The sequence below is a fragment of the Chenopodium quinoa genome, unplaced genomic scaffold (assembly GCF_001683475.1).
Source record: "Chenopodium quinoa cultivar QQ74 unplaced genomic scaffold, ASM168347v1, whole genome shotgun sequence".
Classification (NCBI taxonomy): domain Eukaryota; kingdom Viridiplantae; phylum Streptophyta; class Magnoliopsida; order Caryophyllales; family Amaranthaceae; genus Chenopodium; species Chenopodium quinoa.
In genome coordinates, this window is record NW_018743574.1 from 8177636 (window position 1) to 8315703 (window position 138068).

The 138068-nt window shown below is 34.6% G+C and overlaps 21 protein-coding genes and 1 pseudogene across 24 annotated transcripts; 13 read left to right on the forward strand and 9 right to left on the reverse strand.

Annotated features, from left to right (window-relative positions):
* The first annotated feature begins 4297 nt into the window (after positions 1–4297).
* LOC110682503 (putative glucose-6-phosphate 1-epimerase) lies at positions 4298–7864 on the forward strand. The gene is made up of 10 exons (XM_021858845.1): positions 4298–4549; positions 4699–4820; positions 4988–5105; positions 5208–5259; positions 5726–5863; positions 6092–6190; positions 6537–6634; positions 7084–7191; positions 7272–7353; positions 7584–7864. The coding sequence occupies exons 1-10, from the start codon at positions 4476–4478 to the stop codon at positions 7647–7649; spliced, it is 957 nt and encodes a 318-aa protein (XP_021714537.1). The 5' UTR covers positions 4298–4475; the 3' UTR covers positions 7650–7864.
* Positions 7865–7944: 80 nt separating this feature from the next.
* Positions 7945–10266, reverse strand: LOC110682504 (syntaxin-112-like). Its single transcript, XM_021858846.1, has 2 exons — positions 9537–10266; positions 7945–9204 (listed from the first exon to the last, which is right to left on the reverse strand). The coding sequence occupies exon 2, from the start codon at positions 9176–9178 to the stop codon at positions 8270–8272; it is 909 nt and encodes a 302-aa protein (XP_021714538.1). The 5' UTR covers positions 9179–9204; positions 9537–10266; the 3' UTR covers positions 7945–8269.
* A 208-nt stretch (positions 10267–10474) lies between these two features.
* LOC110682506 (phosphopantetheine adenylyltransferase) lies at positions 10475–14070 on the reverse strand. The gene is made up of 6 exons (XM_021858847.1): positions 13513–14070; positions 12522–12593; positions 11705–11764; positions 11313–11407; positions 10835–10904; positions 10475–10708 (listed from the first exon to the last, which is right to left on the reverse strand). Exons 1-6 carry the CDS (start codon positions 13654–13656, stop codon positions 10601–10603), a joined length of 549 nt encoding a protein of 182 aa, XP_021714539.1. The 5' UTR covers positions 13657–14070; the 3' UTR covers positions 10475–10600.
* Positions 14071–17157: 3087 nt separating this feature from the next.
* On the reverse strand, positions 17158–19038 carry LOC110682507 (peroxidase 27-like). The gene is made up of 4 exons (XM_021858848.1): positions 18751–19038; positions 18393–18578; positions 18124–18289; positions 17158–18018 (listed from the first exon to the last, which is right to left on the reverse strand). The coding sequence occupies exons 1-4, from the start codon at positions 18958–18960 to the stop codon at positions 17612–17614; spliced, it is 969 nt and encodes a 322-aa protein (XP_021714540.1). The 5' UTR covers positions 18961–19038; the 3' UTR covers positions 17158–17611.
* Positions 19039–23037: 3999 nt separating this feature from the next.
* LOC110682508 (transmembrane protein 53-like) lies at positions 23038–26611 on the reverse strand. Its single transcript, XM_021858849.1, is given in 5 exon segments — positions 23038–23242; positions 23244–23466; positions 23555–23754; positions 25043–25145; positions 25864–26611. Coding segments are annotated over 5 exon segments (1266 nt in total). The 5' UTR covers positions 26472–26611; the 3' UTR covers positions 23038–23110.
* An 851-nt stretch (positions 26612–27462) lies between these two features.
* Positions 27463–31221, reverse strand: LOC110681724 (transcription factor bHLH18-like). The gene is made up of 4 exons (XM_021857852.1): positions 30685–31221; positions 29865–30293; positions 28251–28697; positions 27463–27809 (listed from the first exon to the last, which is right to left on the reverse strand). Exons 1-4 carry the CDS (start codon positions 30715–30717, stop codon positions 27726–27728), a joined length of 993 nt encoding a protein of 330 aa, XP_021713544.1. The 5' UTR covers positions 30718–31221; the 3' UTR covers positions 27463–27725.
* A 1621-nt stretch (positions 31222–32842) lies between these two features.
* LOC110682510 (probable E3 ubiquitin-protein ligase BAH1-like 1) lies at positions 32843–36446 on the reverse strand. The gene is made up of 7 exons (XM_021858852.1): positions 36248–36446; positions 35198–35356; positions 34633–34883; positions 34099–34356; positions 33648–33785; positions 33276–33334; positions 32843–33199 (listed from the first exon to the last, which is right to left on the reverse strand). Exons 2-7 carry the CDS (start codon positions 35349–35351, stop codon positions 33100–33102), a joined length of 960 nt encoding a protein of 319 aa, XP_021714544.1. The 5' UTR covers positions 35352–35356; positions 36248–36446; the 3' UTR covers positions 32843–33099.
* Positions 36447–37123: 677 nt separating this feature from the next.
* LOC110682509 (pheophytinase, chloroplastic-like) lies at positions 37124–40989 on the forward strand. Of its 2 annotated transcripts, none has more exons than XM_021858851.1 (7): positions 37124–37554; positions 37690–37794; positions 39066–39204; positions 39685–39855; positions 39983–40220; positions 40317–40408; positions 40624–40989. In XM_021858851.1, exons 1-7 carry the CDS (start codon positions 37440–37442, stop codon positions 40910–40912), a joined length of 1149 nt encoding a protein of 382 aa, XP_021714543.1. In that variant the 5' UTR covers positions 37124–37439; the 3' UTR covers positions 40913–40989. The 2 variants fall into 2 exon arrangements, with proteins under 2 accessions (XP_021714543.1, XP_021714542.1); XM_021858850.1 differs by having other exon boundaries at positions 37125–37554; positions 37687–37794.
* A 344-nt stretch (positions 40990–41333) lies between these two features.
* Positions 41334–42849, reverse strand: LOC110682603 (ankyrin repeat-containing protein BDA1-like). Its single transcript, XM_021858957.1, has 3 exons — positions 42241–42849; positions 41716–42070; positions 41334–41629 (listed from the first exon to the last, which is right to left on the reverse strand). The coding sequence occupies exons 1-3, from the start codon at positions 42847–42849 to the stop codon at positions 41334–41336; spliced, it is 1260 nt and encodes a 419-aa protein (XP_021714649.1).
* A 722-nt stretch (positions 42850–43571) lies between these two features.
* LOC110682511 (ankyrin repeat-containing protein BDA1-like) lies at positions 43572–46769 on the reverse strand. Its single transcript, XM_021858853.1, has 4 exons — positions 46525–46769; positions 46289–46401; positions 45070–45641; positions 43572–44457 (listed from the first exon to the last, which is right to left on the reverse strand). Exons 3-4 carry the CDS (start codon positions 45637–45639, stop codon positions 43735–43737), a joined length of 1293 nt encoding a protein of 430 aa, XP_021714545.1. The 5' UTR covers positions 45640–45641; positions 46289–46401; positions 46525–46769; the 3' UTR covers positions 43572–43734.
* A 112-nt stretch (positions 46770–46881) lies between these two features.
* LOC110682512 (protein RER1D-like) lies at positions 46882–50485 on the reverse strand. Its single transcript, XM_021858854.1, has 4 exons — positions 50103–50485; positions 48834–49224; positions 47282–47462; positions 46882–47101 (listed from the first exon to the last, which is right to left on the reverse strand). Exons 2-4 carry the CDS (start codon positions 49199–49201, stop codon positions 47045–47047), a joined length of 606 nt encoding a protein of 201 aa, XP_021714546.1. The 5' UTR covers positions 49202–49224; positions 50103–50485; the 3' UTR covers positions 46882–47044.
* Positions 50486–52337: 1852 nt separating this feature from the next.
* Positions 52338–56318, forward strand: LOC110682516 (soluble inorganic pyrophosphatase-like). Of its 2 annotated transcripts, none has more exons than XM_021858857.1 (9): positions 52338–52515; positions 53427–53571; positions 54075–54103; positions 54522–54587; positions 55149–55256; positions 55365–55430; positions 55566–55686; positions 55799–55880; positions 56025–56318. In XM_021858857.1, the coding sequence occupies exons 2-9, from the start codon at positions 53436–53438 to the stop codon at positions 56065–56067; spliced, it is 651 nt and encodes a 216-aa protein (XP_021714549.1). In that variant the 5' UTR covers positions 52338–52515; positions 53427–53435; the 3' UTR covers positions 56068–56318. The 2 variants fall into 2 exon arrangements, with proteins under 2 accessions (XP_021714549.1, XP_021714550.1); XM_021858858.1 differs by lacking the exon at positions 52338–52515 and adding an exon at positions 52587–52653.
* Positions 56319–57081: 763 nt separating this feature from the next.
* LOC110682513 (gamma carbonic anhydrase 1, mitochondrial-like) lies at positions 57082–62098 on the forward strand. The gene is made up of 5 exons (XM_021858855.1): positions 57082–57395; positions 58698–58841; positions 60034–60159; positions 60245–60396; positions 61484–62098. Exons 1-5 carry the CDS (start codon positions 57281–57283, stop codon positions 61763–61765), a joined length of 819 nt encoding a protein of 272 aa, XP_021714547.1. The 5' UTR covers positions 57082–57280; the 3' UTR covers positions 61766–62098.
* Positions 62099–62540: 442 nt separating this feature from the next.
* LOC110682514 (gamma carbonic anhydrase 1, mitochondrial-like) lies at positions 62541–67003 on the forward strand. Its single transcript, XM_021858856.1, has 5 exons — positions 62541–62879; positions 64416–64559; positions 65166–65291; positions 65374–65525; positions 66300–67003. Exons 1-5 carry the CDS (start codon positions 62774–62776, stop codon positions 66552–66554), a joined length of 783 nt encoding a protein of 260 aa, XP_021714548.1. The 5' UTR covers positions 62541–62773; the 3' UTR covers positions 66555–67003.
* Positions 67004–68002: 999 nt separating this feature from the next.
* On the forward strand, positions 68003–71708 carry LOC110682517 (uncharacterized sugar kinase slr0537-like). Of its 2 annotated transcripts, none has more exons than XM_021858859.1 (8): positions 68003–68449; positions 68851–69114; positions 69207–69278; positions 69448–69486; positions 69794–69901; positions 70015–70112; positions 70905–71043; positions 71179–71708. In XM_021858859.1, exons 1-8 carry the CDS (start codon positions 68276–68278, stop codon positions 71425–71427), a joined length of 1143 nt encoding a protein of 380 aa, XP_021714551.1. In that variant the 5' UTR covers positions 68003–68275; the 3' UTR covers positions 71428–71708. The 2 variants fall into 2 exon arrangements, with proteins under 2 accessions (XP_021714551.1, XP_021714552.1); XM_021858860.1 differs by having other exon boundaries at positions 68010–68449; positions 70905–71016; positions 71179–71706.
* Positions 71709–71846: 138 nt separating this feature from the next.
* Positions 71847–77270, forward strand: LOC110682518 (annotated as a pseudogene).
* A 6664-nt stretch (positions 77271–83934) lies between these two features.
* LOC110682519 (auxilin-like protein 1) lies at positions 83935–91941 on the forward strand. Its single transcript, XM_021858862.1, has 7 exons — positions 83935–84843; positions 86161–89566; positions 89655–89744; positions 89818–89883; positions 89978–90067; positions 90923–91099; positions 91563–91941. The coding sequence occupies exons 1-7, from the start codon at positions 84398–84400 to the stop codon at positions 91596–91598; spliced, it is 4311 nt and encodes a 1436-aa protein (XP_021714554.1). The 5' UTR covers positions 83935–84397; the 3' UTR covers positions 91599–91941.
* A 2223-nt stretch (positions 91942–94164) lies between these two features.
* Positions 94165–94587, forward strand: LOC110682604. The gene has a single exon (XM_021858959.1). The coding sequence runs from the start codon at positions 94165–94167 to the stop codon at positions 94585–94587; it is 423 nt and encodes a 140-aa protein (XP_021714651.1).
* A 3723-nt stretch (positions 94588–98310) lies between these two features.
* On the forward strand, positions 98311–102744 carry LOC110682520. The gene is made up of 4 exons (XM_021858863.1): positions 98311–98910; positions 99009–99724; positions 100608–101048; positions 102130–102744. Exons 2-4 carry the CDS (start codon positions 99025–99027, stop codon positions 102318–102320), a joined length of 1332 nt encoding a protein of 443 aa, XP_021714555.1. The 5' UTR covers positions 98311–98910; positions 99009–99024; the 3' UTR covers positions 102321–102744.
* Positions 102745–103581: 837 nt separating this feature from the next.
* On the forward strand, positions 103582–109246 carry LOC110682522 (GTPase Era-like). Its single transcript, XM_021858864.1, has 9 exons — positions 103582–104168; positions 104955–105100; positions 105752–105892; positions 105980–106090; positions 106985–107110; positions 107306–107404; positions 107483–107584; positions 108162–108242; positions 108772–109246. The coding sequence occupies exons 1-9, from the start codon at positions 103823–103825 to the stop codon at positions 108856–108858; spliced, it is 1239 nt and encodes a 412-aa protein (XP_021714556.1). The 5' UTR covers positions 103582–103822; the 3' UTR covers positions 108859–109246.
* Positions 109247–110759: 1513 nt separating this feature from the next.
* LOC110682523 (lipid phosphate phosphatase epsilon 2, chloroplastic-like) lies at positions 110760–118172 on the forward strand. Its single transcript, XM_021858865.1, has 7 exons — positions 110760–111790; positions 111987–112181; positions 112382–112684; positions 114481–114603; positions 117105–117330; positions 117435–117508; positions 117659–118172. The coding sequence occupies exons 4-7, from the start codon at positions 114523–114525 to the stop codon at positions 117893–117895; spliced, it is 618 nt and encodes a 205-aa protein (XP_021714557.1). The 5' UTR covers positions 110760–111790; positions 111987–112181; positions 112382–112684; positions 114481–114522; the 3' UTR covers positions 117896–118172.
* A 7087-nt stretch (positions 118173–125259) lies between these two features.
* LOC110682524 (lipid phosphate phosphatase epsilon 2, chloroplastic-like) lies at positions 125260–132014 on the forward strand. Its single transcript, XM_021858866.1, has 3 exons — positions 125260–131283; positions 131420–131493; positions 131618–132014. The coding sequence occupies exons 1-3, from the start codon at positions 131052–131054 to the stop codon at positions 131843–131845; spliced, it is 534 nt and encodes a 177-aa protein (XP_021714558.1). The 5' UTR covers positions 125260–131051; the 3' UTR covers positions 131846–132014.
* Positions 132015–138068: the final 6054 nt, after the last annotated feature.

A 138068-nucleotide genomic window follows, 5' to 3' on the forward strand; every position in this document is an offset into this window, starting at 1 on the left:
GATAAATTGGTCGTTTAAAGGCAAATTGGATGGTTTCACCGACCCAATGGGACTCCCGGACGGTATTAGGGATCATGGGAAACATTTCGGAAATATTTATTTCTGGGCAAAAAAAAGTCAAAATTTTCAAAATTGAAGGCTAATATTCACGCTTTTTGAGAAATTTTTGAGGATTTAGGCCCGATGTCGAAAAGTCTTGAATTCGAGGAGATAAATATCGGGGTGATATAATGTCGTTTGGAACCATTTATGATCAATATTTGTTGTCATAAATGTTTGTGGTAGGCTTGAATTAATGGAATCGCTGCAAGTTGTAAACCGCTAAATTTGTCATATAAAGGAAAATTGGATGGTTCCACCCACCCAATGGCACTCTCAGACGGTATTAGGGATCATGGGAAACATTTCTGAAATTTTTATTTCAAGGCGAAAAAAAGTCCAAAATTTAAAAATTGAAAGCTAATATCCACGTTTTTGAGAAATTTAGGAAGATTCGGGGCCCGGTGTCGAAAAGTCTTGAAATTTTAGGGGATATATCTCGGGGTCATATAATGCCATTTGGAACAATTTATGATCATTATATGTTGTCATAAATGTTCGTAGTATGCTTGAGTTAATGAAATCCGTGAAAGTTGTAAACCGGTAATTGGCTATTTAAATGAAAATTGGATGGTTCCACCAACCCAATTGGACTCCCGGAGGGAATTAGGGACTATTGTAAACATTTAGGCAATTTTTATTTCCTAGCGAAAAAGGCAAAAAAAATCCAAAATTGAAGACTAATATCAACACTTTTTGAGAAATTTTGGAGGTTTCAGGGTCCGGTGTCGAAAAGTCTTAAAACTCTTAGGGATACATCTTGTGGTCAAATAATGCCGTTTGGAACTATACATGATTATTATTTGTTGTCATAAATGTTTTGTGGTAGGCTTGAAGTAATGAAATGATGCGGGTTGTAAACCGCTAAATTGGACTTTTAAAGGCAAATTGGATGGCTCCACCCACCCAATGGGACTCCCGCACGGTATTAGGTATCATTAGAAACATTTCGGCAATTTATATTTTCGTGCAAAAAAAAGTCAAAAATTTCAAAATTGAAGGCTCATATCCACACTTTTTGAGAAATTTTAGAGGATTCGGGGCCCGGTGTCGAAAATTCTTGAAATTCTAGGGGATACACCTCCGGGTCATATAATGTCGTTTGGAAACATTTACGATCATTATTTGTTGTCATAAAGTTTCGTGGTAGACTTGAATTAATGAAATCGGTGCAAGTTATAAACCGGTAAATTGGTCGTTTAAAGGCAAATTGGATGGTTCCACCCACACAATGGGACTCCCAAACGATATTAGAGATCATGGGAAAGATTTCGATAATTTTTATTTCTGGGCGAAAAAAGTCAAAATTTTCAAAACTTAAGGCTAATATCAACGCTTTTTTGAGAAATTTTGGAGGATTTGGGCCCGGTGTCGAAAAGTCTTGAAATTATAGGGGATACATCTCGGGGTCATATAATGTCGTTGGAACCATATATAATAGTTATTTGTTTTTATAAATGTTCGTGGTAGACTTTAATTAATGAAAACGGTGCAAGTTGTAAACCGGTAAATTGGTCGTTTAAGGGCAAATTGGATGGTTCCACCCACCCAATGGGACTCCCGAACGGTATTAGGGATCATGGGAAAGATTTCGGCAATTTTTATTTCTGGGCGAAAAAAAAGACAAAATTTTCAAAATTGAAGGCTAATATCTACGCTTTTTGAGAAATTTTGGAGGATTCGGGCCCGGTGTCGAAAAGTCTTGAAATTATAGGGGATACATCTCGGGGTCATATAATGCCGTTGGAACCATATATAATCGTTATTTGTTTTTATAAATGTTCATGGTAGGCTTTAAATAATGAAAACGGTGCAAGTTTTAAACCGGTAAATTGGTCGTTTAAAGGCAAATGGGATGGTTCCACCCACCCAATGGGACTCCCGGGCGGTATTAGGGATCATGGGAAACATTTCGGAAATTTTTATTTCTGGGCGAAAAAAGTCAAAATTTTCAAAATTTCTCAAAAGCGTGGATAAAAATTTCCCATGATCATTATATGTTGTCATAAATGTTCGTAGTATGCTTGAGTCAATGAAATCCGTGCAAGTTATAAACCGGTAAGTTGGCTATTTAAATGCAAATTGGATGGTTCCACCAACCCAATTGGACTCTCGGAGGGTATTAGGGACCATTGTAAATATTTAGGCAGTTTTTATTTCCTAGCGAAAAAGGCAAAAAAATCCAAAATTGAAGACTGAAATCCACGCTTTTTGAGAAATTTTGGAGGTTTCGGGTTCCGGTGTCGAAAAGTCTTGAAACTTTTGGGGATACATATCAGGGTTATATAATGCCGTTTGGAACCATATATGATCATTATTTCTTGTCATAAATGTTTGTGGTAGGCTTGAATTAATGAAATCGATGTAGGTTGTAAACCGCTAAATTGGACTTTTAAAGGCAAATTGAATGGCTCAACCCACCCAATGGGACTCCCGGGCGATATTATGGATCATGGGAAACATTTAGGCAATTTATATTTTCGTCCAAAAAAAAGTCAAAAATTTCAAAATTGAAGGCTAATATCCACGTTTTTTGAGAAATTTTGGAGGATTCGGGCCCGGTGTCGAAAAGTCTAGAAATTCTAGGGGATATATCTCGGGGTCATATAATGTCGTTGGAACCATATATAATCGTTATTTGTTTTTATAAATGTTCGTGGTAGGCTTTAATTAATGAAAACGGTGCAAGTTGTAAACTTGTAAATTGGTTGTTTAACGGCAAATTGGATGGTTCCACCCACCCAATGGACCTCCCGGACAGTATTAGGGATCATGGGAAAGATTTGGCAATTTTTATTTCAAGGCGGAAAAAGACAAAATTTTCAAAATTGAAGGCTAATACCCACGCTTTTTGAGAAATTTTTGAGGATTCGGGCCCAGTGTCGAAAAGTCTTGAAATTCTAGGGGATACATCTCGGGGTCATATAATTCCTTTTGGAACCATTTACGATCATTATTTGTTGTCATAAATGTTCGTTGTAGGCTTGAATTAATGAAATCGGTGCAAGTTGTATACCGGTAAATTGGCCATTTAAAGGCAAATTGGATGGTTCCACCCAACCAATAGGACTCCTGGACGGTATTATGGATTATGAGAAATATTTCGACAATTTTTATTTCCGGGCGAAAATAAGTCAAAATTTTAAAAATTGAAGGCTAATATTCACGCTTTTTGAGAAATTTTGGAGGATTCGGGCCCGATGTCGAAAAGTCTTGAAATTCTATGAGATAAATATCGGGGTCATATAATGCCGCTTGGAACCATTTATGATCCTTATTTGTTGTCATAAATGTTCGTAGTAAGCTTGAATTAATGGAATCGGTGCAGGTTGTAAACCGCTAAATTGGTCATTTAAAGGAAAATTGGATGGTTCCACTCACCCAATGGCACTCTCAAACGGTATTAGGGATCATGGGAAACATTTCGGAAATTTTTATTTCCGGGCGAAACAAAGTCAAAAATTTTAAAATTGAAAGGGGATACATCTCGGAGTCATATAATGCCGTTTGGAACAATATATGATCATTATATATTGATATAAATGTTCGTGGTAGGCATGTGTTAATGAAATCGGTGTAAGTTGTAAGCCGATAAATTGGACGTTTAAAGGCAAATTGGATGGTTCCACCCAGCCAATTGGACTCCCGGATGGTAATAGGGATCATGGTAAACATTTTGGCAATTTTTATTTCCTTGTGAAAAAAAGTCAAAAAAATCCAAAATTAAAGGCAATATCCATGCTTTTAGAGAAACTTTGGAGGTTTCGGCCTACTGACTTTTTTACTCCTAACTAAAATTAGTAGAGTATAGTTCATTCTCTTAAATCTCCAACGATGTTATATGTGTTAAGGCCTGTTCACATTTACTGAACAATGAGCTAAAGTACGTGAATAGAACTGAAATGAATATTTTATGAGAGAAGGAAATTAGGAGCTAATTGAAATTGAATTGAACTGAACTAAAATTAACCTGAATTGAATAGACCCTTAGTATAACGAAGTAGTAGATGATACCTTCCACAAATATGGTATATCCGAATCTATATTTGCAAAAGGAGACAAGTTATTATTCATTTATTTGTCCACTCTTAATATCGGACAAGAAGACAAGAAGTAGTTGTGTACTTGTGTGTAAAAAAAAACAGAATATCACCAAAAAAAAAAAAAAAAAAAAAATCATGGTTTAATGAAATCTTAATTATTTTGATTTAATAGTAAAGAAGTAAAGATAACATTAGTTAATTACAGATAATATAATGTCCGAAAAGCAATACAACTGAAAATTGACTCGTGGTCTAAGTGCAGGGGCACACAATATTAAACTCTAAAAAGTAAAATCACATCTGCTCTGCAACACCATAAATTCTTTATCGAAGATGGCATCAATTTCTATGGCAGCTTCATTACCCTCTCTTACCAACCTCAAACTCCATTGTCCCAATTACAATAGGTATTCCTCTTACCTTTCTCTCTCAATTGATCTAATCATTCAATTAAATCAAATAAATGGTCTAATTTAATTGATTGAATCAGCTGAAAATGTTTTAAATTGATGTGAAATTGAGTAGTAATTTCTTTGGGATTTGCATTTTGGTAAAGATTTACAACTGTGAGTATGAGAGCATCAGCAAGTATTGATGGAGCAGCTATTTCCACTCAAGGAATTAAGCTTACTGAAGGATTGGGTAATCTTCCCAAGGTTGTTCTCACTTCTCCTCATGGTAGGTCCACTAATATTGATAACACTAATTTACGCGTGATTTTGTCACTTATTCCGAACTTTATAAAAAAACCCATTTGTTGTTGTTGCTGCTGCTGCTGCTGTGGTAGATTACTAATACTAGTAGTAGAATATTAATACTGTGATTGTTGATGAATGGGGTTGAAGGCAGTGAGGCTGAAGTATACTTGTTTGGAGGTTGTGTGACTTCATGGAAAATTCCAAATGGCAAAGACCTTCTTTTTGTCAGGCCTGATGCTGTGTTCAATGGCCAGAAACCCATCAGGTTCCTCTCTTCTAACCCTTCGCCTCGGCCCGGTGATTTAAGGGTCTTTGAATGGTTAAATGATGTATGATTACTGATATAATGTCTGATTTTGCATGGTAGTGGAGGAATCCCACATTGTTTTCCTCAGTTTGGACCTGGGGAAATACAGCAGGTATGATTGTTATTGCTTCTTCAATGTTTTCCATCATCCCATTCTGAAAAGCATAGATTTAAGTACTGATTTTGATGTTAATTTATGATATGCTATCCCTGATATGTTATTATAACATTTGAAATTTTGGGTTGATAGGGTGATGGACTAAGAAATGAAAATGCTTTCTGTGTAAACTGAACTTCTGGTTTCTGACAGAAATAACTTAGAATGTAGCCTAATAGTTTGGGACTGTCTAAATAGAGATTTTGCCCCTATTTTTGGGGATAAAAGGAGTTGTTGTTATACCTCTTTCTGCATTTTGCTAGTCATCCTCTCATGATATAATGGTATGGACTAACAACTTGTGGGTTATTAATCGAATAATCATGAATAATTAAGAATTCATCTTTGTTGTTGTTGCTTTTGTTTTGTTCTACCATCTACAAACATCTTCATTATGCTGCTTTCATTTATCATTCTGCAGCATGGTTTTGCAAGGAATATGAACTGGTCGGTTGTTGATTCTGAAAGTATCGATGGGAAACCTGTTCTGACTTTAGAACTGAAGGATAATCCTTACAGCCGGGCAATGTGGGATTACAGCTTCCAAGCTTTGTATAAGGTTAGCTGCCTTGCTTTGCTTAGTATTAGGTGAAAGGAAGAATAACAAAATGACTCAAGGATGTTAAAGATTTCTATTTCTTTTTCTATTTTAGATCCCTTTTTTGTATCATGTGTCAATCATACTTCCATTTGAATGATGCTTGTACCTTATTTTAAGTGAAACTTAATCTTCAACGCTGTGATTTCAAGACTAGCTTAACGTTTGTGTTTCTCTTGCATGTTTCAGATCATTTTGGATTCCAATAGCCTTTCAACAGAGTTAACTGTCACTAATACAGACAAAAAGGCCTTCTCTTTTAGCACTGCTTTGCATACATACTTCCGGGTGAGTACCCTGCTCACATTTTGAACAATGAAGTTATTAGTCATAATCAAATTAGTTTGCACTTTCTTCAATGGAAGCTTGAGAGTGGATAAGCTGTAAGCGTAATCTGTATATATTTTGAGCCTTTTAAATGCTGTAAAGTGTTCTGGATAGAATGCTTTTTAATTAAAGGATGATCATAAATTACTAAAATGTTAGTACTTCCTTTTCCAGTAGTCCCTATTATAAATCATCAAAAAGCTATTTTCCATATTCCCAATCATAAGTCTTCCTGCCTTCCAAACTTGTTCTGAAGTGAAAATGAAAACTTCATCAGATATTCAGAACTACCTTGGTTACTGTGCAGGCTTTGATCAACGGGGTGGCGGTTACAGGTCTGAAAGGTTGCAAAACACTCAGCAAAGAATTAGATCCTAAAAATCCTCAAGAGGGTACAGAGGAGAGGTACGTATCATAATCATAAAATGCGAGTGGGTTATCTATTTCAGTTTTAGCTGGAAGATTTTAACGTTTATTCAAGTGGCTGCCAAATAACGTAGACGGTAGACAGCTTGATTGGGGTACATTAATGTTACAATTTTACGCTGGTGCTTATCTTCTCTAATTATTCATCTCTCGACATACATAAGTTTATGCAGTTTTTTTTTTTTTTGGTCATGATTTCCACTCGAAATAGTATTTTGCATAACTGCTTTTAATTATAACGTACTAGGAATGCAGTTTTTTTCTCGGACAGTGGTGGTTTAAAAATGAACAATAGTTTTCAATGCTAAATAGGCCTTTACCATATGTGAAAGTGGAGAAAATATTCCCTTTGAGAATGTCCCAGAAAAGCTTTAGATTGTGCTTTGCATATCTTAGTCACATGGTCAATTGACTTATAATGATTTCAGGGATGTGGTCACATTTCCTGGATTTGTGGACTGTGTATATCTTGATGCACCAAATGAAGTACTCCTCGATAATGGTTTGGGGGATAAAATATCAGTCAAGAATACCAAGTACTTTCTTATCTGAGTTCATCTGTTCAGACTCAACTTCCTGAGTTTGTCATTCCTCACACCTTGTTAAATCTATGCAGTTGGTTAGATGCGGTCTTGTGGAATCCACATCTGCAGATGGAAGCTTGTTACAAAGATTTCGTTTGTGTTGAGAATGCCAAGGTAAATTCTTAATTATTGTAAATGGATGACATATCTGAGCTATATGCTTCAGCTTCTCTCTGTACTTCTGTAGGGTAACTATTTTCATTCATCATATGAACTCTAAAATTGTTTGTTGAGTCAATTTCTGATAAAAAGGATCTACCTATTTGCTACTAGATCATTTCAGAGAGATTTTTAAAGCCCTTATTATACTCAAATCTTTAATTATGGATCATTCTGTCATGCAGATTACAGAACTCCAGCTACAGCCTGAGCAATCTTGGACAGCAACACAGCAACTTAGTGTTGCTTGAGATAGTTTTTGCAGCATCATATTTAAGGAACACGTTTCTCTTGTCAACATCTTAGAAATACTCTTCATGGATTTGGCAGCTTATCATTTGAATAATCAAAATAAATTTTGTATATTGTTCAGCATTCTTCAATAAATATTTTGTATCTAGTTGACTTGTTGTAACATATTCCTGTTCAATGGACAATCTAGCAATTCCAAAATTATATACTGTCACTCTGAGACTAATTGTTTATGTTGAAGCTATTCCTTAACAACTACTGTGAGACTGATTGTTATTCAACTTCATACTCCAGTACCAGATTTTGGCTCACAGAATATGTGGTATATGACGTATAAAGGCTTCAATTCACGCTATAACAAGGTATAAGTTCTGGAAAATGATTGAGTTCGACATAATGAAGTTCAATAATCAGAAACACACGAAGAACTAAAAGCAAGAAACATACTTTTATTAGTGCTATATCATGGAAATTTTTGTATCTAATGAACTAAAAGAATTGACAAACTAGGTAAGTAGCCAACTAAAAGAGCTCAGAAAAGCTCAAAAAAAAAAACCCCATAAACTGCATTTACATTAGCAAATCTAAACCCCAATTAACCTAAACACATGATTTATTCTTATCTCAGAGCAATTAAGGAGATGAAACACACCAACAAGATGATGAATCCTACAGCCCAAACCCAATGCACCCAATTCCTGTTTTTCTTCTTCATCTGCTTAGCATAGTACAGACTGTTAGTCCCTCCACTGATATATTCTCCTGCATTCACCACATTCTGTTCAATGTCATTGATTTGTTCCCCTTGTTTCTCGATCAAAACCGCCATATCGAGAAAAACTTGATGCAGTTTATTCAAGCTCCTTTGTATATCCTTTACAACCTCATATCTTTCCTTTTCCTCCTTGTCTGCCCCTCCCACTCGCCCCTCGAAAACCTCGATTTTCAGACTGCCAGACAGCAATTTCTCCACAGTTTCTTCACTTGGGGCCTCTCCTGTAGCATTATAGTACTTCCTCCTTAGATCATCCCTATGATCATTCATGATTGTTTCCCTTAACCCTGTAAAATCAAATATCATATCCTTGAATTTGATTCTTAACCCATTAGTCACTGCCACCCTAGTACGATCCACAGTGCTTCCTTCACGAAACGAGACCGATACTCTTCGATTGCTTACATTCGAGCTATCGAGAGACTCGAGGCGGGACTTGAGAGACTTAACCTTTCGAAGAATGGCAATGGTGTCGGAATCCATTCGATCTCGAAACCCTCGGAGGAGTTTAGTACTGTGAGTGGTCTTGGATTCTTGATGAAGAGACTCAAGTTCATGAAGAAGATTACTGATTTCCTCCATTTGGGATTTGATTAAATCGATTTCTTTGAAGAAAACAGAGAGATTTTCTTGATCAATTGGATTTAATTCCTTCCATGTTTCTGCATCAGAAAGCTCTGTTTCAAGGTCTGTTTGAATTTGCTTCTTCAAATCAACATAACTTAAGAACGATTTCGTCATCAAATCATTCATTTTCGAAACAATTTCTGAAAATGCACCTGCCAATTCAACACAGAATTATCAGAATCCAACAAAATTCATCAAACTAAAGGAAAAACAGAGCATAATTTTGTGATTATTGAAATAAACAAATACAAACTCAAATGGGTTACTAAATTGTATTCAAATTCTTGATTAAGAATAAATTACAAAAACAAAATGAGAAATTTCATAAAATAAAACCAAGATTCTGATTAACTTCAATAATCAACGTAAATAAGAAAAATAACAACTTAATTGTAGAAAATTACAGAAATTTGAAAAAACCCAAATAACAAATTCTGGAAAAAATTCATAATCGACAACTAATTTGAAAGAAATATATGATTACCTTGCTGAAGATTGAAGAAGAACGCTTTTTTGGTCTATTTTCCTGTGTTCTTCAAGAAGAAAAAAAGGGGTTTTTTTCCTCTCACTAAATTCTTTCTCTCTCAACAAAAATTGGGGAATTTTAATTGTTTTAAGATGAATGAGGATAAGAAGAAGAGAGATAAAAAGGGTTTGGAAATGAAATTTTGGTGAGGGAGAAATGGAGAAAGAAGCTGTTAATGAGGGAGTTGGTTGTATTTGAGAGGGGATTTTTTGAATTTTAAATAGTCAACCGTTAACATTTTCATAACCGCTTACAAATGTTGTGTTTTAAAACGATGACGTTTGATTGTAAAATAAATTGAAACGACAAACACCTTACAAGAATTTAATCCAAGGGTAACAAAATCTTAAAGAAATATAAAATCCTATTTTTTTTTTTTATTTTTTTTACAAATGGAACTAAAAACAAACAAAAAAGACTAAGGGTCTGTTCACATTTACTGAACTGAGCAGAATTAAATTGATTTGAGCGGAACTAAAGTGAACTGAGGTGAAATTAATATTTTATGAGAGAGGGAAATTAAAAGCTGAACTAAACTGAACTGATTGGACCTGAAATAAACTGAACTTATTAGAGCTAAACTGAAGTGAAATTAAGTAAATGTGAACACTAAAAGGTCAAAAAGGAAAACGTCATTGACGAGTCTTAACCACGAGCCAGAGCTACCCATGATCTAGGAACCTTAAAAATCCATTGCCTTCAATTAAAAAATTCTTTTAGTTGTTACTCCGTATACTAATAGAGTATGAGACTAGAGTCGTATAAAACTCGTAAAATTGTAACCTTTTAAGAGTGTGTGTTATAGACCTTATAGCAAGTAGTTCGAAAATGTTTAATTATAAATTGCAACCATTAACTCTTAACAAAATTGTAACAATGGGTAACCACAACGCAAATTGTCACACAAATGTTAATTCTGAGATATTATGTATGCAAATTTCTTGTACACGTGTTATGATGTGTGTATGATTATATGGAGTATATCTTTCACTATGGTGATTCGATATCTAAAAGAAGAAATTTCAGGTTTCTTGCTGAATTCCTAACTTCTCTGCCTCAAGCTTTCTTAAGGTTGTCGAACTCAGCTTATCATCACTTGTTGCATCAGATACTAAATCAACAACTTCAATCTGCAATTAATATATAATGCGAGCTTCAGACCAACACAAGAATATGGAAGCAATTTTTTTTTTGTTTTAAAGGCTCAGCTTACAGAAAACTAAAAATAGAAAATGTTTGCAAGTTAATGATCAAACCTTTAGTTCTGAAAGTCCCTTCTCAGCTCTCTTTCGATTGACTGACAATCCTCCGGTATACGTCTCCTTACTGCCAGGAAAGCAGAAGCATAAATCAGTCAGGTGTGGATTGTGACTGAGAATCGTATAAGTTATGTTTTAATCAGATCATGAAGTCAACACCAATGGCACAAAGTTATCCTTAACAGAATCCAGCAAAAGACGAGCAATTTCAGCAGTTTCAATGCATAGTAAATCTTCCCATCTTTCACAATTTTACAATAATAAGGTAATGGTATACACCAAAAAATGTATTACTCCTATTAGACACTTCACATGAAGTATGTGCCAGAAGAAAAGAGCACAAAAAGAATCTAAACAGCCCAAAAGCTGTCATAACAAGGGGGTATGTGGAAATCAGTGGAATTAATGGGCAGCGCTTAAGAATAAAAAAGACTGCTAGGCTGCTATTTCCTGCACCTAAATCCACATAACATACCTGACTACAATGGCCTCCAAATTTTCATCAGTAATAGAAGGACCATAAGGATCTACAATGGGTTCGACTTGAACAGTTAGCTCTGGTTTGATGGACTGCAGAAAAGAGAATATACAAAATACGATAATTCTGATTAATAATGTGAGAAAATGGAGAATTGTGTAGTCATATGCAAAGAACCAAAGATATAAAACAAATCCAGACGGACTTCTATAGCCAAAAAAGACTCATAAGTTCTATAAAAACAAGATTGAATTTCAAAATGTTATCAAGCATGAGTTTTGCAGAAATTAAGTAGCAACAGTATTAGAATGATGCCACATAGGTTATGAAGATAATTTCTAAGAAATATGAGCCTTAGCCTTTGTACTTGATGATTACAAAATGTGCACCTTAATATAATCTTGCACGTTCTGCATCCTTTTCTCGATAGGTTCTATCAATTCTGCATACTGCAAAAGAATTCAAGATGGGTAGAAATTATCAGTAAAAAATAATTGAAATTCTGTAACCATACTTGATAAATAGAGCATATGGAGTTCTTAGAGTTCAGCTATGTGGACCTTGGGTAGTAATTTTATAAGCAAACATTAGGCTAAAAGAGCATGTAAATATGGAAAATCAAATTCACAAAAACTAACACGAATGAATAACACAGTTTGAACTCAGCGGATAATTTTAAGTCCCACGTCATTAACATGTGTTAGTATGGTGGATGATAAGACAAGGTCGCAACTACATGAGACACTGAAGCTCAGTTATGGCCAAGCACACTCTAAAGCAGCTTTCATTTCAAACTGAACCCAAATAATTCACATCCTATTTCTGTAGCTTTCATTTCACTTGCCTACTACACAATTTATGGTCATTAATTAGAATTATTTTGACAGAAACATTAAGATTTGACAAGCTAATAAAAAAGACAGGACACTCGGTGATTCTCGTTTGTTATTGTTCCCTTCGTCAAGTACTAAGACATGTATGTTATCTGATATCTCCTCATTATAGCCAAGTAAACTTAGATCTTCAAGATAGTAAACTTATAGTGGTTATCCAGATAGTAAACATAATAAATGAGGCAGCAAAAGAAATAATATCAAAATATTTTCAGATGCATGATCAAATCTTCTCACGGATGGCAAAGTAAAAAGAAAGATGAAACAGGCATATACATGTAGCGATTGGGAAGTTTCGGGTGGAGGGATTCACCTGCTTTTTAGCCAGCATAGGGCCATCACAAACTCCAATAACAACACGGTCTGTAGCAAGATCAGCTGCAGCCTAAATTAACAATGCTCTGTCAGGAATGTTTCAGCATCCAAGTCAAATCAATCAGAAACATGTATGTTGTCTAAAAACAAAAAAGGCAGTTTCCAAATGTCTTCCCTAGATCAATAATCATAGCTTTCAAAATGACACATTCTTCCTTAAACACGGCAACCCCATACAACACCATCCCTATAATAGTTTGTCATAATCAGATTAACTGAAAGCTTTAGAAAAGACATTATTTCATATGCAAAACCAAAAAACTGCAGGCCACATCCACGATTATCAACGCCGACACTTGTGTACCTTGACTGTGGTTCAATACTTCTATCCCAGAAGCCATTACTATAAGAATGTCTAGGATATGAGAGCTCTTGCCAGAAGTCCATAAAATTCATCTCAAGCATCAACACTATTAGCATAATAGAACTAAGACATCATAAACATATCTCAGAATCGACCCGAATATAAACTCTAATTAATAATGAGCTTAAATCTCTGTCATGTAATAATGAGCTTAAATCTATCTATGTAATATACAAATATGTAATCCATCTATGTCCTACAGTATACTATCTTAGGAAATTCAGTAAGACAATAATCCAAGCAAATATAAACCCAAATCCAAATTAGTCATTAGATGAGAGTACTACAGAAAAGTCAAAGCCTACAAATTGTTGATCAAATTCATGAACAAAACAAATTCCTAAACAGACTATAATAAGGTAAATGTATAGCAACTTATCCCAGAAATTAATTGTCAAAATTTCCCAAAACAACATCTCCTTTAAAATTGAAACCAAAAATAGCAACTTATCCCAATTGACTTGTAGTTGAACCCTACAACCCAGAATCCTTTAATTACTAATATTAGATAATAAATTGAAGATAAAAAAGAAGAAATTAAGTTAAGGATAGGAAAAAATAGAACCTTGAGAAAAAGACGGTGACCATCGTGCAAACGGTCGAAAGTGCCGCCAAGAACAACACCCGAAAATGAATTTGGAGGAGAGAGATTCGAATTCAAAGGTTGTTGATCATGGCTTTCTTCTTCAATTGGATTAGTTTGTGGCATTGTCAATTTGTTTTCCAAAACCCTAGATTTCTTATTATTATTAGAAATTTCTTGTACAATTTATGAATTTGGAGGAGACAGATTCGAATTCAAAGGATCGTTCGATGTGATGGAAATTGGTTGAATGAGAAGAGAGAGAAAGGTTGGTAAAAATTTTGGTGTTGGAGAGATTTTTACTAGGGTCAGAAACAGAGGGAGTACGATTGTACGACTCTACTTCACTATTTTTTTTTGTTTTTAAAAAAAAAAAAAAAATTACGGTAAGGAAAAAGACCCTGATCGAAACTCAACCATCACGCTTTTTTTATTCCGATATTTACGAGTTAGACACATTAAGAATAGGAGGGAAAGACCGAAAGAGTAAGAAATCCCTACCCTCAAAGTGCTTCTAATGAGGATTGAATCTCCAACATCAAGATTAGAAATTACAATCTTTCCCACTAAATCAAACTTAGTTGTAGACTATGCTTTACTTGTATTTAGGATTTCAATACTACGTACTCCCTAATAAATAAGCATTGCCCCACAAATCCACAATCCATATCATAAACACATTCATTAGACATGCTCATAGAGTCATAGACACATTTCTCAAATTTAATCGAGGATGTTAACAATAGATGTTACCTCAAACCGTCGAGAATGAAATTGAACATTCTTTTCTTCTAATCTCAATAGATTGTTTTTCTTCGCGCTTCCAAGAATCACGTACTGTATTAGTGACAATTTGAGTAATCGAGTTAATAATAACATAGCTCTTTAAGACCTCAATCATTATTAGATTATGATGTTATTTTGAACATTATAACTTAGTAAAATACTTATATAAAAAAAATATATTGGCTTTTGCTATAGTATATCCTTCTACAATATTCTATTTAGAATATACTTCATACTTCAATTCGTATCGTATATCATAACTTTAATGACAAAACATTGTAAATATTAAATAAAGAAATTAGCTAATGACAAAAAATGTACCAAGTGCTTTCCAAAAAAAAAAATGTACGAAGTAGACTTAGGGCATGTTCTGATGTATTAAATTGAGTTGAAATGAACTGAATTGATTTGAGCTGAATTAAATAGAATTGAAATGAATTGTTTACGAGAGAAAGAAATTAAGAACTAAACTGAACCAAACTAAACTGAATTAAAATTAAGCCGAAGAAAACAAACCCATAGTAGTAGTTTAGAGTTTTGAGAAAATATATCATTTCATAAAATTCACTTAAATAATTAGTCATATTATTTGCAAAACACTGAAATACTCTTGAGAATTCCATTGTATGATCTCAAATATTCATGAAAGAATCATTATTTAAAATATAGTTTTAAAAAAACAAAGCTAATGATTCTATATAAATCCAATAATAATAATATAACGATAAATAAAGTAAATCCAAAATATTTCTCCAAAATGTAAGTAACATCTAAAGTAAAAATACATAATTATTCAAAGTTTTGGTTAGAAAAGGAGGAAAATCAAAGACCCAAATTATAAATAAAAAATATAATTAAGGAAGCACCAAGGAGAAAACAGAGTAATGGAAGATGAGGGGCGGCGAGTGGTTGAAGGCGGCGGCGCCACGGTGGCTTGCCGGAAGAAAGGGAAGATTTTGGGGTGTTTTTATTTGGGATTAATAGCTGAAATGTTATGGTAAGATTGCAATTGAAATGGGATAAAATTGAAGGTAAAAATCATGTTAATTAAAAGCTTGGATTGGTTGACAATTGAGGTGCATCTTGTGGTTGGGAAGAACATGATGATGGTGTATGAATTCTTGATTTTTACACGTAGGTGAATCCAATTGAACAGTAACTTTGTAGTTTGAGGCTGGTATATTTGGGGAATATGCATTGACTTGAACTAAGGAATATTGAGTAATTGACCCAACTAATTAGCTTAATTAATGAATAAAAGTTTAGAAATAATATTTTGATTATTTAAAACTAGTGTGTTTGAACCTTAAAATGTCCCAAATTATTGCATTAACGCTATAATTTAAACCCTTATTTGATAAGGAGTATAATTTTTTTTTAAAATAACATGTAATAAGCCGGTCGGGAAAAAAAAATAGAGTAGCATGTAACATGACAATTGCTTAGCGATCAACACTTTAGTAATCAAATTGATGGTGTGAATCAAATTTTGTGCAAATTGTATTTTTAAGCAACTTTAAGAATGCTTCTTAATATATACTTGACCTATTGCAAATAGGCACAAGTTTTAAGGCAGAGTAGAAAAAAAGGTGAAAGACCAAATTGCCCTCCACTCCTACCCTTCCCCTCCACTGACACTTAGAGAGTTAGAGAGTTGAGTTTTGATACTACATCTCAGAGGTCACCACCACAACGCCTACGCCGCACCACAACCACCACTCCTACCCTTCACCCAAACGCTCCTCTTCACTACCAAAACAGCCTATGCCACACCACAAGCACTCCCCTTCACCGCCCCTGTTCAGGCCGCCACCACCATACCCCACCGTGAGTATTTTTTACAGAAATTGAGAGATTGTTGGCTGTGGTTGTTATAGATCGTACATACAACCACCGAAATAAAGACAAGAAAAGAGAAAGAGAAAGGAAATACACATACTCCAACCACCGTCACCCAAGCAACATTTAAGAAACTGAGATCTAAAATCGAGGGTATGAAGGTTGAATTTGGTTGTGTTTGTTTTAGATCTGAATTTGGCGACCAAATTCGACCATCGTAGCCTTGGTAAATTTTGGGTATTTTGATGGCAACGGCGCGGAGGTAAGAGAAAGTGTGTGATTGAAATAAGGTGGAGGACTGGAGGGCATCGCCGGTGAAGAGGAAATATAAGGGCGGTGATAAGGGTGGTGTTTCAAAAAAAAAAAAAAAGTGAGGTGGTGGTTGTGGTGGCTGCCATGGATAAAGTGGAGGAAGGAGAGAGGATATGGTGGTGACTGGTGGTGGAGGAATGAGGGGGAGAGTTGACTGAGGTAAGATAGGAAAAAATAAAGGTTAAAGGGTAAGTGTCCTAGTAGAAATTGTTACGAGGGTAAATAAGTAAAAGTGTAATGTTATATTTGCCATAAAAGGAAACAGGTCAAGTAAAAAGAAATACAGGTCAAGTAATAAAGAACGGAGAAAGTATTATAGATTTAGAAACTTATAAATATCTTGATTTGCTGATATACATAATTTAATTAAAAGTTCACTCCGTTTCTTTCTTCTTAATATCCTAGTGTACGTACTCTTTATTAAATTGACAAGTACAGTAGGGACATTTGATTGGCTCTATATATCATCTAATAATGAGGATAAACAATGCATGTTCAGTTATTACAACTTACATATCCAACAACATGTCTGTAGCATCACTTTGACTTTTCTTCATTCAACTTATTGCAATTTGCAAATCACTTACTTTTGCTCAAAGACTGAAATTTATTACTCTCAATCCTCAATAAGGGAGTCTTTATTAGACCATGTACTTTACATTCTTTAAAACAAACATTGCAAATTACATAAATTAAATAATAATTTTTCATTGATGGAAGAGAGCATCAGTACATAAACATAAACAAAAGCTCAGTAATGGAAATATTATACACTTGCCATTGAAATCAATCTTATGAAAGATTGTCCTGTGTAACAGATAAAATATAAGTGGTTTTGAGCACCACAATATACATCGTTTGTGCCTTTAATTACTTAAACCTCCCCATGACCTAGACATGAATTCTCACTTAAACACTTAGTTTGTGAAATACAAGTATGTTCTCTACCAACACAAAACTTCACATACATACACTTTACGAACCGAAATTGAATTTTATGCCCTATAATTAATTATGTCCCACGCACACTTGTGTAAAATCTTCTTATTTATTCATGCAAATTATATACCCAAATGAACCAATTCAATCAATAAATATGAGGAGAATTTTGTTCCACCGTATGTCACGTGCTTTTGATCATAAATCAGTTAATCTTTGAACAAACTTTCCTTATTTGACCAGCATTACCTGTAAGAACACCAATTCTACCCATATTTACCATGGACACCCCAAAGTCTTTGAAGAAACTTTCTTGGTTACCACCTTTGTGAGCTAATACATAAGCTTTAGTCTCAGCATTGTTGAGTAATGCAGCATCAGATTGAAACAATCCTCTGTTTTTAGACACTTGCGCGTAGTAACCCTCGTCGAATTTCTTGGAACTTCCGGGATCCATTTGTACGAATACATCAGGACCATTTAAGGTACATATCTTTTTTAATGTAGCGACGTAATGGGAATTCATGGATGGATCGACATCACCTTTACCGGTGAAGTTGTAGAGACGGTTTCTGAATGCAGAACAATGACCTATGCCTATTGTGTGCGCGCCTGCACAATTATATATTCAATAAGTTACATATTAGTTACAACTTTGGGTAGTATGTAAGGAGGTAGTAAAAGAAATAAAAAACATTGTTTAATGTGTTTATATACCTGATAAGACAACAAGATCCTTTACACTCAGTCCTTTTCCCCTAAAACTTCTCACCAAAGCGTTTATATTGTCAGTAGGTGGCGGCAAATTAGTTAAAGCATCATTAAGCAAAGAAACAACACCATCTCGTCTTCCTAGCTCAACATTCCATGAAAATCCACCAGTCTACAAAGGTAAATAAGATTAATTTAGTTCCAAATTACAATTAAAAATCGAATAATAATTTAGAGATTTGTTTATTAATTATTTAATATGAAGAGATATACACCTGAACCACGACGTCTCTAGATACCATGGTTATTATATCAGCACATGAAACAACTCCAGGACAATGAATTTCCAAAGCATTCTTGACTCTATCTATGATTTCATATCCTCTAAGAGTTTGATTTGGAATTGCATCTTTCTCAGCTTGGTTTGTAGGAGAATTTAGCAAGACAGAAGCATCACAACCCTATGAATCAAACAAATATAACAATAAGAAAATGATTTGTATGGTTTTTAACTTATAAGTTATAACTGTGTTATATATGAGTACAGAGTCGAGAATAAAAAAATATAATTTGAAAAGAACACAACCTAATTTACGAAACAAAAAAAAAAAGTACAATATTATTATTACTCACCCTAACAAAACAATCATGAAAGAACATTCTCAACAAGGGGCCAGAAAGAGAAGGAGCAACAGCTAGAGTTTGTTTGACAACATTCATTGTTATGGACTCGGCTTGAGGACATGAACGCGAATAGTACCCCACTGCTAGGCCGTTGCCATTAACACTCAATACAAGAGGAAGAAGAAGAGCTAAGAAAAACATAAATTTCGGAGTAGCCATTATCGATTGATCTCTTAATAATTAATTAATAATTAAATAAAATGAAGTAGAGTTGCTAAGATGAGTATTAGAAGGACAATATGAGGTTCATTATATAGTGAATAGTTTACGTACGAATTATGCCGCCACTAATTAACATGTCAAATATTGCCAACCAAGAGGCTGCTGTACGTTGTTCCAATATTGCATGCATCCAAAACCAAAGCCAAACAAAGCCTTTTGTTTGCACGTTTGTAGTTGGTTTTTATTTATTTATTTATTTATTTTTTGGTTGGTGCTAACAATTATTATATAGGTTAAATAAAACTTGACAAATTAAAGTAACACTTTGACTATATCTTAAATAATTACCTAGGCTAGCCTATATAATATGGCTGCTTGACAGCTTGACTACTAATTATTTGCGAGGTAGCTAAGGTTGAATAATCTCTTTTTTTTAATTAATAAAATAAACATTATTCTTAATTTATATAATATGGGACCATATATGGAACATATATACATAATACACTCAAGATGCAAGCATTTACTTAGGTAGTTTGGGCTAGTTGGTGATGGTATACAATAATACAAGTATGTATAATGTACTGTCGTATTGTCTATTAGAAAATGAACATCGGATATTTTAATTATCCTAATTTAATAATAACGAACTTTCGAGGTGTATAGTTATATGAAAAAAACAATGCTTAATTATTATAAAATATATAGTTGTATGAATTGAAGTGTTCCTATAACGTAAGCACCTAATATTTTATGTCTAGTTACAATTGATGTATGTAGGAGTATATATTTATCTCTATATGATATGTATGATTAATTAAGATTTATTTAAATGAAGGTCAACTTGACAAATGACAAGGCACACCATGATTTGATATTTTGATACCAATGGAGCATATAAGTGGATGCATATAATATGGATACCAAGTTTTGGGAATCTCATTTATGTCAGTGCCTTTAATTCAATTCTATCATATTACTCATTTACTCAAACTACCTCCGTCAAATGTTATGTGCAACTTTGAGATATTATTTATGAGATATAAAATATTCCAAAGTTGCACATAACATTAGTATATATAATACAGAACTGTATAGTGTATATAGAACATCAAATTTTTAATATCCCCTAAAAAAAAGGCAATACAATTTAGTTATTGTTCTAATTTAAGAGTAAAAGATTAATTTGTACACCATTTAATTTTTTAAACTAAGTACTGATCTTCTTTAGCCTGTATGAACTGTTGTTCAGATCAATACAACTTTGAATGTTAATATCTTTAATTTTTCTCTAAGTGATGAGGATTGTAAAAATTTTGAAATGTTGAAAGAAAAATAAGATATATTTAGGGTATATTCACATTTACTGAACTGATTGGAGTTGAACTGAAATGAATAGAGATTAAATGAATAATTTATAAGAGAAGAAAATTAGGAGTTGAACTGAACTGATTGGAACTGAACTGAACTTATTAGAGCTGAACTAGACTGATAAGCTGAAGTGAACAGGCCCTTTACATTGCTTCATGTAAGGATCACAATTAAATTGTTTAAAATAAGTAAGACATTAATTACATTGATAGACACATTATTTTGTTATGCTATAGTTTATAAATCATATATATGTTAAAAATCTTGAAATAAATTCATTCAAAAGCATTCTAAAAAACAATAATTATTTTTATGTATTAGTAGAAAATCTAATTTTAAAATAAGACATGCAAATAATGTAAAAATCAAAATAGATCAATAATTAAAGGGTAATGCTATATGCAACCTTATATACTTTCTTTTTATTATTAGTATTAAGTTGAGAATTTATCGACAATTCACAAGTAAATCGATATAATAAATGTTTATTTATTGTCAATTCTTTTCATTTTTAGTTTCTTATATGTAACCCTAAAGACTGCATACGTGTTTTTCCATAATTAAAAACGGAAGCCAGTAGTAATGTAATATTTAACTTTTTAAGTTGATGACTACCTCAAGAAATCGAATAAAATCGAAACACCAATTTAATCATCATATCAGTGAAATGAGACAACATCTAATCATGACTCTATCATACGGCGTATACTATATTAAGTCAAAATGTATTATCGTTAGTTAGGTCTAACAGTCGAATTATTGGTTAAAATTAAGGAATCTTTATGGTTTATACGAATTATTATTTTTACGGTGAATAATTATCGTTAGTTTAGGTCTAATACTATACTCTAATAAGTCTTATCGATGTTGTTTCGGGTGAAAACAATGGGACCTTGCCGAAGGTCCGATGAAGTGGTGAAGACTAGATTCGGTCCAAGAAATGTTGGGCCGAAGGTTTCCTGCACAGTAAACACACGTAAACTAGCCTCGGGGGTGTTGCCGAGGAAGGCCCCTCCGATGCTAAAGTCAGTACAGTGTGTAGAAAGAGAAGACTATGCAAGAGAATTAGTTGCTTGAGGCTTTGCTTGAATGAATGAAAATCAATGTAAAAATGTAATATTGATGGCTTTTATACCTCTTCATACATGGAGAAGTTGGGCCTTAGCCCAATTGGCTTGCCTTGAGGACTGATCTTTGACTTTAGCACAATTGGAGAGATGAACCTTGACCTTGGGATTTTAATTGGATCATTTAATGCCTAAGCCCAATTGGACTAAATTGGACCAAAACAGATGTCATGATATTAATCAACAAACATGACATGTAAACAAACATGGACAAGATGAGATGGGCATGCAAGAGAGAACAACTTAAACTATTATAGTACTCCCTCCGTCCCTAAATTACATTCCTCTTTCTAGCATTTATTCTTCACATAATAGAGAGAAAGATGAATGTAATTTAGGGACGGAGGGAGTAATATTTTATACTACTTCCGTTTCATATTATTTGCAACGATTAGACATGTATCCTCTCTAATTTATGTCAAATCATTGCACATAATATGAAACGGAGGTAGTAATTATTTTTAGGGGCATTGCATTTATTACCAAGCAATGACATTCTAACAAACATGACTTAATCATGCTGCATGGTATGTTGAATGTTCTCTCTTCTACTTATCTTAATCAATCACCATCTTCTACTTTTGTATTTTATTTGATGATATTTTTTAGAAAAATATATGGTTGTATGCAAATGTACTAAAAAAACAAAGGATAAATTAAATAACATGGATATGTGAATATGTGATAAAACATGCCTAGCTAGTTATAATCATGCATGCAATGTGTGTATTGCTATCGTAGGTGACTCCCACTACGCCATAAAAAAATTGTATCCTCTTCTATCTTGTTTCGTTGCTAAATTAGTGTTTCAAATCCTCACTTGACTGTCATTTATATAACGAGGAAAAAAAAGGTTTTGAGTGTTTTTGTTTTATTTGTTGAACGATATTATACATCTTGTTGGGAAGTAAGTATTCGAAATTTCTAACACTAGACTGGATTGCATTACAAAATGCTTATAGATATACCACAAAGAAAGTAATAGTGATGGTTTCCAACTATTGCAATTTGCAAGAATAAAGAGATTTTTATTATTCACAATTAATAACAAGATAATGACTAATCGCAATAAGCCATAAGTACAGTGTTTGGTTTCTGACTTCAACAAAGTTGAAAAAACAAGCAAAACACTTATCAATTACGGAGTAACGGTTAAAAATAAAATAACCGATACATCAAGTATAAAATTAAAATTTCACTCAATAATGCCATTTTATTTCTACAAAATTGAGCTCCTAAATGATCTAGGAAAATTGTTGACCTCATCCACTTCTTATAATCCTTCTGTATTTTATTACTTAATTCACTTTCTTTTTGCTCCCGTAGTTTATGCATATCATATACTCTCTCCTCCCCACTTATACTCATATTTCCTTTTTTTAAACCTCACTTGCATCTTAAAATAAGGAGTAATACTTTAGACTATTTTCTCCCAGAATTCCATGTCCAGAGAAATGGAGCAAATAATAAAATAAAAAGAGTATGTACTACGGAGTAGTAAAATTAAATTTTCACGATGAGAATAGAAAACAACAAACTGGCAACTTATCTAAAACAGTAGTGAAACATATCCTACCGACAAAAAAGACATTTTTTTATTAAATGTAAGACTGCACCTTTAAGAAACAATTAATACGAGTACCATGAAATCATCCTAATGAAGCAATAATGATGGATAAGGAAATGCCTCCACGGCAAAATAAGATGACAATCTCACTCAACAAAACCAAAATCTGCAACAGAAACTTCATCTGTTTATTTGAAATGTGTTTTAAAAAAACTGTTAACCTGAGAGGTATATACATCAGGAAATGCCCTGTAATGATCTACATGAGGCGAAGATCCAAAATTATAGGACCGGACATCTCTTCCCTTCGACTTTTGGTGTTCAATAAAAGATTCTACGGATCGATATGGTATAACCTTATCTGCTGTGCTGTACAGATAAAGCTGTGGACATGGTGGCTGATTTTCTGAAAGATGATGTATGATCTTCATCAATCTCCTATTGAAAAAACAAAATAGAGTATTCATTTAGGGTGATTCAAAGTCATGTAACAAGAGGTATGAAACACGTTAAACAGAATACTTACTGGTTCACAGCAGGCAACTTAAAAAGGAAGGAGAACATTCTCTCCAAAACTGCAAATACTAAAGCCTCAACTATGAGAGGGTCTTTTTCCTGCACGTTTGACTTGTTTTTATCAGTACTTGGTTCTACGTTCTTAACCGATGGAACCATTACAGTATTCCGTTTCTTCAATAGGGCAGCAGTAAAACCAGCTGCCCAAACCTGAAAGATATGTGAGAATATGTGAGTCTATATAGTTCATCCTTCCCATCCATTTTACTTTTCCAAAGTTCGTTTTTCTTATAGGATCTCACTGGAAATAACTCTTCAGCCATGATGTAATATTCTTTCTAAAGAATAAAAATAACAAGAGTAATAGGGAATTACAATGTGAGGGGTGAGCCCCACTTTCTACTTATAACATCTGAAATATTTGGTCATGATGCTTAAAAATCAAAAGAGCAAGAGTGATAGGAATAACAATTTGAGGGGTGAGACTCACTTTATCCCTACCACATACAAAGCACTATGAGTAACACTTCTTAAATATACCATACTTTCCCTGGGAAAAGAGTAATGAAATAGAGCTCCACTTCCATTACCAGTTGAGACAGAAGAGCAAAGTCTCACCTATGGCAGGAACACTTATAGGAGACAATCACTCAAGCCATCAGGGGCACAATCTGTCAACAACAACAAATATAAGTACTTTTAAAGATGGTATAGAAGTCGACCCTAGTGTCCTAGAGACTAGGATAGTGGGAGTATTCCATGTTTATTTTTGAAAAGGAGTATTGTTTCAAGAAAACACGTTAGTGTCACCCTGAATATGCCAGTTTGCAAAGCCATCCAGGATCACTTTGGTCCAAGCTCATATTTATGCCCGACATGGCAGCCTCTGAAATCCATATAAATAGCTTAGCTTCGACAGATACCTGCCTACGTGGCATTGTGGCAATCAACCAGCTGGCCAGTTGAGAGCTACTGTGCAAACCATAAAGTTGTCAGACCATCCTCAGATATCCAAGGCCAAGAAAAGAAGATAAAATGATCACTATCAAAGTCTTAAAATTTTAATGAACTCCAGTTCTCCACAAAGTGCACTTAATTAAAAGCTCTAATTCTTGGCAGGTTCCAGGTAATGCCAAGTCTAAGACACATTGGTGAAAATCCCCTACAAATATCAGCCTTCATTACCTGTTCAATGCAACTTAAAGAGAGTTAAACCTTCAAAAAGTTGTTCATGAACCTCGAATAGTCTTTGATAGCACTATCTAAAATGCTGGCCCAATCCCAATCTAGGGATGCAAAAGTTACCACAACAAGAGAAGAACCTTAAGTCATCCTTATATGCACACCAAACTATTCCGTGGTAGACAGCAAAGACATACTTCAGACCAAAAATTAAAAATAGTTTGCAAATCAAACAACTTTCATCACCTCTAAAATCAATAGATTTGACAACAAAACATCAAGCATCTCATAATAAGCTGAGAAGCAACAAAATTACCTTAGGATTAAGTTCAGGGTCCCCTCCGGAATCAATAATACATCCTTTTATCTTTTCTATAAGGTCTGGCCTATCCTGCAGATGAACAAGAATCGACCCATATCTACAAAAACAACAGAATAACACCAAATCATTATCATCATACATTACTTGTACACATGAAAATGGCCACCATTAGCGATTAAAGCCAGGGAGCTCCCATAACAACCAAAACTTTTGCACCCTTAGTAAAACCCCGTGAAAAAAAAGAGCCCTTGTTGATACAGATAGCCCACCAACTCTATGTCTCATACAAAGATCAAATCACAATCAATTAGCCAATGGCTAGTCAGAATTCACAAATGCACTCTAGAGTCAAGGCACGGTAGTCAAACTAAATCAACAAAACTTATTTAAACCTAAACTAGTTAAACACCATCCTTACCCATGCAATGCACCTAATTCCCAACATCCAAATCATCAAAAATAGCACTCCATCCACTTCAAAGTAACCGCCTTTATAAACTGTGAACACGAATATACTTGGTAAGCGATTGCAACCCCGCATTAGTATTCTAAACAAAAAATTTAGACAGATTCCAATAATTCCATCCTTAACCGTAAAATGCACCTAATGCCAACCATCCAATTTATCAAAAAACACACTCCCTCCACTTCAAAATAACCATCTTTATATAGAATGCACGCAAATTTAAGCAAAGGCAATCATGAATTAGTATTCTAAACTAATAATTTAGAAAATTAACCACAAATCAACAATCAAAGCAAAAATAACACAAACAAATAAAATTGGTAATTAGGAAAATGCAGAATAAACCTACACAAGCCAACCAGTGGTACTGAATGTGTGAAAGATCAAGCGTCGTTCTCGGCCTTGCGCCTTCGACAACCACGAAACGAGCTCATCCGCCAACTCTCGAATCCGATTCTCAACCTTCTTCCCCAAATCAAACCAAAGCACGTCTTTCACAGGAACAACAAATGTAATTGCATCAACCCCTTTTGAAGTATAAATTTCCGCGTATCTCCTCAAATGCTTCGGCGTCGCTCCTAACCACCCTAATATCACCGCCGCAACCTCGGGTTTCCCACCGGCGGCGGGAACTCCGGCGACCGGTGCCGATGCTTTGTGCCAGTGGAAGAAACCGCCATTGTTAAGGTCGGAATTGGGTTGAAATTGTGAATTGGAGGAGGAAGAGGAGAGAGAAAGGAAGAACCCTAATTGGGAAGAATTGGGGAGATTGAAAATGGGGTTTTTGAAGGGATTTGAGGAGAGAGAATTGTGAAATTGAGATTTGAGAGTGGGAGTGAGAGAAAGAGTGTGTGATTTGGGGTTGAATTTTGGGGAAAATTGACGATTTAGATTGAGATAGAAATTGCGATAACTAGGGTTTAGAATTCGTAATGGTGCTTCCATTGATTTCTGCATTTGGTTGAAGATTTTTGGATTTTAATGTTCAAAGCTACAGATTACAGTAGTCTTCTAGTAAGTGAATCAGTTAGCGCTTAGCAGTGTTCCCCGGAACTCTCATACGCTGTAATAGAAAATTAGAAACTCTTACTCCGTTTTGTTTTTTTTTTTTTTTTTTTTTTTTTTTTTTAACCTACTCAAATGTTTAATTTAGGGCTTGTTTGACATCAGTTTTGGTTTTCTGTTTCCTGTTTTTTTTTTTTTTTTTAAAACCAAAAACAGGAAACAAGAAAAAGGTGTTTCCACTTTTCTGTTGTCAGTTTTCAAAATTATCATAATTTTAATAAGTTTATAAAATTTTTGATTCATTATGAGACTCATATCATATACTTTTTAAAAATAAAAAACCAAAAAACAGAAAACCACAGCAATGCCAAACGAACCCTAAGTAATTAATTTAGTTCGGATTTCTTGATTTTCTTTTAAAAAAAAATAATTTGTTCACCTAATTTTCCATCCCTTTAGACAAATTATAATTTGAAGAAAAAATATGTTTAATATTTTTTCTTCCCCTTATTAACTTTTTTTTTTGTAAAAAGGGGTTGAAAATAAATTTAGTATCCGAATTTAGCAAAATTTAATGGGAAAAATAAATTTAAAAACACAAAACCAAATAAATTAGGGTTTTTTAGGAGTTTGTCGAAAAAATACTTCGTTAAAATTTTGGTCTAAACATCGCCTAGTTTATTGTTTTACCAAATTATCGCTGGAGTAAGTTTTTTTTTTTTACTAAATTGTCGTTAAGGGTGTTTTTTTATTTACCAATCTGGTCAATTAAATATAATAACCACATTAACTATTAACTATTACTCTGTAACTAATAAGAAGAATATATAACCATTGAACTATATCTTAATACATGTCTTTAATAGCAAAAAGAAATTATTATATGACAGCATTATATACAGAATTATTGTAATATACATGTTATAACTCCGACATCAATCAGGACCAAAAACTAGATGATTATTTAAATGACAATAATCAAGTGACATAAGCAGATTTTCCTAGAAAAAAAAAGTGACATAAGCTGATCTAGTGATGAGGTTATATAACACGTGTCCCTTCATTTTCATAAAATTGCTAACAAAAAAAAAAACTCCGAAAATAAAACGTGATATACATTAAATTGATGGTCTACCAATTTAATAATTCTACATCCGATAGTAAAATTCGTTATATGCATGGCGCGGTTAATGGCTACTAACGTGGCTAGTTAACCGTCACGGGTTCACGGAGAGTGGTGCATAGAGTTTTAACAAAATCTTTCACATTCTTATTGAAATTCCTCCCAATCTGCATAAATAAAACTTTATTAATTACTTCATCATGTGTTAGTATAAAATATGAAACAACAAAATTCACAACTACTCCGTACTATATTTCTCTAGCTTTTTGTAAGCACATTAGAAGCTAAATTCTACAAACTACAAAGTAATTTGATCTATAAAAAATTCACTAAATCTATATAATTATTAATAAATTAAAGATAAAGTATGCATGTACTGTATATAGAATTAGGTTGTCTAATACCAAAAAAAGTTCTTTCCCCCAAAGTTTAACAACTTTGACGGAAATTGACTTCTTTAATAAAATCCGCAGCATATTTTCATAATATATATATAATGTATATATATAAGGTCTTTTAACAACTTTGATGCTTATTTTTTTGATGTATATATATGAGGTCTTTTATATATATAAGGTTTTTTAATGTAAATGTAATAGTAATGTTACCTGTGCGATTATGGTAATGATGGCCAAGCTCTCAAAGGGTGTAACATTAGAATGTGTAATACATAAATCATGTTTGTACAACTCTGCATATAACTTGGGTAGAATCCATTTTTGCTTTGCACAACACACTTTTAAGAGTAGGGTCTCGCCCAATTTCTTAACTTCAATTTCTGGCAGTGATGAAAGATTGATAGTGTCGTTCTCATCGTTGTTACCATCACCATTATTGGAGTTACAACCACCACTCCCACCGGCACAATTGTCACCCATGGCCGAGGAAGAATCATTATCATTATCGTTATCGACTGTAATTTTACGGGATTTTACCATAACCACCATGGACTCTACAACCTTCTTTTCATCTGCCTTTTCTTCAAGTACCTTCACTTTCTCTTGAAGTTGCTTCACATATTTGATTGTCTCTGTTAACACCGTTGTTTTATCAACCTGTGTCCATAATAACACGTACTAATTAATGATTCACTGTGTAATTAACTATCTATCGCATAAAAATTCTTTAATAACTCAAGAATTAATCTTGTCATATATTATTGTGTCAAAAAATAAAACAATCTTGTCGTGTTTATATGGGTTTTTCAGTGGACGCATATAAGTAATTAATTAAGATGGTAATAGCCTAATAGGACAAGTTGCGCTGACATAAAAAAAGACATGACGCAACATAAGTGCAAGGTAGGCACAACACAAGTTCGTAAGCATCATATATACAGGTCCATGTCACGTTGGCTAGGGCAATACATAAGTCATCTAATATTTCTTATTAATTGCAACAAATGAAATTTTTTATGTATCAAAAATAATCTTTTTGTTACAATTAATAAGAAACGAAGGTAATATTTGGAAATTTCAACACAATACCTATCTAGTGGGCTTGCCCAGCCCACGACCATCTTTACATGCAACTAACACTTCAAACTATAGTACGTAGTAATAAATTAAGACGGTAATAGGACAAGTTGCGCTAACATGAAAAAGACATGACACAATAAATGTGCAGGGTAGGCACAACACAAGCTCGTAAGCAACATATATATTGGTCCATGATACATTGGCTGGGGAAATACATAAATCATCTAACATATCTTATTAATTGCAACAAATAAATTTTTTTAATGTATCACAAATAATTTCTTTATTGCAATTAATAACAAACGAAGGTAATATTTGAAAATTTCAGCACAATACATATCTAGTGCCTTAGTGGGCTTGGCCAACGTGCCCAGCCGGTTGTTGCCCAGCCCACGACCATTTTTACATGCAACTAACACTTCAAAATATACTACAGTAATAAAAATGTACTCATGCACGTATACAGTAACTGTGTTTTCAACTTTATTTTAATGCATCCTAAATACATAAAGAAATTAGAGATTTTAATTGATTGAAAGCCATGTAAAAAAATATACTCCCTCCATTATATATTACTCACAAAAAAAGAATATTTTTATGTCTCACAAATAATACGTGAGTAATATGTAATAGAGGGAGTAAAACAGACGGGGTAAATGTTTTTTTTTTTAAATTTCTCATATATCTTCTTAATAAGGAATTAAGGATTAGAATTTCACTAAAATCACATTAAGAAATACTTACCTTCTTAAGTCCAGGAACAATGGTGGAAAGAGAGATGAACATCTGAGTGATTAATTCACGACGCCTCCTTTCGGCTATAATATGATCTTGTACTTTGTGTGGTAGTCTTTTCCTCTTGGTACCTACACTCACTGCTTCCTTGTTATTTTGTTGATGACTCTCTTGCCCATATACATTAGAGTTTACAATAATGTTATCGACATTATTGTCGTTATCGTTATCGTTATCATTACTGTAAATGTTATTTCCATTTCCACACCTATCGGAAATATGGTGGGTTTCCATGACAGCATTGCAACTAAATTCTCCCTGCGAAGAGGCGGCGGCGGAGTTGCCTGCCGCGTGGGGAGGACAAGGAATGATTGGAAAGTCCTCGCCAAGAGTAGTAGCGACTGTGAGTTGATGCTCCTTAAAGGATGCTTCCATTTCCTACACATAATTGATCTATGCTAAATATTATTGACACTGAATACACAATAATATAACTTCGTTCTTATGTTCAACAAAATGAAACGACCGACAAATTTTTAAACTCTACACAAACATCACGTTTTTAGAAATTGTTGTACAAACTTGAATTGCGTTACTATGTACTTATTAATTAGTAGTTTAGACGTATTAAATATTAACAATAGATAGACGTATAATGCAATTTTTTATGTTCAACCAAATAAAGGACGACCAAAATTTCAAATTCTACACAAACAAGACACATATAGACATTATGGTACATGCTTAAACTATTAGTTAACGGATGTTATTACGTCATCGTATATAGAAAAAATTATGTCCAAAAAATTTGGAGTTAGTATTTTCTTACCAATTCAGTTAGCCATGCTTCCATAGGAGTCATCCCTCAATTTTTTTCTGTTCAAAAAAGAACTAAGAATACTTGAAATAAAGAGTACTACTCCGTAGTTTTTTATTTTTTTGAGGAAAGAGTACTAGTTGATTGTACGAGATTTTTTTGGGGAGAATTAAGACTTGTGCCAACTGCAAAGGTTTTAGAAACTAGACAATAGATATAGTGACGTAGCGAAGATCTCAACCTCAAGTGTTTCTTTCACATTTTCTCTTGATTGGTTGGTGAAGTACGTTATTTTTATTGATAACTCATCATTAAATCAAATTATTCCATCGAATTATAAATCCGTGATTTGTATTCTAAGAAAAATACTCCGGATTACAATAATCATTTGCTTTATATAATAAGTTTTTAATGATATGTAGTCTGCAGTCACTTGACATTATAATTTGGTGTCAATATACAATAAATTAGTCAAATGATATCAGTTCACTTTATAATTAAATTCTCTCACTCTCAAGTCTCAAAAGATAAATTGTATGAAGTATAAGCTAATGATACTACAATATACATCGTATAAATATTACCTCCGTTCCACAAACATTGCACCTTGTAAGGGATATGATGAAATATGATTTGGTAGGAGGAGAGATAAAGGGAAAATAACGTAAATTCTTTGTCCTACAAGGAAATTTTTAATTACTATGGAGTACGTATTTTAATTAAAAGTATATGCACGACACTTTACATGAGTTTTAGTAAGGGTAGATTCAACAAATATAAAAAAAAAAGTTTTTACATGAGTTTTAGTAAGGGTAGATTCAACAAATATACAAAAAAAAGTTTTTAAAAAGAAAAGTGTTGGTTGCAATTAATATAAAACCTCTTTAATCCAAACAAAGCATTTTTTTTTTTTTGGTTTTTTTAAAACAATAAACAAAGCAATGTTACGGAGAGGTGGGTTTTTAGTTCTAACTATTGGTAACAAATATGAAGTACATAGTATTACACATTTAAACCAACACAAACTAATTAACCAAGTGAGTTGAGCTTAATAAACAAATTGATTAACTAAGATTGCAGCAGTATTTGGCAAATTGACATGTATATAAATTATTAAATCACATTAATAAGGTTCTAAACTCATGTTTTGAGCCTTTGAGGCATTTCTGAAACAACAGAACACATGATAGATCCAATGAGAACTACACAAAAATGTCGCTTTCCATTAGGTTTTTCTTTTAAAGTTTATTTTAATTTTTTATAAATATGCATATGGCCATAATTGTTTCCTACTTCCTAATTTTGTTGCAACTAAGTTAAACTTAATTAAATCATTTAATAGTAGTCCCCCCCATCAAAAGGCCATGGGCCTTGAAGTAGTGGATAGTATGCATTCTTGTGTTTGTTATCTTTTTATGTAGCGCCAAAAAAAATATCTCTGTAGATCTCACGTTTTTAATCTGTCTAAGGACAACTAGACAGAAGGTGACAGTAATGTAACAAAAACTAACCTCATAAAATAGATAGAAATCTAAGGTCCAAAAATTTTGGCATAGTTTTTGTATTTCCGTACACTTTTTCCTTGTATAGAATTGTGTTACGAATTTTTTGACATTTTTGCGGACATTAAAAATAATGGTTGATTCGTACATGTAGCTGCCAAATTATGCCTGATTGAGTGGGCTCCTATAAAACAAAACAGAAATTTATACAACGTCCGTAATTAAATTCAAGTACATTAAATTAATGTCTCAATTCATGCTTTTCTTCAATGTAGTGTCTAAAGTTTCTAGCCTCATGCTCATATATATGTGGGCATTCATCATTCGACGTTATAATAATGGAACGTACTCTTTCCGTTTTATGTTGATGCTCATAATTGGAATGTTTTGATCAAAGAGCGTAATAAAACTTTTATTTTAAGCACTCATCAATGTACAAGGAAAAGTATAGTCGTGTGGTCCAATTGACGATCATGTACTTATGAACTCGAAGAAGCTCCAAAACCTAACAACAGGTTGCGAGGATGATAGGTTACATAGGTAGGCACAGTTAAGCATGGGAAGCAGTTTAAAATCAAATCTTATTCCTCCTACAGCAACACCATTTGATCCCAAAACTACACAAGATTCATAAGGTTATTGGTATTGTCTAAAGTATACAAAACATAGATTTATAAGATGCCATGTATATATTTAACCAATTAGGTTAGCTAACAATATTGCATCCACAGTTATAGACATATAGTGTTATGTACCTATGTGAAATGATTATATATACCGTTATTAGTTATTACATTTACAATATTAGTTACAAAATAAACAGAGGATTCTTCGAGCTAATGTTTGCAAAAATCAATTATCTTGACCCAAGACTTCTAACATTTGCACTAGAAAGAAAGTAATTATAACAACAAAGCTCAAACTGTCATGAGAGACCATTCACTTGTGACTGCCAATGTTCCTTCACCAGCCGAAGCCTCTCTACTCTCTCCGACTCAAGCCGCTTTTCCCAATACTCAGGACACCTGCGCGTTAGTATACAGTGAGTTTATATATATACACTTCATTTTCCGACTAGGATGATTGGGACAATAAACATACCTTTTGCTTAACAGAACGTTTAATTCGTCCAAGCGGATGGCATTACCATACACCCTAGCCTGAATAAACATGGAAGATGATCCAAATGATAAGTTTATTAGTGATGCCACTGAAGTTAAGAATCGCCAGTCACTGTTAATTAATTTGCTCATAAAGTTATAGCAATCTATCAATTTAAGTAGTAATGATTATCTATCTGTTTTACTTATTAATATGATTACATGAAAGGTCCAATTTCAATCATTGGTTGATTGACTACCTTAAATAAGGAGTATAATTCCATGAAAGCTAAGCTTACTGCATTTAAAATTTTATGGAATTATGTTTTGTGATTATTTATAGACCCAAATGCACGTTTTCAAAAGTAGTTACCTCTCGACATAGAGGACACTTCTGCTTTGGAGTAGCTGCCTTCAAGCCATCGACTATAGTCACTGAAGCAGCAGAGCAAGCACACATATAGCATAAGATGTGTCCACATCTAAGAGCCACCGCATCAAAGACTATATCCTGTTCATGTTTAACATGTCAATCATAAGAATATAATGTACAACAATGTACAAATGTCCTAGGACAATGCAAATAACTACTACTCTATGCAATTCATACCAACTTTTGTTCTAAATTACAAACCAAAAAACATTTTACAAAGGTATTATAACACAAGAGGATGGTTTATAGATCGAGAGTCTTTCTATATTCAAATTTATTATGGCTTCTGATCATTTGGATTCCAGCAAGAAAACTTAAAAAGTCATAGACACTGGTTTTATTAGCATGCATCCATTATATCTAAGAAAGTTACAAGCTAAGATTGACATACCAAACAAATAGGACAGATTAAATTGACATCGACCCAGAAGGAATCAAAAAGTACACAGTTCATCGACGGAATGTCATTGTTAAACATGAGGGCTAATTCTTCAAACAGCGACGCATCTGGGCTTGTATCTTTGAATTTTCTATCCCTCAAGTTGATCTGGAAAGACATGAGCTCATAGAACCAAGGAGATTGAAGGATCATGATGTGTTTAACCTGGGCACCTGATTTGAATTCCCGGCCTTTTTCACTCTTATGAACCTTAACAAACAACAAATCACTTGTAAGAAAGCAATATATCATGCATGTACTATAACACTACTCCATGGTCAACACTCAATAAAGTCCAGCTACCTAATCGCCTCACTATTAGGCAACTAACATGGGGTGAAATGTTAATACTCTGTACCTTCCAACCCCGAGCCTGACTGAGTATTTCAGACACTTTGCCTCATGTTTGTTGCCTAGTACTAGTTAAATTAAACATTTTCTACTCCATCTTACTAATATGCAAACTGTAACGTATTTAGAATATACCTTGTCATACTTTTTAAGGATTTTCCTAAATGCAATGGCATTAACCATTGCATAAATAAGCAGTTCTTGACCCTCTTTCATCAAAACATGATCTTTTGGCCCATTTCCTGAGCAGTCAAAGCAAGAGTACCTCCAAATGCCCCATGGGCATGACAACGGTGGATCAAGCAATTTCCGAGCCTCTTTGTCAAAACAATCAACCACAGCTGACATTTCGTCAAAGAGTGAAGGGAAAAAAATCCCATCACACACTGCAAGAAAGTGAAGGATTAAGGTAAACAAATTGAAAATAATGCTTCCAGATAAGAATAGGACCAAAACTAGAATTGCTTCCACATATAATAAAGTTAGTCACTTTCATTTTTTTCTGCCTATATCTTAGACATAAATGTGATGCTACTTCTAGTCTTCTACACTAAGAAAGGTGCTCGGGTAAAACAAGTTGCAAAAATACGAGCTGAGTTTTATAAATGATCTAATGATTATACCAAACACCCGTCTAAGCCATCTTATCTTAAACTCGGACTAAATTTAAGCCTTTGATTCTCCCTCCCCTATTACTTACCTGAACAATCAAGAGGACTAACAGCCTCATCCTCTTGAGACATCATATGATTCCTGCACTTGTTAATATTTTTCTTTAGCCTTCTGTATCCAATCCCGGGAAGAGTCTTCCCCAATTGCTTCATGTAATTTTCATAACTCTTGCAAAATTTCATCCTTCCTAATATAAATCCAGCAAACCAAGCAAACAAATTATCAACTTTACTGATAATATAAGCAAAGAAAAGGCGAAAAAACAGGCAACGACTGCTGGATCACTCTAGCAATGACCGAAAACAATTAAACTGAATTTCAAAAACTTGACAAATATATAATAATTCAGGCTGAAATTCATAATAAAATTTCAAAAAGGGTCACTAATCTCTATATATAGTGTACAAACTTGGTCTAAAACAATAAATTAATGAAAATTATACACATTACGCCCAAGTTCATGCTCATGTTATTGGTAAAGCATGTTTTTACTCATCGTTTTTCGCTCTCTCATGAGTCATGACCAAATCACAGTTGAAACCTTGTAAGATTCTTGTGAATATTGTGATGTTCATATACAGGGTCAACGGCTATAAACTGTATCAAATGCTAACTGATTGATCTTGCTTGCATTTTTTTCTTCCATCTTTTTACTCCCTCCGTTTATATTAATTACGGAGTATTGTTTATCGTTTAAGGTTATACACAAGTCGAGTTTTTCTGTACACTAAACCTAAATCGAGATAGTCTAATTGATACAAGATTACAAGGGATACAAAGAATAAAAAATTTTGGAAAAAAAATCAAATCTTTGTTTCCCTTTTCAAATTGAATCAAGTAAATGTCAAACCAAGTGGGAAAAATACGAGAAATTCAGTTCTGAACATGGAATTCGGACTAACCACATTATTTCTTCAATCGAAAAAATCGGAGCTTTAATCTACTTCATTTTTGTGGGGAGAGAGGTTTTATAAATTATTTCTTTAAAAAAATTAATAATTTATAGAATTGAATTGAATGAATGAATGAATGAGTACAAAATTGAATGAATGGAAACGAAATTCAGCAGAAAACTTACAGGTTTTAATTTTGAGAACGAGTCCAATGCCATGGCGGTTTCTCCGGGAACATGTTCTTTCCTATTCTTCCTTCATCTTTTGCTTTAAAATTACTTTCTTTGTATCTGTAATAAATAAAAAAATAAAAAAAAATAAAAATTACTTTCTTTGTTGGCTTCAATCGCTTCACATAGGGCTTGTTCCATTTACTAAATGAGCTAAATTGACTGGTTGAAATTGAACTGAAATGAGTTGTAATGAATATTTTATGAGAGAAGAAAATTAGAAGTTAAACTAATTAGAGCTTAAATGAACTGAAATTAAGCTAAAGTGAACAGACCCATACATTTCACACTATTTTATTACAAGTATTTTGATATTTGTATATGTTAGTTAAAAAATTAAACTAAAAAAAAAAAACTCATGTAGTAATTAGATATGTTAATGATTAAATAAGTGAGGTACTCCCTCAGTTTGTGATGTTCTAAATAATTTGTCCAACATTTTCCATATTTTGTATGGAGTAATTAAGGTATTCCAATTCAGCTTTTTTTATTTTATTTTTTTTATAACACAATTCAATACTTAAATTATAAGGAAAAATTGAAAAAAATAAGGAAATCCTCTACTCTTAAGCATATATTACTAGATGGTTCCCTCAAAAAAAAAATGTTAGATTGTACAATGAGTATTAAGATCCATCACCTATCATTTCCACTTAAATTGACTTGTCCCAAAGTCATTGTTCTCCTCAAGTCAATACTTAAATTATAAGAGAAAAATAAATAAGTAAGGAAATTCCTCTACTTTGAAGCATATGTAGATGTTACATAGTATAAATGTATAATAAATTAATAAGTAAACAAGGTCCATAACCTTGGTTTCTTAGCTCTAACCCAAAGTCTAGACACAAAGGTGAAAAAGGGAGATATTTTGCTGAAAATTGGCAAGGTTTTTTTTAAAAAAAAACAAGTAAAAATTGGCAAGAATTGGTTTACATTTGGCCACGCCTAAAAATTTCCCTCCAACCTCTATCCACATAAATAGTTAATTAAATCCATAAAATTAAATAAAAAAATGCTGCAAATATAAAGTTGAACAAAATATTTCTCCAGCAAAAAGTATACAAATTGAAATAGATTTTACAGAAAAAAAAAAAAAATTGTTTTCTTTAACTAGTTAGTATTATATTCATTGATATCTGGGTTTTCAATGTTGTCTTCTTCATCATGCCTTACATCATCAACTCCTGCATTCAAACTCAATAAACATCAATTAATTCTTCATTCTAGGGGCTTTTCTGCTCCTTTAAGATTCTGTCACCCAGGTATGCTTTTTTTTAATTTTTTTTTCTGCTCTACTTATAAATGTTGATTTTATTATTTGTTTTTTTTATAAAAAAAAAATTATAATTCTTATTTTTTTTTTTTTTTTTTTTTGGGTTGTATTGGGTTTAAAGAAGGGAGCAAATACCAAATTAGTAGGAGGGGTATTGCTTTGAGAGGAATTGTAGCTACTGGAATTACAGCCATGGAGTGGGCTTCCCTTGCTACCAAACCTGTACAAGGTACTCCACTTGTACCCTTTAATTTATACTCTCTCCGTTTCGAAATAATGGTTACACTTTAATTTTTCATCAAAGTAGGAGAATGTTGACAAATAGTGAGAGAATTGAAAAAGGTGTAATCTTGAAAGAAAATACGATACATGTAGCTAAAAGATTGTGTTAAGATATGAGATATCGGAAAATATTGTGTGATATATTTTCCGTAGATATCATTAAAGGAATAATATATTTAGGTTTATTTTATGTTAAGATATGATTTAGTGAATATATCATTAGGATATATGGTATATCTTATGGGAAGATTGTTTCCGATCTTATGAGCTTAGGTTTTGTATAAATATTCAACCTATTGATCAATAATAATCAAGCAATACAAAAAGCTATTCTATTCTCTTATAAATAATTTAACATGGTATCAGAGCCCAGGTTTGTTGGGCCGTTTATAACTGGGTATTTGTCAAGCCACTGGTTAAGGGGTCTCTATTGGATATTCATTCCCAAAGAGGATTTATATTGTACCTTCTGGTGTGCTCTAATTCTAAGGACACTCACAAGTGAGGGGGAGTGTTGGAACCCAATGTGTATCACTTGTGAGTGTCCTACATTGGAGAAAGATGAGAGGTGGTTCCACTTTATAAGGTAGAGGAGTAACTCCTACTATTGCCAATTGGTTTTAGTATGGAAGCTCCAAAACCTTGTTTGTGGACCAAACTCTCCTCCTCCTTATTCGGGTTGCCCAGGCTAATTTGTCAGATTGAGTTGAAGTAATATGTATAAAAAGAGAATGGAAATGCATAAATGTAAATCATATGTTATCATGATCTGAATTATAAGAACATTTGGTAAAAACAATTATATCTCATTAAAGAGATTTAGATGTGTATGGATACTTCTGAATATCCAAATTATTTAAAATCTTGGTTATATGACTTGTAAGTGAACAGATATACCATGATTACCAAGTATTGAAGGTCATATGTTTGTGTGTGCGTGCTTGTATATTGTTTAAGTCTGTCATATATCATAAATTAGTATATGAATTGCCACTTTATTTGTGATTCCAATGAATGCAGCCACTTTGTCACAGAGGCAAGAATATGTAATTGCATTCGATTTTCATGCTACAAATGACATCTTTGCAATTGAATTATAGATTTGGGGTTAAAATTTTCGTTTCTTCTAGTGTTCATTTAGATCAACATTAGTTTTCTTTTTGTTTTTTGGGGTTTGAAAGTGATAAAATGTTTTATGAAGATTCATTGTCTTTCCAGGGCTGGAAATACTGCCATACAAGCCAGAAGGATATAATTTTTGGAATTGGAGAGGTCACAAAATACATTATGTGGAGCAAGGAGAGGGTCCCCCAATTGTTCTTGTACATGGATTTGGTGCCTCGGCATTTCATTGGAGGTTTGTTGTTTGTTTGATCTTAGTGTTTGTGCCATATTAAATTCGAGTTTAATAATAGCTGAAGTCAGTATCTGACACTGCATAATTTGTAAGCTTTGTCCAAAATAAATTTCACAAATTCATCCATCATGAATCTTGTAGTCTTGTAAGCTGTTGATTTGGTGTACACTTGAAGGTTAAAACGTTTTGTGTGTTGTGAGCTTGTGACATATGTTAGCAGGCTCGGGTATTGGTGTCAGACATTGATTCATGTCCAATTGTAAAACTTGGCTATTATTTGATAAATTTCCATGGTTTGGTTTGTCCTTGTCCATGTTGGAGTGTTTAGGATCCGAGGAACACATAAGGTTGTTCCATGAGAACGCTAAAATCTACCAATAGATCAGATATGTGATACATTGTTGAACAAGCTAGAGAGCCCTTGCTTCCATTACGAATGTAACAGCTGTAAGTGTATAAGATCTCTTCTTTCATATGCAGATACAACATACCTGAGTTGGCTAAAAGGTACAAAGTCTATGCAATAGATTTGCTTGGGTTTGGATGGAGTGAGAAAGCCATCATCGACTATGATGCTATTGTTTGGAGAGACCAAGTGGTTGATTTTATCAACGAAATTGTCAAGGAACCTGCTGTTCTGGTAGGGAACAGGTAACTGATGGAAAAATAGTTTTTATCCTTTTAATTCTGAATATAGCTCTTCAGGATCTTTATTCGTAAATCTAAGAGCGCTTCTGATTTCCTATTTCTTATGTTTCCTAACGTGGTCTTTCCACAGCCTTGGAGGCTTTACTGTACTGGCATCAGCGGCTAGTTTGCCTGAAAAAGTTAATGGAGTTGTACTTTTAAACTCTGCTGGCCAGTTTGGAGATCCAAATGCCAAAATTGAAGAATCTGAGGCGAATATCTTGGAGAAGCTTGTAAAGCCTTTCAAAGATATTTTTCAGCGTGTTTTTCTTGGATTTTTATTCTGGCAAGCAAAACAACCAGCTCGTGTAGAATCAGTGCTTAAAAGTGTAAGTTGCTAACCTTGTAAACTCAAAGCAACTTACAAGATTTCAAGCACTCTTTTACTATACTGAAGTAGTCGATTTTGGGTCACTATTGTGTAGGTATACATAAATAGCTCTAACGTGGATGACTACCTCGTGGAGTCCATTACTCAACCAGCATCAGACCCTAAAGCTGGAGAGGTTTATTACAGGTATGCATGCTGCCATGCTTGCTCTGATGCATTCGCTTTCATAATTTTACTGTAATTATTTCATACTTAGTAAGCAACTAAGCATGTACATTAACGGACTATCCAACACCAACCCCCTAATTCTTCTGGCAATCAGACAGTCCAAATAGTTGAGAGCATCACAATCCTTCATTGTGAGCATGAAATTGCTTCTAATTTTGGTCCTTTGGTGATAGATTGATGTCTCGGTTCATGTCAAACCAAAGGAAGTACACACTTGACAGCCTCTTAAGCCAATTGTCTTGCCCGTTATTACTGCTCTGGGGAGACCTCGACCCTTGGGTTGGTCCTACCAAGGCCATGAAGATCAAGGAATTCTATCCTAATACAACAGTTGTAAATCTTCAAGCTGGACATTGCCCTCATGATGAAGTCCCTGAGCTCGTCAACACAGCTTTATTGGATTGGTTGTCGAGTTTAAACCTCGAAAAATCACCGTTGTCAACCCCTGTAAATGTATCATGAAATTTTGATGAGTATATATATATAGTTTGTACATTTGTATCAACTCTTAAGTGTAAGTATACTGTAAATTTTCATTATAATGTTTTATAGAATAGCATTATTAGTCATAAAAAAAGTTATTGCTTTGAACTCCAGAATTTCAAGTCAACTAAGATCATTTGAGGTTCCCTAACCAAATAGGTTATGATGAAATATCAGGATATCCTGCTCACAAGGTCGCAAGGGCATATCTCAAGTAAATTTGGTGAGTTGTTTTTATAAAAAGATCATGTAATTATGAAAACTTTGCAAGTATTACTTCCTGTATTCAAAAGACAAGATTTCGAGAACTGCTTAGTGCAATACTACAATATACAACAAACAGGATGGGTTCCAAACATCTACAATGTAATATGAATAACATTATGATTCCTTGTCTCATTTACAGCACCCCACTGCAACATTCTTGTCGAAATTTTCGAAACATGCCCTTGATATGTTTGAATACTTTATATCTTCGGAGCAAACCACAGCATACAGGGACTGCAGTAGGCAACACAGATGCGAACACATTTGAGAAAACTCTGGCACCCTTGGGTGAAGTAGCAGTTACAGCAACATTAAATGTTATGTAAAGCGCTAAGAGACATATTTGAAGCTCTGTCTGTAAGGGGAATTTCGACGTTAATTTAGCTATCATGTAAGCAGAGACATTAAATCCAATAGAATTGCAAGAAACTAACAAGATAAATGAAGCTAAGTCATGGGTGCCCAAGACAGAAGTCCCGGCAAGATGGCCTTGATTATCCCCTGCCATACACTACCAGGAGGGCTGATACCAACTTGGTATGTTGCTGTTGCTACCAACACAGCTATGACTAGAAGTGCACTTCGAACATCACTTGGTGAATCTCTTCCACTGTGAAATCTGAAATAATCAACGAGATCCTTTGAATGGTCGTTTACTAAAGGATCGTGAGTTGATGAAGTAAAAGTTGTGTCATGGAGGTTAAGATCTTGAGCTTTTAATGCCCCAGCACCCTGAAGTATTTCCTGAATTTCTCTGTCACCGGCTTCACTTGGGAAAATCAACAACAAATCTAGTGCTGTCAAACCACTCTTGTTTACTGCATTCACTTCCAGAGTCCTAGAATTGTTCTCCAGAAGCAAATCCACAGCCTACAATCAAATTTAGAAATTTTCAAGGAAACAATCAATATTTGTTGGGCAGAAATCTATATCTTAACTAGTAAAGGAAAAAAAAAACAGATCATAGTTCAAAGATGGCAGCAACATCATAGTTCAGAATTCCCTGAGTTATCTAAAAACTTCGTAAAGATGACACTTGCCTGTCTTTGCTTCTTCCAGACTGCAAGATGCAGGACGGTATTCCCATGTTCATCCTTTCTATTCAGAATCTCTTCTCTGTCCATTTGCCCGGTCCAATCCAGAAAAACCCGCAAGCTCTCAAGCTGGAAGCTCTTGACAGCAAGATGCAAAGCAGTCTCTTTCTGAACCGTCACATCCTCTATGCACCCTTCACAATTAGATAGCATTTCACTTATTAGGTCAACCCTCCCTCCTAGCACTGCAAGATGTAGAGGTGTTGCGCCTTCTTTGCCTGCAAGACGACATATATTTGAGTCGATTCTGATCATCTCTCTAGCTATCTGTATGTGTCCACATCCAGATGCTAAGTGCATGGGGCTATATCCTTCTGCATTCACCTGCCTATCAAATTCAGGCTTCAGTTCCAGTATTTTCTTTGCAAAATCCAAGTGCCCCGCAGCAGAAGCAAAATGTAAAGGATTCTGAGCACATATAAGTGGGATTTGATGAAGGATAAGGGGATCCCTTGCTAGGAATTGGTGCAATTCCTCAATATCCCCTGTCTGCGCGGTCTGGAACAATCTATCCATCACTGCAGATGAAAACTCCTTAACCATTGCATCAAACATCTACGTTCTTTCATGGAAAGTGATTTGCAACTTAAACTTAGAATGTAATTTCAAACTAATGATAAACGAAACGTACAAGAACACAGAAAAAGTCAAACAATGATGTTAGATAGAATATAATCTATAAATGTGAAAATCTAAGCTGATTCAACCATCTCACAAATACATTGAAACTTTGAACTAGGGAATATATTAGAATATTTATCACTTCAAAAGTCTTAGAATATTTTATATGATTATGGTCATAATCATCGCCATGTCAAAAATTATTTAGTCAGAGTTCAGTTGATAGGTGTAAGAAGCTAATAGGGTTTTTAGCATGACATGATCATAATCTATATTAAATAGCTTAATTAACTAAATTATGTTTTCTGTTCTTTCCAACAAATACGGCTTTGAAAGCTACAATAACTTGTAATATAATTGGAAGAAAGAAGCAACATGATGAGTCCCTGAGCTCGTCAACACAGCTTTATTGGACTGGTTGTCGAGTTTAAACCTCGAAATATCACCGCTGTCTGCACCTGCAAATGTATCCTGAAACTTTGATACAATTATATAGTTTGTACATTTGATCTTTGAAATTTCACGTCAACTAAGATCATTTGATCATACCTAACTTTATAGGTGACGAGACTAATGACAAGATATTTGGATACCCATTTTATTCACAAGGGTATATCTCAAATAAATTTGGTTAGTAGAATTCTGACAAGGTCATGTAATTTAGAAATTACTTCCTGTAAAGAGTACTGAAAAATCAGTTTTTAGAGAGTTTCTCAAGAGTAATCCAATTACAACAAATTAAATGGGTTCCAAAAATATCTACAATGAATTATGAAAAAGATTATGATCCCTATTCTTATAGATTTTCAGCACCCCAATTCAACATTCTCTTCCAAATATGCAACTTATGCGTCTCATACGTTCAAAAACTCTAAATTTTCGGAGCAAACCAAAGCACAGTGGGATTATAGTAGACGTCACAGACGTGAACACAGCTGTAAAAGTTTTGGCGCTTTTGGGTGAAATAGCACTTACAGCAACGTTGAATGTGACGTACAAAGCTAAGAGACATATTTGAAGCTCTGTCTGTAAGGGGAATTTCGCTGTTAATGTAGCTATCGCGTAAAGAGAGACATTAAATCCAATAGCATTGCAGGAAACTAAGATGATATATGAAATTAAGTCATGGGTGCCCAAGACGGAAGTTCCAGCAAGATGGCCTTGACTATCATCCTGCCATACATTACCAGGAGGGCTGATACCAACTTGGTATGTTGCTGTTGCTACCAGCACAGTTATAACTAGAAGTGCACTTCGAACATCACTTGGAGAATCTCTCCCACTATGAAATCTGAAGTACTCAACGAGATCCTCTGAATGGATGTTAACTGAAGGACCGTCAGTTGAGGTGGTAAAAGTTGTGTGGTGGAAGGTAAGTTCTTGAGCTTTTAATGCCCCAGCACCCTGAAGAATTTCCTGAATTTCTCTGTCACCAGCTTCACTTGGGAAAATCAACAATAAATCCCGTGCTGTCAAACCACTATTGTTTATTGCATTCACTTCCAGAGTCCTAGAATTGTTCCTCAGAAGCAAATCCACAGCCTACATTCAATTATTTTGTAAAATTTGAAGGAAACCATCATTATCCTGCTTGACAAAAATCCAAATCTAAACTAGGAGAGAGAGAGAGAGAGAGAGAGAGAGAGAGAGAGAGAGAGAGAGAGAGAGAGAGAGAGAGAGAGAGAGAGAGAGAGGGGAGGGGGGGGGGGGAGATCATCGTTCAACTATAGTATCATAAATATGCACAACAGATGATGACATATATTGCAAACAATAGTGAATTCCCTGAGTTATCAAAACAATTAATTATAGAAAAAAGATATTGAAACATAACCTTGTACCACATTTGGAAATAGCTTTTGATGCAAGAATTATTCTACTGATTTATATTTACTGATTGATATGATTGTTATTAGTTGTAACTGAATTTTACTAATTATAAATGATTTTTGTTGATTCACTATTGTTTTTGTCATATTCAGACAATGCAGTTAGCCATTTCCTGATTTATTACGGATTTAAACAGACCTTTCTTGATTTTATTTAATAAGTTGAAGAAAACGGGTTATAGCCAAGGTCCTTGTTTACTAGTTTTGAATGCAGATATAACATAGTAATAATTCTAACAAAAAACTTCATAAAGATGAGACTTGCCTTTCTTTGCTTCTTCCAGATTGCAAGATGCAGGATGGTATTCCCATGTTCATCCTTTCTATTCAGAATCTCTTCTTTATCCATTTGCCTGGTCCAATCCAACAAAACCTGCAAGCTCTCAAGTTGAAAGCTCTTGACAGCAAGATGCAAAGCAGTGTCTTTCTGAACCGTCACATCTTCTATGCACCCTTCACAATTAGCTAGCATTTCGATAATTAAATCAACCCTCCCTCCCAGCACTGCAAGATGTAGAGGTGTCGTCCCTTCTTTGCCTTCAAGTCGGCAAATATTTGAGTCAATTCTGATCATCTCTCTAGCTATCTGTATGTGTCCACATCCAGATGCTAAGTGCATGGGGCTATAACCTTCTGCATTCACCTGTCTAGCAAATTCAGGCTTCATTTCCAGTATTTTCTCTGCAAAATCCAAGTGCCCAGCAGCAGAAGCAAAATGTAAGGGATTCTGAGCACATATAAGTGGGACTTGATGAAGGATAAGGGGGTTCCTTGCTAGTAGTTGGTGCAATTCTTCAATATCCCCTGTCTGAGCGGCATGGAACAATCTATCCATTGCTGCAGAGGAAAACTCATCAGCCATTACACCAAACATCTAGTTTTTTTCATGGAAGGCGGTTTGCAACTGAATTTTAAAATGTAATATAAACTTTTTTTTTTTGAGGGAAAAATGTAATATAAACTAATGTTAAAAGGAGAAAGAATGAGTCAAACAATGAAAATCAGAAGGTAGAATATAATGTAGAAACCTTAGCTGGTTCCAATATCTTAAGTCTTACGAATAATGCACAAGAAAATATAATATAATATTACTTTTCAAAAGTTTTCTAATATTTTATATCATCATGGTCATAATCATAGCCATGTCTAAATTATTTTGGCGGAAGCTTGTAAATAGTTGGTTAGATTGTTCAAAAGATAGGTGTAAAAAGATAATAGGATAGTTACTATTAAGTATGAGATGGTCATGGTCAAATCTATATTAAAATATAACTTTGAATGCTACATTGCCTTGTAAAATAACTAGTAGAAAGATGCATCATCACAGAATTTTTTTGTCAGGAGGACTTAAGCATTGGGGAAAATGTGTAAACTTCTAGAAACAAAACAATATGAACCTAATAGATTAACAGTCCAATAATTTTAAATAATTGCTTCCAGACATAAATAAAACCTACTAGATAGAACAAATTAGGGATTCTTACCATCTTTGTCTCAAATACCATGCAAAAGCCTCTGTTGTTGGATTGTTGCCGTAAAATGAGTATATAAATCATGCATGAGCAGCAATTTTCAGTGTTGGCTACTCCGTTCATACCTGCAATAAGCAAAAATTTGGAAATCACTAATCATTTCTACCTCTATCATCATGAGAAAGTCTGACTGAAAAATTACACAGAAATTGTGAGCATAAGACAAGAAGATATGTCCTTCAGCAAACCTTTTTCTCTAGAAGGTGAAAGATAAAGGAAAATGTGTGCTCCAATGTCCACCTATATTGCATTACTTTGGAACTTTGTCAGCTCCTTACTGTACAATTATACACATGTAGCTCCAGCATTCAAGCCAATCTTGGATTGACTACAGCATTCAAGCCACAATTAAAGGAGAGTCAGTGTGAGTGTGTGACATGTCTCAACTTGCAAATTAACTGTAAAAAATGTTTTATACGTTTTTTGTTTAACATCAAAGTAAACACGCATTGTCCAGGAAAATTTATCAAAACAATATCATGTCTAATGACAATGCTCTGAAAGGAACAAAGCAACTAACAGGGTAACATACAAAAGAAAAAAGAAAAAAAAAAAAGAATCATATATAGACTATAAAAGGCAATGTACTGATTATGTACAAGCTCGTCTTAACAATTAGTAACACCACTTTCTACTGCAAATTTGTGACTACATTTATTCTTTTAGACACCATGAGTATACATGTGTTATGCTTTCTTCAATTTTTGGTCATTCATCTCTAAGTATGCCACTGCTGCTAGTTGATTCCTTCTTCACATTGTGCTTCTGCGGAAAAATTCAAGAGAATGAAAAGTCCTGATTAGAAACATTGGTACACGCAGCAAAATGGTTCAGAATATAACCTAAACAGAAACAACTGGAGCTCTGAACTATTATATCACTAAACAATGAAGGATTTAAAAACTCAATCACATAACAAGTAGCAGAAGTGCAAAACATCCTCACCGGTTTTGCAGTGCTGAATGGATTATACTTGTATTTGATCATATGTACAATTTGACGTATCATTGTCAGCACAAAGAGAAAGGCCCAGTAACTTGACAATATTGGCCAGAAAACCGGTACATCCAACACGGATATGAAGGTCAACATAAATGCAACGATAAAAGCCTTGGTGATGGCATACCTGAAATTGAAATTGAAATTGAAATTGTAAAACAGTCAAAGACATGCCAATGTACACCAGAAATTCCAAATTTTAGATTTAACTTAGAAACCTGTAAAATATGAACTGGTTGACCACAGGAAACACGAACTGAGTAACATAAACATATTCATCTTAAATAAGCAGTTAGCAACATGATTCTTCAGATCACAAGATCCACGATATTTATGGTGAAAGGAAATAAGGCCTAAAAGCTGGACTAAATTAGGAACGGAGGGAGGACAGTGACTACAGGGATTACAGGTTTCATGGGCCCTATAAAGCATGTTTCTATCCGTAAACATAAGCAGCACCTGCATGTAAGGCTCATATGGAATGTGCCAAGTACTATTCCATCTAGGCATCCTGTAGAGGTAAAATCAACCTTCTATGGTGAACGGCGGTTCGACACCTGTAGAGGGCATTTACTTCCACATTCTATAACATGTTCATTTTTACATTCTATACTATAGTCATACAGTATGTTACATGGACTCTTCATTTCAACTCAAGTACCCATGTCGGACACTCGACACTTGGATATGGTATGACACTTTGGACACTCACTTTTAGTTCAAAATCAAGGAAAATTTTCACAAAATAGCCAAGTTAGACCCTTACCTATGTCGGACATGGGTACTCAAGTCCATGTAACATATAGGTCATACCACTTCTCAAAATAATTCTCCTTTATTTCATAATTTAAAGGCTCCATGCTTTCATTAATTCAATTGTCACCCTTAATTTCTTTCAAAAACCATTGATAAAAATATAAAATTACAAAATCTATACGATATGATTTGTATGATAAAGTAATGTCATAATATAATTTTGAAACTTTTGTGAAAAGAAATACTTAATTATGGCTAGCTTTGAGATTAACTACGTATTTTTAAAAAAATAAATTAATTAATTAATAAAAACTTGCAAGAAATTTTGAAATTGGTAGCAACGCATCACTTCCAACTAACGATAGGTGTTAGGGTTGAGCCGGTTGACATGTAGAGTATTAACATCCCTAGCAGGCTAGCAAAACTTATTCAGCCTGAACAATTGGACAGGAGCTAACATAATTTTAGAAAATACCAAGCAGGCTTGAAAGGAAAAAGTAGTAGGTCCTAGTGAAAACTGTGAACCTTACTCATTAAAATTTACATATGAAGCTTTTAGTATGGCAGTGGCGTCTGGTGTGGGGATAACAAAATATTCATGACCGAGGACAAGACAAACATCAAAGTGGCAATGTATATAATCTAGATGGTACCTTCAGGAAGATAATTGTTTAAGCTAGCATATCAAAGACAGTCCTTAATAAGTTAATCATGACCATATGAAATAAGAGAAATCCATTACCAAAACCGAAACTCAGGCACGCGTCTCTCAAATGGCTTATATTCATCACTATCTCTGCCCGGAGAGGCCGGAGAGGGAGGAGCTCCATCTAGTCCTTCAAGCCCGGGATCAACATGTGGAGAAAAAAATCCAATCAACAAATTCAACACATAAGTGGCCAAACCATAGGATATAACATGGAATCCCCTGAACCAATAAACCCTCAAAATATAGATCATTGCCACCCCAATCGTTACAAGCCATCTCCGCAACAGATGAGGCACCGATCTATCCAAGTAAAGCTGAAATTTCTTATGTAGGTTGCTTCTCCAATTTGGAAGAGGCATAGGCTCTTCACTATCACCAATCTCTTCATTCTCAGAGTTCATTTAGGCTAAATACAAAAGCCTCGCTGTAGCACACACAATAAATTGTACATCAGTGAAACAAAAGTCCGAATGTGGATCCTGCCTACATGCTATGAAATAATCTGAAACCTTAAAAAACAAGGTAATAGAGTAATAACAAGAATTTGACTCGCAACCTATTTAATCAGATACATGAATAAACGGTAATCACAATAAATATTCTTAGTTAATCCTCTGTAACAACTTTGTGGTCAAATTAATATTCCTCCTTTAATAATATTACATCACATCCTCCCTGCTATGTTCTTTCCCAACATCCATCCAAATTTAGCATCCATTGAACCCCTACAAGGCTACAAGTGCAACGACTGCGGCCACTCCAGCCCGGCCCACAACAAACAAGCAAATTAAAGGAAAAACAACCAGGGCAACTGATCAAGCAGCAACTTCAGGAATCAGGGTCATGAAGACATTAATGTATTATCATTTCTCTTTTCTAAGGATCTATCAATTCAATATGGTAATCCACAAAATAGGTTTACATATACATGAAATTGATATTCTAACTAATCACATATTATTGAGATTTCCTGCAACCCTAATTAGTGATAAATAAGTTACTTTTTCTTTCAAATCACTTCAAATGATGCTCAAACAACAAAATTACATGTGTGTATATGAGTAAATTACGCTTTAAGCAAACACAGAATCATAATTAGTATTATACTCCGTATAAAATAAGCAAACAAAGTAACTAATTACATACCAAAATAATGAACTAATCATGTAGAATCATAGCATAAACCCTAAATTATAATGAAATGAAACATGATTAAAACCTTGTAATTGAAGAATGTCAATGATTTGCAGCTAAATTAAGCACATCAGAACATTGAATTTGAACAGATTAGACATTTCAAACCTTTAATTTTGAGTTGTTGAAGAGAATCGTAAGATGAATCCTCGAAGTTCAAAATAGAGGATATAGAGGGAAGACAGAGGAGAAGATATTTGGGGGTAATGCTTAAACTACGTACTATTCTTCCCAGCAAACTTAATTAAGATGGTTAATTTCGTTGATACTTTGTCAATTTTTTCTGGATTTCTTGCACGGCCAATGTTTTGAATTTTTCTTAATCCGTTTTTGGCATCTTGTATACGGAAAACGGAATACTTTTTTTTTTTTTTTAAGCCGGAAAACGGAATACTTACTCTAGGGGTCTAAGGGTTCAATCCCCAATACTCGATTCACATTGAATAATGATCCCTTATCCTTCTAATCTATTCCCTCCGTTTTTAAATATTTAGCTCTATTTTTTCATGCGCGGAGTTACGGGAGAAATTGAAAAAAGTAATTAAATATGGAGGTAGTGGAGCAAGTATTTAAAAACGGAGGGAATACTCCCTAGTTTTCAAAGTGATTTGGCCGCAAATACTAGTTCTAATCAATAGTGAGAATTGGCGTCTGATTAGGGTTCTTCTACTTACCTTAAAACTTTTTTTTTAAGGGGTGATTTTTAATGCTACGTGCGAATTTTTGGGGATATGCTATGAAGATTTATGCAAGCCAACCTCAAATCATTTTGAGACTTATTCCCTCTATGTTTTAAGTGTTGTACTTTAAATGCGGCCGTGTTTTAATATGTGTTATACTTCCTTTTCTTAGCAAAAAGCTACATTATAATATTAGATCAAAATTTCAAATTGTATTTGAAAATTTCATACATGATGAAACAAATCTAACAAGATTCAATTTGATATTGTTAATGCTTATAAATTAATACTACGTATGAAAATATTGTCAAATTTCAATCAATTTAATACATCATATCATACCAAAAAAAGAAAAATCAAATTAGAATATTATGATTCATTGCAAAGTACGAGACTTGAGCCCCACACTGATCATATAGGAGAGACTGATGTGGGGGTTTTATATAGGACAATGGGCTCTCGTCTTCATAAGCTGCTTTTGGGATAGCTCTCTTATTGTCATGTATCAATAGTATCAGAGCCAGTTACTCATTACGTCCACATGTGATTGATAGAGGTAACACCGCCACTCATCCGGGGGTTATGAACCTTCTCTTTTCGTCTATCTAGTGCAAAGCCTGTGACATTAAGGACATGTGGCTTGCGAAAAAGGGGTGGTCCATCCCAAGGCATGAGACTTGAGTCCCACATGGGCATGTGGTTTATATGGGGGCAAAAGACTCTCCTACCTCTTCTTGAATCAGGTTTTGGACATGACTCTCCTATTGCCATGTATCATATACCAGACTAAACCGGTTTTGTCAATATTTTCGATGTCATGGGCTAATGCCGATTTAGCTGCATATACTGTTTTTTTTCCTTGTTTGTATAGACTCACACATTACTTTTTCATTTTCCTTTCATATTGACTCCCTTAGGGTCTATTCTCATACGATTATTTCAGTTCAGTTCAGTTTAGCTCTAATAAGTTCAGTTTAGTTCAACTCTAATAAGTTCAGTTGAGTTCAGTTTATTTCAACTCTAATTTCCTTCTCTTATAAAATATTCAGTCCAGTTCAGTTCAGCTCAGCTCTAATAAGTTCAGTTCAGCTCAGCTCTAATAAGTTCAGTTCAATTATTCGGCTGTAATAAGTTCAGTTCATTTCAGTTTAGCTCTAATAAGTTCAGTTCATTTCAGTTTAGCTCTAATAAGTTCAGTTCAGCTTTAATAAGTTCAGTTCAGCTCTAATAAGTTCAGTTCAGTTTAGATCTAATAAGTTCAGTTCAGTTTAGATCAACTCATTTCAGTCGATGAGAACAGTCCCTTAGTTTTTCATTAATCGTTTCCATCTCACAAATAATTAGAATTATTTCCACTAAATCCACCCATACTTTATATTATTCATTTCCACCCGTCACTCATAAACCTTCTTAAAATCACACATTAATACAAAGTATTCAAATATAATTATACTCATATTTTATATGTAAACGTATTTTGAATAAAGAATATTCGCATCCTGAAATTATATAGAATAATACTCGTAAATTCGTAATCCAATAGATGACGGACCAATTTGGACGACGGTTGAAAATGGAATCTTAGCCCAAAAATCGACAAACATTTTTTTTTTTTTTTTCAAAAAAGGAAATCGACAAACTACTCGTACAGCAATTTTCCTTATTCTAACCCCTATCCCACACACATTCATAAGGGGTGGTGGAGTGTTCTAGCAAAAGTGTGTAATATTGTTTAAAAATTGGGTGATTAAAGTCATCTAATTACGTCTACAAAATAACTGATAGAAAGAGAGAGAGAGAAAAAAAATCTCATAATCATACTTTGCTTTCAGTGACTCTCAGTAAGTTCTTTTCATCGCCTCTCTCATATTGTCATATATTTGGACTCCTGTTCAATTTTTTTACGCTAATTTTTTTATGAAAAGCTTCTTTTTGTTGCTGTATTTAAATCTTAATCTCATATTTATGGATGAATTCATGTGGGTTAATTGCTACCTTTGTTTTTATTGGATTAATTGCTACCTTTGTTTATTATTTTTATTGTGTACTCCAGATAATCAATTCATTCAGCTGTTGAATGATTTTAATTACTGTATTTTTATTTGGAGTTCATAATTTCTGTTTGATGATTTATGCTAAAGGGCAGTTGTAAATTTGTAATTGTCGTGGTTGCTGCATAATGCTTAAATGCCAAATTTCATATTTCATTTTTTTTCCCAGAAAATGTTTTGATTAGGTCTTCTGTGTGCTTTTGAAGGTGATAGTGTGATTGGGAACTTGGTTGTAGGTTATTTGATTATCAATCAATGAAGGGTTTTATCTAGTGTAACTCATTTGATGCATAAGAACTAGAAGCTGGTGCAATTCCTGTTTTAGTTGAAATCCCCCGGGTGGTCTAGATGACTAGACACACCGTCTTTAAAAAGCAGGCCACATTCTCATCGTTTGATTTGTATTGGACTGGTGTGTGATGCTTACCGGCTAGGTGAATATTACATTTGAGTAGGGATTTGGCCGACTTACCCGTGTTTATTGTTAGGTACGGAATAGTTACTACTGATCCGATTGATTAGAAGTAGAAGATTACAGGGCCTAACAAATCTAGATTGATTGTTAGATGATTGTCATTTGTCAAATATCTTTTTCCCTATCCTATGAAATTTTATTGGAGTTTTGTCATTGTATTTGATCTATGGTTTTCATCATGTGTATGTATTCAGTTGATTTATTGGTTTCTGTTTTGGTCCTGTAGAAGGAAACAATGACAAGCAATGAAGGAGAAGGTAGTACTCAGGAAGCTTATTCAGGGTTTCCTCGTGTCGCTCTGAATGAAAGAATCCTTTCCTCCATGACCCGACGATCTGTGGCTGCTCATCCCTGGCATGATCTGGAGATTGGTAAAGTGTAGATGAATTTTTGCTGTTCTTTCAGTCATGATACAGATATTTTGCCATTTGCTCATTGTTCTTAACCTTTGATAATCTTCAATTTCACTTATTTACTGTATTACTCATTATGTTATGGTTAAGGATCATGTACAAATCTTTCTCTGATGCATATTTTTCATCACTTATATCTGATTTATGAGAATTTGGGAAATATTTTATCATCATTTGCTCAGAATAATTAGGCATCTGTCAGATTGAAATCGGTTGGGACCTGGGACTGCTATCGTATAATTTATTAGGTTTACCATGTATAAGGTATTACCTGTTTTGCAATGAAATATATGTTTACCCTAATTTAGCAGTTGAGTACTGCTATAAGCTGCATGTTGTATCTGTCTTCATTGTTGGTGTTGTTGGCTAATTTACATCTCTGTTTTATGGAACATACGGAGTAGTTATATGACAAGGTTATCAGTGTAGTCTGTATTTCTGACATGTGTGTGGTTTTGTAGGACCTGGCGCTCCTACAATTTTCAACTGTGTAAGTACAATGCTAACAACCAATTCATCTTGTTGTATGATGATGATTTTCTAAACTGGACTTGATTTTGCAGTGTATTGTGTGGCTGACAGACAAGTAAAATTTTACTTATAGCACTTAGTTGCTTGGTAAATGTCTAATAGTACTTTATCCTATGACATTAATTGTGATATTCAGATCTTAGATTTTTAGGTTTAGTATGTGATGGTAGGAAGTATGGCTGTCAAATCATCTTTCCTCAAGGGCTTTTGCTGTCATATTTTTGAGCATTGGCAACTTAGTTTCCTTTTTTCTTCCAAAATGATTTTACATTGGAATTTGCTTTTCTTTTTCTTTTTTTTTTTTTTTGGGGGGGGGGGGGGGGGGGGGGGGAATGTGTGGTGTCTTGCTCACACTCTACAATTTATTTGCACTACAGGTTGTGGAGATAAGCAAAGGGAGCAAAGTCAAGTATGAGTTGGACAAGACAACTGGGTTGATTAAAGTAATGCTAGTTTTGAATCTTTTGATTAATTTTATCCTTAGATAATATTAGGTGCTTTATGATTTGCTTTCTCATTTCCAACCTTTCATTTTTTCTGTTGTTGGAACATCATTTTCTTGGGGATACTTTTTATGAATGTTTTTGCCTAAATATCTACCTTCAATGTAAAAACACCTCTCCTCGACCTTTTGCGGTATATCTGTTCCTGTTTTACTTCTTGGAGTCTATTTTGAGGACATCTTGGGAGGGTTGTGTTTAAATAATTAGGAGTTAATGGATAAGGGGACTGACCTTTTTTTTTAAAAAATAAAATAAAAAAGGGTGTTCTATGGGTTGGTGTGAGTAACAGCATTTTCTATTTTTTCCTCCTTTCTGAAGGCAAAACTCTGTGATGCATCATTTTTTTTACTAGAGGCATTAAAGCCAATCCACTCCCCCTTCCCTGGGGAGATATTGGCAAGAACTTAAAATGGATGCTTCTTTGTAGGGCTGAATGGCCTACATCTTATTACGCATTGCACAAATGCAAGTTGTGTAACTGATGCTGATCTTTACTTGTAGGTTGATCGGGTTCTTTACTCATCAGTTGTTTACCCACACAATTATGGTTTCATCCCACGTACCCTTTGTGAGGACAGTGATCCTATGGATGTGCTTGTACTGATGCAGGTAGCAAATAAGCTATTTTAATCTTAATTATATGTTATGTGTGTAATTTAGCCTTCGTATAATAACTCATGGATGAAAATTATCTTTTCACATTTCTTCAATTTTCAGGAGCCTATACTTCCAGGTTCTTTCCTTCGAGCTCGGGCTATTGGACTCATGCCTATGATTGATCAGGTGAATGTCTTTCCCCCACCTTCACCTCTCCTGGTTTAGTAATGTGCAGCATCATACAGTTATTTGGTCCTACCATAAACTGAAATGCCAGAATTCAATTTTCTAAAATTTAAGCTTAATATATATGTGTCTCAGGGTGAGAAAGATGACAAGATTATAGCAGTGTGTGCCGATGATCCTGAATTCCGTCACTACACAGAGCTCAATGAACTTCCTCCTCACCGCCTTGCTGAAATCCGTCGTTTTTTTGAAGACTGTATCCTTGCTTGTCATCTTTATCATTTGTTACCTTGAGATTATACTCATTATAGGTCTAGCTTTTATTTCTCTTCCACTTCCATATAAGGTTGCCTTCACAGAAAATATAGACAAGAAGAATGAGAATAAGAGTGTTGCAGTGAATGATTTTCTGCCAGCTGCAGATGCAATTGCTGCCATCAAATATTCAATGTGAGATTCTAACTTTGTGATAATACAATACACGATTATGCAATGTCTTTAGTCTCCAACTCTCTGCCACTCCAATGTCCTTAGTACTTATTTCTTCTCACATTGGGCGTCAATAATGACTTGTGCTTGCTTGCTGTGTCCCAGGGATCTCTATGCATCGTACATTGTTGAGGGCTTGAGGCAGTAAGGCACACAAGAGTTACGGTTGTTATTGTTAACAGCATTAATGCTTCATAAGTAGAGGCTGAACACTGATGAATTGCATTCTAACTGGCGGCTTGTGTCTCCGTAGTTAAATGCTCCAAGTCTCTGGATATGATAACAATGATAAATAGATTGTGTTCATGTTTTATTTGACAGGCATGTAGCCAATCTGGAATTCTTAGTGCTGATTTTGAAATAAAATCTGGCACGCAGATCTTGATCTGTCGTACTCTATTTGTGTGTGCTTTACTTTTAGAAATCATTGCTCTTGAGAAAGAAGATGAGGCTTAGCCAATTAGGCTTGCAATGCCCTAATATACCTGTCTGAAATCGATTTTGACAGAACATATTAATTAGGATGGATGAACACAGAAATCCGCTTTTGTCCTCCACAAATGTCAGGGTTTAGTTACTGCTCGCATATTGTCATTGCTGCAATTTAAGCATATGGCTTTAACATCATAGCAAATGAGTAAATTTATGAGATTTCATTTGAAGGAACCAAGAAACTATCATGTACATGATGCATCATGCATGCGATTCGTTTATGAATTCTGTAACATACGAAGTAACTTGGTTGCTAATTAGCAGCTACTTCAATTGGTGGGTACTAGAAGGGAAAGCTTAATTGGGTTTTTACAAGCTTTATCAAGTTTTAGGTTCAAATCTGATGTTGGATGGGCGTACTTGTATTGAATGGATACATTTACAAATACAAAACTTTTGTTCAATTTATATGTTACTCCGTCTAAATCAAGCATGTTTGGTGGAGTTAGTGGAGAACTCATCCGGAGTAGGGGATATAATTTTTTATTTTATCTTACAAAAATGTAGTACTCCGCATAATTTTCAAAATCTAACAAATACGTGATAATTAAATCAAATATTCCAAATTTTGCAACATTTGTTGTGCAAAGCTATTGTTGTAATTGACTAATCTAAATTAACTTTGTAATTGAATATTTAGACAAAATAATAAAAAATGAAATGAAACAAACTCGCAAAAGGCACAACTAGAGTTTGGGGATCAGTCGTAAGTTTGCCCTTTTTATTTCTCTCTCCTCACTCTCAGTCACTTCTTCTCCATCTTCCCCAAATGCCCCACCCACTCTACTGATAAACCCTAATTTTTTCCCCTTTCATCAAATCCCTAAATCGACGAACAAATCAAATCGGAGTAAAACAAAAAGAAGAAAATGGGGACGCTAGGAAGAGCTATTTACACCGTCGGATTTTGGATCAGAGAGACTGGTCAAGCCATGGATCGTCTCGGATGTCGTCTTCAAGGAAACTACTACTTCCAGGAACAACGTAAGCGTCATTTGTTTCTCTGCATTTTGATTATTAGATCTATTGTCATTTTCAATTTTATCAGCCATTTTTCTTAGGTTTTTTGGATCAAATTCTTTACATTCGTGGAAATGGTGAATGAGTTTGACTATGTTTTGAATTTATGTTTCATATTATAAATTGGGGAAAGAGCTGTTGTTTTTATATGGAACATATATGATTGAAGAAATTCTGGTGGATAGAACTTTGTTGTGGGGTAGCTGTTTTGAGTAATTGTAAGAAACTGGGTCTAATTTGCAATTGGGGCTTTATTATGAAATGCCGAAACTTGTTGATCATTTAGGATGTATTTACTTGTACAATGATTCACTTGAGGTTTAATTCGAATTGCTAGCCTATTATGACTGTGTAGGATTTTGGTTGTTGAACTCTGGCACCTGTGAAAATGTGATCATATTTTGGTGGCTGTCGAGCTGCTAATATTGTACGGTGATGGCGGTGTGTTTGATTGAGGTCTGGGTTCCCTTTTATTCTTTGAAAGTTTGAAGGTAGAAATGGGAGTGATATGTTTTCAGCTGAATAGTGTGATGATTTGGGTTTTGGACCAATGCTTTAAGGTTTTAGAGAAATGTTTGGGTGAATCTCACTAGGGGATTCTGTAAGGAGTTTTGTCTAACAGTTGTTATTTTGATAAGGTATGTTATATGTGGGAGTTTTGCTGGAAGTTCTACATTCAAATTCAAGGGCATGGCATTGCTGGCGATATTGGATGGGGTTGAATTGAGTTTCTGATAGTTCTAGTGTTTTCCAGGGATTTCTCGACTTTTATCTTAAACTTGGTCTCCTGGCCTAGTATAATGATTGATTTCATCGAAGAGGCCTGACCAATGACTATGAGACTATCACCTTTTTCTTAAAAGAGAAAGTTACTTTTCGTAATTTCTTTGATTAATAGGAATTTGGAAAACGTTGCTTGATTGACAGAGAATTAAGTAGAACATAGTAGTGATTGTGTGATATACTGCTGGGAGCTGCAGAAATTTCTTTTTGAAGCGTTTGCTAGAGTAAGATCATAATCTCTCATTTGCATGAAGCTGAAAGCTGATCTGTGTTATATATGTTTTTGCCAGACGTTGTGGAACTCCACATGCATATATGCTATAATGCTATAAAATTAATTGGCAATATCTCACAGTAAAAGATATTCACCGTCAATTGTTCATATATGCTTACTTATCTTATAATATGATGCCTCTAATGTTTGGTCCTAATATTCTCATATGTGTCTTATATTTTTATGTTGTTTCTCTTTCTTTTTCTAAGTGTCTCGGCATCGGACCCTCATGAACATTTTTGACAAGAAGCCCATTGTTGACAAGGAAGCATTCGTGGCACCAAGTGCATCTGTTATTGGTGATGTGCAGATAGGACATGGTTCTTCCATTTGGTATGGCTGTGTCTTAAGAGGTAAGGTGTTTACATTTTCCCTCCTTTCCCAACCTTGTATGATAGTTTGTTTTGCTTCAGATTCACATAAACAAGAATCATGTGTTTGTTGGTAAAAGTTATGATCTTTATTATACCACTTCCGTCTCAAATTGATACGTCACATTTACTTTAGTTGCCAAAGCTTGTTAACTTTGATCTATAATCTGCCTGATTTTGTATTGATTTATTTGCGTAAATATTGTTTTTAGAAATATCACTTTCATAAGCTATTTAATAGTTTTACATTTACATTCTGATTAAATAATACTTGTCAAAGTTGAAGAGATTTGATCATAAAGAAAAATGTGATCTAATATTTCTCAAACAGATAGAATTTCAAATATTAACTTTTAGTTACTGAATTTTTACTTCTCAAACATTTGGGCTTCATGCACTATTACTAAGTATTATTAAACAACCGTTAAAAAAAAAAAAAGTATTATTAAACAATAGCAGCAGGATCTAGGATGCATGAGCTCTTTTCATAAGTAGCTTTAAACAGAGTTACAGACAGCAGGATTAATGAAGCAGCACGAGGCAGGATTTTTATGTCTCTAGTGCTTTAATAACTAAAATCTTACCATCTGCTTTGCCTGGACTTTAGTTCTTTTTAAGGCCTGTGATTCATACGATGCACACCATTGGGTGTTCAGTGATCATTGTAGCTTAATTGAGAAAGAAGTTATAAATCTTTTGTTGCTGAAAATGATGCATTGTTGTTAAAAATTTGTGATACTTTGCTAATTTTTTCGAAACATGATTGTAGTTTGATATTCTTTTAGTGAATGACAATATTATTTTGATTGTAAAATTGTGCGCCTGACTTAGCCTAGGCGTGAATCTTTATCTTTCTCCTCATGCATTTCCTTTCCTCACCTTTTAAATCTTTAACAGAAATAGCCTCTCTGATACTGCATTATTGTTTTAGCTTTCTAAGTTCTAACCACTGCCGTAAAGTAAATGGTAGCTTCATAAGAGGCATTTGAATAATTTTATGAATATATGATATGATTGGCAATTTGGCACTTATGTCATATTTGCTTTTTGTCTATTTCTACTGTTAGCCTCTGTTTTGATTTTAAATAAGCACTTATGCACTTTTGGCTGCTGCTGGCTATGCTCCTTAAATTATGTTCTGCTGCTTAATTTGGCCTTAATACATCTTATGCAGGTGATGTGAACAACATTAGCATTGGATCTGGGACCAACATTCAAGACAATTCTCTTGTTCATGTTGCAAAAACAAACTTAGCTGGGAAGGTATTGCCGACCATTATTGGTGATAATGTTACTGTAGGTGAGTTACAGAAGATAAACAAACTACTATACTTTTTTTTCCTGTATGTAACAAAATTGTGTGACCTTTGATATGCATTGAGCAGGTCATAGTGCTATCTTACATGGATGTACTGTTGATGATGAGGCATTTGTGGGCATGGGTGCTACTTTACTTGATGGGGTGGTTGTTGAAAAACACGCCATGGTTGCAGCTGGAGCTCTTGTAAGACAGAATACTAGAATTCCCTCTGGGCAGGTAGTGACTTGCTCCCTTTCTACTGCTTAGCTCCCTTTCTACTGCTTAGCTAGTTCTGTTTTCGTTATTCGAACTGATAGGTCTGAACCATTCTGTACCTTCTCAGAAGTTAATGCACGGATTGCTAGAAATCTTTTCACTGTTTTGTTGTGAGAAAACCATGATGATCAAGGATCACGAGTGGTGGTTTTGATAATTGATAATCAATGAATGGCAAGTGCAAAGTAGGTGTTTGGGTAGGAATTCAGATGGACTGGATTTGTGAAGTGTTTTTAAAGAATAAAAAGGTCCTTTATCTTTTGAAATATGGGCAGAGTAGAAGTTTTAGATTCGATAGAGCATTTCATTGATGAATAATTTGTTTTGAACATTTCTGTTATATTTCCATTTAATTAGTATTTTCATTTTTACATTATGATCTGGTTTTCTATTTTAGTTTTAAGCAAATTAATCCATACTCAAGACTTTTGTGTTATTGAGACCCTCCAATGCATGAGATTTGCCTGAGCAGCTTGCTAAAAACATGTGAGTCTAGTGATTAATGTGGTGTGGTATCACATGTATCATTGGTGTAATTGAAGTGGAAATCGAATCTTAAGTTGTTGCATGCCTACCACTTAATATTAGGATTTTGGGCCTTCTACCTCCACCTGTTAAAATTATTTGGGGCATGCCATCAAGCAGAAAGGTTGGTCTCAGTTTTTGAGTCACCTTGTCTTATGTGTTTAAGGGCTTTATGTTAAAAATCCAATTAGTGTGCTTGTTCCATTTGTTCTATAAATCGTAGTAGTTATTTTGGTCTGGCCAGTGTCCTATCTGGTTATTTTTGCCCGTAGGTATTCTGTCTCTGATTCAATTTGTAGCATTTTTCAATAACTTGACTAATAAATTGATGTTTTCATCTGAGAAATGCTTGGTGAGACCGTGAGAGTGGTCGCTGCCACATCTCTTCTGCCCTTTGGGCAGGAATTGTTTAGCTTTACTTCTTTTGTTAACTGCCCTCTGAAGTATCACCGGTTCAATTGGAGTGTGCAGGAATGCAGGCTTATGCTTGCTAATATATTTGTATGCCATTTCTTGAATACAGGTGTGGGGTGGAAATCCGGCTAAATTTCTCAGGAATCTTACCAAGGAAGAAATAGCTTTCATTTCTGAATCTGCCATTAATTATACCAATCTTGCTCGGGTTCATGCATCAGAGAATGATAAAGGCTTTGAAGAGATTGAATTTGAGAAGGTTCTGCGGAAGAAATATGCTCGCAAAGATGAGGAATATGACTCTATGATTGGTATTGTCCGAGAAACACCCCCCGAGCTCATCCTCCCTGATAACATTTTGCCAAACAAAGGCGAACAAAAATCTTCCTAAATTAAGCTCTCCTGCAACTCTTGCTGTCACATTGCTGGGGTTTGTTAATGTTATTTTGTCAGCTATGCTCAGATATTACCAAGGATGGCTGCTTCAGTTCCAATAATTCAAACAATTGTTGCCTTGCAGTTTTGGGTTTGACATCCATCAGTTGTTGGTTGTATTAGAAATTTGATTCCTTGTGCTCTGTAATGCCTTGATGATTCATTTCGGATGTCAATTCATACATAAAGAATCTTTTTGAGTTACCATGTTTAAATGTTCATCCTATTTGCAGGCCTTGGAAATAACGTGGACAAAGCTAAATTTAATGGTTTGTTTTACGAAGCCAAATCATGTTGAGCGATTATGTCTTGCAAACAAACAATTCAGACAAATTTTCCTTCTCAATTGTTACTCCGTGCAATCTATACAAATAATAAAAATTCTGTTTTGAATTATGTATTGGCCCATGGAGGTTATGTATGAAATGCATATCATTGTGTTGCAGGTTATGCTCATGCCATCTAAAGCGTATTGTTCTTCTTTTGTATGTTAAGGGATAAGCTCTGGTTTTATGATAGAAGATGTGCCCTTTTATCTTTATTGTCTAGTTTCATTTAACTTGCTCATGTTGTCTTAAGTGTACCGTTCTTTGGTATTTTAAGGGAGGAATAAGCTCTAATTTTGTACACGTAATAGAAAATGTGCTCTTTATATTTATTGTCTAGTTTAGTCTAATCTACAAAATTCTATTTAACTCACCGTTTTAACAAATTTCTAACGAAGTTAAACAATGAATTTAATCGAGGCGAACAAGAAATAACCTTAGTGGTACCGTAAAAAAAAGGTGAAAGGAGCTATAAGCAAATGAGCTTTCTCCATAGCACGGTCGGTCGTAGCGCTGTCTGTCTTCGCCAATCTGTGGTCTTTTTCTCTCTCTCAGCTTTCTTCTTCCTTTTCACAGCAAAACCCTAATCATCGTTTCTTTCACAATTCGACGAAGAAGAAAGGGGGGAAGTGGGGACAATGGGAAGAGCAGTATACACAGTCGGATTCTGGATCAGAGAAACTGGTCAAGCACTTGATCGTCTAGGTTGTCGTCTTCAGGGAAACTACCACTTCCGAGAACAATGTAATTTCTCTCTCTTCTCATTGTTTTTTCTGGATTCAAAAATTTATTGTATTTTGATTGTTGTTTCATGTGTATTACTGTGGAATGCTGCCGATTAATTTGACCTTTTGTTTCTGGATTAGGTTAATGTGTTTGAATTAGGATAATTTTTGTCCAATTTTTGTTGTTTGAACTTGGGAAAGGAGATTGTTTGATTTAGGCCTTTGAAGTTAGAATTCAATGGAACATAATTTATCAACAATCGATAATGTAATACTACTGTTTTATTTGGTTATTGATTTTAACCATTCAAGAGCTTCCCACTGAAGGAAGACAGAAAACGACTTCCGTGCCACTAAGGAAACAGTACACACAGAAGCAGCTTCTGTGATTAGTGGTTTGAATCCCATGAGTTCTTCATATAGTTTATGGGGGTAATTGAATTGAATTGGTTTTTGTACATGCATTTGAGACGCGTTGTGTTGGTATTTAGATATCTTGAGAAACCTGTTTGAATCCATCCTCAAGTTATTGGTGAGCAATTGGGTTAGGTGGAGTATTCCACTACATACGAACTCCAACCTAAAGAAATTACTATATCCCATTAAAATAAAAACCATAGAATATCCCACAAAATAAGTATAACAAGATTACATGACATTTTCATTTATCTAATTATTGCAAGTTGTTTTTAATTGTCCTATAACAATTGATCTACCGAATATATGCATTTGGAAGATATAATACACAAATGTATCGTCAAGAACTCAAGACATTAAGTATGACTAACTAAAAATTATTCTGCCTCTGCACTAAAGGGTTAAAAAAGGGGGAAAAAAAAGGGGGGGGGATTTATGTCTTGTTAATTGACCATTATGTAATCAATCAAATTAATGCCCTAAAGTGTCGGAATGAAGATTAATTGTAAGGACGGAGGCAACAATTTCATATCCCCAATGTGTTAGCTTTAGGATAAATTTCTGCTTTCATTGAAGCTAACTAAAAATTATTCTGCCTCTGCACTAAAGGGTTAAAAAAGGGAAAACAAAAGAGGGGGGGGGGGTTATGTCTTGTTAATTGAGCATTATGTAATCAATTAAATTAATGCCCTAAAGTGTGGGAATGAAGATTAATTGTAAGGACGGAGGCAACAATTTCATATCCCCAATGTGTTAGCTTTAGGATAAATTTCTGCTTTCATTAAAGCTAGCAAATAGCAATTCCCTAGGGAATTGGGGATTTCTCTTTAGTTAACTGGTAATAAAAAGTCCACCATGAAATTTTTGTATTGGCACATCAGAATCTGGAAGTGGTGCATTGGTGATTGCTTCCATCTTCCCGTAGTTTCAGGGGGTTGGCTCTCTCTCTCTCTCTCTCTCTCTCTCTCTCTTATATTTTTAATTTCTTGTTGTTGTTATGTCTTTTGGGTTCTCTCTCTCTCTCTCTTAGCTTATACTGTACACATTGACATACATTTTTGGACTTTGCTGGCCTGATCTTGTGTTCCTGCAATAATATTGCTAACTTATTTCTTTATCTAACTTTGCCTTGTTTCAGTGTCACGGCATCGAACTCTAATGAACGTATTTGACAAGAAGCCTTTTGTGAACAAGGAAGCATTTGTTGCACCAAGCGCATCAATCATTGGAGATGTTCAGGTTGGACATTGTTCCTCAATTTGGTATGGATGTGTTTTGAGAGGTAATGCATTGCCATCATGTTTAACCTGTTCATAATTGGCTCAGTTTTGCATGCGTACCCTAGGGTAATATGCCTTATGTGCAGGGATAATGCCCGCTAAGTTACATTGCTAGACTTAGGGGATAGAAAAAGAATTCATTGAGTGAAGAATGTTTTCTGAGCTTTTTAGAAAGGTTAGACCTATGTAGATATGCAGATATCATCAAGATTGCATGGCTGTGTGAGAGGTTTTGTCTTTTCAATGCATCTTGTCTTGAAATGTCAGGAAAAGGGTCCTGATTTAATAATGAAACTGATAATCTCTTTAGCTTTTTATTGGTCTATGAATTAGCTATAAGATGAGCTTATGCTGCTGATGGACAATATGAAGGTTTGGTTATAAGAGTCTATATTTAATACTTCATATAGACTCATCATTTGATTGACAATATGAAACTGATAATCTCTTTCCATGTTCCCCCTCTATATTTAATACTTCATGTCATCTCTTTCATGTCTCTGTCTCATCATTTGAGGAACCACATACACACCAAAATTTATAAATTTCCTGCAATATCTGCTGTTTTCTTTTACTGGCAACTCTTACACGGCTTCAATTTTGTGCAGGTGATGTGAACTACATTAGTATTGGGTCTGGGACTAATATTCAAGATAATTCTCTCATTCATGTGGCAAAAACCAACCAATCCGGGAAAGTATTGCCGACTATTATTGGGGACAATGTTACTGTGGGTCAGTGTTATATAGTATTTGTTTTGCAGATGTATACTTTTATACAGTTTCTGTTGAAGCGACCTAAGTTTGGACTTAACAGGTCATAGTGCGGTATTACATGGCTGCACTGTTGAGGATGAGGCCTTTATTGGTACGGGTGCTACTTTGCTAGATGGTGTTGTAGTTGAGAAGCACGCCATGGTTGCAGCTGGATCTCTTGTACGACAGAATACAAGGATACCTTGTGGGGAGGTTTGTCCTTAACTTAAGCTGCTTTTTATTTTTCTTTTCCGATTTAATCTGTCATGACAATTGTTTGTGGAGGATAAAGCAAATGAATTTACATAGGGTTCCAAAGGAAAAAAGTGGCTTCGAGTGGATAATTAAGAATTAAGGGGTGATTTTTTTTATCTAACCTTTTTTCCTTATGGGCAATTAGTAGAGTAAATGGTACTTTAGGGGTAGGTTTTTTTTTTTCCCCAGTTGTCATTGTTGTTAAATTTTCATTATATATGGTAGCATTCTGGATGGAGTCAAGCTCCAATAATCTGTGCCATGACAATTGTAAGGTACACTCACCACATCATGCGACCCTTTACTTGAGTCCGGGTAGTACTAACACATTTATTAGTGACAAATTGATTTTCTTCAAGGACTCAATTATAAATATTCCCTCCAGAAATTTATTTTTCCTAGGACTCAATTATAGGCCACATCTGATGGGGGACTTTGTTTAAGAAATTGAGTATAATTCCCTACCTATTCATCATTGTTCAAACTTTACACCTCCACCACACCAATGAAATTCTTATTTGATGGAACATTGAGGGTAATATGGGGAAGTACAAAGTTTAACATACTCGTCACGTAAGGACTTGCATGGCCTTGTCGCAAATGTTAACTTTAACTATTTTTTTCACGGGAGTCCTCAGATGGATAAATTAGCTGCTTATATCAGTTTTTCTTTGGAGCTCCTTGTGCAATTGTAAATAGACTGTTGATTTTATTTTGAAACTTGTAAAACAGGTTTGGGCTGGAAACCCTGCAAAATTTTCGAGGAAGCTCACAGAAGAAGAGATGGCTTTCATTTCTCAGTCAGCCAATAATTATTCTAATCTAGCACAGGCTCATGCAGCTGAAAATGAGAAGAGCATTGATGAGGATGAATTCAAAAAGGTGCTTCATAAGAAATACAACCTCAAGAATGAGGAATACAGCTCAATGCTAGATGCTGTTCGCGAAACTTCACCAGAGCTTGTCCCTGACAGCACTGCCAGATAACTCAGCAATAAGGGATTCCTAATTGGGAGCCCTTCCCAGGCTATTTGCCATTTTGGATTATGTTGTTACCAGGTGACTTTTTGGTTATCCCCAATTTTGGGTACTGTCTGCTTTCCTATTTCGAATAGTATAAACATGTTGGCTGATATAATGGCCAAGACACAGCAAATCTTGAGTCTTGCATACCTCAGAATCTTAGGTGTTATGACAATGAACTTAGGTGTCAAATAATCTTCGACCCTTCATAGCTGCCTTTGTTTCATGTATGGCAGAACAAAGAAAACCTGTAATGAGGTCGAGTGTAGCTTTCTTCAATGGTTGATGAAGAAAAATTAGAGGCAGGAAAACATTGAAAAGCATAGTATGGAGAAAACTTTTGCTTTCTTTTTCTTATGCTTACTATTTGTTATTCTCCTTTTGAGTGCAAAAATTAAGATTACTTTTCTCAATTGTGATTTGCATTATTGTGATAAAGTCATCTTTTGTGTGGTGGTGAATAATAACGGGCTTGGTTGCATTTGCATATTACTGCTAGCTTTCGGCTGGATTTGCATATTTTTTTTCATTATGCTTAGTAATATTTTACTGTACTGGAAATGAGTAGTGTAGAGCTTGTAGCTTGTAGGCCACACCCTTATCTCGATTCATTGTTGTCTTACTCCTCACCTTTAGCAGTCAGCACATGGGCTTGATGTACATGGAACAAATTGAACATTCGAGCGTATATTCATTTTGTCCGTTCATGAAACATTTTTTCATGTTTGTTGATGCAAAACTTTAAGCAACTTTTTATAATTATGTTATTGAAGAACTACGGAGTATAAAAAGTTGATATGTTGATTGTTGAATACAAATTGAGATGAGTGGGGGTACTTAATAGATCAACTGATACTCGGCTGAAAGAAGATTACATATGAAGGCAATAGCCCTACCCTACATGGCTACATATGTGCCCTATTATGGACTGTAGGGGTGCACCAAACACCAATTCTTCACATGCACCTTAAATGGCAGCACAGGCAAGATCATAATCTTCAAAGATTCTCTACTTTAGTGCTGATTAAGAATGAGTCACGAGGCATCTTTTAATTAATTAAGTACAAAAGAAGGCAATTATGGAGTTTTTTTTTTCCTAATTTGATATAATTGGAGGCATCTTCCATGCTTAATTTACGGAAAGGCTTGATTAATGGAAGTCCTTTCGATGACAATATGGTCAAGATGAGATAATGCCATTTTTTGGTGTACTGACCCTAAAACATTATCTACCAAATTTGTTGAATTTATTAAAAAATTTCTTTGCCACAACTTAAATGAGTGAATAGTGTAAAAAAAAAAAAAACCAAACCAGGACACTTAAAAATAATTGATCATAATACTCGTAAGTAATGACCTTCACGAGTAATTATTTATGAATAATTAAAGATATTAATGGTGAGCCGATACATATACAAGATTCTAAAAAAAACTGAAAAGCGATGAAAAATCTGAGTGGGCCTTTGTTGCACTTGCCGCAGCTGTACTAAAAAAAGTGAGGCTACCACTCCACTACAATAATATAAGATTCCCCGTTAAAAAGGACCGAAATGAGCAACCTCATCATCACTTTCTTTCACTCACTTGTAGTCGTCTTGAAAGTGTGTTGAGAGAGCGTGGAGTTTCTCCAACTTCTCCGCCGCCTCTTATCCGCTTCTTTACCCCTTTAAAATTATTTTTATAAAATGGGGGTTGAAGCTAAGGTTGAAGCAGACCCTATTTTGAATGGAAATTCGATTGAAATTGGTAATTTTCCAGTGGTTTTGGGTCTTCAACCCTCTGCTCTTGTTGATCATGTTGCCAGGGTTGATTGGTCTTTGCTCAATCATTGTTCCGGTGAAATGGGTGGCTCTATTCCGGTAATTCTATCATAAAAATCCCATCTTTTTATTGAATTACGAAGAATTGGATTGTATTTGAAATTTGTTTTTGTGTATGTTGCAAATATATATAGTGTCCTCGTCCCAGTTTACTTGCCCCATATCGGCTTGTATGGAATTTTAAGCAAGCGTAGAAGTACAGAGTAAGCATGTTTGGAAGAATTTGAGACCCAATTCAATAGAAAAAGTTTATGGGGCTTGGGATTGTTATAAAAAATGACAATTCACATAATTGGTGATGAATATAAGGTTTCATGTTTTTTTAATGGTGATAAATTATTAGTAATATAAGCTTGTGTTAAGTTGTTGCAATGTTTTCCCTGCTATGCTTGAATCCAATAAGACTTTTATTTGCTTAATGTCTTTTTAATTGTAATTAGGTTGCTTTTGCGGATGTAGAACGCATACTTACTGAGGTCAAAACCCATATATCCCTAACCCAAGATGACTTATCTCCTATGAAGACCCTTGGTGGTGGTAGTGTAGCGAATACGATTCGAGGTTTGTCTGCGTGCTTCGGTGTGGCTTCCGGTCTTGTTGGTGCTTGTGGTGATGATGAAGAAGGGCAGTTGTTTATGCATAACATGAATTCTAAAGATGTTGATCTGTCAAGATTGAGAACAAAGAAGGGAGCCACTGCCCAAGTGAGATTTACAAATGTTCTGACACTTGGAGTAATCCTACTCTACATATTTTTTGTAGCCTGTATCTGAATTGTATCTCTTGTGCACTACAGTGTGTCTGTTTGGTTGATGCAGTTGGAAATCGCACGATGCGACCATGCCTTTCTGAGGCTGTTAGACTTAAGGTGCTTGATTTTTCTCATTCTGTAATAGTGTTTGTGATGCTATTTGGAGTCCTTTGTTTATGCTATTTGATTTAAAAAGAGCACTAACTGAGTAACTGTGATATTTAACCATGCTGACTTATGTGAATGAGCTAACATATCCTCTTTCCTCATTTTTTATCTCTTTCAGGCTGATGAGTTGATTGAAGATAACTTCAGAGGATCCAAGGTAGTAACCTTTATTTTCTGAACTGTTTCATAAGTTTTCATTTGCTGACTTAGAAAGTGTAACGTGTTAGCTAGCCAATTTTACAATGTAATTTATTTTATTTTATTTTTTTCTATATTTTTAAGCAAATCAACAAATATACTTGTATATAATAGAGACTTGGGGGTGTTAGCAATATTTCCGACTCCCCATCCCTTAAGGCAAGGACAAATAAGTTTATCAGAAATTGGCTGATGTTGCAGAGAGATTTTTTTTTTTGGGCTAGTAGATTGAGCAATTCACTAAGCTATCTGTTTTTTCCCTTCAGTGGTTGGTTATGAGATTTGCAGCGATTAATTTGGAACTTATACATGCTGCTGTTAAGATAGCAAAACGGGATGGGCTTCTTGTCTCCTTGGACTTAGCCAGTTTTGAGGTATATAACTCTATTTTTTCCCTTTGCTTTCTTGTTTGACTTCTTCTATTCGCAATCTTTGCTAACACCTCCAGGCTCTTCATTTTAAATAATTTGTTAAAACCCTTTGACAGATGGTGCGAAGCCATAAGTCAGCTTTGATAGAACTGCTTGAGTCTGGAGATATTGATCTTTGCTTTGCCAATGAAGATGAAGCAATGGAGGTTCTGAGGTAATCAATAAAATCAATATCTTCCTTACAATATGTCAGTATGTATGACATGTTGCTAGTTGCTATTTTATGAACCTGTGTAGAGCTAGACAGCTAGTTGAGTGAATTAGTAAAAATTTTCTTTTCTCTGAAAACATAAACTTTGCTGTGACATTGAAAGTGTAGACCTCTATTGCAATGGATCTGAATGCTTCCCTGAAACCACTAAGTTTTGGGGTCTGACATACGAGGAGATGTGACATACGAGTAGATGATTTTTCCTTGATTCAAAGTTCATAAACATAATTATATTCATAAAGGACAACATTCATTTTAAAAGCAGATTTGTATATATTTCTTGATAAATTATCCTTTGGATTCATCTATTGTGGGTGTGTGGATCAGATCTTTAGAATCGTCAATGAGTTAAGTAATAGACTGATTATGGTTAACATTGGTGTAGGAATCTCTTATTGAGATCAGAAAGTAATGGAACACTGGAACCTAGATTGTTAAATTGGTAGTATGTATGCAGTAATATGCATGTATCAAAAGTGAAATCCCAGCTTCAAGGAGAGTTTTGCTAGGAGGAAGATACTCTAGAATTTCATTCAAATCTTATTTCATCATTTGCGTGAATTTTACTGATGATAAATCCATGGTGTTGAACCTATCTCATTATGCTATTATTAAGGCTTGGTAGGTTCGGTTTCATCAGCTGTTTTCCATAGTTAATACTGATCATGTATTTATGACTGAAAATCTGGTGGTCTATAAACATTTAAAGCATCATATTGTTTCCCATGGCTGTAGGGGCAAGCAAGATACAAGTCCTGAAGTTGCTCTTGATTATCTGGCCACACATTGCCAATGGGCTGTTGTAACGCTTGGCTCTAAGGGTTGCATTGCTAAGCATGGGAAGGAGGTCTGTTGGGTCTACTCAGATAGAATGGTGCATCATGAATTTTATGTCTTGCCTCTTTAGCATACTTGCTTCATGACATCAACCTTCTCATGTCAACCAATTATTAGTAAGCACTAAATATCTAACTTGATAAATTGACAACTGGTTGTTTCCCTCATGCAGACAGTGAAAATCTCAGCCATAGGGGAAGCACATCAATGCGATACCACAGGAGCCGGTGATCTCTTTGCCAGTGGGTTCATATATGGCTTGATAAAGGGTCTATCCCTAGGAGATTGCTGCAAAGTGGGTTCTTGTAGCGGTGGGTCTGTCATTCGTTCACTTGGGGGTGAGGTAACTCCAGACAACCGTCAATGGATGTACAAGCAGATGCAAATCAAGGACCTTCCCGTTCCCAAAGTCTACGTATGATGCTTTCTATTAGTCATGTCAGCTCGCTCCCATTGGGAAGTAACACGTGAAGAGGTAACATACTGTGAGTCTTAGTGTCTTACAGATCCTATGTTGAATCAGCAAATTACACCCCTTCTAATGATTACTTAGATTAGCGCTTATAAGACCGAGGCCAATTCTGTGATATTGTAAACTCTGATCCTGATTATGAGAGTAAAAGTTGTCGATTCAATGCAAGCATTATTCCTTTGGTAGCTGGGGCAAAAGATTCACCCATTAATAAATGAAAATTTTCCATTTTTGTCATCCTTTTCCCATCAAATAATGCGTGCTTAACCTCACAATTTGACAATCTGATATGTATTTTGTGTGAATGGGCAAAAGCTTGCAAATGGGTTGGGCCTATAAAACTTAACTGTGTTTATATTTTCATCATATTGGGCTTATGTATAGTTGTACTTGTACATACAACTTAAATCTGTTTACATATGCTTCATTATGGACCTGCATTGGCCCTAATATTCGTTTCTTCTGCGGGTGTATTTTTCTGCTCATTTAATATTCTTTGTTTTTCTAAATTTAAAATCAAGTCGTATGAATTCTGTGTTAGTCACATTTGTCTTTGATGCGGTTGTACTCCGAATTTCTGTAAAACTGTTTGTGATACTGTAAAATTTAAGTGTTTCGTTACGATAAGCACAAATTACATGTGATTTTCCTCCAGGAGGTCACCGACCCGCCGCTGCAATGAAAATGATTTAACAACACTAGAGCCAATTCAAAGGATCTTAGTAAGATCCATAGACTTTTTGTAAATAATTCTTGTGTATAAAAATATTAATCAAGATCTACGTTCTTAGACCACTTCTTCTCTAAGATGTAAGAATGTAATTATATGAAACTACTCATTACTAGAACTCTATGAAGACACACAACCCTTTTTTTTCTCTCTCTTAGCACTAATACGGTTCTTGTAATGAATGTCCATGGACACTTGTTTTTAAAAAAACTACTCGTAGTTTTAATGAGATATTGACATATATTACACGTCTGGAATTTTCATAAGGTCTCGGAAACGATGATTTTTATTGTACAATTAGTTGTATGGATTATATAAAGTTTATATAGTGTGTGAAAGCTTTGGTCATGAGACTCACGTCTTATGGCAATGAATTGTTTATCCACCAAAAAATACTCTGTAATATGTTAACCCATCAAACACATAGGTGGCAAATAACAGTTATGGTAGTCCCAAATTTAAAAAATTACTAAGTGTTGACCTTAGAAATTAGGAACTCCGTTTCAAGTTTCAACACAATGCCACCTATATATATGACCAATATATATCCGGTTCATAAGTTAAGGCAAAGCATAGAAAAGAAATCACAAGTATTAGCAACAAATAATGGAGGTATCTTGGATCTTGTCATTTTTACTGTTGATTATTTCCTTCACCATATTTTTGAACCTTTACAAGAAACAAAAAACACCTACAAACTTACCTCCAGGTCCTCCAAAGTTACCCTTAATAAGCAACCTCCACCAACTTGCATCCAAGAACACCCTCCCACACCGCCGTCTAGCCGAGCTAGCGGCGGTGAATGGCCCTATCATGCACCTTAAGCTAGGAGAAGTTTCAACCGTTGTAACAGAGGCGGAGCCAGCCCGGAACAAGGGGGGACAGTTGTCCCCCCCACTTTAAAAAAATTAAATATTATTTCATGCTATAATAAATATAGTGGTAAAGTGCTTTTGGAGTGGGTTGCTCAACCCGGGATCAATACTTTCCATGCAGCTTTTTACTTTATTTTTATTTTATCTTTTTTTTTGGAAGGTTAATTTACCTTATTTTTTAGTTACAGCATTTTACGTTTTCATTTTCTGTAATTTTTTGTTTACTTTTTTTATTTTACCTTTTTTTTAGGTAAACCAATTTTACTTTTTTGCTTTCTTTAATTTTTTGTATATATGAGATATGTCTAAGACAATTTGCCTTCCATTATTTTTTACAATAAAGTATATTTATAATAAGGAACAATGATAAGTGCATTTAATTACCTATATTATCTTATGTTCAAATTTGTCAAAAATTCAAACCCATATGTAAATTTTTTATAGACCCTTTGGTATTTAAATACTACTACCTCCGTCTCCGAAAGAACGACTCATTTGGCCTAATTTTAGTCCCAAAAGAATGACCCATTTGGCCTAATTTATGTCCCAAAAGAATGACCCATTTGCATTAAAACACTCACCAATTTGCAATAATATTTGTGCAAAATTAGCTTCCCCATATAAAAATTTGATTTTCCATGTAATTTTATTACTTTCTCTCTCTATTTTTTTTACAAACCCTATCTAAATTTATTTTTTCAATATACTTTTACTTCTTTTTATTTAACTTTCCTAATATACCCGCATAATCAACCCAAATGGGTCGTTCTTTCGGGGACGGAGGGAGTAATTATGTACCATCATAGGAGGAATAATTAGTTTATGATGTTAGATTCTTTAATAAGTATTTTGGATGTTGTGAAACTTTAATTCTTTAACTTTTTTTTTTGACAGAATTGTTTAACTAATTATGTATTCAAGTATTGTTTTTTTTTTCAACATATATTTTTGTCAAACTATGCGACGTTCATTTGTCCCCCCGGATGGAAATTCGTGGCTCCGCCACTGCGTTGTCATATCATCACCCGGGATGGCGAAGGAGGTGCTGAAAACTCATGATGCGGTGCTTTGTGATAGGCCAAAGTTGTTGATGCCCCAAGTTGTGTTCTACAAAAGCACTGATATTGCACTAGCCCCTTACGGTGAGTACTGGCGCCAAGTCCGCAAAATCGCAACCCTCGAGCTCTTTACTGCCCGCCGTGTTCAAGGCTTTCGCTGCTTCAGAGAAGACGCTGTTCTCGATTTTGTCAAGCTATTACTTGCTGAGGCGGATGCAGCAGGGTCTGTCATCAACCTCACTAGTAAAATTTTCGCCCTCAGCTTTGACATCACCTTAAGGTACACATACTTTGAAATCACGGTCTGTATATACTCCCTCCGTTTCATAATAATCGCAACACTTTAACTTTTGCGCTATTCATATGCTTATTTTGACCATGCATTTTACCAATACATGAAAAACATATATTACCATGTAAATAATTTTGTATTATTTTTTAAGTAAAGTGTTTATTATATTAACCTTTCTTAATGACATACAATTACAAATATTGATGGTCAAAGTTATACTTCGTACATTGTGTTAGTTGAGACGATTAATACAAGAGGAGGGTGAATTGTATAGAGTTCCTAATGACTACTTTTTGCGGATAAATAAAGAATGCGTATAGGAACTTAAGAAAACACACAGATTTTACGAGGAAACCTTCCAGGGCCCAACTGGAAGTAAAAACCTCGACCCTACCTTAGGGATTTCAAACACAAAACACTTCACTATAATAGGGCAAACACCAAGTTACAACCTATTAGATACAGACCTTTATTTCACAAGTTCCTCACTGAACTTGCTACTTGATAGGACCCTATCCTACCCAATCTAAGCACCACACCTAGATTCACTCGTACCACCAAAGTACAACTCGTACTGCCAAAGCACAAAACACTCGTACCACCCCAGTACAAAACTCACAGCCTCACCAAGAAGTTAACACAAAACTGTATGTAATACAAACTATAAATATCACCCAAATAACCCAACCAATACAAATATAAGACGCCTATTATGATAGGTAAGCAATTCACGAAATCCGAAACTAATATGATAAGTTAAAAGCTTGGTAAACTTACTCAATTAAAGCACTGTGATTTCTCCATGCATAAACTCACAAAAACCTAATTCATTTTGTTCTCTACTATTTATACAAGTAACACTTGTATAGAAAGTAGGTTTTCTAAAAAGATAAATATGTTAACTTAACTTATCTTTTAAACACGGTTTTAGCAAATCAAGTGAAATAAAATCTTTTCCGAAAATAAGTATAAAAAGATAACTTAACCGACTTTAGAGAAAAATAATCTTTTTAGAAAATATTTTCCTAAAATCTATCTTTTATTATTTTCTATATTTATTTTATTTACCAAGCAAACTTATCATGTTTCTAATAAATTTCGTGCGCTAACCTACTTACCATATTAACAATAATTTCTAAGAATAAAACCTTAACTATTATTGTTGCGCTGCACTCTGATCAGGTAAATTACTTGGGCTCCAAGCATATCAAGTTCCTCCAAAGAACTTAACTGCCAGTCTTCAAGTTCCTGTTAGGGAACGTTCCTGTTAGGGAACTTAGCTCTTGTTAGAGAACTCTTCCTCTGATTTGTTTAACTTCTTCAATAAAGATCTTCTTCATGTCTTCTTAGATTCAGATGGTTCTTCAATCACCAAGATTATTCTGCACCTTGACTAATCACACACTAGAGAATCTTTATTAGTTGAGTTTGCTTTTAGTTCAAGTTCCTCATCATCAAAACCATTATGCTTCAACACATTGGTTTGTATATCAGTCAAATTGTTGCGATTATTATGAAATGGAGGGAGTATCTAACAAGATCACACGTGACATGTATTCACTTCAATCTGTAAACCACATAACACGTTCAAAGTTTACTTAGTTTGACCACATAGATAGTATAGTTGAATTATTGGTTCGTTTAAACGTACACTAGGTTAGCTGTGAATAAGAAAGCAGATGACGGAGAAGAATTCAGAAAGCTAGTAGCAGATATGGCAGCATTACTCTCCGGCTTTTCGATCGGGGACTTATATCCGTCGATCGAGTTCATAAGTGTGGTTTCTGGTATGAAAAGGAAACTGAAAGATATAGTAAGGAGAGTTGACAATATAATGGATCCCATTATAGAGGAGCATTTGTGTAACAAGAGACTAGGACAAAACGAGGGTGACGAAGACATTGTTGATATTCTACTACAATTTCATAATGATGATCTAAAACGTCGTACAAATGATCAATTTTCGCTCACCACTGATAATATCAAGGCTATTATTATTGTAAGTTGATCGATACTTAATTAATAATCTATAGCTTTAATCAATTTATTTATGTTTAACACGCGTTTAATTTATATGGTTTAATTATAATAGGAGGTGTTTGGTGCTGGAGGAGAGACATCATCTACGACAATAGATTGGGCAATGTCCGAGTTGTTAAAGAACCCTAGAGTAATGAAAAAGGCACAAAATGAGGTGAGACGAGTTTTTCAAGGAAAAGAAATAATGATCGACGAGGCAAGTCTAGACAGACTGGTGTACTTGAAACATGTAATCAAAGAAACATTAAGGCTTCATCCTCCCGTTCCTTTCTTGGTTCCTAGGGAATCCATGGAGAGATGTGAAATTAATGGTTATGAAATACCTCCAAACACTAGAATTTTCGTTAATGCATGGGCTATTGAAAGAGATCCCGAATATTGGCAGGACCCTGAAGTTTTAGTCCTGAAAGATTTGAAGATTCACCGATAAACTACAAAGGAACTTATTATGAATTAATTCCATTTGGCGCGGGAAGGAGAATGTGCCCTGGAATGGGACTAGGGTTAGCCACCGTTGAGCTCGTGTTAGCTATGTTGCTTTACCATTTTGATTGGAAGTTACCTCATGGGGAAAACCCTGAAGATCTTAACATGGATGAGACCTTTGGCATAGTAGGGAGAAGGAAAAATGATTTAGAACTTATTCCTGTGCTTTACTCCTCAGGTTTCAAATAATATAATGGTCTTGATGAAAGTTGCCATCTATATTTATCTACTCTTTCAACCTTATGTGACTGGTAATATAATTTGTAATTTGTAAATGTGTTATGTATGTTGCACGGAATTTGCAAACTTTGTGTGTGTGTGTGTGTGTGTGTGTGTGTGTTTACAGAACCATAAAAGCAAGGCTAGGAATCGATCCCATGATATCCTGAAATTAAGAGAGAAACTCTAACCACTTAAACTATCTCTCTGACTCTTAATGTGTGTGCTTAGCTTGTATAACTGCATATATATCGCCCAAGATTGTTCGTGCAATCATGCTACACATTTTTATTCTCACGTGCATACGTGATCTTGAACATGCGTTCTATTCATGCATGAGTACAAATTCGATTTAGTAGGTCATTTTCCTCCACCGCTAAAAACATTGAGAGAAATAATATGTAAGCGCTAAATCCAATTCATAAGATTCGATAAGAAATTTTAAGTAATCTAATATATATAAATAAAGTAGGCATTTTTCGAAAGCATTCGGGGCGCCACATAAGAAAAGTAAATATTTCGTCCAATGATAAATTAGATTTGTATTTTAATTTTGAATAAAATAATTGTATCGCCACGTAGGTAAAAGTAGCGAATAAGATATGGTATTTATCTTATAAAATTTTAATGCCACATAAAAAATTGTATCGCCACGTAGGTAAAAGTAGCGAATAAGATATGATATTTATCTTATAAAATTTTAATGCCACGTGGATGAAAAACCACAAATTTTATTTATCATTATCTTTATTTATCTTATAATAATTTTCATCTATCATTATCTTTATTTGTCTTATAATAATTTTTTTTTTAAAAAAAATTTCTTAAAAAGAAAAGTGCACAAATTTTACCAACGTAATCTAGCTTGTGACACTATATCACAAATACTAAATAATACCTCCGAAAAAAAATTATATTTAAATGATAAAGTATCATTATAAGATAAATTTTGATAGTGTTTATGATAAGAAATTAAAATTGTTCATTAATCATAATTAAATTAATTTTTTTTATACCTTCTGTTATAAATTGACACATATACGACACCAACAAAATTTCATATTTATACAAAATTAGCATCTAGAGAATTTTGTATTGGTTTGTGTCAGTTTTAGGTCATCAATGGTAGGGTACTTTTTAGCTTAATTTCATATGTTTATGTTTTGTTTGATGAATTTCGTTTTTACATGCAGATTAGAGAATTAAATTCGAGCAAAAATGATTAAAAATTCAAAGTACGAGTTTTTCACCTGTTTGATGTACTAAATTTCCGGAAACAAAATAGCTTAATAAGTCTGGATATGGTAATATTGGACGAAGAGGTATTTTTAAAAACAAATATTGTGATTTGGATTGCATAATCAACTTATTAAATTAATTTAATTTCTTATTTTTAATTTCAGGGTGATTACACAAGTTCATGCCTCAATTTAAAGCCAATTGTGTTCAACATTTTCGTCCAAACTTGATTGAAACTTTTCAATCGTTCCAAATAATAAGCAATATCGCGTTGTCATATCGACAACAAAATAATGATTCAATAATTAATGATGAAAAAATTCCAATGCATAGATTTGATTTTATACATTTACAATTTTTAGATCTATTTCGCAACAATTATATCGATATTTTTTTTATTAGGTTTTAATAATATTCTTACATATATTTATGTGTATCTAATAATTTTTTTTTACATTTTGCTTATGTGTAATTTTTTTAATGGTCTTATTGAAATATTTATTAGGAAAAACAAGTTTATGTAAAGCTTTGGAATAATATTTTGTTGAGCATACGAAACAGAAAAATCAACTTAAGTCTGTTTTTTTTAAAAAAATTATTCTTATTCATTAGTCAAGTATGCAAAACTTGAATTTGTTAAATTGAAATAAACTATGAAAATATTATCTCATTCGTCGGGTGGTTAAATAAAATCATTTAGATCGATCAAAAGATTTTTTTAATTCTATTAAAAAAATTAATTTTTTTAATTATTTTTTAAAAATATTCTACTTCTAATATAAAAGATAATAAGAAATTACAAAATAATATACAAAATGAAATACAAAAAAACTGTGCATCGCACGGGCTTACATCTAGTAAATAACTATATTAGTGTCTCTCAGGCTAATTGTAAACAAATCAACAAATTAACCCAAAAAAATAAAATTATGAAAGTCAATTTGCACTTCTTGTACTCAACCACATGGATCCATGCAATCCCTTTTTTGCCAATTCTAAACACTAATTAATTAATAGAGAAATCTTAATGATATGATTAAGGAAGGGCGAGAGATAATATATGATAATTACGTGTTTGATTTGCTCACTTAAACTTGTTAGCAAGTTAATTATTGATAGTTTTTCACATTAAAATAAAGAGGGGGAATAAGCTAGTAATTCCACCTATTACTTATCTATTTTAGAATAAAACCTTACTAGATAGTATTAGGCCAGACTCTTCTCTAATGTGGATAATGTGAGATTTAAGATCGTGCTTTTCCTTGATCATGTGTACGTATTATGACTACGACTTTTACAGTAATTTATTTTTACGTAGTACTTTTTTTGACCGAAGATATACAATAATTTTGAAAATTTATTTTGTAAACTTTTTTAAAGTTGTCTTTTGTGTATAACACCCTAGTTCTTCATAACCCATTAAAAACTACAGCATCGTAATTAAGTATATATTCATCATTTTGACCAACTTGATGATGTCAGATTAATTGCATGAGTGGGACAAAATGAGTTTTTTTGGAAGAATTGTTTATGTACAGAATTATTACATAAGTGCTGGTCCTGATGAATTTAATCATAAACTTTCCCTGCAAATACATCCCATGTTAAGGCCTTGGATTACAACTTACGTTAACACAATGCCTAATTGATTATGCACATAATGATTATCTCACCCTTAAAATAGTTTATTTTAATTAGATGAATAAAAAAAATTCAACTAGATTTAATCTATGCTTTTTTGAGTTGGCAAAAATATGATTGTTTAATTAATCCAAGAAGCAAACTCTAAACAAGCCAAAACGTTTTCAAAAATGCGTTATACCCTTTGTTTATGGTAAATTGTAGCACTTTGAGTTTAGCATTTATCAACGTACAACTTTAACCATTAATATTTTTAATCACCTTTTAGTAACCAAATGTTCATAAATAAATATACATTTGACGCTAATTCAAGAATGTTCTATATATAACTATGTGTTTATGTCTATGGATTACTAAAGAGTGCAGATAAAGATAGCAAATGAATAGTGTAAAGGTGGATATATTGTGACGCGTTTAATTAATCATAAACAAATTAAATTAAAGAGAGTATGAAGTTTGAATCTTGTTTTCCTCACTAACTGTTATACTATCAAATGATAAAGCAAAGCAGAATCCTCGACTAAATGCGAAAGTGTTGTCCTTTTTTATATAAAAGAAAAACGGCTGGGAACAAGAAGAACAAACAACAAAGTAAACTAATTAATTAATTAAAGGCTTAAAGCATTTACTTTGTTTTGGGTTAATACCCTTTTCCTAGTGTTATGTGCTTACCAAAAGAATGCTCCAAGGATTCGAGCTAATGATGCTGCATAATTGTAGGGCTTCTTGTCTTATGGAAAGATTTCCTCTAACAAAAGTTAGGGTAAGGGGTTAATTAAACTTTTTGTATAGTACATAACTAGTTAAAGTCCCGTGCAATGCACGGATTTTTAATAACTTATATAGCGAATTACGACATTAATTTAACAATTATATGCTTAAAAAAAAAGAATTACAGTAAAATATATACATTCAAAAATATTTCGTTTGAGTGCTTATGGAAAAAATATAATCGTTAAACTGGAAAGTAAATATTACTTGTATAGGCTATAAATATTTTTCATAAGGAAAGATAAAGAGTGGAGAGAAAATTTATAACCATTGAATGACATGTGTCATCACTGGTTTCGCTTTTAGTATTAAGTTATTGATTGATTAAACTTTTTTTTAAAGAACAGTATGTAATTAAACTAATAATTAGTGATTATGACTATTAATTATTACTCAATATTGTAAAGAAAAATCTCTCAAGATTATTATAAAAAATAAAAATTAAAAAAGATAGCTTACTGATTAATAAATTGAAAAACTTGGTCCTCAAATAATTTTTTTTTTTTGAAAAAAAAAATAAAATTACCTTGGAAAACTTAAATATATATTTTGACTTCATACGTTTCTAACTTTCTATATTTACATACGTTAAAGTTAATGTGAAATATCAGACTAATACTCCATAGTTATTGACGCAGTTAAAAGTTACTTTATGTTAAGTTTCAATCGTTATAATAGACACATATGTAAAGTATAAAGTATATGATCAAATAACAAAAAAAACCTTAAATTTTGAAAAAAAAAAATCATCAATCTTTGCAATAATAGACACGTATAAAGTATGATCAAACAACAAAATACTTTATCTCTCAAAAATAAAACAAAATACTTTATTTAAAAAAAAAAAAAAATCATTGCAATAGACACTACATTCGTAGTATAAAGTATGATCAAACATCAAAATAGCTTAAATTTTGAAAATTTTAGAGTGTTTTAGTGTTTACAAACAATTGAACCAGAAGCATATATATCCACTCCTTTTTGTTTGAAGTAATGGTGATAATGGACAAGAAACATGTTGAGGCCAGGTTATAATCCAATATTGCAAATTGCCAACTTTCTCCAAACTCTGCAGCTTTCGGTACCTTCAACAGTTCACCCCATCTACGTACTACTTATACTTATTAGCACACTTACTAGCTTGTCTTATTCTTTTGACTTTTTATTTGCTCATTATTTATTTGCTCATACCAACTTAATCAGTGACTTACCAAATCACCCCGTATTTTCAAAGACGTAAATCACTGATCTATACTATCTTATCTACTTACTAGTAGTTGTTATATGCTTCATAGAACATTTCATGTGTGATCATAATTATGTATGCAAAGTGCATTGTACATACGTATGTATTACACTTTGGATTATACTATCACTATTATTTTATGTATTGAAAGTACACATCATACTATTAATAGACCATCAATAATAAACAATATAACACTTGATTTGATCTCTACGTTATCCATCCGCATGAAGTATATATCGACCGACCACGATGCAGCAAAAGTCCAGTAGGCTTTTATTATTCTCAAACTCATACGCCTATTAGTCGTCCTACTATCAATAATAATCTTACATTCCTACTTTAATTCGTAGTATTACTTAATAACTATACTAACTTTTAATTATTTTTCTCCAATAAATTGGTGGTTTTTATTAGTTCCTGCTCTACCAGTCTTTCCTACTTGGCCTCTACCCCTTTAAAAAATTTAAAATCAAAATTAAAAATAAAAAATATTTGTTATTTATTATTATTATTATTATTATTATTATTATTATTATTATTATTATTATTATTATTATTATTATTATTATTATTAAGAAAAAGAAGAAACAAATCTGTCACGTTCTGCATGATGGTATCAACACACCTACTCTTCCAGCAAATTCCTATGGATTATGGAACGGTAACAACTACTAAAATTGGTAGGGTTATATTCTCTGTTAATCAATTAAAAAAAAAATATACTATTAACAACTAATCCTCATTTATCATATTCCTAATTAATCATTGAAAACAACTTGTTAACTCATTGACTTGAGATGTTGACACATGATAACGATTATTTATAATGCCTAACCGCTTGCCCATGTCCACAATTTATAATTACATACATACTCACCAACGCTAAGCTACAATATCCTAAGATTATATTATTAATTTAATTTTTTATATACTCCGATATACTTCTCTATTGGTTTTTAGATACAATTGTTTGACAAACATATTTGTAAGGACATAACTTTGGACACTGTTAGAGGTAAGAAAATAAAATAAATAGAGTAATATAAATTAAAATATGTACAAATATAAGTTCAATTTAAAGTGGGGTCAAAAGTTCAAATGTAATCAACAAGTTAAGTTTACGGCCTATGAATATAAGCAGACAATTTAACATAATATATAACGTAAGTTAAAATAAGAAAATTGTGTTTGTATCTTGAAAATATTGACATGAACATTAATGAATGAACTTTGAAATTGGCTTTATGGGACCAGCTGAAAATTTCAGCTTGAAAACAAAATTATATGATAAAAATTTCTTATGAATCGTCTTGTTAATTCGTGGGCATGCATCAATGCATGAGTTTTTGCTGTCTCAATCAATAATCATTAAATTGCATATATATACAAAATAAACAACAAATTATCCATGCATTTCGATACCTCCACGTCCTCCGATAATCCATCACCAGTAATGGTGAAAGCCTAGGAAATATTTTTTGTATTTTTCTTTTGATGAAAAATAATTTTTTATTTGACGAAAGGAGAAATATAATACGAAGTATAAAAAAATATCATTTGATATGTTCCTTACAACCCCTCTCTATTTTATTCAAGGCCTGTTTTAATAGACTGAAATCAAATGAAGTGAACTGAACTGAATATTTTATAAGAGAAGGAAATTAGGAGCTAAACTGAACTGAGCTGAACTAAACTGAAAATAAATGTATAAGAACAAACCCTCAAAATAATATTACGTACTCAATACTTACTAATAATACAAAAACATATATAATACGGAGTAGTATAAAATCATAAATCGACACTTATAAAAGTCAAAGTATAGCGAATTAGCAATTAATCATAAACAAATAGAATACTTAAAAGTTGAAAGTGAAAGGAACAAATTTGTTGTATCAACTCTCAACTCCAAATGAAGAAACAAAAATTTACTCCCAAATTCTCTAAAATCCAAAAAGTTACATACACATTTAAAGAATAAAATGAAATTCCGAAAATACCCTTGACCAATATCTACCTTACCAATGCAATTTCAGGCTGAGTCTCCTCATCTCCCTCCTTTCTCCTTTCACCAAGTCCCTACCACCTGCACACTCCTCTGTAACCCAAACAAAAGTTCTGTATTTCACAAAAAAAACATCAATTACAGATTTCCCTTTATTTTTTTGTAATAAAGCAAAAGTAGAATATTTAGAGAGAGAAAGTGAAAGAGACACTACTATTACCATTACCATTACCATTACCATTACCATTAGGCCATTACCCAACCTCAAAACCCTACTCACTTTCTCTCTCTAAAACTCACTTTCTCTCTCCTCCATGGAAAGACCTTACTCAACCTCCAGACCACCTACATTCTCTTCCAAGAAGAAACCGCCTCCTCTCTCTTCTTCTTCCTTCCTCAACAACAATGGCGGATTCTTCACTAACACCTCATACGACGACGTTTTTGGCGGTCCTCCTAAGTTTACTTCGTCTTCTTCTTTAGCTCCTCGTCCTGAAGATTACACTGAAATTTTCGGCGCTTTTAGGTCGTCGTCTTCTTCTTCGAGGTCGTCTTCTTCGATTCCTGTTCTTGATCTTCCTGCTGTTCCTGACGACATTCATTCTGCTGCCGCCGCGTTTTTCGACTATTCCGAGGTTTTCGGCGGTTTTAATGCTGTCGATTTTGCTGTTCCTTTTGATGAGCTTTTCCGACCGTGTGATGGCTCCTTTTGCGACGGCGATGCCGATGGTGACGCCGATGCTTCCTCCGATGAAGCCTGGTATTTCTTCTTCTTCTTTCTATTATATTTTTTTGTTTCGAATTTTAATTTCTATTTTTAGATTAGATGATCCTTTTTTCTTCCACTATTTGCTGATTAGTGAACTTTCCTATTTTCATTTTTTTTTAATGCTGATACAGTGATACATAGAAGAATTAGAAATTCTATTTAATTTTCTACTAGTCTGCCTGTAATTGTTTACTTTTTAGTTTGGTTTAATTGAATTTGACTTCAAAATTCCAGCTTTTTTTTATCCTTTTTTTTTTGATTAATTTTGTGTTGTTGATCTTTTTAGACGTGTTGTGTTTAATTTGCATTATTTTAAATGAGATATCATGTAGCTTTGGAGTACCGAGTTTGGTGGAGAATAGGAGGGAATGTTTGAGGGTTGTGGCAAAACAATGATACATTCCTTAGAATTTCAATTTTTGTTGCTTTAGCTGGGTGATTTAATTATTAAACAGGTCTATTTTCGGTGTCTTTTCGTGTCTTGCTTGATTGTGAATCTGATCATCAGTGAGATAGGAATTCAGTTGCTTGAGATAGTATCAAAAGAACTGGTATGAAGCTGTGACATACGCCTTTGGAATTCCTGTTTTTGATTTGTCGGTTTGACCTGTGGACAGTTGCATAGTTCATTGTTTCTAACTTAATGTGTGGCTTGGTTATGATTGTTTTTAGGATCATTTCTGAAATATTCAGGAGTTATCAAACACTGCTTAGTGCTTTTAAAAAGTTGTAGATTTAGAATCCATCACGAATTGTGAATTGAGAAAAAAAACCGAATAATTTTGAGACAAAAAAAACGTTATAGAAGTTCAACGTGTAATATTTTGTACCATGAGTTTAGGCTGAAATGCAGCATATTGTCAGATGACTCAGATTAGCATGTGTTAGGGTTATCTCTATGGCTTATGCATCGACTTCCATACCAATGGTGGGGGGAGGATTGAGGAAGGGACTAAGGGAGAAGTGCGCTATTTTTCCCTTAAACTTCTGTTGGGTACTTGGGTTGGATTTTGTTTCATACTCGTAGAAGGGAAAATAATTTACTGGTTCCATCTCCCACCCTCTTTTCTATCCAAATTCCAAACACATTGTCTGTGTTTGTTTTACAATCTTGAAGCCAGTTTGAAAAGAAAGTTCTTTTATGATGGTGGGTAGTTTTTCTAGCACAAGTCCATATGGCAGCTTGTCTGCTTGTTTTTTTCGTTTCACCTCCCCCCCCCCCCCTTCTCTCTCTCTCTCTTATTTTCTTCTGTGTGCTCACTAATATAAATAATGTGTTGAGCATTTGCCTTTTCTTTTCATGGACAGGACCCCAGTTGGTACAGAGTCTCTCTCTGATGATGATTCAGACCCATTTGCTTTTTCTGAAAAGAGTGGAAACTCTCATCAACCTTCAGAAAGCCAAGAATTTAACGTTTCTTACCATAAAGTTAATCCAGGAACCAGCACATATGTGCCAAACATGACACATGTAGCTCAACTAAATGACGTGTCTGGATATACTTGTGTATTTGACGAAGCCACATCTTTGAAAGAGATGGGAAATGATGTGGGCTCACCAGTTGATGATGTTGTTATTAACATGGGAAATGACACTATGTCTCATGCTTCATATGATGGTGACCAGAGATCTGGAAAAGCTTGTGTGGATAGTATGTCTAATACAAATTCTACATTTGCATCTGTATCTGATGTCAACCTCAGAACAGAACCGTCCCAGTTGCTGCCTCCATCAAGACCGCCACCTGTGTTAACAGACAGTAATGAAGTTCACGAGATGAATTCAAGTCCTATGGCTTCTAAAAGATGTGGTTTGGAGGCAAATGTTGACTATAACTTACCACCATTTTTTGACATGGAGGCAAATGCAAGTACTTCTGCTGCAGCTTCTGCTGCAGTTTCTATGAAAGATGCAATGGAGAAAGCTCAAGCAAAACTGAAAGCTGCACGGGAGTCTAGAGACAGAAAGGATAGAGTTCAGAACAGTGGAAAGCTGCAATTAGAGACTGATCTAAATGGCGGCGGTAATGCTCAAGGGGCACGTGATGAAAGTTTGGTTGAAGAGACCAAAGTGCACGCAACAAGTGATAGAGGTCTCGGTAAGATTAAAAATACTGCTAAAACTAGGCATGCTAAAACTGCCTCACAGAGTTTACCAGATAATCTGGTTGTTGAACAGCCTACTGGGGAATCTGTAAAACCAGCTGAGACAAAACAAGGGGAAAAAAGTAGCTTGTCCATGGATACAGATGTGGCTGGTCAATGGAAGGAGGCTAGGCAATATTATGAATTTGTAAATAGTGAAAACACTAGATTAGTTACTCAACCGCCCAGTAGTAATGGTGATGCACAGATGGGAACCAAGCGGCAGGATAAAGATGACCATGATTCAGATTCAGCTGGAGAGGTTTGTGTAACAGGAGAAAATCGGCGAAGGCTAAAAGCAACAAAAGCAGTAACCAGACAAGAATACTATGAGAAAATGGTCAAGGTGGCCCAAGAAGTTCATGACAGTGTGATCTGTGGGAATGTTGAGCCTGACAAAAGACAGAAGCGTAGGTCTCAGGGAAATCCTAGAATGCTGAAACCTGATCTGGTTTATGAACAGGAGAACAATGACATTCTACCTAGCAAAACTCAAAAAGTGGTGGAAAACCCTGGTGAGGCTATTCATATAGAATCTGGAAAGAGTTCAGTGATCGAGCTGGAGAAAGAAGAGTGTAAGACTGAAAGTGAGGCTTGTCATAATGAACTGGTCGACAAAGACGACCCCTCTCAAGTCAAGGAAAAAGAAATGAGAGGATCCTGTGAAAGGGGTGAGGGTGACTCAAGAGTGCAAGATCCTTTAACGAGAGGCAAACATGAGCAGAAAGCAGAAGAGTCCTGCGATAGACCTGGGACTGAGAGTAGACAGCCAGAGGCTCCTAAGAAGAAAATGAACAAGGAGTCTAAGGAAGTGGCTGACAAGAGATTGGAGGAAACTTTTGTGGATGTTTTAACTGGAGATAGATTGCATAAATCATGTGACAGTGAAGAAAAAGATGACACAAAATACTTGCAGCAAATGAAAGCTGCGGATAAGAGATTAAAGGAAGCTTTTGAAGATGTTTCTGGCAGGGAAAGATTGCAAAGAATGCCCGAAAGCCAAGAAAACAAGACAAGAAATTTGCAGCAAAGAGATGAACATGAAAGTCATCATGAGCAAGCATTTGATGACCAAGGATCTAAGAAGACACTAGAAATTTGTGTAGAATTGGAGAAGTCCCAGAAAAATAAAGCAGCTCCAAAGCAAGAGGTAAGGGGTCAAAGGCTTTATGAGGCTCGTAATCGGATAGTAGACCATAAAATCTCAGCAGAGGGTCAAAGACAAGATGAAATTAAAGAGAAGCTTGAGAAGACTACTGAGCTGGAACATACTTCTTTGCAGGGATATGAGATGGAAACAACTGGAATAATCAAAGAGAACACTGATGACAGGGATATGCAGAAGGGTGAATACAAAAGTCACATAAAGGTTGAGTTGGAGGATAAGAACCAGGAGCCTCATAGCTCACCAGGTAGGAAGTTGCCTGCTGAGGACAGACATATGAAGTCATCTGAAGGGGCTAATCTGTACAAGATGGATGTGGAACTAAATATGTCCTGTAAACTTGAGAAGTCACAAATAAAAGCTGATGGGTTCAAGGAGGTGACTGCTCAGAAAGGGAATGACGAGATTGGCACTGCACCATCAGAGGACAAAAGCAAGTTGGAAGCAGTTAAAACGGCAGATGTTCTAATTGATGAAAGACAAGTAGAACCAACTGCTGCTCAGGTAGACCCTAATGACTGTGAGTTTGAGGGAAGATTAATTCTGGCCTCAGAAACACTTGATTTGAATGACAAAAATACGACACGTAATGTTTGTGCTAAAAGTGAACAAAATCTGAAAGAGGAGAAAAGGACAGCTGCGCAGTCTGCCATTAATCCTAATTCGGTGAAGGGTCTTAATGTAGATTTAGGAAGAAAGAGAAATCTAGTAGGGGAGGGTCAAGCTAACATGTTGCACAAGGAGAAAGCTAGATCTACAGTTGCTGAAGATATTAATGGGTCTAATGAGCATGCTTGTAAGGTAGAATCAGAAGTTCATAATGTAATGTCTGAGGGGAAGGATAATTTCCAGAATATATCTGACCTGCCTAGTATAGGTCAAAGCATTGAAAAAAAGGGGAAGATGAGTAATTATAATTTCTCTTCAGAAGAGAAAGATGAAAACAAAGAGAAAGACCTGGAAGAGGAACGTCTTCGGAAGCTCGAGGAAGAGAGAGAGAGATTGAGAGAAAGGGAAAAGGATAGAATGGCAGTTGAAATAGCAGTACGTGAAGCCCGTGATAGGGCATATGCAGATGCCCGGGACAGGGCTGAAAGGGCTGCTCTAGAAAAGGCAACGGATGAAGCACGACAAAGAGCAATGACGGAGGCCCGGGAGAGGTTAGAGAAGGCATGTGCAGAAGCTAGGGATAGGTCACTAGCTGACAAGGCATCATCAGAGGCCAAATTGAGGGCAGAGCGTGCTGCAGTAGAGAGAGCTCATGCAGAAGCTCGACAACGTGCCATTGAGAAAGCAATGGCTGAAAGGGCTACTCTTGGGGCACGAGAACGAATGCAAAGATCTGTTTCTGAAAAGTATATGTCGGAGAGAGATGTGATCATGAGGCAGAGCTCTTTCCCCACAGTGAGTATATACCATTCTCTTGAACGCCAGTTCTTTTTTTTTTTCTCATAACTCTCATATTCACATGCATTTGCAATCGAATTTGTAGAGTAGTGAGAGGTTTGAAGCAGCTAATGGCGAACCTGCCGAAAGGTGCAAAGCCAGATTAGAGAGACATAGACGAACGGTGGAACGGGTGGTAAGTTTCTATATTCTTTCTTTGTACTCGATTACTATCTAGCAGTTTGCTGCAAATTTGTTCAATGTTTCAGGCAAAAGCACTTGCGGAAAAAAATATGCGTGATCTTCTTGCTCAAAGGGAGCAAGCAGAGAGGACTGTGAGTAATTTATGTCCCTTTCTGAAAAGTTAATATATTATATATGAAGAATTGTGTTTCAATGGTTTACATTATCCTGGTTTTTATCTACCAGCGGTTTGCTGAAACACTTGATGCCGATATCAGAAGATGGTCTGGTGGCAAAGAAGGCAATTTGCGAGCTTTGTTATCCACATTGCAATATGTATGTATACTAGCTTATATAATATACATGTCATATCATTGTTTTATGTATGCTACTCAATTTTCTGAACCGTGGTTAGGAATTGACCATTCTTACATCAGCAGACTAAATTCGGGCTTTGAATTCTTTTGTATGTGCTGACTGTTTGTGTACACAGAATGTCAACTATTGCATAGCTGTCCTAGTTCTTCAACAATTGTTGTATTTTGGCTCCTTGTCTGACCATCTGGGTTGTGGGTCAATTTGCTTCTCTTTGTATTGAATTGTTTGATTAGCTGATCAAAAGATGAAATCACAGCATCAAATTATTGAACTTGAAAGCCATCAGAGGCTTCATTTTGCTTAGACATGATGTTATACTTGATCAATCTTTAGTCTCAGACTACCACCAAATCACTTTTACGGTTTTACCTGTTGAAATTGATCTCTCCCTTGCATACACAGAAGTCATAGTAATGACAAATTCCTTGATCAACCATTAGAAATTTCTGGTGATGATACTTTTGAGAAACTTTTGCTCTGATAGGTTGATGTTTATGTGAATTTGTTGACTTCTATTTATAAACTATTTAGGTAGCTTACAGTGTAATGCTGTGTTTTTACCTATTTTATGTTTGTGTGAACTATACAATATTTGGTCAATTTATTGACCTCCTCCTGTTTCTCATGACCTAGTAATCTAATATGCATCTTTGAAATTTTGTTGCTTTGAGAGTATGTTATTTTGTAGGCAACTTGTTCATTTCATTGATTGCTCCTCTTAAAAGGTAGAGCATGTGAAAGATCTGAGATGTAGCTGTGTAAGCATATTGCTCAAAGTATGTTATAACTTAAATCTCTATTTTGCATTGGCAGATCCTTGGGCCAGATAGCGGTTGGCAGCCAATTCCACTGACAGAAGTAATAACTGCTGCTGCAGTGAAAAAAGCTTACCGGAAAGCCACTCTTTGCGTGCATCCTGACAAACTACAACAGCGCGGTGCTACTGTCCAACAGAAGTATATATGTGAAAAGGTTTTTGATCTCCTGAAGGTGTGTTTCCTTGTGCTTTGTATCTCTTTGAACCATTTGTTACTTTGTTACTATTTAAAGTTGCCTTCTGAGATTGTAGCCAAAGCAGTAATTAGCTGTATATAGTGCAACTTTTTCTTTGGTCCTTCCCAAGTGCCAATATCAGTCCAGATTACCTGCTTGGATAGTGATGTGCATAGCCTTAATATTCGGAAGTTTTGCAAGTGTTAATTTCGTGGTGCTGAATCCTAATTGAAATGTCTGCATTCACTCATAAATGTTCTGTCATCATCTGATGAAATGTCTGTCAAATTTTTTTTTCCCCCTTCTGGTGTGTTGCTTTTTCGGGTTTTAAAGAGCAAGTTTTTTTAGTTAGTTACCACTAATCAATTGTTCTCATGTAATTGGAGGAAATTTAAGGCTGTCAATTTATTACTCTTAACATCATGTAACTCTCGTACACCTTTTTCCTTCCATTGAACAGGAAGCTTGGAACAGATTCAACTCAGAGGAGAAATAGAGTAGACAATTAAGAGCCGAGGTTATGTATTTGGTATTTCATACTTTTGAAAGTGTATATATGTATATAGCCATCAGTCTTGTGAAGATATGTTTAGAATGTAGAAGCTGATCTATGCTGTTTCACAGAAGGAAAGCAGCATAGGTTTAAGGTGCATCCGCCGCTAATTCTTGTCTGGTTTGGGATCACACAAAAGTATCAGGTGATTATGCTTATGAGCTCTACATAATAGAAGTAGCTCATATCTTCCTATATCTCTATTGCTATGTACGGAGTACTACATTATGTTCCAAGCTAGATTTCTAATTCTTGCTATATACAAAGTATATGCCATTAATGCCAATCTGACTGAAACCAGTGAGTTTTCGATACATATACCTTTGGGATCTATCGTCGGGACTTCTGAACACCAGCTAATGTGAATGGGTGTGACGATGTCACTTCTGGCGTGATGGGGTTTGGGGAGACATGATAGCTCCATCTCGAAGTAGAATCACAGTCATGTCATCTTTGCCGGAAGATAAGAATAAAATTTCAGAAATTGGAGGTTGGCATGAAAGAAAAAATCATAACTTTCCAGGACAATTATTAGACCCGGCATTATGTATACCACTAGGATAAGTAATTGGTTTCCTTGCTCATTCTACTGTTGGATTATGTTGTTTAGTAAGTCACACTAATCCATTTGACCAATTCCATGATTATGTTGTGTCGGCCTAAAAAGACTTACGGAGTATATCATAACTTATACAGTATTTTCTTTTAATTATTTATCATGGTTATTTGTTGGCTTGCGACATTGCGAGGGCAACATCACTTCCGGGTTGAGGCGGAACGAGAGCCAAAACTATTGGCATTTGGCTATAACCCGAATCAAAGGTTGGCAACCAAACATCTTACCTTGTACACCCATCCAGTAGGAAGGTGATAGAGGGGTGGGAGGTTGAGTACCTATTTAATTTTCACTAGGTCTATCAATATGCATTTAATTTTGGAAATTGTATCGTTTTACATGTTTCTTCCACGCACCTAAAATTTATGATAAAAATGTTTAGCTAAGAGTTTACATATTAAAGAATTCTGTGAGACCAGGTATTTAGCAAAGGCTATTCAATTACGTGTGTGGCCTATGTGAATAACTTTCCCATACATCAACTCTCTAAAGTCTAACCTGCTACTATCATATGATAGCTTTTTGTATGAAGTATAATATTAATATGAAATGGGTATATTGAATAAATCACTAAGCATTTCACCATTCTTTTTATACTAGTAAATTAAACAACAAAGGAAGCTGACAAAGTAATCATGCATCTTTATTAATTATGACAAAGTCCACTTCTAAGTTCAAAGTAAAGTACAAGTGATCAATTGATCATATATATTATATGTGATTCAAAGGTTAGGGAGAATTTATGGTGTAACCGAATTAAAATCGAACATGAAAAGAGAAAATTGTTATGGTTATGGTAGCATCGTTATTGTAACATCTAATGTGGACATGATAGAAACAGTAGTCTACTTCTCTAGTAAGAGAAGTATAATTCATGTTGATAGAAAATCTTTACTAAAATCAAATGAATTGTAGCTTTCTATGATAGTGTTGACTTAAGGAGTTTCACCCACAAAGTGGCAACTGGATGTGTACTCCTGCATGTCATTTTGCAATAAAACAAGAAAATAAAATAAATCCTCAACTCAATTACGAATATTTCGTAATCATTTTCCAATCAACAATCAAGTTTTCTCAATTTATGAACGATTTCAATTAAACGCTACTCGATTAGAACTTGACTAAAGAAAACACAAAATCGAACATAGTTTATATAGCTACTCTTCTATCAAAGACTGTTGCTCACTTGGTAAAATTTGCTTCTATGGCCGACTTTTTTCTTGTTGCATTCCAAGTTGCTTAAATAAATCAGCATTCTTTTGGTCCTTGATAAATCAGCAAATGAAACACCTCTCCATTATTAATTTAAGTGATACAATCATTACTTTCATAAGCTCTCTAATTTAATAACATTGTCTATATTTCCTAATTCCTAATAACTATGAACAAGTCCAAACTCAAAATAAATCTACCCACTACTAATCCTCCCCAACAACTCTACTCCAACTTCATACCTTTTTTTCTTTCTTTTCCCTTTTAATACCAACTTTGAAAAAATTCTACTTAAAATTAATTGCATACATACTTAAATGTGGGCCATACATGAATTTCCCATGCTATATCTTTGTCACTTGGATAAATGTTAATCTTTTCTTCACATTAGTTGTCCACGAGATCACAGTTTTACAATAAGTCAAATTTGGATGATCTCAGGGCCCTTACTATATTTAATTTAACTAGCATACCAAATACGACCAAAGTTCATGCATATAATATTTTATCAACCCCCCCCCCCCCCCCCCCTTATATAGTTATATGATATTACTTCACCCACTTATCCTTTTTCTTGTATCTTCATTTCTTCACCTAAAACATTTTGGTGTTTTCAGACAAGTTACCAAAAAAACTGTCTAAGAACAACACCAAAGACACAACTACACAAGTTTAATAAAAATGGCTTTGTTTAGAGCTTTGAGCACACGAAGAAGTCGTCGAGAAGGGTATGATCGTCTATTAGACGAGACAAATACGACTGGTGTACATGATTATAGTTGTGCTGGTACTGGTGGTGGTGGTGCAGGTCATGCTGTATTAAAGAGGGTTACAAGTGTTCCTGCTAGCATGTTATTCGGGTCATCGTCTAAGAAACTCGACTTTGAAACGGGTCATCTAGGGAAAAACTCTAAGCCAAAACAACAACAGCCAGCAAAAAGTAAAAAAAGTGGCAAGAGTCACCCTGTGTTTAGTTTGTTTGATGGGAAGTGGAGGAAGAAGAAGATGACGGCGAATCCGGATTTTTCGCGGTACATTGAGTATTTGAAAGAAGGAGGGGTGTGGAACAAGGATACAAATTCACCTGCAATCTATTACAAGTGAATATGGATTATTAACTTTGGTACTTGATCTTATTTATTTCATTTGTTGCTTCAAATTTTTATTTTCTTAGTGTGTACATACTGGGAATTTTTGTTGCTTTTATTGGTTGATAAAGTAGAGGAACGATTCTATGAATTCTAATATTCTATATATAGGTTTGCCTTTACTTGATTCAACTTGTTATTAGAGCCCAGATTTTGTAGTCAATTAAGGTTAACTATGTTGTAAATAATATCTACTTTGTATTAAAAAATTGTCATTATCAATACTTTCGATCTTGGCCTTAGTATGGCATATTACATGGAGATCAGACACCAATTAGCAATCTGAGTGTCTAATTAACCCAACTTATAAAAAAAATAAAATCATTTGGCTTATTCAAATACTCGTTAGTTTCAACAAAAGGAAAATTAATCAAAATGAGTAAAAATGAGTTAGGTGCAACAAAAGTAAGATTAAAATAATGTCATCGACTCGTCGGTCTATAATTATAAGTTGTGGCCTAGTCTAGTTAGTCGATTTTTTCCCATATGGTTTGATTATGGTCATGTTTCGCAAATGACTTTTTGTTGGGTTTTTAGTTAGCTTTTGACTTTTGACTTTTATTATGTGGTCAAACAGTCAAAAAAATATTTGGTAATTGGCTTTTCAACCAGCGAAAAAGCTGACTTTTTAGCCAAAATAAAAAAATTGTTATGAGTAGTGTTTTTTGTTGGCCCACAAATTATCTAATAAACAGCCAACAACAAACAACTAAACTTACTAAACACTTCTTTAAACAATCAGCTTAAACGACCAATTCAAAAACCATTATAAATAGCCAAACATTCCATCTAGTTACACAAGCCGAGTGAACCAGCCAACTTCCAAAAGCCATTTGCCAAACAAGCGTATAACTTTTGAAGAAAATCGAGGACCCAAACTTTCCTAGTCTAGTAATTAACCAAGAGTAGTTGATTTGGTTTAGCTATCGGCATATTTCTGAATTATGATTATCCTGTTATTTGCAGCGATATAATTAGCCACTGGACAATATGGTATGGAGTTTCAAGAATTTTGACAAATAAGGTCGGTGAGTAGTGATACTTTGATGTGAATTTGCATGTGCTCTTCTTTAAATTTAGTGACTTACAAGTTCCAACTATATGCTGTCGTTGCCTTTTCACTCAACTTTTTCTGTATGTCATCTCTTGCCACTTACATTCTTCATTTCCCATATGCAACTTCTAAGTGAAGAGTAAGGGTATGTACTCATACGTTGAAATTCAGTTCAGTTCAGTTCAACTCTTAATTTCTTTCTTTAATAAAATATTCAGTTCAGCTCAGTTCAGTTCAGTTCAGCTCCTAATTTACTTCTCTTATAAAATATTCAGTTCAGTTCAGCTCTTAATTTCCTTCTCTTATAAAATATTCAGTTCAGTTCAGCTCGATTCTGTTCAGCTCAGCTGAGTTCAGTCAATGAGAACAGACCCTAATTATGAACAACTATATAACTTAGCTTGTATATATGGCATTCTAGCTAGCTAATAGCAACATTATATTGATGTATGCTTTGATTTTATTTCTTTGGTGAAAAAGTGGGCAATGTATTCTTTGATGATGGATTATCTCAAGCATCTTATATTTTGGAACTCCATGCTCAAATCATACTAAAATGCTAAGTAAGCTAGGATAATTAATTATTACCCAAATACCTTTCATTTGAATTCATTTAAAATCACTATCACCTTGACAACTACAACTAGCTTTATCTATTATATGGTTGTATACTTGTATATCCAAAGTCAAGCCGAATATATAACAAATTGGTCAGTAAGCGAAAGTTAAGCAATGTCAATATTTGAAAATTTCCAAGCCAAGTGATGACAACTTAACTTGATTAAGCTTTGCCATGATGTGTGATATGGTGATAACTTTCATTGCTTGTATTATTTTAGAATTTTTGTTTAATTTCAATTTACATAATGTATGATGTTCCATACAATACTGAGTAAACAGTACTATAGCACAATTACAAATATACTAAAATACCACGCATAAATTGTACTCTGTAACAAAGAAAGCTTAATTTTTTAACTTTCAACCCAAAAGTCTTAATTTTGTCATTTATCTCCAAAATTCAATTAAATCAAAGTTGGCACAATTGCAACCTACCTACTAGGACTACTGGACTACCACCAACCTTTTCCAATGAGACCACAATACAATACAATCAAATAGGACTACTTTTTACACCGGAGTGTTGATGTCACCATGTAATAATCGAGAAGGATGATAACAAGTCAACATTAACAAAGCTCACTGCGACCTATTATAGCTGAAGGGAAGGCTGTTATTTGGGCAATTAACCTTGCTAAAATACACGGTCTGCAGGAGGTGGTGATTGAGTCCGACAGTCAAGTGCTAATAAATAGGCTAAGCTTCGATCTTCCATACTGACCTTGATGCAGTACTTCATGATATTCTATCTTCTTGTCTTGATTTTAGTTCCGTTAGTTGGTGTCACGTTAAACGGGACGGCAATGTAGTTGCTCGTAATTTAGCCCGTTTAACGCCTTTTGATAATGTGCAAATTTGGGAGAACTAATGTCCTTGTGAGGTTGTTCCGTATGTATTGATGGATAAGTTATCAATATAAGACACCTTTAACGGGTTTTCAAAAAAAAAAAAAACAAAGCTCTTTCATTCTCAATCAATTTGCATGAGCAACTAACTACAAATAAAACCAATTTTTTGTTTGTTCTAATTGAGATTGAGAAGAATTGTTAGCATTTGAGATAGCTTGGACTCAAACAAACTTCTAAAATTAGAGCTTTTTTTGTTTCTTAACTTAACTGGAACTTGCTCATTTGCATTATTATAAGTCGGGTTGAACCCTGTCAATAAACATACTCTTTGAGAATAATTTGTTTGTATTTCGGGTCTGTTCTGATTTATTGAACTCAACTGAATTAAACTGAAATCAACCTAAGGATAACATCCATTTGCTTTGACTCAAGAACTAAGATTTCATCATGATCACTCCTTTTAATAAGAAAAAGTTATGGAAAATTCTCGTGAAATTATTATAAAAATAAGCAAAAACCTATAATTTTCTTTTTAAAAGATGTATATTACAAAAGATATAAATAGCGAAGTCTAATTTATGGAAAAACCAAATTTTGACTCTTGTAGCACAAAAAATTGAACCATTTTTCTATTTCATATATAAATCTATAATTTGTTAAGGATTATATGTAACTAGGTCCTATTTTCATCTCAGTTCAGTTTATTCAATTCCTGAATTCCTTCTCTCATAAAATATTTAGTTCACTTCAGGTCATTTCAACTTGAATCAGTTCAGTTCAATTCAGCTCAATTAAATAAATCAGAACAAGCTCTTAGTCATTCGGTATTTAATGAATTGACATGATATAGACATTTTAAATTCAAATATACCTAAACACACATAAAAATCAAATTGTATAAAAAAAATACTCATACTATGTAGTTTACTTAGAAATTCAATTTAAAATAATTTATAGAAATAGCCCATGGAAAAATGAAAAGTCAAATATGGCTTATGTAACAAAAGTGTATTCACAATATTCCAAAATAAAAGTACGATTTCAAAATACTCCGTATTTCAAAGTGTTAATAAAAAAATCGTAGCTTAGTCAAATATTCAAAACGTGGAAAAATACATACTCATTTTCCTTAAAATTTAAAATTTAAAGGAACCTAATGCTGCCACCTACTTCTTGTTGGACCTCACACTTTGTTATTTTCTTTTAAAAAATTCAAAATTATGTTTAAAAAAAATTAAAATTGTTGGGGATTTTTCCCTCTCATAAAAATATCGTGACTCACTTTCTTTTTGCTCAAGATTCCCCCCACACTCTTGGCCACAAACCAAGATTCTACTCTACCCCAACCCAAAACCCCTTCTTTACGACACCGTTTTATTTATGACGTCATCCACATTTTCTTGTCTTTTTCCCCAAGTCTCCTTCCTTTATTTATTTATTACCTCACACTTTTCCCATTTACCTCACCAAAAACCCCGTTTTACCCTTCTCATTCACCCTCTCCTTCCTTTCCCAAATAAGGGCGTTTCAGTCTTTTCACACCCAGAACCTTCTTCTCTTTTAAAAATTAAACAAACATTCAAAAGCCAACAACAGAAGAAGAAACACAAACACCTCCAGAAGTTAAGGAGAATCAAAACGCGTCGTTTTCAACCCTCTTTCCCTCTTCTTCTCACCGCCTTTTCCTCTTTCTCTAGGGTTCTCTTTCCATTTCAAATCCCCTCCATTTTTACTTTCTCTCTCCTCCACAATCGAGGTTACTCTCGATTCAATCTCAGATTCTTCAATTCTTTTCTTCAATTGAATCTCGATTTTTCCAGATTTCGATTGATTAATTTGGTTTTGAAATTGCAGAGATTGGAATCAGACGATGCCAACCTTCGCAGCAATACAATTCGATCGGTTTCTGGAACCAGGAGCTTCCAAAACGACTTCGTCTACCAACATTTCCGATGTTTCACGCAAAACGACGTCGTTACCGGTCGACGATCTGAAATCATCTTCTAGAAGGAAGGATATACCGCCGCCGCATCCTCAGCTACGTCGTCTGAACTCCACTTCATCTCCGGCGACGGAGCCGCCGTCGGCAAGACCGCAGATACATCCGTCGCTTTACGCTACGCCGGAACCCACTCCTATTCCTGACTCATCTACCTCTTCATTTCCTCCGTCTTCTCCTTTTCTTATCAACCACAAAAGGCGGGGCCCGCGACTCCTTAAGAGCCTCTCCGACCAGAGCGTAGCGGCGGAGGCTGCTGTTGCTTTGGAAGGGGGACATATAAGAAGCCATTCTGATGAAAATGTTACAATTGAGGCGAAAATTGAGAAGTTTGATGATGAATTGGTTGTTAATGGATCGAATGATGATGGGTTTGTAGCCGAGATTGAAGCTGAGAAAGCTGAAGTTAATGGGGATGTTTTGGTGAGAGAGAATTGTGAGAGTGAAGATTTCTATGACCCGCAAGAATCTATGAGTTTTTCGGCTTCGGCTGATAGCGATGATTACGGTGGTGAGAGGTCGGCTAGGGGTAATACTCCCATGGGAGGAGAGTTTTATGATGCTTGGGAAGGTATAATTTTTATTGTTTTTGAAAATTTTCATCAAATTATATGGTTTTGGTATGTGATTCTGTTTTAATGAGCATGTTGTTGTGTAATACTATAGAATTAGCATTATCTTATGACCCTACTTTTTTTAGTTTAGTAATGCAAAGTTAAAAAAGGGAGAAATGATAAATTGGAGTGTTAAGATTGGTCCCACTGGTTTGTTTTTGGTGAATTTAGAACTTAATTATGTTTTTTTCTCACAATAAGCTCTATAATTCTGTAATATTGTACAACTGTATTTTATAATGATAATGATTTAACTTACTTTTTATGGAAGGGAGAGTTATTTGAAGCTTTTAGGTTGAAAGATTCATTATATTGAGTAAATTGTCAAATCTATGTGCTGCAATCTTTGGGTTTAAGAAAAAATGGTTGCTATAGTGAGGATCGGTTTTCTAGTTCTAAACAGTCATAAGTTTGGTTTCATTTTGTCATTGGTTTTGGAGTAATTAGGTTAAAAAGAGCTGAAAGCTAAGTTATTGTTCATGGGATTATATTATGACAGATATCTGGATTGCCTTGGTGATTATCATTTGTAGGTTTTGCAAAGTAGTCTAGTTTGAGATACAGCTTGATTAATTTACGAGCAATGTTATTATGCTTCGAAAGCATGGCTAGCAGCCAAGTGAAGATAGATCGAGTCTGTCTGTGTGATTAATTGATAGCCATGGCATACATGAAGTATATTATGTTATTATTTCGATGGGGAATGGATGTATTATTGCATGCTCTGTATTTTTATAGCTCAGCTTGTCAACCTTGGCTATAAATCTGCGCAAGTGTTATTGCCATTAGCTAGAATATTTTATTGATAGCTTTTTTTTTTTTTTTTCCCCCTTTCTTTAGAACTCTCTTCTGATAGTGGCCTACAAGCACATCGTTCTCTTAATGAGGTTGAAACTGAGCTACGAGAAATGAGGTTGACCTTGTTGATGGAGATTGAAAAGAGAAAGCTCTCAGAAGAAGCCTTACAGAGTATGGAACAACTTTGGCGAATGCTGCGGGAGAAGTTAGAGGCTGTTGGCTTGATACTTCCTGAAAATCTTACTGCGTTAACAGAGGATGGCCAAGCAGATACTGCTCCTATTGAAGAAATTTGCCGACAAATCCAACTAGCACGTTTTGTGTCTGAATCTGTTGGGAGAGGGATTGCAAAGGCTGAAGCTGAGGCAGTTATGGAAGCTCAGCTGGAGATGAAGAACTTTGAGATTGCTCGCCTAACTGACAGATTGCATTATTATGAGACTATGAATCGAGAAATGTCTCAGAGGAACCAAGAAGCCATGGGTGAGTCTTAACTTGCAATAGTTTTTTTATATGGCCTGCTTGTTTCAACTTGACATGGTTGTGATGGACTGATCACCAGTCATTTTGTGTTTGTTATATCTCATCTCGTTCTTGCACTCTTCCCGTCATTTATGAGTATTATGACATCCCATGTGTTATACTTGTACCTCTTTACCCCTTGTTTATTTTGCTGAACCACATTGCTTGTGCTTGTTTTGTTGCTATGTTTCAATTATAAACAAATGATTGTGATACATTTCTCCTATACTTTATTGATAATCTGATAATGGCTATTGAATCATGGTTTTGTTTCTCGAGTCTTTAGGCTTTTCTATTGCTGCTCGTGAAAAAAGAATGGAATAGTTTCCTCCATGTGTGCTTTACAAATTGTTTGAAAATTCAATAATGTGACAGATAGTGTTATTTATGGTAGGAGTATTTGGCAATTGACATAGGATCAGTTATCGTATTCAATGCTGATACATTACAATATTACATAATATGATGCTGGAAATAGTATATTTTCCAAAATCAGCTCTCTTTTCGTATTAGTGATTAATATTATGAACGAAAATATTTTAGCGTAATTTTTTTTTCAAAAAGCCTAAAGTAAATTCATTGAAGCTCAGACCACTGAAAATTAAAACCCATTATCTGCTAACTGTTGCATCAATTCTACATAAATCCTCACGGTCTCAGTTTTTTGTATGAACGATAGATGGAGGAGCTCTTTTTTTTATTCTTGGTTTTTGTGTGTGTGATTTTTTTTTTTTGCAAAGCACTACCCTCTGATGGTTTACTTGTGTATTGATGTTTTTTCTCCTTGTTGCATACTGCAATATTTTGGCATTCTTCCACATTAATTATCAGAAGGTGGTATTATTATGTGTACTATACTGTGCGAGTTTGTTCTGGCGTTGAAGACTCATTTCTAGTGGCGAAATATCACACTAGATTATTTATGAATTCCCTTGGGTTGCTTCTGTGGGGTTTATGATAGTTATGTGCTGCTTTTAGATAATATCAATAAGAATTGTTTTGATTGACGATATGCTGAACTTGCTTGTGTGCTTATTTTCAGAAATTGCACGACATGAAAGACAGAAGAAAAGGATAAGACAAAAGTGGGTTTGGGGCTCAATTATTATTCCTGCAGCTGTTACACTCGGTGGTGCGGCTTTGGCATGGTCTTTACTTCCAAGTGGAAGCGGAAAAGCATCATCTTCAAGTGAATGTAACAGAGCCTTCCAACCTAACAGTGATAAGCAGTGATTAGGCCATACCTAGACGTATACAAAATAGGAAGAAATAATTTGACAAAGTCTGGTGCATTTGTGCAATGTGCATAACAGCCTTTTTCACATTTCGGGATGCATATTTTTGTGCTATGCAAAATGTACAGTTTCATGAAAATAATGTACTTTTGATGATTGACATCTTTTTGAGCAATGCTGAAATGCGTTGTTGTAAAACGAAAGAAAAGGTTCGAGTCCCTTGTGCTAGGCCAGGAAGAGGTATTCTGATTCTTGGTTCTAGAAACTTGGGAACTCTGAGTGTGATTATATTTTTTGCAGGGCATTTTTGATAAAGAACGAAGAAGGGGCCTAAATTTTTGTTACTTCAAATTCTTGTATGGGTCTATGTGACGTGTTTGTGAATTGTGATAAAAAAAAGCTTGTGAATTTTGCTGCCTTTAGATTGTTGAAGCGCTCTTTTAGCTTGGGTGTTACGGTGTCGCTGACTTGCTGTGTTGTTTATGAGATAATTAGAGTTTAGATCTTGCATTGCTGGCTACATTATTTCCAAGTCTCCATTATTTCTAAGTCTTCATGCTTAGTTAGTTAGTTGCTTACAACTAAAGTTCGTTTATTAATAATCCTAATTGCACATCATTTTTACCTGATTTGGCTGTGGCCATGGCGTGGTGTATTAGTGTGCATTATACCTCCTGTTTGGTCTGTTTGTGTGATAATCTGCCACCCTGCTGGACAGGGCTATGTGAAAAAGCAGGTATGGGTTTACTTAATTAATTACTTAACCAAAACTTTGATTAATAAATGTCATTTAAGGCTTCAAAGAGATATTTGTTGGGGCTGTTTTACTCCTTACAGTCCTTAGATGGTACGGAGTATTTTTTTACTTGCAAGTTGCAATGCGTGACTAGAATGATTGAGTGATTTCCTAGTCTCCTACTTCATAGATGTTATGGCTTGATGCTTGAAAGCTATCTTTGTCGGAGCCTTTTACTCCTAAGATGGTTGATACATGATCAGTGCATTTTACCCATTGGTGCCTTTTATACCTTAGATGGACAGATGGTTGATGCATGATACTGGCCTTATATTTCATGAGTCTAAGAAAGATAATAAGACATTTGTGCACTAAGATCAGTTTCTGCGTCTTGGGGAAAACTTGCAACATTTTTTTTTAGGTTAAAAACTTCCAATTGTTACACAAGTGTATTAATTGGGGCAAACAAACACTAATCACATATCTAATCAAATTAAAGTTTCTCTTTCCTTAGAAGACTAATATTGTGAATGAGACAGGTACGATTCGACTCCTTTCCTCATGTCTGAAAGTCGGATTGCAATCCTTACCCTTTGAACTCAAGGTTGTGTTACCAAGTACTATTTCTGATTGTTTGGGCCAACAAAGGGAGAATAGCCCAATAGCCCAATTAAGCATCGTATTATTTTATCAAACAAAAAGGAGGGAGAAAGAGGATAACATTACATACAGTTTTACAGAGTAGCAGTGTCGAAGCTCCAGCAATGGAGGTTTTAGCAGTTGGCATACCTCATTTAGGAGAGAGAATACTCTCTCATTCCTCAAACCTAATTTCTCTATCTTCATCTCCTTCGCAATTCTCTCGATTCCCAACCATTCAATTCAATTTCAGAAATTCTAAACTCAGAAATTACAGTACTATTAGCTTGCACGAGAAGCTTCCATTAATTGAAGACGAAGACGAAGAAGAAGAATATAGAAACTTTGAAAATGAATTAATGGCGTCGTCATCATCGTTTCTCTCTCTAAGTGAAAAACCAGATAGAAATTTAGCGTTGCTGGATGATTATGAAATGGAGGAGAGAGATTTTGACCCTAACCATAAAAGTGGTTAGTATTCTTTAAACTTCCTGCTTTATTTTTTTGATTTAGGGTTTCGTAATTTTGCATTTCGGAATTGAAGATTAGCTTTGATATGGTTGATGTTTAGTTCTACCTTGGTATCTTCAAATTTAGGGCAATTTTAACTGAATTTGGTTGTTTAATTGCTGCTGATTTTTGAACTACTACTTGTTGAAATTTGGTTCATGGTTTGATAGATTTTATTGTGTTTAGCTATTTGTGAGTGTGAGCTGATATTAATTATCATGTGGCATTTAAGAGTGTTTAATTGCTTAATCGATTCACTTTCAAGGTTTTGTTAGTTTGTAATATGTTAGGAAACGTTTCTTTGGAGATGTCGGATAAGGCGATAGGATTGGAATGATGTGTTAAGAATGTGTTGAGGAGGCCACTAATGTAGCAAAAGATTATGCTATTCAGGTGATTGTAATGGGGAATTGGTTGTGCACTTGTGCTAGGGTTTATGCTCCATTCAGTTGTTTTGTTTAGGACTATCGTAATATTCGTAATGCACTTATAAGTTTCTAATCTTTGGTAGATACTAAGTCAGGGAATTCGAGTTATTGAGTGATTCCTACATTGCCTCCACATAGTTGATATTCAAAATTAATAGATGTTTGATTATGTTATTCATTATCTTCAAACCTTTTGGGCTTCTGTATGAGTCTTTTCTCCAACTTTTTTTTTTTTTTTGGGGGGGGGGGGGGGTTATGGTAAGATGTTATAAAAATATGCTTCTTTTTCCTTGAGATTACATTTTAATATCATTTACAGGATATGTGGCTGTGGTGGGCAAGCCAAACGTTGGGAAAAGCACTCTTATAAATCAAATGCTTGGTCAGAAGCTGTCAATTGTGACAGATAAACCTCAGACTACCAGACATCGAATCCTTGGTATATGTTCTGGCCCAGATCATCAGGTTTGAATTTCCCTGTAAACGATTTCCTTGTGACGTCTAATATGGAGTATTTATTTATAGAAGACAATAGCTCTAATGGCTAAATGTTATTTCCTGTGTGGAATCTTGTATAGCTTTTTTTTTTTTGGTCTTTGACCTTTTGAAGTGTGATTAAGCGTGGTGGTGTTTTGATAACCCCAGGCCAGTTGCGTGTTTAATGAGTGTACTTTGTCTGGTGACATTCCTGTTTAATGATGGTATCTTCTGGTGACATGATTGGCACATGTTGGCTGTATATCTTCTATCTTTCTTGATAGCATTAACTATTATGAAATAAAATTGACCATGCTTTATGGTAAATTAGGGAATACTTGACATCGGTCCAAGGTGCTGCATCGTGTGATTTTTTCCTAGGCGATAGGGAAACAAATGGCATGTACCATTGTATTGTCTATTAGAAAGTTAGTGACCTAGTGATGCAGTTGAATGAGTACTTCAGTTCATTGCTTGTGAAATTCTTTGTTAAGGTTTGGATTAATCTATTCTATTTATTCAATTATCATCTTAATTGATTTTCTTTCCAAGGGTAGCCCTTAAATGTTTGTGTTTTCCTGTTCACAAAGCATATAGAACTTACTACAATTGTTAAGTCCAGCTGTTAATAGCTTGCAGATTATACTTTATGATACACCTGGAGTTATTGAGAAGAAGATGCACCAATTGGACTCTATGATGATGAAGAATGTCCGAAGTGCTGCCATCAATGCAGATTGTGTAGTTGTTGTGGTAGATGCGTGTAAGATGCCTGAAAAGGTTTGCTCCTCAGCTCTTATCATCTATCAGCAATCAGAATCTCAAATTTCTCAATTAACTGACATATTTTCCTATTATTTTTTTCAGTTAGATGAAGTGCTTGCTGGAGTAGGGGAGTTAAAGGAAAAATTACCTACCTTACTTGTTCTAAATAAAAGGGATCTCATTAAACCTGGTGAAATTGCTAAAAAACTCCAGGTTTGTATATTCCTAAAGCAAATGTTTTTATATGACTTTGCTGTCCATCGCACAATGTTCACACTGTTGAACAAAGGAGTATTTTCATTTTTAATTTTGTATGGTGTCCAGTTACAGAAAAATGTTTCTTTGCCATAATTTTCAAATTGCCGGGTTAACATTTGTGTACCTTCTATGTCAAAGTATTAACACTTTAACTTTTGAGTTCAAATTTAAAAATAGTTGACTGAATTTTTCCCTCATACAAACATCAAAATACAATCATGTGAGGTCTTGTTTGATTTATCTCATTGAGTATGTTTTGAGAATATAGAATTTGTATGCTTCGTCCATCCAGATTACTTCACTGGATAACCAGTAAGCCATTAAGAAGGTTAGCTCTTATGAAATTATTGAGAGGGGAGAAAATTATAGAAGCAGTAAGGAAAAATAAATAAATCATATTACATATTAAAATGGACAACACCTAGTCACCTACTCATATAGGGTTTTGTGGATCATGGTTCTTGGATTGCCTGCACATGTGAATGAATATATCTGGCCTGGTCCTTTGACACTTATAATGATAGGAAGTTATTTCAGGATATCGTATGATGTGTTTCAAGATTAAATGTCATTGGATGGAGGAAGGGATCATGAAGTTCTGATGAACTTTCTACAGGTAGTTTATTTGTAGGGTGTTAATAATGTCATGCTAGTATAAATGTCTGTTATTCACAATGTTCTACAGCCATACTGGATTTAATATTTATAAATCAGACAGAATATATGTGGTATGTGTTTTTGGGTTTCATTGTTATATAATCTTCCTTGCAAAAATCTGTTTGTATGAATATGTTTGAACTTATTTCATAATTTGATGCTTGTTTAACACTCTACTCCTGCTTGTTTCAGTGGTACGAGAAGTTTACCGATGTGGATGAGGTTATACCTGTGAGTGCTAAACATGGACATGGAGTTGATGATGTCAAAGATTGGATTTTATCAAAACTTCCCCTTGGTCCACCCTATTATCCAAAAGTATTAGCTCATGTCTTTAGCTTTTTATGAGATGATTGTTTTTTGCTCCATTTGTTTGTCACCAATGCATTCAGCACAACTGGTCATCTTGGAGGATGATTTACTTGTTCTCAGTTAATGCTTTTAAAATTATAAGTGAAAAGGATGACAAATTTTCAGCTGAATCTTAATATCCTTTTGTTACTTGATTGGCAGGACATTGCCAGTGAACACCCTGAAAGATTTTTTGTAGGTGAAATTGTTAGGGAAAAAATCTTTTTGCAATACAAGAATGAAGTTCCATATGCATGCCAGGTAATTTTCCTCTATATTGCCTGAGGCATTTTCGCTGCATGCAGTCCTAAGTCCTAACTTTAATGCTAAATTATGCAGGTTAATGTTGTGAGTTACAAATCAAGACCAGGCGCAAAAGATTTTATTCAAGTGGAGGTTGTTGTTGAAAAGAATTCACAAAAGATCATCCTTATTGGAAAGGTAAGGGATTATGGCTCTATCAAGATTGTGTTTGATGGTTGCTATTGCATTTTGAATCTTATATGTAGTCAAGACAACCACCACCTCTCCACTGAAATTTTAATTGACTTGTTGGTTTTTACATGCAACAGCTCCAGAAATTCTTTTTACACATGATGGACTCTTGATCATGACTAATTAAATTAGCCTCTTTAATCCCCCCCCCCCCTCTCTCAAAGTTTCATGGTGGGGGACTGTTCATCTTTTTAAAAAATGTAGGTTATGCATGGTAATTTTGGTTTGGAAAACGATTAGGAATGCACTTCTGGGTATCACTGTTATACTTATACATGGTGTGCTTTTTTAAAAAAATTACTGAGCCACTGACTTTTGTGGGCTGTCTTGTGTGGCATTCATAGGTTTCTGATTATTTCCATTTTTCCTTCTTGGTATGAATTGCTATCATATTTTGAGCCACTGTTGCTCATTGTCCTCCTGTCCTAGTTTGCTATAAAATTTTGTGTTGATTGTCATTGCTGGTTTGGACCTTGCTTTGTTTTCTTCTCAGAATATTTAAATTGATTCTGAATCTTTGTAGGAGGGAAAAGCTTTGAAATTGCTAGCGACTGCTGCACGCCTTGACATAGAAGACTTTTTGCAGAAGAAAGTGTTTCTAGAGGTAACTGAATTAGAAATATCCTATCGGCCTATCCATCTATACCCAGCACACACAGATGCATGCTAAAAAATTGTGGAGAGAATACACAAATCTCCATTTTCATTTGAAAGATTCCAATTTTTTGGTGAAATAATTATTATTGTAACAAATGCAGAATTTCCAAATATATGATTACATTGTTCATTGTCTCATTTAACTGGAATCAATGTCGCTTCAGTTTAGTGAATATCTTCAGCCTCATATTATTTTTATGTATTAGGAAGTGTGGAACTCCTCCTTAATCATGCTGATACTCTTGATAGTTTGTTCATAAAACACCAGAGTTTGTGCCTTGATGGCTAGATTTGCATGTGAGGTCCAGTCCTTTCACCTTTAGAATGGACTTTTTTTTTTTTTTTTTTTTTTTTTTTTTTTGTGTATTAGCAAATTGAGTTTTGGTTATAACAGTAATGTTATAGTTATATTGCTACTGCTTCCAAAAGTCGTTTTTTGACTGAAATCATTGGTGACTTGGAGCTATTGTTTACAGGTGGAAGTCAAAGTGAAAGAAAAATGGAGACAAGATGAAGGGCTTCTAAAACACTATGGATATGGTGGCCAGATCCAAGTTTTTTAACAATAGGATTCATCTTTACTGGCTCACTGGCTATATCGCTCCCCTCCCTGCTCTGTGCACATCTTATGTGAAGAAGACCAGGTGGGAGTTCCCTGTAACTGTTCTCTATTTAGATTGTAGATATGGAACAATTTATTTTATAATCATTAGATTGCTTCTACATCTTTTGTGCCTTAATATCTGTTTCTTGTATGCTTTTTTCTTTTTTCTCAATTTTCCATTTTCCTTCACTCATACTCACTTGGTAGGAGAAATTAAATTGTAATTGATATGTAGATGTACTATGTCTTGTAATTTGAGTCTGCTCATATGATTATAATTCCGGGGTTTTCTCCCCACACATGTTTCATCTTTAAATCATTCAACATTCATTTTTCTTTGGCAATTATCTTTATGCGTACAACATACTCAATTTCTTACATCTGTGTCATATTCTAAATTTCTAATCATACTGCACACAAATTTATTCATCAGCTTCTCCTTAATGGATTCTTAGGGGTTTTTTTTTTTTTTTTTTTTTTTTTTTTTTTTTTTTTTTTTTTTTACATATCCTGACATCTGAACCGAAATCATGATGGATGGATTAAGTAAAATTCACCCTATTTATCTCATATGCGTACTGCAACACTTGTTCGTTTATGTGTAACATGAACATGTTTTATACTCCGTTTAAATGAATTGTGGAGCTTGTTTGATAAATGAGTTAGAGGAGCTCTTGTTTATGTGTTGATTGTTGAAGAACATTGTCTATGTATGCTTGTGAAAAGTTCAGAGCTACATGAGCTTGGATGTGAATATTCAGCTCAGCTTGGTTATGTTACCGACATATCTTAGTATTCATGGATGATTGATAGATTCTCCCTCCAATATGACTAAGAGTAAGTGATGTGTATTTTAGTACTACTGTACTGGTAGTTGTTTGACCGGTTGGTGAGAAAAATATAGGACCTGGCTTTAATTTGGAGTCAGATAAGATAGGGAAGGGATACTAGGGTCGGTTACGCAAAATCTTTATCATGTGACACCAAAAACAGCTTCTTATTGCACAAATTCTAAAGCCTCACATGGTAGAGTTGTGTCGCTCAGCCTCATAGTAGTTACTTCTATCACTCCTTTGGTATCCCCTTACCTTTTCCTATTAGGGCGGATTTAACGAGAGACAATAATACGAAGTAGATCAAATGTGTTGGAGCCAAGGTAAGAGTAAAACTGATCTTTATGCAAAAATTTTATATTGTGTTAGTTTTAGGGGCGTATATAAAAGAAAAATGAAGCGAACAAAAAGATGGAAGAGAGTATTGACGTAGGAAGAGGCCCTACACTACATTGAGATAATTTGTACTCTGTAGTATATTTAAGAAAATGGGTAGCTTCATTGTCCATAATATTGGATGGACAACATCACGAGAGATGTTTGTAGGAAAAAGCATGGAAATGAGGATCCGCAGATTACGCCATTAACTGCTTCAGATTTCAGTAGACCTAAAAAGTTAGGGACAATCTCCTTTATTAATAAACTTGTTAGAACCCAACCCACCCCCTATCTTGGGGGTCGGCACCGCAACTGCCGCATTGATTAACTCCTTTCTCTTTTATTTACCTTTGAAACTTTTTTAAAAGTTGAACAACAAATTATCTCATACTAGTATTCGTAGTAACATGAAAATTAAGTCAGCCTAATCTTGGTTCCTCAAATTAACTTTTACTCCGTATCTGGTTTATTCGAACCAAAGTTTGCTTTTAACTTGATTTCAAGCTCTAAACTCAACCGCATCAAACTATACCTGGAGCTAAAGTACGAATTATATTACATGATACAAGCTTAAAGTTTACTTCATTTGAAGTTCAAACTTATTTGGACTCTATTTGGACAAAAAAAAAAAAAGGGTGAAAGCAACATGAAATGCTGCCCATATTAGGTTCTATCTTGTAACTATTGATCAAAGTGAAAGCAACATCAGTTGTTGGTGTAATATACTCCGTACTTTAGTGTAGCAGTGATATTAACTAAAATAAAGATAAGGTAAATTAACACTACTCACTTCCCTATTAATGAAGAGGAGTAATTCATACCGTAGTAGTCATTAATACGGAGCGGTAGAACACGAGGTGGGCCTCTAGGATGCACATGGGTTACTTCAATATCGTATGCCTCTAATGCTTTCAGCTTCATGCCGCGTGTTTCCTCCTAAATTCACACCATTTTTAGTTTTTAATCAGAAAACTTAAACCATCTGTCAGGCTCTATTATCTATTGTAATGCACTCGGTTATATCTAGAGTTAAAGCAACGAAATAGCTTAAGGTCCAAGTTGGATACACATAGGCCGCACTGGTATTCTTGAGTTTGATATATGTTACATTTATACCTCAAAAAACGACATAAAATTTTTAAGGACTACAGACTACTATAAAGTAAATAAAATAAAGGAAAGGATTCAAAACTTGAGCACCACAAAAGACAGGGGATACGATTCCTTGTTAAAAAGACTTCAATTGTCTCTTCAACTTTCCCAATTTCCACCCACTTTTCTTCCAAACAAACCCAACTAATTTTTTCACTTACATTTTATTTCTAGAGAGAGAAAATGAAACACCTGAAATTGTTTCTGACAGTCTTACTAGTAATCCAACAATGTCATACATTCTTCAAAGTTGATGCTGGTGTAATAAGAAGAAGAGTAGGAGATGGGTTCATCAGAGTTAGAGGAACTCGGTTTTTATTAAATGGTTCACCTTACTATGCAAATGGGTTCAATGCTTACTGGCTCATGTACATGGCTTCTGACCCTTCTCAACGTTACTTGGTCTCCAATGTCTTCCGTGAGGCTTCCTCACACGGCCTCACCGTCGCCCGAACTTGGGCGTTTAACGACGGAGGTGACCGCGCTCTCCAACTCTTCCCTGGCTCCTATGATGAGCATGTCTTCCAGGTTCTTTTTTACACTTGTGCTTTTTTATTTTAATAGGTTGATCTTAAAGATCAGTAAAATTTTGTCAATCTCAACTACTACTACTACTACAGGTTTGTAACACACTAGAATAACAATAATCTTAATTATCACTTTAAGTGAATATGAGATTGTACTTAATTATCATCATCAGAAGCTTATTAAATTTTTATGACAGGGGTTGGATTTTGTGATAGCTGAGGCAAGGAAACATGGTTTAAAGCTGATATTAAGCTTTGCAAATAACTATGAAAGCATGGGAGGGAAGAAGCAATATGTGAACTAGGCTAAGAATCAAGGCCAATATCTTTCTTCTGGTGATGAATTTTTCTCTAATTCTGTTGTTAAGGGTTTCTACAAGAATCATATCAAGGTAAATAATTTTAAGTTTTATAGAAAAATGGAAAATTTGCCCAAAATAACACGAACTTTGGCCGGTTCGCCAATAATAACACCACCTTTGAGTTATCCCAAAATAACACCAACTTTGGGGGGTGTCTTCCAAAAATGGTACAAAAAAAATGGTAACCGGATTTAGGAGGTAATTGTTGACGTGTGTTATGTTTTTGCCAGGTTGTGCGTTGCTTCCCCTTAACCATCCAACGTGTAATTAAATTTTACACACCTAACTCTTGTCTCCCTCTTTAATTCATTTCCCTCCATATTTCACTCTCTTTCTTCGTCTTCCAACCATTTTATCAGAGAATCTCAGAGCATATTCAATTCCTCATTTCGTCATTTCCCTTTGAAATAATCAGAACTCAATTCCGAAATTCTACTGCTCCCAAAGAAAATTGCATTGAAGTGAAGTGAAGAGAAGAGTGAAAAAGTTGCGATCTTTGGTTCCCAAAATGCCCAGAAAGACGAAGAAGAAAGGTTCGTGTTTTTTTACTTTCTTTGTTTTGTTTGAATTATGATTGTTGGGTGGATTTTACGTGTTCTAATTTGAATATGGATGTTCGTATGTTTAATTATGCTGTTAATTGTTAAAGTAGGTTTAATAATTAGGTTGATTTGTATGGTGAATTATGTTGTTCACTCGATAAATTTTCTTGTTAATTGCTGAATTAGGGTTAATTACTTGAGTGTTTGTTTGGAGTCTAATTGAGTTGTTTAATTCTAGGGTCTGCTGCAAATACTCATGTTTTTTATAATGTGACTGTTCGATTCTGGTATGGGGGTCAATTTAAGCATGTTCGTAATGGTGAAATGGTGTATAAGGGTGGGAGTTGTAGTAACTTTGATGTTGACCCAGATGAACTTTGTTACTGGGACTTAAGGGATTATGGTAGTAAGTGTGGGATTGCTCATGTGGATGCTTTGTTTTACCAAATGCCTTGGTTAAATATTGAGAAAGGTTTGAGAAAAATTCAAGGGGATGCTGAGGTGTTAGAGATGGGTAAGTCAATTGTACACTGCTATTGCAATTATGATGAAAATCAATTAAGTACAAAATACAACAACAAACATTACTCATTAAACATTCAATTAAGCATCCATTAATCAATTACACTGATTGCTTTTTATTTCCACATAAAACATTCAACATACATCCTCATTTCTTCCTTAATCAAAAGGAAGATTACAACACCAAACAACAACCAAGAAAACAACAATGCTAAGTACAACGTTTTTTCATTCCTACCACACTTCATTAACTCAATCTTCATTGCAACTATTTCATTCTTCAACCCTATGATGTCTTCCTCCAATTTTCCTTTCTTTAATTGCAATTTCTTTATTTTCTCATGTGCGATTTTTTGTTCAACCTGTAACTCACCAATTATGGTTTCCTTTTCCAACAACTTCACTTCATAATCTTCCATCTCAGCCTGCTCATTCACCCACTTGAAAATCACATTGAGTGTCCTGCATCCAGTAAATATGAACAATAAACAACACCAAATTAGGGTAATTACAATTACATATCCCCAAATTACAATAAACAAAAAAAGATGCAATAAACATAGGACAATCAATCACAACTTACTGGCCACATAGGGCAGCCGTAGAACTTTATCCCCAAATTAGGGCCTTTTCTCACAGTTTTAATCAAAGCTTCATTCCCACAATTGCAAGGAATTTTCGAATTACCCATCCTTTTTATGCTAGAGGATGAACATGATTGGTTCGAAATTGACCTTCTTGTAGCCATTGATTAATTTTTTAAGAGCACTAAAATTGATACAACACGAACGATTAAAGAGAGATGAAGAGCAGAGGAAAACAAAGAACTTGAAGATGAAGAAGGAGCAACAAATTAAGAGAGAGGAAAACAAAGAAACAGAGGAAGAAGATGGAGCAACGACTACTGAGAGAGGAACAACAGAGAATGAAGAAGAAGGAAGAATAAAGGGCTTGACATTTTTTTCTAACGGTTATAAAGAAGAAGAAAGAACACGTTGGATGGTTAAGGGGAAGCAACGCACAACCTGGCAAAAACATAACACACGTCAGCAATATTACCTCCTAAATCCGGTTACCATTTTTTTTGTACCATTTTTGGAAGACACCCCCCAAAGTTGGTGTTATTTTGGAATAACTCAAAGGTGGTGTTATTATTGGCGAACCGGCCAAAGTTCGTGTTATTTTGGGCAAATTTTCCTAGAAAAATTTGTTTAGTTATAATTATTAATGCTTGAAATTTCATCTAAAAAGATGTTTTTGTGTAGGCTGTTCTTACTAGGCGTAACACCATAAATGGTGTGACATACATGAATGACCCAACAATTATGGCTTGGGAGCTTATGAATGAACCAAGGTGTACATCAGACCCTTCTGGAAAAACCATTCAGGTTTTGCTCTTTTTCAGCCTTTTATCTTCTCTGTTTTATATTCCAAGTGACTGCCCATCTACTATCGTGTGCGGTCTCGTTAGATTTGACACAAATGCGCATTTTGAAATATTAAATTTTTATTGTTTTATTAATACTCTACATAAAATTATTTAAAGACATGCTTTGTGAATGTGAAAAGACAAATGAAGCAAATAATTAATTTATTTGAATAGTCAATATTCTCGGATGTCTTATAATTGTTATTAAGTTTTTAATAACAAGAAGCAAAAGCTTTGAATTAATCCGAATTGTCCTGACCCAAAGCCGACTCGTTTACCCGAATTGACAGCTCTAATCTAATTATAGTATTATACTATTTGGTTTGAAGAACTGATTCTAAATACTTTATTTGACTAGATGATTGTATAAATTAGTTTGACTTAGGTCCTGTTTAGCAAAAGTAGCGGTAGCGGGTAACATTTAGCGATCGAGTAGCGGTCAATTAGTGGGTAGAGGTTAGCTGTCAAAATAACGATTGATAGTATGAGTGTTTGACAAAAGTAGCGGTTGCAATACTAAAAGATATCAAAATTTATATAAATATTGTTTAAAAAGTAATAAAAAGTTGTCAAACGCTACTCGCTATTTTCAAACGCTACTATTTTAACGTTTCAGAAAAGCTACCTAAATGCTACCTCTACCGCTAACCGCTACTAGAACTGTTACCTTGCCAAAGACTCTCAAATTTTTTCTGATAGCGTTTAATTTTGACCAGTTAAAACGCTAACCGCTACCTCAAACGCTACCACCAAACAGAGCCTTAATGATTGTAAATACTTAGGGCTTGTTCTCATTGACTGAACTCAGCTGAACTGAACTGAACTGAACTCAGCTGAACTGAACTGAACTGAATTGAACTGAACTGAATATTTTATAAGAGAAGGAAATTAGGAGCTGAACCGAACTGAACTAAGCTGAACTGAACTGAACTGAGCTGAACTGAACTGAACTAAACTGAACTTCAACGTAAGAGAACGGGCCCTTAGTTTCACTAGCTATGGGTGGAGACCAAGACATGATAATCAATCTCATTAAATCATCGTATTTACGAATCTCTTTACATAAAAAAATAAAAAAAAATAAAAAAATATCAACTACTCAGCGTCTCTTAATTAAATATATGTACATTATATTAATGTACTCATGAATTGCACATTCTATAAACTATAAACTACACTAGTATACTTAAAATAATCCATCGCAAAAATGTTGAATGGATTAGCAATTAAAAAAAAGAATAAAATCTTTGTTGATAGATTTTTAAGTTTAATTTAATTTTTATTTCTGTTTTGTGTTTTTTTTTGAAGAATATTTGTTGATAGAGTTACACACAAGGTCCCAATTCTGAAATAGTATAAAATATATGCACCATACGTTCATACTTCCACACTACAACAATTAATTAAATAACCACCATGCATGTTCAAACTTGATGAATATTCCAAGAAATCAACTCCATCATTCCTAATTATTGAATCATTTGTTTCTCATATAAAAAACAATTTTAAACTTTTAACACATATTTTTGTTGCTGAATTCTTCCGGCCATGATGTCCAATCCTTTGACCCACAATTAATATTTATTTATTTGACAAAACACAATTACTATTTATACTAACTTCACTTTTTGTTTCACTTCCATCTATCAACCATTGTTCTTCTTAATTAGCTTCTTCCCCAAATTAAAAGTTGCTACTTTCTTGAGAAAAACATAAGAACATAGTTTTCTTAAATACAAGTGCATCAAAAGAAAGAAAAAAAGAAAAACAAAACAAGAATAATGAGTGAAAAGTTCATAGAAATTCCTGCTTTAAAGTTCGAGCATGTTGAAAAAAACATCAATGTTCTTGAGCATGAGGTTTCTCTGGATTGCTCTTCTAAATTTCAGTCTTTTATTTTCTCTCCTCAATTTGAATCCACTCTCAATCGATTGGTGAGTTTTTTTTTTTTTGGTTAATTTTCCTAGTTAAGTTCAACTTGATTCTTAATCACTAATACATAAATATCTCAGCATATCAAATGATTAAAGGATGTAATAGTATGATTAATTAATATCTCTTTAGTGCAACACTAGTGAATTAAACTTTTCAAAAACACAATTTAAACTTCTAATATCATTGATTATGTAACGGTAAAGATATTACTCCATACTTTATATATATATATTATAAAGTTGTTGGTGAAAGTACGTATATATCAAGATAAGATCCAACAAAACTCCACGGAGTCAAATTTTCTTTTACTAGTACATATAAGTCACAATAATTACATGGCTAAAGAGAATATGAGTATAAAATGAGTACGATTTTATTCTACGTTACGTGTGTAGTTTATACAAGTATGATTTTGCTACAATTGAAAAAGGACAACATTAGAGTATTAATTGGTGCATTATTAATATTGGCTAAAGTTGATATTAATTAATAAGTTACTTACATGGTTGTTTTCCTGATATACAGAGTAAATGGGCGATTACTGTAATATTTGCTGGTGTATTCATTTGGAGACGTGATGCTGAAGCTGCTTGGGTTACCATAGGTTCTGTTGTTAACTCATTGCTGTGTATTGCTTTAAAAAGGATATTGAATCAAGACCGTCCTATTGGCAACACGAAATCGGACCCTGGCATGCCGTCATGCCATGGCCAATACATCTTTTATGCTGTCATCTATTTCATTCTCTCAAGTAATTATTCCCTTCAACCTTCTTTATGTCTTCAACTTATTACAGTAGTAAAAATTACAAAAATAAGCCAAGGTTGATCATCTAATGTGCTGTATCTCCTGCAGTGTTTCAGAGGCTTGGGGTGAGCAAAATAACCGTGATAGTTGCTGTTGTTATCCTGGCGATTGGTTCATATCTGGTAAGGACTAAGGACAATAACGCCTATGAGTACTAATTGGCCTTTTGTTTTGATACTCAACTCAATTAATTGTGCATTTTGGGTTATAAATAATTAATACTTCTTCCGTGCCAGAATAATCTTAATTTCTTTTTGGGACTAATTGCGCAGGCGTGGCTACGAGTCTCACAGAAATTCCACACGATGAACCAAGTGATAGTAGGTGCTGTCTTCGGTTCATGCTTTTCGATTTTATGGCTATGGTCCTGGAATCATATTGTGTTTGAAGCATTCAATTCAAATTTGTGGGTTCAAGTTTCTATCTTGGTGGCATTTGCTATGTGTTGCTTGGCGATCCAATTATACGTTATACTTAAGTCAATTAAGTGGTTTACAAAAGATCGATGATAGTATTATTAACATATTGAAAATAACTGACATTCATGTAAATTTTATAGCATGGGCGTTTCTTTTACCAAGTACGAATCGAAGAGTGAGATCATTTCATCCCATTCTCACTCTTCTTTAGCTAGATTAGTTTCAAATTACAAGTATATATTTATTAAAAAAAATCCTAGTTGTTAAAGTTATGCATTAAATTAAAATGCATAAAAATTTAAATGTTAATACTTGTAATACAGGGACGAAGTTAATAGATGATTGACATGATTCCTTTTTTCTCGTACACACTGATGGTCTTGAAATTAATTAATGCCCCTTTCACGTCTCTATAATATGGTTACACTTTATCATTCACGAAGTTAATAAACGTTCATTGTGCTCCACCCATTCTTACCATACACTTTGTATTATAAATAAGTAATTGTATGTAAATGGAATTTGAATACAAATTTAGGTTTCACTGTTATGAAAAAGCTAATTAAATTGGAAGTTTGATTTGAAATAAGCTCATGAACTTTTAGAAATTAGCTTATTAAATATTTTGCTTTTTAGCTATGACAACTTAATACACTATCAACTTCTCCTTGGCTCTTTATTTATTTATTTATTATTTTTTGTACCATTTGACTTTCGGCCTCCAATTATTTTAAACATATACATCTTCATTTCCATACATGTTAAATACTAAAAAAATAAAAAATAAAAAAAAATTAAATATTAGTAAATTTACAATGAGAAAAATTCAACAAGACTTCACATGAATATACTATCTCTCATGGACTTCACATGAAAGTGATGAAACAAGCTAACATTATGTATACCAAAGACCAGGGGCCTGTTCTCATCAGATTATTTTTAGTTCAGTTCAGCTCCTAATTTCCTTCTCTCCTAATATATTCATTTCAGTTCAGTTCAGCTCTAATAAGTCCAGTTCAGGTCATTTCAATCAATGATAACAGGCCTACACCTAAATTGAATTGTAATTTTATGACGAGTACATATTGATCGATATAATGTCCATACGAAATCAACTAATTGCGAACCCAAATACCCCCAACTGACTTGTCCAAATTGTAATTCTATATTTTAAAATATGCACGAACACAAAATCGTACTCATGAAATCTACATTCTATAAAACTATTGTGCACATTCTATTAAAGTACACTAGTTTATTTAAAATATTAATTGCAGAAAATGTTGAATGGATCAGCACTAAAAAAAAATTACAAATAACTTAGAATTAAATAATAACCATCATATTCTAATTAACTTGGTGATTATAATTAATCATGATCATACTCCATTTTCAATAGTCTTCTAAGAAATCAACTAAAGTACAACAATTAACTACTAACCACCATGTTCGAACTTGATTATTATTATAATTATCCTCCTAGCTTGTTCAATAGTCTTCTAAGAAATCAACTGATATAATTATCAACAAAATCATTTTAGATAGGAAATTTTACATTAAACCACCTTTTATAACACTTTTATTGCAAGAAACCACCTTATAAATTTTTTTTTCGCAAATACACACCTTAATTGTAAATTTTTTTGCAATCACACACCTTTTCTCGGAAAAAGGCCATTGACTTGGTTTTCAGGGGTCGACCCGACCACGTGAATGTCACGTGTCCCCCTTAAACCACTAATCCTCACTTTCTCTTTCTCTCTCCTCTAATTTTACCCAAAATTTCCCTCCAACACAATTTACCCCCTTTTTTCCCTCTCTTTCTCTCTCCTTCTGTACTGTTCTTTCCCCCCCTCAAATTAAAATCGATTTCTTCCTCCTCTCCTCATTAAATTTTTGCTGCTCTGCCATGGCTGCCACGAATTGAATGCTGATAGTTCGAGTTAAATTGCTGGGCAGGTGAAAGTAAGTTCTCAATTTCTCTCTCCTTCCTTTTTTTTTGCAATTGGTTTTTGTACTCTGTGCTAATTGGATGTCATCGCTTTCGAATTCGATCGAAGTAAACCCTAATTTCAGCAAATGCAAGCAACTAGAAGCAATTTAGACATACTTACCTGGCCCAATTGAAGTTCCTTGGAGAATTCACTGAGAAATTTGAGCAACAATGTCTTCAATTTTGAGCAATGTCGAAGAACAGTGTCGGGGTAATAAGAGGAGAGAGAAACAGTTAGAAAGAGAGAGAGATTAGATTGAAATAAGGAGGGAAAGGGAGGATTAGTGGTTTTAGGGGGACACTTGACATTCACGTGGTCGGGTCTATAAGAGATATAAGAAATATGTTAATTGATTGATTTTCACAAGGCTTTTGGCAGCCATATATATAGTATACAAACTTAACAAATTAAGTTAAACTATAGCCTAATCTATGCTTAAAATTATGGCTCCATTATAGGAGAATTGATTCTATCTAAAACAGAATAAGGAAAAGATAAATTCAAAATATATATACAAGATTATCTCCTAATACGCCCCCTCAAGATGGACTGTCGTGAGACAAGGCCAATCTTGGATTGTAATAAAGAGAACCGTGTGAATGCTAGAGGCTTTGTAAGAGCATCGGCAAGCTGATCATCACCATTAATGTGTTGTATGCGTAGAGAACCGAGTTGGACTTGTTCACGAACAAAGTGAAAAGCAAGGGCTAAGTGCTTCATTCTTGAGTGAAAAACCGGGTTCTTGGAGTAACTTACAGCACTCAAGTTGTCACAGTAGATGACTGGTTTAGTGGACAAATTAATTTTCAATTCATAGAGCAAAGAGAGAAGCCAGAGCACCTCTGCCGTAGTGGATGCAACAGCTCGAAATTCTGCTTCAGTGGAAGAGGTTGCAACACCTTGTTGTTTCTTTGAGCTCCAAGCAAGGGGATTCTTACCCAAATAAACAATATACCCGGTTGTAGAGTGAAATGTATCTCTATCACCAGCCCAATCCGCATCAGTAAAAGCATGAAGGATCAAAGGTGAGTGGCGATGAAGAGTTAGACCATGATCAATTGTCCCTTTGAGATATCTAAGCAAACGCTTAAGTGCCGCCCAATGAGTATCCGTGGGACAGTGCATGAATTGTGATAGCCTATTGACAGCAAATGCAACATCTAAACGAGTCAGAGATAAGTACTGAAGAGCCCCAACAAGAGCACGATACTCAGAAGGCGTGGACAATGGTGACCCAGAATCACCCGTCAGAGGAGGGTGTGCCACCATTGGAGTGGAGACAGGCTTTGCATTTGACATATTAGCACGAGCAAGAATGTCCCCAATATATTTATGTTGGCTTAAAAACAGACCACCATCATGAGGATGTACTTCAACACCTAAAAAATAGGACAAAGGACCTAAGTCCTTCAAAGAAAATCGTGAGGCAAGAGTATTAATTAGTTGTTGAAGAGCATTCGAAGAAGGACCTGTAACAATTATATCATCAACATAAACCAGCAAATAATAAATAATCCCATTGCAATTGTATAGAAATAGTGAAGGATCGGCAATAGAATTCTTGAACCCAACCGAAAGAAGATATGTGCGTAACTCAGTATACCAAGCACGAGGTGCTTGTTTTAGGCCGTAAATTGCTTTTCGAAGTTTGCACACATGAGTAGGCTTGTCTTTGTCAATAAAACCCGGAGGTTGGGCCATATAAACATCTTCATGAAGAGTTCCCTGAAGAAAGGCATTGTTGATGTCGAGTTGCCTAATCGACCATCCACTTGAGACTGCTAGAGAGAGTAGCAATCGAACAGTAGCTGGTTTTATCACTGGACTAAACGTCTCCGAGAAATCAATACCTGGACGTTGCAAAAATCCTTTGGCTACAAGACGAGCCTTATACCGTTCAACATCACCGTTGGCTGTATATTTAACCCGATATACCCACTTGCAACCTACTAAATTGGGTGTGTCAGTTGGTGGAACAAGGACCCACGTTTGATTGTTTATGAGAGCATCAAATTCAGCTTGCATTGCAGCTCTCCATTGCGGGTTTTTGAGTGCTTGGGTGATAGTTGTGGGTTCAGTATGAGGGCTGGTTGTAGTGGTAGGATAAGCATATTTTTTGTTGGGTTTGACAATATTGTTTTGGAGACAAGTGACAATGGTACGAGATGGAGGAGGGGCAGTAGGTTCGGGTTCAGAATGAGTGTCGGATAGTGGGGTATTTGGTGATGTGATATTGAAAGAAGATGAGGAGTTTGGTATAGTTGGGGAGGCAGACGAGGGTGTAGATGAAGACGATTGTGTGTGCAGAGAGGTTGAGGGAGTAGGAGTAGGGGAGTGAGGAGGAGTAGTGTCTTCAACTATAGGTTGAATGTGGCAGGAGGGTGAAAAGGGAAGATTTATACTTACCCATTCCTCAATAGTGGAGGATTTTGTGCAAGATGAAGAGTTGCTAAGAGAAGGAAAAGGGAATACATCCTCAACGAATTTAACATGACGAGATGTATAAATTCGATTAGTTGGAGGATGTAAACAATAGTAGGCACTTTGTGTGGAAGAATAGCCTAAGAAAACACATGGTAAGGATTTGGGGTCTAGCTTGTGTGAAGTGTAGGGTTTAAGCCACGGATAGCAAAGACAACCAAAAGCACGAAGCTTATGATAATTAGGTGGAAAACCGAATAGCTTATGATAAGGAGAGGTGTTATGTAAAGTCTTGGTGGGTAGACGATTGATTAGATAGGTGGCAGTGGCCAAGGCATGAGGCCACAATGTGAGGGGTAACGAAGCATGAGAAAGAAGGGCTAAGCCGGTTTCAACAATGTGAAGGTGTCGACGTTCGGCATAGCCATTATGTTCCGGAGTATGAGGAGGGGAAGTGAGATGTGAAATTCCATTTGAGGATAAATAAGGTGTGAGTTTTTCAAATTCACCACCATTATCGGAAAAAAATTGTATAATCTTACGTTTAAAGAAATTCTCAACTAGAGCCCTAAAACGTAAGAAGACATTATATGTGTCCGATTTATTTTTCAGAGGATAAAACCATATGTACTTGGTATAATGATCAACAAAGATAATATAGTACTTGAATTTGTCATGGGAAAATACAGGAGAAGTCCATAGATCTGAGAAAATTAATTCCAATGGAGCATGAGATTTAAGAGTAGACGAATAAAAGGGAAGTTTGTGGCTTTTATTAATATTGCAAGCATTACAACCATTGATACAAAAATCAGAAATTGGAAGGCTAAAACTAGATTTTAAAGATTAAAGAACTTTATTAGATGGGTGACCTAAACGATGATGCCAAGAGTGTTTTGGAATGATGGTGGAAGCAAAAACACGAGGAACTCTAGGAAGCCATTCATAAACTCCGGCTTTAGTTGGACCTTGGAGGAGGGTCTTCCCCTGCGAAAGCTCCTTCACACGAAACAAAGAGGGTAAGAATTCAATAGAGGTGTTATTTTCTCGACAAAACTGAGAAATGGATAAAATATTACGGGAGATGGAGGGAACATGTAGGACATTTGAAAAATTAAAAGTAGCAGAGGGAGTAGAGATAGAGAAAGAACCAGTATGATGAATAGGAAGAGTTGAACCATCTCCTATGATCAATTCCTCCGTACTATCATAGGGAGCATGAAGAGAAAGATTAGCCAAATCATTGGTGACGTGATGAGAAGCACCACTGTCAAGGAGCCAAGAGTTTGATGCAGGGGACGAAGCCGTAGCAACGTTGGCTTGTGGAGCATGAAACGAAGGAGTTTGAGCCTTAGAGGGAGTGCGATTGTAGGTGGGAGTGGGAACTTGGATAGTAGGATATAGGTTCTTGAATATGGGGCAGTAAGTCAAGGAGTGTCCTTGAGTACGACACCATTGACATTTGCCAAGGAAGGGTCGTTGAGGAGAAGGTGGAGTTGGGGTTGCAGTGTTTGGCACATAGGTTGATGAGGGTGGGGTGGATGTATAGGACATTGTTGGTGGTTTGGGGAGGGGTTCTTGCGATGATGCATTGCATTCACTGAGGCAGGAAAAGAAGAGGGAGGTGAAGGTACAAACACAGTGAGTTCTTTGGTAATTAGCTTTTCATGAAGTTCCTCAAAGGAGATGGGAGTATCTCGGGCATTAACTGCATCAATCACTGATCTGAATTGATCATAGTCAAGGCCACTTAGAACTTTGTCAATGAGATCTTCATTGTCCATAGGTTTCCCCATAGCAGCAAGTCGATCCGAGCATTGCTTAATTGATTGCATATACTCGGTGATTGTTTGAGTAGTGTGCGTGATTTGAGCAAGGTGAGCCTTGATTTGCTTGAAGTGACCACGAGAGGGATTAGCAAAGGTGGAGGCCAGGATATTCCAAGCCTCATGAGCCGAAGCAGATTGAGTGATTAGAGGCACAAGATTTTGAGAAAGAGTACCTACAATGGCACTAAAGACCAAGCGATCTTGGGGATACTAGGCTGTGGCAGCAGGGTTTATCGCAGAAGAGCCGTTCTTGGTGATTGTTTTGGGAGGAGACGGGAAGCTACCATCCACAAACTTCCACGCATCGTACCCAAGAAGAGTGGCCTGAAGGTGAGTTTTCCAGGCAACATAATTCGAGGGTGTAAGCTTGATGCAATTTTGGACATTGATTACTGTAAAAGGGGTGGCTGGGTTTTCAGTATTGGGGATGGTACCGTCATTCATGGTGATAGCGGAAGCGAGAAGTTGGATCAAAAGGCGATTGATACCATATAAGAGATATAAGAAATATGTTAATTGATTGATTTTCACAAGGCTTTTGGCAGCCATATATATAGTATACAAACTTAACAAATTAAGTTAAACTATAGCCTAATCTATGCCTAAAATTATGGCTCCATTATAGGAGAATTGATTCTATCTAAAACAGAATAAGGAAAAGATAAATTCAAAATATATATACAAGATTATCTCCTAATAGGGTCAACCGTTGAAAACCAAGTCAATGGCCTTTTTCCAGGAAAAGGTGTGTGATTGCAAAAAAATTTACAATTAAGGTGTGTATTTGCGAAAAAAATTTTATAAGGTGGTTTCTTGTAATAAAAGTGTTATAAAAGGTGGTTTAATGTAAAATTTCCTTTTAGATATTGATTGTTCTTCAATTAAAACATCTTTAAGCTTTTAATACATTATTTTTGTTGTTGCTGATTCTCCTATTTTGATAGACCAATCCTTTGACCCAGCAAATTCAATTCTTTCACTACTACTACATGTCTAGTTGTCTACATATATATATACTAACTTAACAGGCCATATTATTATCTTTAAGCCATATTATTGTTCAATTTCCATAAATCATTGTTCTTAGTCTTCCTAAAATTGCTACTTTCTTGCGATTTGCTTTTTAATAAACATAAACACATACTAGAACTACGTAGTTTCCATAAATAGAAGTTAAAGAAAGAAAAAATGGCTGAAAAGTTGATAAAAATCCCTGCTTTAAAGTCAGAGGTGTTGGAAATTCTCGAGTGAAACACAAAGAAAGGAGAGGGAAAATAAATGTGATAAAGTCTCACATTGATATCTATCTTTCAGTTATGTCTTCTCTTCTTTGGCTTGATCTCGTTTTGGAAAGTTGTGATCAAACACAATAATTATGGACTGTTGGGGTTGATTCCCCAATTGTTAGCTGTTTAATGGGTGGTTTAATGGCAAAATGTTAATGCTCTTTATGGCTGCCATTTCTCCTTAAATCAAGCTAGTTGTTGCCTTTTTCATGTTGCACGTTACCCTTCTTTTGGCTATATATATTTGTGCTTTCACAAGCTACGAAGATATACAAAAATCAGCTATCTTTTACCCTCTCTAAATTTATCCCTTCGGATTTTGGGCAAGTATTCTGGTTCCAGTCGGGTTTGTGAGTGCACATAAACTCCGACGCCGTGCTTATCTTGGAGGGCGACCGCTTCTAGTCTACTGCACCGGGAGGTAGCGCGGAGTCGTCTTTTAGGTCAGTGGTTCTCCACGACGCGGCAATTATCAATTTGGTCTACACAACGTTGAGATAAGTATTTATCGTTTTATATTTGCTTATTTACTAACAATCTAAAAGACGATTTATTGATTCCAATTGTATGATTGCTTATATGTCGAAATTGCAAATTCTTTATTCTAAGAATTATGAGCTTTCACATGTTAGTTAGGATGTGGTTTTATTTGGATCAATTTTGTGTTGTGTACTTGTGTACTAATTCTATGATGAATAATTTCATGGAATAGAATTTATTAAATTGATGGTTGTCCGTTACTGTGAGAAGGGCTATAATGTGAATAATGTATAATGGAAAGTTTGGTCTTGATTTCGCAGTTGACTAATCTGAAAGAATTTTTCCGTTATTCCTTATTTGTTGAATCATTTAAATTATCATATAAGGTTTTGGTTTTACTTGGACCATATTTTGCTCATTTGTTTGCGTATGTGACGAGATGAGTTGTATTGAAAAAAGAACCATCTTCTTGTTATTAGTTATGTGTTTATAGAGTATTTGTTCTATACTTCGATTTATAATTTTCTCTGATTTGGTTGATCTTCCTCCAATTTCTAATTAGTGGGTAATGCTAAAGCTTGTAGAGTATATTGCTTTATGTCCATGTTATATTATGAATGTTAATTTTATTTGCAATGAGTAATATAATGGCAAATATGTTGGTCATTGACTTATTATATATGTCCACTTGGTTGCTCATGAGCATGTGAGAGTATACTACGAAGTATATGATTATACCTTATGTTATTTAATTGGACCTTTATATTTTGTTATCAGTTCTCCACTTTTCTTAATGGAAATTTTGTTTGGTTTATTGCTGGGCTTCTTTACATGAGCAATACTAATAATTTTTTGTTTTTATTTGATATCATGCTTCTATGTCCAATGATTTTTTTAGTAGTCTTTAATTCTTTTATTGCGAAATGCGGCATGCGATTGGTGCAAATATTGTAATATGATTTTTGTATCGTTAGCCGAGTGTTCTAGCTCTCTTTATGGTTGTTTTGAGTATTTAATTTTTACTCGATTGTGAAAGTGTAACATTGCTTAATTTGATTTTTTTCATGATCTATATGTCTAGTACTAAATTTATTTTACTTATGACTTATGGCATGTATACTGTGACTAATTGAGGCTTAGTAGTGCTTTCATATTCTGTAAGTATTTGTAACATCTAATTAGATTATGTTTTTTGGGTTAATCTTTAATTGGTTTGTGATAATTGTGGTGTGATTACAGTTGATGTGTTAGAACCTTAATGGTCTGCATTATTAGTTTTTATTTGGGATACACAAAGTTAAATAGTTAATAATTATCATGTGATTCATGCATGGTACTTCTGATTCCCATGTCATTCTTGCTGACCAAACTATTGAGGAGGCCAAAGTTGTTGTACATTTTTGTTGGTCAGGAAGTCATTGATATTGGGATTTCAATTATATTGTTGTCCACGGAATTTCGAGAGCAGTCAATTGAAGTAGTTACGATGGCATCTTGAAGCTCATATTTATAATGAGGATGATTGGGTATCTCATAGAGGTCTTACCCATGTTACTAGATTCAGTTCGAGGGAGGTTCATTCTAAACCAAGTCTCATGTTATTATGTTTATCATTTGGTTTAATTCCTAGTAATCATCTTAACAACAAATATATGCTTTTGTGGTTGTTGACGAACTATGTTGAATGTTCAATTTGTCAAATAAATATTTGTTGAATGATTATTAGAAAGTAAGAGGTAATCTGTCTATTTTTATGAGTATGACAATGTATTGCATATATGTAGTTACCTATAATTTATTGGTTCTACATTTTGTGGATTGAATTTGGTCCTTGGAGATTAACTCTATTGATTTAAATATCTATTTAGTAGGATGCTTTGAGCAATGTTTTTTAACATATTTTTGAGGTGCATGTATGTACTCCGTGTACTACTTTTATCATGATTCATGTATGTGTTGAGCATGGAGTTGAGACGTATTATGTCAATTTTTTGAATCCATGATATGCAATACTCGTATTAAGAAGCTTTATTCATAACTCAATTGATTTCATTACTTTATTCTCGGTTTAACATGTAAGTGTAGAATTTATAATTCTTAAACTTGTTGAGCTTTGTGAAGGGAAATTATGTGATAATTTTTCTTTAAGGATGTTATATGACTTTCTCTTTGGAGAACTTTCGAGTAAAGTATTTTGGGAATTGACTACGATTTTCTAACATTTTATGATGGTTTATTGTTACCGCCTATGACTCATTAATGTGTTATAATTCTTTGAGAATAAAGCATGAGTAATTTGTAAATGCCCTGAATTTCATGTGTTGGCATGAGGATTAATATTATGAGGTGTTGTTGAATTATTATCTTTGATTAATTCAATGCTACAAAGATCTCTACTCTTGTCCACCTTATATGTTATTATACCCAGTGTTATGACATAGTTGTGAATTTTTCTCAACCATATATTTGTGTATGCTCTATTTTGGTATTTGAACCTTGTCCTTCCATGTGGGGGTTCATGTTTTATAAACTTATGCGTTTTCTTTATAAGAAATCTATATTAATAAAGACCCCATGTGATTTTTGAAAGGAGGTTTTTATATCCAAATATTTCATTCATTGAGAATGTGGGTGCATTGGTAAGGGTTTTGAATCAGACTTTGTTGTCCAATGTGGGGGAAGTAATAAAGAATCAGTGTTGGACTCAAAGTCTTGCTTAATTTTTGCTTGATAAATTGCATATCCTAATTGATTCTTTATTGAATAAATTGTCTTTGAGCATATATGTGTATTATTACTATGTTTCAAGTGGTTGGATATCCAAGCTGGATTACTTGAAACTAGTAGGAATGAGAGGCATTAATGTTAGAATTTTCAATTGTTTAATGCAAAGCCTAAAAGTGGTTAATTGAGCTAAAGATGGTTTATGATTGAGTTTTCCTTACAAGTTTGTTTTGGTATCTCTATGTCTTTAGAGTATTAACTTTAAATCAGTGGAATATCATGAGTGATTATTTTCATGGAAGAAGTCCTTGATTATGAGTTAGGTTATGTCTAACTATGTGTAGAATTCTACAATCTTTTCCTTAGGATTGTAATGCTTGATATTTCTTCTATGGATTTTGTTGTTAATACATTTGAGTTTTGCTGGAATTTTTTTTTGTAAGGTTAAACTTGTGATTTGGATGAGTCATTGCTCAGATAATTTTTTTTTTTTTTTGAATTTATTAATTATATAGGAGCAATTTGTGTCCATAGATAATTTTGAGAAGGTTCCATAGGTACTTGAAAAGTACAAAAGATAAGAGTTTGCACTATTGCAAGAAGTTTCCATGAGGTTTTGAAGTTCGACAATGATTTCAAACTCAAGTGGTTCCATAGCTATTTTTTGGAATTGTGCAAAGCAACCTTGTTTTGCTATGTTTGTTTTGGAAAAATCTAATTTATTTCTCTTAAATTGACAGGTTATGAGGCAAGATAGTCAAGATTATATGGCTCTTATGAGCAAATGTGCTTGCAAATATCCTAGTAGGGGAATTTGTTGTGATTTGCAAGTTGTGGTTACTTTTGATTGAAACATGCCTATAATGGTTGATGTCAAAAATGATTTGTCGAATGGGGTGATATCACTAGACTACATAAAAGTCTAAAAGGAATGTTAAGGATCCGTTAACTAATAAAGGCCTGTGTATAAAACTAGTTTTGGAAACATCGGAAGAGATGGGGCTAAAGCCCGTTGTATGAATTGTGAAGTAATGAACTCCTACTCACCATGAGTTCAAAGAGGAACATTATTTAATAATTCGGAAGCACAGTTTTATTTTATTTGTCCATATCTAGATGTTTGTTTGTGCTTAGCTACAAATGATAAGGAGGTTGAGCATACGACTCTTAATGAACCCATATCCATATTTTTGGAGGTGTGTTGTAGCTCACACTTGATGGAGTTCACTTACTTAGGTGTGGAAGTGTGGCCGCTTCCTATGAGTATTTCGTGGGCTTATACTCTAGATCACCTATGAGCATCCAGGCTGGACGTATGGTCAGTATAATGCGTCACCTTTATTCGCGGAATTTCAGAATATTATACATGTTCTATTGTGTGGCTCAAAATGACGGGTCCCTAACTCCCTATTAAGTTCAAGACGAAGGTTACTTGGTAGGTCAGGGATCATAGCTTGATGTCCACTATGTGTTAATTCAAGTCGCGAGACATTGGCACTTATGCAATTGTTTTGTTTTGCCCAAAAACCAATTTTCTCTCTTTCTTTCTTTTCACCTCTTCGAACTTGTGGGGGATTGTTGGAAATTCTTGAGTGAAACACAAAGAAAGGAGAGGGAAAATAAATGTGATAAAGTCTCACATTGATATCTATCTTTCAGTTATGTCTTCTCTTCTTTGGCTTGATCTTGTTTTGGAAAGTTGTGATCAAACACAATAATTATGGACTGTTGGGGTTGATTCCCCAATTGTTAGCTGTTTAATGGGTGGTTTAATGGCAAAATGTTAATGCTCTTTATGGCTGCCATTTCTCCTTAAATCAAGCTAGTTGTTGCCTTTTTCATGTTGCACGTTACCCTTCTTTTGGCTATATATATTTGTGCTTTCACAAGCTATGAAGATATACAAAAATCAGCTATCTTTTACCCTCTCTAAATTTATCCCTTCGGATTTTGGGCAAGTATTTTGGTTCCGGTCGGGTTTGTGAGTGCACATAAACTCCGGCGCCGTGCTTATCCTGGAGGACGACCGCTTCTAGTCTACTGCACCGGGAGGTAGCGCGGAATCGTCTTTTAGGTTAGTGGTTCTCCACAACGCGACAATTATCAATTTGGTCTACACAACGTTGAGATAAGTATTTATCGTTTTATATTTGCTTATTTACTAACAAGAGGATGTTGAAAAAAACATCAGTGTTCTTGAGCATGAGGAGTCACTTGATGGGTCTTCCAAATTTCGCTCTTTTCTTCTTTCTCCTGAATTTGAATCCACTCTCAACCGTTTGGTCAGCATTTTTATTTTCTTAAAAAGAAATTGTCAAAACTCAAAAGTGCTAACTTTACCATAATTAAATGACGGCAGATGTATATATTACTCTATGTTCGTTGTTATTATGAATTTGTTTTGATTGAGAAAAAAGGCAATATTAATGCATAGAAAAATGTTTATATGGATGTAATATCATTGGATTTGTGATTAGTACAAGTAACTTACTTACTCGATTGTTGCAATGATATGCAGAGCAAATGGGTGATATTAGTTATATTTGCTGCTGTATTCCTTTGGAGACATGATGGTGAAGTTGTGTGGGCTACCATAGGTTCTGTCCTGAACTCATTGCTGTGTTTTGCTTTGAAAAGGATATTGAATCAAGAGCGACCGACTAGAAACATGAGATCGGACCCTGGCATGCCGTCTTCCCATGGGCAATATATCTCTTTTACTGTCATGTATTTCATTTTATCAAGTAATTTACTTCAACCTTATTTATGTCTTGAGTTGATTACATACTTTGTTGTTTGATATCTATCAGTATGTCGCTGCTTTGTTTTATTGTTCTTTCTATTATTATGACTTATAATCTGTGTTGTATATGCATGCAGTGTTTCATTGGCTTGGTGTGAACGAAATCACCGTGGTTTTTGCTGCTGTTACTTTCGTGTTTGGTTCATATCTTGTAAGAACCATAACACCTACTTGAATTGACCCTATTGTTTTGAACTCAAAGTTGTGCATTTTGGCTGTTATAATATTTTTTACGAACAAATTATCCAAGTTTCTCTTTGGGATCAATTGTGCAGTCGTGGCTACGAGTCTCACAAAAATTCCACACGATGAACCAGGTGATAGTTGGTGTTGTCTTGGGCTCCTGTTTTTCAGTAGCGTGGTTATGGCTCTGGAATTCTTCTGTTTCTGAAGCATTCAAATCCAATGTGTGGGTTCAAGTTTGTATCTTGGTGGCATTTGCAATCTATTGCCTGACGTTCCAACTATACCTTATACTTAAGTGGTTTAAAAAAGATCGATGATATACTACTATATACCAAGTTTATATGAACAACTAACAAATAATTGATTGACATTCATGTAAATTATACAGTATGAGGTTTTCTTTTAGCAAGTATGAAAAGTGAGAATTCAACCCATTCTCACTCTTCTTTTGTTGTATACAATAAAATTAAGGAGTTATCATTATGTTATATGCTGACTTAATCTCAATGTATGCATAAAAAAAAAATTATGTGTGTCAGAGTGTATGACTTTTAAATGTTGTATTATGTACAATTGTACTCCATAATAAAGGAATGAAGTGTTGGGACTTTTTTCATTTTTAATTATGGATTTCCAAAATACAAAGGAAACAAGATAGAAGGGAGATATAAATGTTGGTTTCCACTTTCCAATGGTCAAATGACAAAACTTTTGAAACTAACTAGAGGCACCACTTCATGAATGACCATGAATATCAGTTAGAAAAATATGGGCTTACTTTGTATGATCTATCCTAAATGACTAGTGTAAGCTTTGAAATTGTGGTGCAACTAAGTTGTTAAACTGCTAATCATGTATCGTGGATAATTAGACTTCATCATGATAATCTTAATGAAAGTTTATTATGTACAATAACTAAGATCGTTAATATAAAAAATGAGCTTTTGATTAAAGAAATCCCTCAATACATAGCATCAATTAGTGATGTAAACATAATTTGACAATATTTTAGGTAACTTGACATCTACATACCCTCATGGCCTTACTCTCTAACATAATAGCATGTACTCGAGTAGTATAATAATCTTTCTATAATGTCATGTTTGCTAATGATATTATTGATATATCTATAAATTCCACTTCTATATAGTTTTGGCAAATTACAACACAACACGACATAATATAATCTTAAACGTTTAAATAAAATATGAATTCAACATAATAACCTTACTCATAAAAAGAACTCCTAATACATTAAATACAAGAAAAATAAAATAGAGTTATTATAACTTTTCACTAATTTATTAGCGAGTAATAATTGCTCGACTTGCCAAAACAATGGTCATGATATATGTGTTGAATGCTTTGACTATAAATCTTCCATGGGCCTGCTCATAAGTTGTTGCAAACACACTTCACTTATTCAAAATGTCAAAATATGCAACAAAAAAAATGCCAGATTTAAGCTATGAAATCGGGGTGGCAATCTTTGATTCAACCCGAAAACCCGACCTGAATCAAACCCCAACAATTTGAATTTGACCCGATTTAACCCAAATATCTTATTATGTGTAATAATGTTAACTTTTATACTAGTTTTAATACAACTAGTTTTTAAGCATAAATTAAAATTGATTCGAAATCTGACCCGAACCTGACGTGCTAACCGAAAATCTCACTCCTACTAGAGCTGTCAATTTGGGTAAACTGGTCGGGTTTGGGTCCGATCAACTCGGGTCGGGTCGGGTCAATACAGATTAATTCCATAACCTATGCGGGTCAAGTTTGGGTTGGGTCATGCTTGAGTTGGGTCACGTCGGGTCATGCTTCTTATCGGGTTTGGGTCGGGTTTAATTCGGGATTTCACGGGTTAAAACGGGTTAGGGTAATTCTCGGGTTTGAGTCAGGTTCAGTTCAAGTAAATAATTTGCGGGTTAGAATTAGGTCGAGTCATTCTCGGGTTTGATTCGGGTTTGGTTCAAGTCAATAATTTGTGGATTATAATCAGGTCGGGTCATTTTAAAGTCGGGTCATTCTCGGATTCAAGTCAGTTTCGGTTCAAGTCAATAATTTGCGGGTTATAATATGTTTTGGTCATTTCCAAGTCGGGTCATTCTCGGATTCAAGTCGGGTTATGTTTAAGTCCATAATTTGCAGGTTACAATCAGGTCGGGTCATTTCCAAGTCAGGTCATATTCTGGTTCAACTAACTATAAATAAATAATTATCATTTTTATCAAGCTAATTATTTCCTTTGACTATAATATATATGGCAATATAATACGGAACTATAGTCTATAATTTCGGAAGATAATTATCTCCTTTGACCATACAATAAATATATACTATATTTAAATTAAATTTGAAGATGATGCTCCTTTCTTTAGCTGGCCTGGACCGACTTGGTCTCCCAAGACAAAATGCTTTGATCAACAATAATAAGTTGGTCTAAATTGCATTTAAGGTTATTTGAAATCGGGTCAGAAACAATTTGGATTGAATTTAGGTCGTGTCAATAACAAGTCGTGTTAATTTTGATTCGGGTTAGTAACATATCGGGTTTAATTTTTGGGTTGGGTAAGTAATAGGTATGGTAAAATTCAGGTCGGGTCAATAACAAGTCAGGTTGATTTCGGGTCGGGTTTGTAACAGGTTGGGTTAAATTCAGGTCAGGTTAGGAACGAGTCGAGTGGAATTGAGGTCAGGTTCGTAACAAGTCAGGTTAAATTCGGGTTTTTACATGTTAAAACGGGTTTAGGTCAATTTCGATTCAAGTCGGGTTCGGTGCAATTTAATTAAATTAGTTGTTGTAAACTGGTAAATCGGTGCAAGTTGTAAACCGGTAAATTGGCCGTTTAGAAGCAAATTGAATGGTTCCACACACCCAATTGGACTCCCGAAGGGTATTAGGGACCATGGTAAACTTTTCGGCAATTTTTATTTCCGGACGAAAAAAATTCCAAAATTGAAGGCTAATATCCACCTTTTTTGAGAAATTTTGGAGGTTTCAGGGCTCGATGTCGAAAAGTATTGAGATTCAATGGGATACATCTCGAAATTATATAATGCCGTTTGAAACCATATATGATCATTATTTGTTGTCATAAATGTTCGTGGTAGACTTGAATTAATGAAATCAGTGTAAGTTGTAAACCATTAAATTGGTCGTTTAAAGGAAAATTGGATGGTTCCACCCACCCAATGGGACTTCCAGGGGATATTAGGGACCATGAGAAATATTTCGACAATTTTTATTTTCGGGTGAAATAAAAGTCAAAATTTTCAAAATTGAAGGCTTAGTATCCACGCTTTTTGAGAAATTTTAGAGATTTCGGGGCCCAGAGTAGAAAAGTATTATTATTTTAGGGGACACATCTCGGGGTCATATAATGTCGTTTGGAACCATATATGATCATTATATGTTGTCAATTTGTCATACATGTTCATAGTAGGCTTGAGTTAACGAAATCTATGCAAGTGGTAAAATGGTAATTAAATTGGCCGTTTAAAGGCAAATTGGATGGTTCCACCAAGCCAATTGGACTTTCGGAGGATATTAAAAACCATGAAAAATATTTTGACAATTTTTAATTCCGGGCGAAAAAAGTCAAAAAATTCCAAAATTGAACACTTTTTGAGAAATTTTGGAGGTTTCAGGGTCCGGTGTTGAAAAGTCTTGAAATTTTAGGGAATACATCACGGGGTCATATAATGCTATTTGAAACCATATATGATCATTATTTGTTGCCATAAATGTTCGTGGTAGGCTTGAATTAAAGAAATCGGTTCAAGTTGTAAACCGGTAAATTGATCGTTTAAAGGAAAATTGGATGGTTCTACCCACCCAATGGGACTCCTGGAGGGTATTAGAGACCATGAAAAATATTTCGGCAATTTTTATTTCCATCCGAAATAAAGTCAAAAAATTCCAAAATTGAAGGATAATATCCACGCTTTTTGAGAAATTTTGGAGGTTTCGGGGGCACGGTGTCGAAAAGTCTAGAAATTCTATAAGATAAATCTCGGGGTCATATAATGCCTTTTGGAATGATATATGCACATTATTTGTTGTCATAAATGTTTGTGGTTGGCTTGAATTAATGAAATCGGTGCAAGTTGTGAACCTGTAAATTGGACGTTTAAAGACAAATTGGACGGTTCCACCAACCCAATTGGACTCCTAGAGGGTATTTGGGACCATGGTAAGCATTTCGGCAATTTTTATTTCCGGGCGAAAAAAGTCAAAAAATTCCACAATTGAAGGCTAATATCCACGCTTTTTGAGAATTTTTGGAGTATTCGGGGCCCGATTTTATAAATTCTTAAAATTCTAGGAAATAATTCTCGGGACTATATAATGTCGTTTGGAACCATATATGGCCATTATTTATTGTCATAAATGTTCGTGGTAGGCTTGAATTAATGAAATTGGTGTAATTTGTAAACCGGTAAATTGGTCGTTTAAAGGCAAATGGGATGGTTCCACCCACCCAATTGGACTCCCAGAGGGTATTTGGGACCATGGTAAAAATTTCGACAATTTTTATGTCCAGGCGAAAAAAAGTCAAAAAATTCCAAATGGAAGGCTAATATATATCCACGATTTTTGAGAATTTTTGGAGTGTTTGGGGCCCAATTTCGAAAATTCTTGAAATTCTTGGGAATACATCTGTGGGTCATATAGTACCATTAGGAACCATATATGATCATTATTTGTTGTCATAAATGTTCGTGGTTGTCTTGAGATAATGAAATCGGTGCAAGTTGTAAACCGGTAAATTGGTCGTTTATAGGCAAATTGGACGGTTCCACCCACCTAATTAGACTCCCCTGGGGTATTTGGGACCATGGTAAACATTTCATCAATTTAAAACTTCGGGCGAATAAAAGTCAAAAAATTCCAAAATTGAAGACTAATTTCCACGCTTTTTGAGAATTTTTGAAGTCTTCAGGGCACGATTTCGAAAATTCTTGAAATTCTGGGAAATACATCTCGGGGGTCATATAATGTCGTTTGGAAGTTGGAACAAATGTGATCTTTATTTGTTGCCATAAATGTTCGTGCTAGGCTTGAGTTAATGAAATCGGTGTAATTTGTAAACCGGTAAATTGGTCGTTTAAAGGCAAATTGGATGGATCAACCCACCCAATTTGACTCTCGGAGGGTATTAGGGACCATGGTAACCATTTCGACAAGTTTTATTTCCGGGCGGTAAAAAGTCAACAAATTCCAAAATTTAAGGCAAATATCCATGCTTTTTAAGAAATTATGAAGGTTTCAGGGACTGTTGTCAAAAAGTCTTTTTTTTATGGAATACATCTCGGGGTCATATAATGTCGTTTGGAACCATATATGATCATTATTTTCTGTCATAAATGTGAGTGGTAGGCTTGAATTAATGAAATCGGTGAAAGTTGTAAACCAGTAAATTGGTTGTTTAAAGGCAAATTGGACGGTTCCACCCACCCAATTGGACACCCGGAGTGTAGTTGGGACCATGGTAAATATTTCGGCAATTTTTTTATCCGGGCGAAAAAAAGTCAAAAAATTCCAAAATTAAAGGCTAATATCTACGCTTTTGAGAATTTTGGGAGTTTTTGGGGCACGGTGTCGAAAATTTTTGAACTTCTAGGGAATACATACATCTCAAGTTCATATAATGTCGTTTGGAACCATATATGATCATTCTTTGTTGGCATAAATGTTCGTGGTCGTCTTGGAATAATGAAAGCAGTGTAAGTTGTAAACCGGTAAATTGGTCGTCTAAAGGTAAATTGGATGGTTCCACCCACCCAGTTGGACTCCTAGAGGGTATTTGGGACCATGGTAAACAATTGGTCCCTAATACCCTCGGGGGGTCCAATTAGGTGGGTGGAACCATCCAATTTGCCTTAAAACAACCAATATACCAATTCGCAACTTGCACCAATTTTGTGAACTCAAGCCTACCACAGACATTTATGACTTCATTTAATGGTAACATATGGTTCCAAACGGCATTATATGACTCTAATATGTATCCCCTAGGGTCTCAACACTTTTCTCCACCAGGCGCCTTAATTTCAAAAATTCCCAAATAAAAATTGTTTACCATGGTCTCAACACTTCAATTTTGGATTTTTTTTCATTTTTTTCAATCGGAAATAAAAATTGCCGAGATATTTACCATGGTCCCTAATACCCTCGGGGAGTCCAATTAAGTGGGAGGAACCATCCAATTTGCCTTAAAACGGTTAATTTACCAATTCGCAACTTGCATCGGTTTTGTGAATTCAAGCCTACCACGGACATTTATGACATCATTTAATGTTCTTATATGGTTCCAAACGGCATTATATGACCCTAAGATTTATCCCCTAGGGACTCAACACTTTTCGTCACTTGCCCCAATAACCTCAAAAATTCCTCAAAAAGCGTGGATAATAGCCATCAATTTTGGAATTTTTTTACCTTTTTTTTGCCTGGAAATAAAAATTTCCGAGATCTTTACTATGGTCTCTAATTTCCTCCGGGATTCCAATTGAGTGGATGGAACCATC

What these genes read in the sequence shown, in the direction of transcription:
- LOC110682503 (XM_021858845.1), top strand. Translation starts at nt 4,476, where the DNA reads ATGGCATCAATTTCTATGGCAGCTTCATTACCCTCTCTTACCAACCTC. An exon ending in CAAGAGGGTACAGAGGAGAG is followed by an intron (nt 6,635 to 7,083) that starts GTACGTATCATA and finishes TAATGATTTCAG; the next exon opens with GGATGTGGTCACATTTCCTG. An exon ending in ATATCAGTCAAGAATACCAA is followed by an intron (nt 7,192 to 7,271) that starts GTACTTTCTTAT and finishes AAATCTATGCAG; the next exon opens with TTGGTTAGATGCGGTCTTGT.
- LOC110682504 (XM_021858846.1), bottom strand. Translation starts at nt 9,178, where the DNA reads ATGAATGATTTGATGACGAAATCGTTCTTAAGTTATGTTGATTTGAAG.
- LOC110682506 (XM_021858847.1), bottom strand. Translation starts at nt 13,656, where the DNA reads ATGCCACAAACTAATCCAATTGAAGAAGAAAGCCATGATCAACAACCT. An exon ending in CTATGCTGGCTAAAAAGCAG is followed by an intron (nt 11,765 to 12,521) that starts GTGAATCCCTCC and finishes ATTCTTTTGCAG; the next exon opens with TATGCAGAATTGATAGAACC. An exon ending in TTGGAGGCCATTGTAGTCAG is followed by an intron (nt 10,905 to 11,312) that starts GTATGTTATGTG and finishes CTTTCCTGGCAG; the next exon opens with TAAGGAGACGTATACCGGAG.
- LOC110682507 (XM_021858848.1), bottom strand. Translation starts at nt 18,960, where the DNA reads ATGGCTACTCCGAAATTTATGTTTTTCTTAGCTCTTCTTCTTCCTCTT. An exon ending in TTCATGATTGTTTTGTTAGG is followed by an intron (nt 18,579 to 18,750) that starts GTGAGTAATAAT and finishes TTTGATTCATAG; the next exon opens with GGTTGTGATGCTTCTGTCTT. An exon ending in CTAGAGACGTCGTGGTTCAG is followed by an intron (nt 18,290 to 18,392) that starts GTGTATATCTCT and finishes TTACCTTTGTAG; the next exon opens with ACTGGTGGATTTTCATGGAA.
- LOC110681724 (XM_021857852.1), bottom strand. Translation starts at nt 30,717, where the DNA reads ATGACTCCTATGGAAGCATGGCTAACTGAATTG. An exon ending in AAGCATGGCTAACTGAATTG is followed by an intron (nt 30,294 to 30,684) that starts GTAAGAAAATAC and finishes AATTATGTGTAG; the next exon opens with GAAATGGAAGCATCCTTTAA. An exon ending in TCATTACCATAATCGCACAG is followed by an intron (nt 27,810 to 28,250) that starts GTAACATTACTA and finishes TTATTTATGCAG; the next exon opens with ATTGGGAGGAATTTCAATAA.
- LOC110682510 (XM_021858852.1), bottom strand. Translation starts at nt 35,351, where the DNA reads ATGAAATTTTGCAAGAGTTATGAAAATTACATGAAGCAATTGGGGAAG. An exon ending in TAGTCCTCTTGATTGTTCAG is followed by an intron (nt 34,884 to 35,197) that starts GTAAGTAATAGG and finishes ACTTTCTTGCAG; the next exon opens with TGTGTGATGGGATTTTTTTC. An exon ending in AGTGTCCTCTATGTCGAGAG is followed by an intron (nt 33,335 to 33,647) that starts GTAACTACTTTT and finishes ATGTTTATTCAG; the next exon opens with GCTAGGGTGTATGGTAATGC.
- LOC110682509 (XM_021858850.1), top strand. Translation starts at nt 37,440, where the DNA reads ATGTTGTCTTCTTCATCATGCCTTACATCATCAACTCCTGCATTCAAA. An exon ending in TTTAAGATTCTGTCACCCAG is followed by an intron (nt 37,555 to 37,686) that starts GTATGCTTTTTT and finishes TTGGGTTTAAAG; the next exon opens with AAGGGAGCAAATACCAAATT. An exon ending in TGCTACCAAACCTGTACAAG is followed by an intron (nt 37,795 to 39,065) that starts GTACTCCACTTG and finishes TTGTCTTTCCAG; the next exon opens with GGCTGGAAATACTGCCATAC.
- LOC110682603 (XM_021858957.1), bottom strand. Translation starts at nt 42,849, where the DNA reads ATGTTTGATGCAATGGTTAAGGAGTTTTCATCTGCAGTGATGGATAGA. An exon ending in TCTGGAAGAAGCAAAGACAG is followed by an intron (nt 42,071 to 42,240) that starts GCAAGTGTCATC and finishes ATTTGATTGTAG; the next exon opens with GCTGTGGATTTGCTTCTGGA. An exon ending in AGTTGGTATCAGCCCTCCTG is followed by an intron (nt 41,630 to 41,715) that starts GTAGTGTATGGC and finishes TTATCTTGTTAG; the next exon opens with TTTCTTGCAATTCTATTGGA.
- LOC110682511 (XM_021858853.1), bottom strand. Translation starts at nt 45,639, where the DNA reads ATGGATAGATTGTTCCATGCCGCTCAGACAGGGGATATTGAAGAATTG. An exon ending in TCTGGAAGAAGCAAAGAAAG is followed by an intron (nt 44,458 to 45,069) that starts GCAAGTCTCATC and finishes AATTGAATGTAG; the next exon opens with GCTGTGGATTTGCTTCTGAG.
- LOC110682512 (XM_021858854.1), bottom strand. Translation starts at nt 49,201, where the DNA reads ATGAACTCTGAGAATGAAGAGATTGGTGATAGTGAAGAGCCTATGCCT. An exon ending in GTGCCTGAGTTTCGGTTTTG is followed by an intron (nt 47,463 to 48,833) that starts GTAATGGATTTC and finishes TTTCAATTTCAG; the next exon opens with GTATGCCATCACCAAGGCTT. An exon ending in CATTCAGCACTGCAAAACCG is followed by an intron (nt 47,102 to 47,281) that starts GTGAGGATGTTT and finishes ATTTTTCCGCAG; the next exon opens with AAGCACAATGTGAAGAAGGA.
- LOC110682516 (XM_021858857.1), top strand. Translation starts at nt 53,436, where the DNA reads ATGACAAGCAATGAAGGAGAAGGTAGTACTCAGGAAGCTTATTCAGGG. An exon ending in TCATGCCTATGATTGATCAG is followed by an intron (nt 55,431 to 55,565) that starts GTGAATGTCTTT and finishes TATGTGTCTCAG; the next exon opens with GGTGAGAAAGATGACAAGAT. An exon ending in CCGTCGTTTTTTTGAAGACT is followed by an intron (nt 55,687 to 55,798) that starts GTATCCTTGCTT and finishes CAGAAAATATAG; the next exon opens with ACAAGAAGAATGAGAATAAG.
- LOC110682513 (XM_021858855.1), top strand. Translation starts at nt 57,281, where the DNA reads ATGGGGACGCTAGGAAGAGCTATTTACACCGTCGGATTTTGGATCAGA. An exon ending in CTACTACTTCCAGGAACAAC is followed by an intron (nt 57,396 to 58,697) that starts GTAAGCGTCATT and finishes TCTTTTTCTAAG; the next exon opens with TGTCTCGGCATCGGACCCTC. An exon ending in TGGTGATAATGTTACTGTAG is followed by an intron (nt 60,160 to 60,244) that starts GTGAGTTACAGA and finishes TGCATTGAGCAG; the next exon opens with GTCATAGTGCTATCTTACAT.
- LOC110682514 (XM_021858856.1), top strand. Translation starts at nt 62,774, where the DNA reads ATGGGAAGAGCAGTATACACAGTCGGATTCTGGATCAGAGAAACTGGT. An exon ending in TGGGGACAATGTTACTGTGG is followed by an intron (nt 65,292 to 65,373) that starts GTCAGTGTTATA and finishes TGGACTTAACAG; the next exon opens with GTCATAGTGCGGTATTACAT. An exon ending in CAAGGATACCTTGTGGGGAG is followed by an intron (nt 65,526 to 66,299) that starts GTTTGTCCTTAA and finishes CTTGTAAAACAG; the next exon opens with GTTTGGGCTGGAAACCCTGC.
- LOC110682517 (XM_021858859.1), top strand. Translation starts at nt 68,276, where the DNA reads ATGGGGGTTGAAGCTAAGGTTGAAGCAGACCCTATTTTGAATGGAAAT. An exon ending in AGAAGGGAGCCACTGCCCAA is followed by an intron (nt 69,115 to 69,206) that starts GTGAGATTTACA and finishes TGTGCACTACAG; the next exon opens with TGTGTCTGTTTGGTTGATGC. An exon ending in CTGAGGCTGTTAGACTTAAG is followed by an intron (nt 69,279 to 69,447) that starts GTGCTTGATTTT and finishes TATCTCTTTCAG; the next exon opens with GCTGATGAGTTGATTGAAGA.
- LOC110682519 (XM_021858862.1), top strand. Translation starts at nt 84,398, where the DNA reads ATGGAAAGACCTTACTCAACCTCCAGACCACCTACATTCTCTTCCAAG. An exon ending in GGGAGCAAGCAGAGAGGACT is followed by an intron (nt 89,884 to 89,977) that starts GTGAGTAATTTA and finishes TTTATCTACCAG; the next exon opens with CGGTTTGCTGAAACACTTGA. An exon ending in TGTTATCCACATTGCAATAT is followed by an intron (nt 90,068 to 90,922) that starts GTATGTATACTA and finishes TTGCATTGGCAG; the next exon opens with ATCCTTGGGCCAGATAGCGG.
- LOC110682604 (XM_021858959.1), top strand. Translation starts at nt 94,165, where the DNA reads ATGGCTTTGTTTAGAGCTTTGAGCACACGAAGAAGTCGTCGAGAAGGG.
- LOC110682520 (XM_021858863.1), top strand. Translation starts at nt 99,025, where the DNA reads ATGCCAACCTTCGCAGCAATACAATTCGATCGGTTTCTGGAACCAGGA. An exon ending in GTTTTATGATGCTTGGGAAG is followed by an intron (nt 99,725 to 100,607) that starts GTATAATTTTTA and finishes CCCTTTCTTTAG; the next exon opens with AACTCTCTTCTGATAGTGGC. An exon ending in GAGGAACCAAGAAGCCATGG is followed by an intron (nt 101,049 to 102,129) that starts GTGAGTCTTAAC and finishes GCTTATTTTCAG; the next exon opens with AAATTGCACGACATGAAAGA.
- LOC110682522 (XM_021858864.1), top strand. Translation starts at nt 103,823, where the DNA reads ATGGAGGTTTTAGCAGTTGGCATACCTCATTTAGGAGAGAGAATACTC. An exon ending in GTCCACCCTATTATCCAAAA is followed by an intron (nt 107,111 to 107,305) that starts GTATTAGCTCAT and finishes CTTGATTGGCAG; the next exon opens with GACATTGCCAGTGAACACCC. An exon ending in AGATCATCCTTATTGGAAAG is followed by an intron (nt 107,585 to 108,161) that starts GTAAGGGATTAT and finishes GAATCTTTGTAG; the next exon opens with GAGGGAAAAGCTTTGAAATT.
- LOC110682523 (XM_021858865.1), top strand. Translation starts at nt 114,523, where the DNA reads ATGAATGACCCAACAATTATGGCTTGGGAGCTTATGAATGAACCAAGG. An exon ending in CATCTATTTCATTCTCTCAA is followed by an intron (nt 117,331 to 117,434) that starts GTAATTATTCCC and finishes TATCTCCTGCAG; the next exon opens with TGTTTCAGAGGCTTGGGGTG. An exon ending in TGGCGATTGGTTCATATCTG is followed by an intron (nt 117,509 to 117,658) that starts GTAAGGACTAAG and finishes CTAATTGCGCAG; the next exon opens with GCGTGGCTACGAGTCTCACA.
- LOC110682524 (XM_021858866.1), top strand. Translation starts at nt 131,052, where the DNA reads ATGCAGAGCAAATGGGTGATATTAGTTATATTTGCTGCTGTATTCCTT. An exon ending in CATGTATTTCATTTTATCAA is followed by an intron (nt 131,284 to 131,419) that starts GTAATTTACTTC and finishes ATATGCATGCAG; the next exon opens with TGTTTCATTGGCTTGGTGTG. An exon ending in TCGTGTTTGGTTCATATCTT is followed by an intron (nt 131,494 to 131,617) that starts GTAAGAACCATA and finishes TCAATTGTGCAG; the next exon opens with TCGTGGCTACGAGTCTCACA.